Genomic DNA, 111,184 nt, shown 5'->3' on the forward strand with positions numbered 1-111,184 from the left:
GGGTTGAAGAGGAAGGACAGATATATATCGATGTGGCATCCAGGGGGTTTACATTTTAAAAAACATGATGTTCAACACAGACGTAGGTGAACATTCAACTGAAGCACGAGCAACTTATCAATGACTTTCAATCAGGAAAGTAGTCCGTCATAATCTGACCTCAGGTCATCACCATGGAGCAGCCAATCACTGGCCTGGAATTTGATCACGCGTATGTTTGATACCACAATCCGGCGCAGTTAGTGACTCAGCATAACACCACTGCCACAGGCTAATTTGCATATCACGTGATCGGACGTTTCTCTTGTTTGTAAACAAACGCGCTTTTTCAGAAATCAGAATAGAACGGACTAATGCAAGTATTTGGTGGCGCTTTACATACTGTTTTGCATAATTATATTGAAATGCTGCTATAACTGCGACAGTGAGTTGCATGACAATATTTATTTATGCATCAAAGTGACTGTATCGCTAGCTCTCCTTAGGGCTTCGATGACAGCACATGGAGCCGTACAACCAATGTAAACATAGGTGACTACGCAAATGGAAATAGTTTTTCACGATTTAGGGTACTTTCTCAATGAAAGTTAACCATTCTATGACATATGTTTATCTAGATGTGTAGACTTGTCAAAATGAAACAGATGAATAGCATATACAATATCTTGAATGGACTGTGTAAGATGTGATGAATCATCACGTGACGCTGGCCTGTGTCAGGGGTACTATGCTGGTCAAATGGAACTCTTGGTAGGAGAGTGGTTTGATACCAGTTATCTCAAATGGGTTTCTCGCCCACAGGTGTGTAAGAAATCACTATCAGTCCACGTTATGATCCTTTAAAACAATGTCATTTACAGATATGGCACATGAAGGTTGCGTTCGTAACCACGAAACTGAAAACACCATCAGGTTTACCTCTCACTTTGATGAAGCAGACTGTCCAAGTTATAATGTAGGATACTTTGGGAGTGGTGAAGGCGTGGGTGGGGTGGGGTGGGGTGTGTGGGGGAGAGGGAGGGGGTGGGGGGGATGTCGTTCATTACTTCAAGACGCACCATTATATTTCTCTGACAGGAGCCAAAAATACAAAAATACACACCGAACATACACATGTATATTTCACAAGTGTTCTTCTGGAATCATTTATTCTTTTCCAAATATTCCTAGAAACTCAGAACACAAAGTCAGTGGGGACACCCCGTTTGTCAGAAAACCCTGTCATTGGGGACACCCCGTTTGTCAGAAAACCTCGTCATTTTGGACATGCCGTCTCTTCGAAAACCCTGTCATTGGGGACACCTCATCTGTCCGAAAACCTCATCAGCGGAGGCACCGCATCTGTCCGAACAACCTGTCAGTGGGGACACCTCGTTTATCCGAAAATCCTGTCAGTGTTCAAACCTTGTCTTCCCGACGTGTACCGTTGTGGTTGTCTATTTACATGTCCACAAAGGACCAGTCCCCTACATTCACGATTTCACAGGCAACGGAACCATCGCATTTTATCTTTTCTGACGTCATTCAAGGACTGCTTGTAACAGCATCGTGGAAGGTCACTCTGACCCAGGAAAGCATCGTCATCTGTGCCTTATAGATTTGTGTGATGATACCCATGACCCTATTCAATATCATCAGTAAGATAACCTATAATGACTATAAGTCACTCGCCAAGCCACTCACCCACCCAGCCACCCATTTTGTTTTTTTCAGAATTGTCATGAGTGAATGTCATCAAGAATACAAGCATCGGGTTTATGGGATCGATATATAAATTGACATAAGATCAAGGTACAAGTTTCCCTCCCTGGTGCATATATCGATTTGTACAATCGAAAACAATCACGACAATTGATTTTCCAAGCACAAGGGCAGGGTATTCTTGTCTGTTTACATTTTGTCAGCCTGCAAAATTATTGAGTGAGTGAATGAGTTGGGTTCAACGCCGCTTTTAACAGTATTTCAGTCATATTGCGGCGCGTGAGCTTAATGTGAGAGGAAGGCCGAAGTGATGCAGGTCTCAGACGTTTACCACTTCGGTGAAACCCACAAGCACGGGTATGGTGCTGACAAACCTAGAAACATAATCGGGGCGAACCGGGTTTCGAACCCACAATGATAGGTTTCTGGTGTGCCCAAGGAACGCAACGATTGACGCCGTTAAAAGTACATTTTTTTTCATGCTTTCGCAAATGAGATTAAAATCGATTTAACACTATATTTGCGACGCCTGTTAGCTACTACATAGCATACATGGGATTGGATGTTTTCATTCCTCATTTAGAGTGCCTTACTGTTGTTATCAAACGTAGCCGTGAATACATCCAATACATCCGTGTTGCTTCAAAGAACATTTGGCACCAACTACTTCGTGGTCAAAGGGAGATAATTCATGTGTCTTTTCTTTCACAGATAGAATTTCAATTACGAAGCGCGCTTATGGAAGAGAAGATATGCGACTTGACAAACAACAATGGAAGAATCATTGTACAAAGTGAAAAGTGAAACTTGACTTCATCAAGGGCTCATCAACCCCGTGAAGATCCCTGGTTAGAATTGGTCTTCAGCATGCCTGCCGTGAGAGCCGACCTACGGAATCTGGTGGTCAGGCTCGCTGACTCCAGACTCGAGTATTTACAGACCATCGTCACATAGCTGGGATGTTTCTGAGTGCGGCGAAAAACAACAAACAAACTCAGATGGAGCATTAAAATGCGTACATCACTGACAAGTTTATTCAATATACATGAAATATGACTTTCACATTAATGATAGTGGTTATCCTATCAGTCTACAAATTGCTGAAGTGTGTACGCATTAGTAAATATAAGAAAAGATCAGATAAGATATATTATATGATAGTGTCACATACTGTACATAATATAAATATAACATGTTATTTAAACAATACAACTGTGCAATTTCCAGTCAGGTAAAGCCAACGTGGTCGGAGGGTCCTGGCCGACCCGCCCACCGAGTTTCAAGACGATACTCCCTTTTTTGAAATTTTGGCACGCATGCCTATGGTCACCAGTCCTACTTTTGACACTACGATCGCCCCTAAGGCCTGGAGAAAATAGTTAGAAATCCTAAAATTGAGTGTCAACGTGGTCGGGGGGTCCTGGCCGACCCGCCCACCGAGTTTCAAGATGATACTCCTTTTTTGAAATTTTGGCACCCATGCCTATGGTCACCAGTCCTACTTTTGACACTACGATCGCCCCTAAGGCCTGGAGAAAATAGTTAGAAATCCTAAAATTGAGTGTCAACGTGGTCGGGGGGTCCTGGCCGACCCGCCCACCGAGTTTCAAGATGATACTCCTTTTTTGAAATTTTGGCACCCATGCCTATGGTCACCAGTCCTACTTTTGACACTACGATCGCCCCTAAGGCCTGGAGAAAATAGTTAGAAATCCTAAAATTGAGTGTCAACGTGGTCGGGGGGTCCTGGCCGACCCGCCCACCGAGTTTCAAGATGATACTCCTTTTTTGAAATTTTGGCACCCATGCCTATGGTCACCAGTCCTACTTTTGACACTACGATCGCCCCTAAGGCCTGGAGAAAATAGTTAGAAATCCTAAAATTGAGTGTCAACGTGGTCGGGGGGTCCTGGCCGACCCGCCCACCGAGTTTCAAGATGATACTCCTTTTTTGAAATTTTGGCACCCATGCCCGTGGTCACCAGTCCTACTTTTGACACTACGATCGCCCCTAAGGCCTGGAGAAAATAGTTAGAAATCCTAAAATTGAGTGTCAACGTGGTCGGGGGGTCCTGGCCGACCCGCCCACCGAGTTTCAAGATGATACTCCTTTTTTGAAATTTTGGCACCCATGCCCATGGTCACCAGTCCTACTTTTGACACTACGATCGCCCCTAAGGCCTGGAGAAAATAGTTAGAAATCCTAAAATTGAGTGTCAACGTGGTCGGGGGGTCCTGGCCGACCCGCCCACCGAGTTTCAAGATGATACTCCTTTTTTGAAATTTTGGCACCCATGCCCATGGTCACCAGTCCTACTTTTGACACTACGATCGCCCCTAAGGCCTGGAGAAAATAGTTAGAAATCCTAAAATTGAGTGTCAACGTGGTCGGGGGGTCCTGGCCGACCCGCCCACCGAGTTTCAAGATGATACTCCTTTTTTGAAATTTTGGCACCCATGCCCATGGTCACCAGTCCTACTTTTGACACTACGATCGCCCCTAAGGCCTGGAGAAAATAGTTAGAAATCCTAAAATTGAGTGTCAACGTGGTCGGGGGGTCCTGGCCGACCCGCCCACCGAGTTTCAAGATGATACTCCTTTTTTGAAATTTTGGCACCCATGCCTATGGTCACCAGTCCTACTTTTGACACTACGATCGCCCCTAAGGCCTGGAGAAAATAGTTAGAAATCCTAAAATTGAGTGTCAACGTGGTCGGGGGGTCCTGGCCGACCCGCCCACCGAGTTTCAAGATGATACTCCTTTTTTTTGAAATTTTGGCACCAATGCCCATGGTCACCAGTCCTACTTTTGACACTACGATCGCCCCTAAGGCCTGGAGAAAATAGTTAGAAATCCTAAAATTGAGTGTCAACGTGGTCGGGGGGTCCTGGCCGACCCGCCCACCGAGTTTCAAGATGATACTCCTTTTTTGAAATTTTGGCACCCATGCCCATGGTCACCAGTCCTACTTTTGACACTACGATCGCCCCTAAGGCCTGGAGAAAATAGTTAGAAATCCTAAAATTGAGTGTCAACGTGGTCGGGGGGTCCTGGCCGACCCGCCCACCGAGTTTCAAGATGATACTCCTTTTTTGAAATTTTGGCACCCATGCCCATGGTCACCAGTCCTACTTTTGACACTACGATCGCCCCTAAGGCCTGGAGAAAATAGTTAGAAATCCTAAAATTGAGTGTCAACGTGGTCGGGGGGTCCTGGCCGACCCGCCCACCGAGTTTCAAGATGATACTCCTTTTTTGAAATTTTGGCACCCATGCCTATGGTCACCAGTCCTACTTTTGACACTACGATCGCCCCTAAGGCCTGGAGAAAATAGTTAGAAATCCTAAAATTGAGTGTCAACGTGGTCGGGGGGTCCTGGCCGACCCGCCCACCGAGTTTCAAGATGATACTCCTTTTTTGAAATTTTGGCACCCATGCCCATGGTCACCAGTCCTACTTTTGACACTACGATCGCCCCTAAGGCCTGGAGAAAATAGTTAGAAATCCTAAAATTGAGTGTCAACGTGGTCGGGGGTCCTGGCCGACCCGCCCACCGAGTTTCAAGATGATACTCCTTTTTTGAAATTTTGGCACCCATGCCTATGGTCACCAGTCCTACTTTTGACACTACGATCGCCCCTAAGGCCTGGAGAAAATAGTTAGAAATCCTAAAATTGAGTGTCAACGTGGTCGGGGGGTCCTGGCCGACCCGCCCACCGAGTTTCAAGATGATACTCCTTTTTTGAAATTTTGGCACCCATGCCCATGGTCACCAGTCCTACTTTTGACACTACGATCGCCCCTAAGGCCTGGAGAAAATAGTTAGAAATCCTAAAATTGAGTGTCAACGTGGTCGGGGGTCCTGGCCGACCCGCCCACCGAGTTTCAAGATGATACTCCTTTTTTGAAATTTTGGCACCCATGCCTATGGTCACCAGTCCTACTTTTGACACTACGATCGCCCCTAAGGCCTGGAGAAAATAGTTAGAAATCCTAAAATTGAGTGTCAACGTGGTCGGGGGGTCCTGGCCGACCCGCCCACCGAGTTTCAAGATGATACTCCTTTTTTGAAATTTTGGCACCCATGCCCATGGTCACCAGTCCTACTTTTGACACTACGATCGTCCCTAAGGCCTGGAGAAAATAGTTAGAAATCCTAAAATTGAGTGTCAACGTGGTCGGGGGGTCCTGGCCGACCCGCCCACCGAGTTTCAAGATGATACTCCTTTTTTGAAATTTTGGCACGCATGCCCATGGTCACCAGTCCTACTTTTGACACTACGATCGCCCCTAAGGCCTGGAGAAAATAGTTAGAAATCCTAAAATTGAGTGTCAACGTGGTCGGGGGGTCCTGGCCGACCCGCCCAACGAGTTTCAAGATGATACTCCTTTTTTGAAATTTTGGCACCCATGCCCATGGTCACCAGTCCTACTTTTGACACTACGATCGCCCCTAAGGCCTGGAGAAAATAGTTAGAAATCCTAAAATTGAGTGTCAACGTGGTCGGGGGGTCCTGGCCGACCCGCCCACCGAGTTTCAAGATGATACTCCTTTTTTGAAATTTTGGCACCCATGCCTATGGTCACCAGTCCTACTTTTGACACTACGATCGCCCCTAAGGCCTGGAGAAAATAGTTAGAAATCCTAAAATTGAGTGTCAACGTGGTCGGGGGGTCCTGGCCGACCCGCCCAACGAGTTTCAAGATGATACTCCTTTTTTGAAATTTTGGCACCCATGCCTATGGTCACCAGTCCTACTTTTGACACTACGATCGCCCCTAAGGCCTGGAGAAAATAGTTAGAAATCCTAAAATTGAGTGTCAACGTGGTCGGGGGGTCCCGGCCGACCCGCCCACCGAGTTTCAAGATGATACTCCTTTTTTGAAATTTTGGCACCCATGCCCATGGTCACCAGTCCTACTTTTGACACTACGATCGCCCCTAAGGCCTGGAGAAAATAGTTAGAAATCCTAAAATTGAGTGTCAACGTGGTCGGGGGGTCCTGGCCGACCCGCCCACCGAGTTTCAAGATGATACTCCTTTTTTGAAATTTTGGCACCCATGCCTATGGTCACCAGTCCTACTTTTGACACTACGATCGCCCCTAAGGCCTGGAGAAAATAGTTAGAAATCCTAAAATTGAGTGTCAACGTGGTCGGGGGGTCCTGGCCGACCCGCCCACCGAGTTTCAAGATGATACTCCTTTTTTGAAATTTTGGCACCCATGCCTATGGTCACCAGTCCTACTTTTGACACTACGATCGCCCCTAAGGCCTGGAGAAAATAGTTAGAAATCCTAAAATTGAGTGTCAACGTGGTCGGGGGGTCCTGGCCGACCCGCCCACCGAGTTTCAAGATGATACTCCTTTTTTGAAATTTTGGCACCCATGCCTATGGTCACCAGTCCTACTTTTGACACTACGATCGCCCCTAAGGCCTGGAGAAAATAGTTAGAAATCCTAAAATTGAGTGTCAACGTGGTCGGGGGGTCCTGGCCGACCCGCCCACCGAGTTTCAAGATGATACTCCTTTTTTGAAATTTTGGCACCCATGCCCATGGTCACCAGTCCTACTTTTGACACTACGATCGCCCCTAAGGCCTGGAGAAAATAGTTAGAAATCCTAAAATTGAGTGTCAACGTGGTCGGGGGGTCCTGGCCGACCCGCCCACCGAGTTTCAAGATGATACTCCTTTTTTGAAATTTTGGCACCCATGCCCATGGTCACCAGTCCTACTTTTGACACTACGATCGCCCCTAAGGCCTGGAGAAAATAGTTAGAAATCCTAAAATTGAGTGTCAACGTGGTCGGGGGGTCCTGGCCGACCCGCCCACCGAGTTTCAAGATGATACTCTTTTTTTGAAATTTTGGCACCCATGCCTATGGTCACCAGTCCTACTTTTGACACTACGATCGCCCCTAAGGCCTGGAGAAAATAGTTAGAAATCCTAAAATTGAGTGTCAACGTGGTCGGGGGGTCCTGGCCGACCCGCCCACCGAGTGTCAAGATGATACTCCTTTTTTGAAATTTTGGCACCCATGCCTATGGTCACCAGTCCTACTTTTGACACTACGATCGCCCCTAAGGCCTGGAGAAAATAGTTAGAAATCCTAAAATTGAGTGTCAACGTGGTCGGGGGGTCCTGGCCGACCCGCCCACCGAGTTTCAAGATGATACTCCTTTTTTGAAATTTTGGCACCCATGCCTATGGTCACCAGTCCTACTTTTGACACTACGATCGCCCCTAAGGCCTGGAGAAAATAGTTAGAAATCCTAAAATTGAGTGTCAACGTGGTCGGGGGGTCCTGGCCGACCCGCCCACCGAGTTTCAAGATGATACTCCTTTTTTGAAATTTTGGCACCCATGCCCATGGTCACCAGTCCTACTTTTGACACTACGATCGCCCCTAAGGCCTGGAGAAAATAGTTAGAAATCCTAAAATTGAGTGTCAACGTGGTCGGGGGGTCCTGGCCGACCCGCCCACCGAGTTTCAAGATGATACTCCTTTTTTGAAATTTTGGCACCCATGCCCATGGTCACCAGTCCTACTTTTGACACTACGATCGCCCCTAAGGCCTGGAGAAAATAGTTAGAAATCCTAAAATTGAGTGTCAACGTGGTCGGGGGGTCCTGGCCGACCCGCCCACCGAGTTTCAAGATGATACTCTTTTTTTGAAATTTTGGCACCCATGCCCATGGTCACCAGTCCTACTTTTGACACTACGATCGCCCCTAAGGCCTGGAGAAAATAGTTAGAAATCCTAAAATTGAGTGTCAACGTGGTCGGGGGGTCCTGGCCGACCCGCCCACCGAGTTTCAAGATGATACTCCTTTTTTGAAATTTTGGCACCCATGCCCATGGTCACCAGTCCTACTTTTGACACTACGATCGCCCCTAAGGCCTGGAGAAAATAGTTAGAAATCCTAAAATTGAGTGTCAACGTGGTCGGGGGGTCCTGGCCGACCCGCCCAACGAGTTTCAAGATGATACTCCTTTTTTGAAATTTTGGCACCCATGCCCATGGTCACCAGTCCTACTTTTGACACTACGATCGCCCCTAAGGCCTGGAGAAAATAGTTAGAAATCCTAAAATTGAGTGTCAACGTGGTCGGGGGGTCCTGGCCGACCCGCCCACCGAGTTTCAAGATGATACTCCTTTTTTGAAATTTTGGCACCCATGCCCATGGTCACCAGTCCTACTTTTGACACTACGATCGCCCCTAAGGCCTGGAGAAAATAGTTAGAAATCCTAAAATTGAGTGTCAACGTGGTCGGGGGGTCCTGGCCGACCCGCCCACCGAGTGTCAAGATGATACTCCTTTTTTGAAATTTTGGCACCCATGCCCATGGTCACCAGTCCTACTTTTGACACTACGATCGCCCCTAAGGCCTGGAGAAAATAGTTAGAAATCCTAAAATTGAGTGTCAACGTGGTCGGGGGGTCCTGGCCGACCCGCCCACCGAGTTTCAAGATGATACTCCTTTTTTGAAATTTTGGCACCCATGCCCATGGTCACCAGTCCTACTTTTGACACTACGATCGCCCCTAAGGCCTGGAGAAAATAGTTAGAAATCCTAAAATTGAGTGTCAACGTGGTCGGGGGGTCCTGGCCGACCCGCCCACCGAGTTTCAAGATGATACTCTTTTTTTGAAATTTTGGCACCCATGCCCATGGTCACCAGTCCTACTTTTGACACTACGATCGCCCCTAAGGCCTGGAGAAAATAGTTAGAAATCCTAAAATTGAGTGTCAACGTGGTCGGGGGGTCCTGGCCGACCCGCCCACCGAGTTTCAAGATGATACTCCTTTTTTGAAATTTTGGCACCCATGCCCATGGTCACCAGTCCTACTTTTGACACTACGATCGCCCCTAAGGCCTGGAGAAAATAGTTAGAAATCCTAAAATTGAGTGTCAACGTGGTCGGGGGGTCCTGGCCGACCCGCCCACCGAGTTTCAAGATGATACTCCTTTTTTGAAATTTTGGCACCCATGCCCATGGTCACCAGTCCTACTTTTGACACTACGATCGCCCCTAAGGCCTGGAGAAAATAGTTAGAAATCCTAAAATTGAGTGTCAACGTGGTCGGGGGGTCCTGGCCGACCCGCCCACCGAGTTTCAAGATGATACTCCTTTTTTGAAATTTTGGCACCCATGCCCATGGTCACCAGTCCTACTTTTGACACTACGATCGCCCCTAAGGCCTGGAGAAAATAGTTAGAAATCCTAAAATTGAGTGTCAACGTGGTCGGGGGGTCCTGGCCGACCCGCCCAACGAGTTTCAAGATGATACTCCTTTTTTGAAATTTTGGCACCCATGCCCATGGTCACCAGTCCTACTTTTGACACTACGATCGCCCCTAAGGCCTGGAGAAAATAGTTAGAAATCCTAAAATTGAGTGTCAACGTGGTCGGGGGGTCCTGGCCGACCCGCCCACCGAGTTTCAAGATGATACTCCTTTTTTGAAATTTTGGCACCCATGCCCATGGTCACCAGTCCTACTTTTGACACTACGATCGCCCCTAAGGCCTGGAGAAAATAGTTAGAAATCCTAAAATTGAGTGTCAACGTGGTCGGGGGGTCCTGGCCGACCCGCCCACCGAGTTTCAAGATGATACTCCTTTTTTGAAATTTTGGCACCCATGCCCATGGTCACCAGTCCTACTTTTGACACTACGATCGCCCCTAAGGCCTGGAGAAAATAGTTAGAAATCCTAAAATTGAGTGTCAACGTGGTCGGGGGGTCCTGGCCGACCCGCCCACCGAGTTTCAAGATGATACTCTTTTTTTGAAATTTTGGCACCCATGCCCATGGTCACCAGTCCTACTTTTGACACTACGATCGCCCCTAAGGCCTGGAGAAAATAGTTAGAAATCCTAAAATTGAGTGTCAACGTGGTCGGGGGGTCCTGGCCGACCCGCCCACCGAGTGTCAAGATGATACTCCTTTTTTGAAATTTTGGCACCCATGCCTATGGTCACCAGTCCTACTTTTGACACTACGATCGCCCCTAAGGCCTGGAGAAAATAGTTAGAAATCCTAAAATTGAGTGTCAACGTGGTCGGGGGGTCCTGGCCGACCCGCCCACCGAGTTTCAAGATGATACTCCTTTTTTGAAATTTTGGCACCCATGCCCATGGTCACCAGTCCTACTTTTGACACTACGATCGCCCCTAAGGCCTGGAGAAAATAGTTAGAAATCCTAAAATTGAGTGTCAACGTGGTCGGGGGGTCCTGGCCGACCCGCCCACTGAGTTTCAAGATGATACTCCTTTTTTGAAATTTTGGCACCCATGCCCATGGTCACCAGTCCTACTTTTGACACTACGATCGCCCCTAAGGCCTGGAGAAAATAGTTAGAAATCCTAAAATTGAGTGTCAACGTGGTCGGGGGGTCCTGGCCGACCCGCCCAACGAGTTTCAAGATGATACTCCTTTTTTGAAATTTTGGCACCCATGCCCATGGTCACCAGTCCTACTTTTGACACTACGATCGCCCCTAAGGCCTGGAGAAAATAGTTAGAAATCCTAAAATTGAGTGTCAACGTGGTCGGGGGGTCCTGGCCGACCCGCCCACCGAGTTTCAAGATGATACTCCTTTTTTGAAATTTTGGCACCCATGCCTATGGTCACCAGTCCTACTTTTGACACTACGATCGCCCCTAAGGCCTGGAGAAAATAGTTAGAAATTCTAAAATTGAGTGTCAACGTGGTCGGGGGGTCCTGGCCGACCCGCCCACCGAGTTTCAAGATGATACTCCTTTTTTGAAATTTTGGCACCCATGCCTATGGTCACCAGTCCTACTTTTGACACTACGATCGCCCCTAAGGCCTGGAGAAAATAGTTAGAAATCCTAAAATTGAGTGTCAACGTGGTCGGGGGGTCCTGGCCGACCCGCCCACCGAGTGTCAAGATGATACTCCTTTTTTGAAATTTTGGCACCCATGCCTATGGTCACCAGTCCTACTTTTGACACTACGATCGCCCCTAAGGCCTGGAGAAAATAGTTAGAAATCCTAAAATTGAGTGTCAACGTGGTCAGGGGGTCCTGGCCGACCTGCCCACCGAGTTTCAAGATGATACTCCTTTTTTGAAATTTTGGCACCCATGCCTATGGTCACCAGTCCTACTTTTGACACTACGATCGCCCCTAAGGCCTGGAGAAAATAGTTAGAAATCCTAAAATTGAGTGTCAACGTGGTCGGGGGGTCCTGGCCGACCCGCCCACCGAGTTTCAAGATGATACTCCTTTTTTGAAATTTTGGCACCCATGCCTATGGTCACCAGTCCTACTTTTGACACTACGATCGCCCCTAAGGCCTGGAGAAAATAGTTAGAAATCCTAAAATTGAGTGTCAACGTGGTCGGGGGGTCCTGGCCGACCCGCCCACCGAGTTTCAAGATGATACTCCTTTTTTGAAATTTTGGCACCCATGCCTATGGTCACCAGTCCTACTTTTGACACTACGATCGCCCCTAAGGCCTGGAGAAAATAGTTAGAAATCCTAAAATTGAGTGTCAACGTGGTCGGGGGGTCCTGGCCGACCCGCCCACCGAGTGTCAAGATGATACTCCTTTTTTGAAATTTTGGCACCCATGCCTATGGTCACCAGTCCTACTTTTGACACTACGATCGCCCCTAAGGCCTGGAGAAAATAGTTAGAAATCCTAAAATTGAGTGTCAACGTGGTCGGGGGGTCCTGGCCGACCCGCCCACCGAGTTTAAAGATGATACTCCTTTTTTGAAATTTTGGCACCCATGCCTATGGTCACCAGTCCTACTTTTGACACTACGATCGCCCCTAAGGCCTGGAGAAAATAGTTAGAAATCCTAAAATTGAGTGTCAACGTGGTCGGGGGGTCCTGGCCGACCCGCCCACCGAGTGTCAAGATGATACTCCTTTTTTGAAATTTTGGCACCCATGCCTATGGTCACCAGTCCTACTTTTGACACTACGATCGCCCCTAAGGCCTGGAGAAAATAGTTAGAAATCCTAAAATTGAGTGTCAACGTGGTCGGGGGGTCCTGGCCGACCCGCCCACCGAGTTTCAAGATGATACTCCTTTTTTGAAATTTTGGCACCCATGCCTATGGTCACCAGTCCTACTTTTGACACTACGATCGCCCCTAAGGCCTGGAGAAAATAGTTAGAAATCCTAAAATTGAGTGTCAACGTGGTCGGGGGGTCCTGGCCGACCCGCCCACCGAGTTTAAAGATGATACTCCTTTTTTGAAATTTTGGCACCCATGCCTATGGTCACCAGTCCTACTTTTGACACTACGATCGCCCCTAAGGCCTGGAGAAAATAGTTAGAAATCCTAAAATTGAGTGTCAACGTGGTCGGGGGGTCCTGGCCGACCCGCCCACCGAGTGTCAAGATGATACTCTTTTTTTGAAATTTTGGCACCCATGCCTATGGTCACCAGTCCTACTTTTGACACTACGATCGCCCCTAAGGCCTGGAGAAAATAGTTAGAAATCCTAAAATTGAGTGTCAACGTGGTCGGGGGGTCCTGGCCGACCCGCCCACCGAGTTTCAAGATGATACTCCTTTTTTGAAATTTTGGCACCCATGCCTATGGTCACCAGTCCTACTTTTGACACTACGATCGCCCCTAAGGCCTGGAGAAAATAGTTAGAAATCCTAAAATTGAGTGTCAACGTGGTCGGGGGGTCCTGGCCGACCCGCCCACCGAGTGTCAAGATGATACTCCTTTTTTGAAATTTTGGCACCCATGCCTATGGTCACCAGTCCTACTTTTGACACTACGATCGCCCCTAAGGCCTGGAGAAAATAGTTAGAAATCCTAAAATTGAGTGTCAACGTGGTCGGGGGGTCCTGGCCGACCCGCCCACCGAGTGTCAAGATGATACTCCTTTTTTGAAATTTTGGCACCCATGCCTATGGTCACCAGTCCTACTTTTGACACTACGATCGCCCCTAAGGCCTGGAGAAAATAGTTAGAAATCCTAAAATTGAGTGTCAACGTGGTCGGGGGGTCCTGGCCGACCCGCCCACCGAGTTTCAAGATGATACTCCTTTTTTGAAATTTTGGCACCCATGCCTATGGTCACCAGTCCTACTTTTGACACTACGATCGCCCCTAAGGCCTGGAGAAAATAGTTAGAAATCCTAAAATTGAGTGTCAACGTGGTCGGGGGGTCCTGGCCGACCCGCCCACCGAGTGTCAAGATGATACTCCTTTTTTGAAATTTTGGCACCCATGCCTATGGTCACCAGTCCTACTTTTGACACTACGATCGCCCCTAAGGCCTGGAGAAAATAGTTAGAAATCCTAAAATTGAGTGTCAACGTGGTCGGGGGGTCCTGGCCGACCCGCCCACCGAGTTTCAAGATGATACTCCTTTTTTGAAATTTTGGCACCCATGCCTATGGTCACCAGTCCTACTTTTGACACTACGATCGCCCCTAAGGCCTGGAGAAAATAGTTAGAAATCCTAAAATTGAGTGTCAACGTGGTCGGGGGGTCCTGGCCGACCCGCCCACCGAGTGTCAAGATGATACTCCTTTTTTGAAATTTTGGCACCCATGCCTATGGTCACCAGTCCTACTTTTGACACTACGATCGCCCCTAAGGCCTGGAGAAAATAGTTAGAAATCCTAAAATTGAGTGTCAACGTGGTCGGGGGGTCCTGGCCTACCCGCCCACCGAGTGTCAAGATGATACTCCTTTTTTGAAATTTTGGCACCCATGCCTATGGTCACCAGTCCTACTTTTGACACTACGATCGCCCCTAAGGCCTGGAGAAAATAGTTAGAAATCCTAAAATTGAGTGTCAACGTGGTCGGGGGGTCCTGGCCGACCCGCCCACCGAGTGTCAAGATGATACTCCTTTTTTGAAATTTTGGCACCCATGCCTATGGTCACCAGTCCTACTTTTGACACTACGATCGCCCCTAAGGCCTGGAGAAAATAGTTAGAAATCCTAAAATTGAGTGTCAACGTGGTCGGGGGGTCCTGGCCGACCCGCCCACCGAGTTTCAAGATGATACTCCTTTTTTGAAATTTTGGCACCCATGCCTATGGTCACCAGTCCTACTTTTGACACTACGATCGCCCCTAAGGCCTGGAGAAAATAGTTAGAAATCCTAAAATTGAGTGTCAACGTGGTCGGGGGGTCCTGGCCGACCCGCCCACCGAGTGTCAAGATGATACTCCTTTTTTGAAATTTTGGCACCCATGCCTATGGTCACCAGTCCTACTTTTGACACTACGATCGCCCCTAAGGCCTGGAGAAAATAGTTAGAAATCCTAAAATTGAGTGTCAACGTGGTCGGGGGGTCCTGGCCGACCCGCCCACCGAGTGTCAAGATGATACTCCTTTTTTGAAATTTTGGCACCCATGCCTATGGTCACCAGTCCTACTTTTGACACTACGATCGCCCCTAAGGCCTGGAGAAAATAGTTAGAAATCCTAAAATTGAGTGTCAACGTGGTCGGGGGGTCCTGGCCGACCCGCCCACCGAGTTTCAAGATGATACTCCTTTTTTGAAATTTTGGCACCCATGCCTATGGTCACCAGTCCTACTTTTGACACTACGATCGCCCCTAAGGCCTGGAGAAAATAGTTAGAAATCCTAAAATTGAGTGTCAACGTGGTCGGGGGGTCCTGGCCGACCCGCCCACCGAGTGTCAAGATGATACTCCTTTTTTGAAATTTTGGCACCCATGCCTATGGTCACCAGTCCTACTTTTGACACTACGATCGCCCCTAAGGCCTGGAGAAAATAGTTAGAAATCCTAAAATTGAGTGTCAACGTGGTCGGGGGGTCCTGGCCGACCCGCCCACCGAGTTTCAAGATGATACTCCTTTTTTGAAATTTTGGCACCCATGCCTATGGTCACCAGTCCTACTTTTGACACTACGATCGCCCCTAAGGCCTGGAGAAAATAGTTAGAAATCCTAAAATTGAGTGTCAACGTGGTCGGGGGGTCCTGGCCGACCCGCCCACCGAGTGTCAAGATGATACTCCTTTTTTGAAATTTTGGCACCCATGCCTATGGTCACCAGTCCTACTTTTGACACTACGATCGCCCCTAAGGCCTGGAGAAAATAGTTAGAAATCCTAAAATTGAGTGTCAACGTGGTCGGGGGGTCCTGGCCTACCCGCCCACCGAGTGTCAAGATGATACTCCTTTTTTGAAATTTTGGCACCCATGCCTATGGTCACCAGTCCTACTTTTGACACTACGATCGCCCCTAAGGCCTGGAGAAAATAGTTAGAAATCCTAAAATTGAGTGTCAACGTGGTCGGGGGGTCCTGGCCGACCCGCCCACCGAGTGTCAAGATGATACTCCTTTTTTGAAATTTTGGCACCCATGCCTATGGTCACCAGTCCTACTTTTGACACTACGATCGCCCCTAAGGCCTGGAGAAAATAGTTAGAAATCCTAAAATTGAGTGTCAACGTGGTCGGGGGGTCCTGGCCGACCCGCCCACCGAGTGTCAAGATGATACTCCTTTTTTGAAATTTTGGCACCCATGCCTATGGTCACCAGTCCTACTTTTGACACTACGATCGCCCCTAAGGCCTGGAGAAAATACTTAGAAATCCTAAAATTGAGTGTCAACGTGGTCGGGGGGTCCTGACCGACCCGCCCACCGAGTTTCAAGATGATACTCCTTTTTTGAAATTTTGGCACCCATGCCTATGGTCACCAGTCCTACTTTTGACACTACGATCGCCCCTAAGGCCTGGAGAAAATAGTTAGAAATCCTAAAATTGAGTGTCAACGTGGTCGGGGGGTCCTGGCCGACCCGCCCACCGAGTGTCAAGATGATACTCCTTTTTTGAAATTTTGGCACCCATGCCTATGGTCACCAGTCCTACTTTTGACACTACGATCGCCCCTAAGGCCTGGAGAAAATAGTTAGAAATCCTAAAATTGAGTGTCAACGTGGTCGGGGGGTCCTGGCCGACCCGCCCACCGAGTGTCAAGATGATACTCCTTTTTTGAAATTTTGGCACCCATACCTATGGTCACCAGTCCTACTTTTGACACTACGATCGCCCCTAAGGCCTGGAGAAAATAGTTAGAAATCCTAAAATTGAGAGTCAACGTGGTCGGGGGGTCCTGGCCGACCCGCCCACCGAGTGTCAAGATGATACTCCTTTTTTGAAATTTTGGCACCCATGCCTATGGTCACCAGTCCTACTTTTGACACTACGATCGCCCCTAAGGCCTGGAGAAAATAGTTAGAAATCCTAAAATTGAGTGTCAACGTGGTCGGGGGGTCCTGGCCGACCCGCCCACCGAGTGTCAAGATGATACTCCTTTTTTGAAATTTTGGCACCCATACCTATGGTCACCAGTCCTACTTTTGACACTACGATCGCCCCTAAGGCCTGGAGAAAATAGTTAGAAATCCTAAAATTGAGTGTCAACGTGGTCGGGGGGTCCTGGCCGACCCGCCCACCGAGTGTCAAGATGATACTCCTTTTTTGAAATTTTGGCACCCATGCCTATGGTCACCAGTCCTACTTTTGACACTACGATCGCCCCTAAGGCCTGGAGAAAATAGTTAGAAATCCTAAAATTGAGTGTCAACGTGGTCGGGGGGTCCTGGCCGACCCGCCCACCGAGTTTCAAGATGATACTCCTTTTTTGAAATTTTGGCACCCATGCCTATGGTCACCAGTCCTACTTTTGACACTACGATCGCCCCTAAGGCCTGGAGAAAATAGTTAGAAATCCTAAAATTGAGTGTCAACGTGGTCGGGGGGTCCTGGCCGACCCGCCCACCGAGTTTCAAGATGATACTCCTTTTTTGAAATTTTGGCACCCATGCCTATGGTCACCAGTCCTACTTTTGACACTACGATCGCCCCTAAGGCCTGGAGAAAATAGTTAGAAATCCTAAAATTGAGTGTCAACGTGGTCGGGGGGTCCTGGCCGACCCGCCCACCGAGTTTCAAGATGATACTCCTTTTTTGAAATTTTGGCACCCATGCCTATGGTCACCAGTCCTACTTTTGACACTACGATCGCCCCTAAGGCCTGGAGAAAATAGTTAGAAATCCTAAAATTGAGTGTCAACGTGGTCGGGGGGTCCTGGCCGACCCGCCCACCGAGTTTCAAGATGATACTCCTTTTTTGAAATTTTGGCACCCATGCCTATGGTCACCAGTCCTACTTTTGACACTACGATCGCCCCTAAGGCCTGGAGAAAATAGTTAGAAATCCTAAAATTGAGTGTCAACGTGGTCGGGGGGTCCTGGCCGACCCGCCCACCGAGTTTCAAGATGATACTCCTTTTTTGAAATTTTGGCACCCATGCCTATGGTCACCAGTCCTACTTTTGACACTACGATCGCCCCTAAGGCCTGGAGAAAATAGTTAGAAATCCTAAAATTGAGTGTCAACGTGGTCGGGGGGTCCTGGCCGACCCGCCCACCGAGTGTCAAGATGATACTCCTTTTTTGAAATTTTGGCACCCATGCCTATGGTCACCAGTCCTACTTTTGACACTACGATCGCCCCTAAGGCCTGGAGAAAATAGTTAGAAATCCTAAAATTGAGTGTCAACGTGGTCGGGGGGTCCTGGCCGACCCGCCCACCGAGTTTCAAGATGATACTCCTTTTTTGAAATTTTGGCACCCATGCCTATGGTCACCAGTCCTACTTTTGACACTACGATCGCCCCTAAGGCCTGGAGAAAATAGTTAGAAATCCTAAAATTGAGTGTCAACGTGGTCGGGGGGTCCTGGCCGACCCGCCCACCGAGTTTCAAGATGATACTCCTTTTTTGAAATTTTGGCACCCATGCCTATGGTCACCAGTCCTACTTTTGACACTACGATCGCCCCTAAGGCCTGGAGAAAATAGTTAGAAATCCTAAAATTGAGTGTCAACGTGGTCGGGGGGTCCTGGCCGACCCGCCCACCGAGTGTCAAGATGATACTCCTTTTTTGAAATTTTGGCACCCATGCCTATGGTCACCAGTCCTACTTTTGACACTACGATCGCCCCTAAGGCCTGGAGAAAATAGTTAGAAATCCTAAAATTGAGTGTCAACGTGGTCGGGGGGTCCTGGCCGACCCGCCCACCGAGTGTCAACATGATACTCCTTTTTTGAAATTTTGGCACCCATGCCTATGGTCACCAGTCCTACTTTTGACACTACGATCGCCCCTAAGGCCTGGAGAAAATAGTTAGAAATCCTAAAATTGAGTGTCAACGTGGTCGGGGGGTCCTGGCCGACCCGCCCACCGAGTTTCAAGATGATACTCCTTTTTTGAAATTTTGGCACCCATGCCTATGGTCACCAGTCCTACTTTTGACACTACGATCGCCCCTAAGGCCTGGAGAAAATAGTTAGAAATCCTAAAATTGAGTGTCAACGTGGTCGGGGGGTCCTGGCCGACCCGCCCACCGAGTTTCAAGATGATACTCCTTTTTTGAAATTTTGGCACCCATGCCTATGGTCACCAGTCCTACTTTTGACACTACGATCGCCCCTAAGGCCTGGAGAAAATAGTTAGAAATCCTAAAATTGAGTGTCAACGTGGTCGGGGGGTCCTGGCCGACCCGCCCACCGAGTGTCAAGATGATACTCCTTTTTTGAAATTTTGGCACCCATGCCTATGGTCACCAGTCCTACTTTTGACACTACGATCGCCCCTAAGGCCTGGAGAAAATAGTTAGAAATCCTAAAATTGAGTGTCAACGTGGTCGGGGGGTCCTGGCCGACCCGCCCACCGAGTTTCAAGATGATACTCCTTTTTTGAAATTTTGGCACCCATGCCTATGGTCACCAGTCCTACTTTTGACACTACGATCGCCCCTAAGGCCTGGAGAAAATAGTTAGAAATCCTAAAATTGAGTGTCAACGTGGTCGGGGGGTCCTGGCCGACCCGCCCACCGAGTTTCAAGATGATACTCCTTTTTTGAAATTTTGGCACCCATGCCTATGGTCACCAGTCCTACTTTTGACACTACGATCGCCCCTAAGGCCTGGAGAAAATAGTTAGAAATCCTAAAATTGAGTGTCAACGTGGTCGGGGGGTCCTGGCCGACCCGCCCACCGAGTGTCAAGATGATACTCCTTTTTTGAAATTTTGGCACCCATGCCTATGGTCACCAGTCCTACTTTTGACACTACGATCGCCCCTAAGGCCTGGAGAAAATAGTTAGAAATCCTAAAATTGAGTGTCAACGTGGTCGGGGGGTCCTGGCCGACCCGCCCACCGAGTGTCAAGATGATACTCTTTTTTTGAAATTTTGGCACCCATGCCTATGGTCACCAGTCCTACTTTTGACACTACGATCGCCCCTAAGGCCTGGAGAAAATAGTTAGAAATCCTAAAATTGAGTGTCAACGTGGTCGGGGGGTCCTGGCCGACCCGCCCACCGAGTGTCAAGATGATACTCCTTTTTTGAAATTTTGGCACCCATGCCTATGGTCACCAGTCCTACTTTTGACACTACGATCGCCCCTAAGGCCTGGAGAAAATAGTTAGAAATCCTAAAATTGAGTGTCAACGTGGTCGGGGGGTCCTGGCCGACCCGCCCACCGAGTTTCAAGATGATACTCCTTTTTTGAAATTTTGGCACCCATGCCTATGGTCACCAGTCCTACTTTTGACACTACGATCGCCCCTAAGGCCTGGAGAAAATAGTTAGAAATCCTAAAATTGAGTGTCAACGTGGTCGGGGGGTCCTGGCCGACCCGCCCACCGAGTTTCAAGATGATACTCCTTTTTTGAAATTTTGGCACCCATGCCTATGGTCACCAGTCCTACTTTTGACACTACGATCGCCCCTAAGGCCTGGAGAAAATAGTTAGAAATCCTAAAATTGAGTGTCAACGTGGTCGGGGGGTCCTGGCCGACCCGCCCACCGAGTGTCAAGATGATACTCCTTTTTTGAAATTTTGGCACCCATGCCTATGGTCACCAGTCCTACTTTTGACACTACGATCGCCCCTAAGGCCTGGAGAAAATAGTTAGAAATCCTAAAATTGAGTGTCAACGTGGTCGGGGGGTCCTGGCCGACCCGCCCACCGAGTTTCAAGATGATACTCCTTTTTTGAAATTTTGGCACCCATGCCTATGGTCACCAGTCCTACTTTTGACACTACGATCGCCCCTAAGGCCTGGAGAAAATAGTTAGAAATCCTAAAATTGAGTGTCAACGTGGTCGGGGGGTCCTGGCCGACCCGCCCACCGAGTTTCAAGATGATACTCCTTTTTTGAAATTTTGGCACCCATGCCTATGGTCACCAGTCCTACTTTTGACACTACGATCGCCCCTAAGGCCTGGAGAAAATAGTTAGAAATCCTAAAATTGAGTGTCAACGTGGTCGGGGGGTCCTGGCCGACCCGCCCACCGAGTTTCAAGATGATACTCCTTTTTTGAAATTTTGGCACCCATGCCTATGGTCACCAGTCCTACTTTTGACACTACGATCGCCCCTAAGGCCTGGAGAAAATAGTTAGAAATCCTAAAATTGAGTGTCAACGTGGTCGGGGGGTCCTGGCCGACCCGCCCACCGAGTGTCAAGATGATACTCCTTTTTTGAAATTTTGGCACCCATGCCTATGGTCACCAGTCCTACTTTTGACACTACGATCGCCCCTAAGGCCTGGAGAAAATAGTTAGAAATCCTAAAATTGAGTGTCAACGTGGTCGGGGGGTCCTGGCCGACCCGCCCACCGAGTTTCAAGATGATACTCCTTTTTTGAAATTTTGGCACCCATGCCTATGGTCACCAGTCCTACTTTTGACACTACGATCGCCCCTAAGGCCTGGAGAAAATAGTTAGAAATCCTAAAATTGAGTGTCAACGTGGTCGGGGGGTCCTGGCCGACCCGCCCACCGAGTGTCAAGATGATACTCCTTTTTTGAAATTTTGGCACCCATGCCTATGGTCACCAGTCCTACTTTTGACACTACGATCGCCCCTAAGGCCTGGAGAAAATAGTTAGAAATCCTAAAATTGAGTGTCAACGTGGTCGGGGGGTCCTGGCCGACCCGCCCACCGAGTTTCAAGATGATACTCCTTTTTTGAAATTTTGGCACCCATGCCTATGGTCACCAGTCCTACTTTTGACACTACGATCGCCCCTAAGGCCTGGAGAAAATAGTTAGAAATCCTAAAATTGAGTGTCAACGTGGTCGGGGGGTCCTGGCCGACCCGCCCACCGAGTGTCAAGATGATACTCCTTTTTTGAAATTTTGGCACCCATGCCTATGGTCACCAGTCCTACTTTTGACACTACGATCGCCCCTAAGGCCTGGAGAAAATAGTTAGAAATCCTAAAATTGAGTGTCAACGTGGTCGGGGGGTCCTGGCCGACCCGCCCACCGAGTTTCAAGATGATACTCCTTTTTTGAAATTTTGGCACCCATGCCTATGGTCACCAGTCCTACTTTTGACACTACGATCGCCCCTAAGGCCTGGAGAAAATAGTTAGAAATCCTAAAATTGAGTGTCAACGTGGTCGGGGGGTCCTGGCCGACCCGCCCACCGAGTGTCAACATGATACTCCTTTTTTGAAATTTTGGCACCCATGCCTATGGTCACCAGTCCTACTTTTGACACTACGATCGCCCCTAAGGCCTGGAGAAAATAGTTAGAAATCCTAAAATTGAGTGTCAACGTGGTCGGGGGGTCCTGGCCGACCCGCCCACCGAGTTTCAAGATGATACTCCTTTTTTGAAATTTTGGCACCCATGCCTATGGTCACCAGTCCTACTTTTGACACTACGATCGCCCCTAAGGCCTGGAGAAAATAGTTAGAAATCCTAAAATTGAGTGTCAACGTGGTCGGGGGGTCCTGGCCGACCCGCCCACCGAGTGTCAAGATGATACTCCTTTTTTGAAATTTTGGCACCCATGCCTATGGTCACCAGTCCTACTTTTGACACTACGATCGCCCCTAAGGCCTGGAGAAAATAGTTAGAAATCCTAAAATTGAGTGTCAACGTGGTCGGGGGGTCCTGGCCGACCCGCCCACCGAGTTTCAAGATGATACTCCTTTTTTGAAATTTTGGCACCCATGCCTATGGTCACCAGTCCTACTTTTGACACTACGATCGCCCCTAAGGCCTGGAGAAAATACTTAGAAATCCTAAAATTGAGTGTCAACGTGGTCGGGGGGTCCTGGCCGACCCGCCCACCGAGTGTCAAGATGATACTCCTTTTTTGAAATTTTGGCACCCATGCCTATGGTCACCAGTCCTACTTTTGACACTACGATCGCCCCTAAGGCCTGGAGAAAATAGTTAGAAATCCTAAAATTGAGTGTCAACGTGGTCGGGGGGTCCTGGCCGACCCGCCCACCGAGTTTCAAGATGATACTCCTTTTTTGAAATTTTGGCACCCATGCCTATGGTCACCAGTCCTACTTTTGACACTACGATCGCCCCTAAGGCCTGGAGAAAATAGTTAGAAATCCTAAAATTGAGTGTCAACGTGGTCGGGGGGTCCTGGCCGACCCGCCCACCGAGTGTCAAGATGATACTCCTTTTTTGAAATTTTGGCACCCATGCCTATGGTCACCAGTCCTACTTTTGACACTACGATCGCCCCTAAGGCCTGGAGAAAATAGTTAGAAATCCTAAAATTGAGTGTCAACGTGGTCGGGGGGTCCTGGCCGACCCGCCCACCGAGTTTCAAGATGATACTCCTTTTTTGAAATTTTGGCACCCATGCCTATGGTCACCAGTCCTACTTTTGACACTACGATCGCCCCTAAGGCCTGGAGAAAATACTTAGAAATCCTAAAATTGAGTGTCAACGTGGTCGGGGGGTCCTGGCCGACCCGCCCACCGAGTGTCAAGATGATACTCCTTTTTTGAAATTTTGGCACCCATGCCTATGGTCACCAGTCCTACTTTTGACACTACGATCGCCCCTAAGGCCTGGAGAAAATAGTTAGAAATCCTAAAATTGAGTGTCAACGTGGTCGGGGGGTCCTGGCCGACCCGCCCACCGAGTTTCAAGATGATACTCCTTTTTTGAAATTTTGGCACCCATGCCTATGGTCACCAGTCCTACTTTTGACACTACGATCGCCCCTAAGGCCTGGAGAAAATAGTTAGAAATCCTAAAATTGAGTGTCAACGTGGTCGGGGGGTCCTGGCCGACCCGCCCACCGAGTGTCAAGATGATACTCCTTTTTTGAAATTTTGGCACCCATGCCTATGGTCACCAGTCCTACTTTTGACACTACGATCGCCCCTAAGGCCTGGAGAAAATAGTTAGAAATCCTAAAATTGAGTGTCAACGTGGTCGGGGGGTCCTGGCCGACCCGCCCACCGAGTTTCAAGATGATACTCCTTTTTTGAAATTTTGGCACCCATGCCTATGGTCACCAGTCCTACTTTTGACACTACGATCGCCCCTAAGGCCTGGAGAAAATACTTAGAAATCCTAAAATTGAGTGTCAACGTGGTCGGGGGGTCCTGGCCGACCCGCCCACCGAGTTTCAAGATGATACTCCTTTTTTGAAATTTTGGCACCCATGCCTATGGTCACCAGTCCTACTTTTGACACTACGATCGCCCCTAAGGCCTGGAGAAAATAGTTAGAAATCCTAAAATTGAGTGTCAACGTGGTCGGGGGGTCCTGGCCGACCCGCCCACCGAGTTTCAAGATGATACTCCTTTTTTGAAATTTTGGCACCCATGCCTATGGTCACCAGTCCTACTTTTGACACTACGATCGCCCCTAAGGCCTGGAGAAAATAGTTAGAAATCCTAAAATTGAGTGTCAACGTGGTCGGGGGGTCCTGGCCGACCCGCCCACCGAGTTTCAAGATGATACTCCTTTTTTGAAATTTTGGCACCCATGCCTATGGTCACCAGTCCTACTTTTGACACTACGATCGCCCCTAAGGCCTGGAGAAAATAGTTAGAAATCCTAAAATTGAGTGTCAACGTGGTCGGGGGGTCCTGGCCGACCCGCCCACCGAGTGTCAAGATGATACTCCTTTTTTGAAATTTTGGCACCCATGCCTATGGTCACCAGTCCTACTTTTGACACTACGATCGCCCCTAAGGCCTGGAGAAAATAGTTAGAAATCCTAAAATTGAGTGTCAACGTGGTCGGGGGGTCCTGGCCGACCCGCCCACCGAGTTTCAAGATGATACTCCTTTTTTGAAATTTTGGCACCCATGCCTATGGTCACCAGTCCTACTTTTGACACTACGATCGCCCCTAAGGCCTGGAGAAAATAGTTAGAAATCCTAAAATTGAGTGTCAACGTGGTCGGGGGGTCCTGGCCGACCCGCCCACCGAGTGTCAAGATGATACTCCTTTTTTGAAATTTTGGCACCCATGCCTATGGTCACCAGTCCTACTTTTGACACTACGATCGCCCCTAAGGCCTGGAGAAAATAGTTAGAAATCCTAAAATTGAGTGTCAACGTGGTCGGGGGGTCCTGGCCGACCCGCCCACCGAGTTTCAAGATGATACTCCTTTTTTGAAATTTTGGCACCCATGCCTATGGTCACCAGTCCTACTTTTGACACTACGATCGCCCCTAAGGCCTGGAGAAAATAGTTAGAAATCCTAAAATTGAGTGTCAACGTGGTCGGGGGGTCCTGGCCGACCCGCCCACCGAGTGTCAAGATGATACTCCTTTTTTGAAATTTTGGCACCCATGCCTATGGTCACCAGTCCTACTTTTGACACTACGATCGCCCCTAAGGCCTGGAGAAAATAGTTAGAAATCCTAAAATTGAGTGTCAACGTGGTCGGGGGGTCCTGGCCGACCCGCCCACCGAGTTTCAAGATGATACTCCTTTTTTGAAATTTTGGCACCCATGCCTATGGTCACCAGTCCTACTTTTGACACTACGATCGCCCCTAAGGCCTGGAGAAAATACTTAGAAATCCTAAAATTGAGTGTCAACGTGGTCGGGGGGTCCTGGCCGACCCGCCCACCGAGTTTCAAGATGATACTCCTTTTTTGAAATTTTGGCACCCATGCCTATGGTCACCAGTCCTACTTTTGACACTACGATCGCCCCTAAGGCCTGGAGAAAATAGTTAGAAATCCTAAAATTGAGTGTCAACGTGGTCGGGGGGTCCTGGCCGACCCGCCCACCGAGTTTCAAGATGATACTCCTTTTTTGAAATTTTGGCACCCATGCCTATGGTCACCAGTCCTACTTTTGACACTACGATCGCCCCTAAGGCCTGGAGAAAATAGTTAGAAATCCTAAAATTGAGTGTCAACGTGGTCGGGGGGTCCTGGCCGACCCGCCCACCGAGTTTCAAGATGATACTCCTTTTTTGAAATTTTGGCACCCATGCCTATGGTCACCAGTCCTACTTTTGACACTACGATCGCCCCTAAGGCCTGGAGAAAATAGTTAGAAATCCTAAAATTGAGTGTCAACGTGGTCGGGGGGTCCTGGCCGACCCGCCCACCGAGTGTCAAGATGATACTCCTTTTTTGAAATTTTGGCACCCATGCCTATGGTCACCAGTCCTACTTTTGACACTACGATCGCCCCTAAGGCCTGGAGAAAATAGTTAGAAATCCTAAAATTGAGTGTCAACGTGGTCGGGGGGTCCTGGCCGACCCGCCCACCGAGTTTCAAGATGATACTCCTTTTTTGAAATTTTGGCACCCATGCCTATGGTCACCAGTCCTACTTTTGACACTACGATCGCCCCTAAGGCCTGGAGAAAATAGTTAGAAATCCTAAAATTGAGTGTCAACGTGGTCGGGGGGTCCTGGCCGACCCGCCCACCGAGTGTCAAGATGATACTCCTTTTTTGAAATTTTGGCACCCATGCCTATGGTCACCAGTCCTACTTTTGACACTACGATCGCCCCTAAGGCCTGGAGAAAATAGTTAGAAATCCTAAAATTGAGTGTCAACGTGGTCGGGGGGTCCTGGCCGACCCGCCCACCGAGTTTCAAGATGATACTCCTTTTTTGAAATTTTGGCACCCATGCCTATGGTCACCAGTCCTACTTTTGACACTACGATCGCCCCTAAGGCCTGGAGAAAATAGTTAGAAATCCTAAAATTGAGTGTCAACGTGGTCGGGGGGTCCTGGCCGACCCGCCCACCGAGTTTCAAGATGATACTCCTTTTTTGAAATTTTGGCACCCATGCCTATGGTCACCAGTCCTACTTTTGACACTACGATCGCCCCTAAGGCCTGGAGAAAATAGTTAGAAATCCTAAAATTGAGTGTCAACGTGGTCGGGGGGTCCTGGCCGACCCGCCCACCGAGTTTCAAGATGATACTCCTTTTTTGAAATTTTGGCACCCATGCCTATGGTCACCAGTCCTACTTTTGACACTACGATCGCCCCTAAGGCCTGGAGAAAATAGTTAGAAATCCTAAAATTGAGTGTCAACGTGGTCGGGGGGTCCTGGCCGACCCGCCCACCGAGTTTCAAGATGATACTCCTTTTTTGAAATTTTGGCACCCATGCCTATGGTCACCAGTCCTACTTTTGACACTACGATCGCCCTGGAGAAAATAGTTAGAAATCCTAAAATTGAGTGTCAACGTGGTCGGGGGGTCCTGGCCGACCCGCCCACCGAGTTTCAAGATGATACTCCTTTTTTGAAATTTTGGCACCCATGCCTATGGTCACCAGTCCTACTTTTGACACTACGATCGCCCCTAAGGCCTGGAGAAAATAGTTAGAAATCCTAAAATTGAGTGTCAACGTGGTCGGGGGGTCCTGGCCGACCCGCCCACCGAGTGTCAAGATGATACTCCTTTTTTGAAATTTTGGCACCCATGCCTATGGTCACCAGTCCTACTTTTGACACTACGATCGCCCCTAAGGCCTGGAGAAAATAGTTAGAAATCCTAAAATTGAGTGTCAACGTGGTCGGGGGGTCCTGGCCGACCCGCCCACCGAGTTTCAAGATGATACTCCTTTTTTGAAATTTTGGCACCCATGCCTATGGTCACCAGTCCTACTTTTGACACTACGATCGCCCCTAAGGCCTGGAGAAAATAGTTAGAAATCCTAAAATTGAGTGTCAACGTGGTCGGGGGGTCCTGGCCGACCCGCCCACCGAGTGTCAAGATGATACTCCTTTTTTGAAATTTTGGCACCCATGCCTATGGTCACCAGTCCTACTTTTGACACTACGATCGCCCCTAAGGCCTGGAGAAAATAGTTAGAAATCCTAAAATTGAGTGTCAACGTGGTCGGGGGGTCCTGGCCGACCCGCCCACCGAGTTTCAAGATGATACTCCTTTTTTGAAATTTTGGCACCCATGCCTATGGTCACCAGTCCTACTTTTGACACTACGATCGCCCCTAAGGCCTGGAGAAAATAGTTAGAAATCCTAAAATTGAGTGTCAACGTGGTCGGGGGGTCCTGGCCGACCCGCCCACCGAGTGTCAAGATGATACTCCTTTTTTGAAATTTTGGCACCCATGCCTATGGTCACCAGTCCTACTTTTTGACACTACGATCGCCCCTAAGGCCTGGAGAAAATAGTTAGAAATCCTAAAATTGAGTGTCAACGTGGTCGGGGGGTCCTGGCCGACCCGCCCACCGAGTTTCAAGATGATACTCCTTTTTTGAAATTTTGGCACCCATGCCTATGGTCACCAGTCCTACTTTTGACACTACGATCGCCCCTAAGGCCTGGAGAAAATAGTTAGAAATCCTAAAATTGAGTGTCAACGTGGTCGGGGGGTCCTGGCCGACCCGCCCACCGAGTGTCAAGATGATACTCCTTTTTTGAAATTTTGGCACCCATGCCTATGGTCACCAGTCCTACTTTTGACACTACGATCGCCCCTAAGGCCTGGAGAAAATAGTTAGAAATCCTAAAATTGAGTGTCAACGTGGTCGGGGGGTCCTGGCCGACCCGCCCACCGAGTTTCAAGATGATACTCCTTTTTTGAAATTTTGGCACCCATGCCTATGGTCACCAGTCCTACTTTTGACACTACGATCGCCCCTAAGGCCTGGAGAAAATAGTTAGAAATCCTAAAATTGAGTGTCAACGTGGTCGGGGGGTCCTGGCCGACCCGCCCACCGAGTGTCAAGATGATACTCCTTTTTTGAAATTTTGGCACCCATGCCTATGGTCACCAGTCCTACTTTTGACACTACGATCGCCCCTAAGGCCTGGAGAAAATAGTTAGAAATCCTAAAATTGAGTGTCAACGTGGTCGGGGGGTCCTGGCCGACCCGCCCACCGAGTTTCAAGATGATACTCCTTTTTTGAAATTTTGGCACCCATGCCTATGGTCACCAGTCCTACTTTTGACACTACGATCGCCCCTAAGGCCTGGAGAAAATAGTTAGAAATCCTAAAATTGAGTGTCAACGTGGTCGGGGGGTCCTGGCCGACCCGCCCACCGAGTGTCAAGATGATACTCCTTTTTTGAAATTTTGGCACCCATGCCTATGGTCACCAGTCCTACTTTTGACACTACGATCGCCCCTAAGGCCTGGAGAAAATAGTTAGAAATCCTAAAATTGAGTGTCAACGTGGTCGGGGGGTCCTGGCCGACCCGCCCACCGAGTTTCAAGATGATACTCCTTTTTTGAAATTTTGGCACCCATGCCTATGGTCACCAGTCCTACTTTTGACACTACGATCGCCCCTAAGGCCTGGAGAAAATAGTTAGAAATCCTAAAATTGAGTGTCAACGTGGTCGGGGGGTCCTGGCCGACCCGCCCACCGAGTGTCAAGATGATACTCCTTTTTTGAAATTTTGGCACCCATGCCTATGGTCACCAGTCCTACTTTTGACACTACGATCGCCCCTAAGGCCTGGAGAAAATAGTTAGAAATCCTAAAATTGAGTGTCAACGTGGTCGGGGGGTCCTGGCCGACCCGCCCACCGAGTGTCAAGATGATACTCCTTTTTTGAAATTTTGGCACCCATGCCTATGGTCACCAGTCCTACTTTTGACACTACGATCGCCCCTAAGGCCTGGAGAAAATAGTTAGAAATCCTAAAATTGAGTGTCAACGTGGTCGGGGGGTCCTGGCCGACCCGCCCACCGAGTTTCAAGATGATACTCCTTTTTTGAAATTTTGGCACCCATGCCTATGGTCACCAGTCCTACTTTTGACACTACGATCGCCCCTAAGGCCTGGAGAAAATAGTTAGAAATCCTAAAATTGAGTGTCAACGTGGTCGGGGGGTCCTGGCCGACCCGCCCACCGAGTGTCAAGATGATACTCCTTTTTTGAAATTTTGGCACCCATGCCTATGGTCACCAGTCCTACTTTTGACACTACGATCGCCCCTAAGGCCTGGAGAAAATAGTTAGAAATCCTAAAATTGAGTGTCAACGTGGTCGGGGGGTCCTGGCCGACCCGCCCACCGAGTTTCAAGATGATACTCCTTTTTTGAAATTTTGGCACCCATGCCTATGGTCACCAGTCCTACTTTTGACACTACGATCGCCCCTAAGGCCTGGAGAAAATAGTTAGAAATCCTAAAATTGAGTGTCAACGTGGTCGGGGGGTCCTGGCCGACCCGCCCACCGAGTGTCAAGATGATACTCCTTTTTTGAAATTTTGGCACCCATGCCTATGGTCACCAGTCCTACTTTTGACACTACGATCGCCCCTAAGGCCTGGAGAAAATAGTTAGAAATCCTAAAATTGAGTGTCAACGTGGTCGGGGGGTCCTGGCCTCCGTGGTCTAGTGGTAGAGCATCCGCCCGGAGAGCGGAAGGTTCGGGGTTCGATCCCTGGCCGCGTCATACCAAAAGACGTTAAAAGATGGTACTTGTTCTTACCCTGTCTGGCGCTCAGCATTAAGGGACTGGTCGGCTCGGAGTCAGTATACTGTGTCTGAGTGGGGTATTCATGTTACACTGCGGCATGGTATCTCAGTGAGCTAGCACTATAAATCAGTATCAGTCCGGACTAGTACAAGCAGCCACACAAACACACACACATGTGCATGCACATCGCTATATAAGTGCAATAATCTTGGACGCGACGTTAGACATTAAACCCCACTTCATCTCATCTGACTGACTGACTGACTGACTGACTGACTGACTGACTGACTGACTGACTGACTGACTGACTGACTGACTGAATGACTGACTGACTGACTGACTGACTGACTCACTCACTCACTCACTTCATGAAGCTTATGTTACCTCTTTAGGTTCTAGTGCATGTTACTTTAAACAATGTTCTCTCCAATGACTTATGGTGATTGTAGCTGAGGATATTGTTAGTGTATCTGGCACCTTCAGTAGGGTGAGAATACAGTTATACTTACACAAATACCACATCAATTTCACCTTGTCAAGCAAACTAATAATACATCTTTCTTTTAAAACTTATGTCAACGGGTTTAGAGCTACTCAGATTAACAGGTAAGAGGCAATGGTCACCATTGGGTCACGAGCTCCTGAAGAGTATAATACTTGTTAAATGTTCGGGGATGCTGAGTAAACCTTGTAGGTTCAATAATAATTTGATGAAGACTAAAAGTTGCCTACAAATATTCTAGTCATTTAAGGATACTAAGGTAATCAATCTGTATTGATATTTCCTGCCACTATTGAATCAATATATATGTCAATTGCGTTACCTATCAACATATCAATCAAGCCCCAGTATTGACAATTTTAAGTATGTTACAACTGTTGTAGCCATAAATATGTGCATATGTATACCAGATAACATAATGACACAGGCTAGGGTGTGAGGTCTGATTATTTATTTTCTGTCGTGATAAACCGACACCCTGGAACAGTCAATACAATAATAAACATACAATTATATCCAGTACATCAAAATCGAAGCAGATTAAATAATAATCTACCACACTTATAGCTATACTTGATATATCATTTATAACATTTCACGATTATATGCTTAGATATGTAAGTTTAATGGATTTACACATTCAATATAAATATGGTACAATAAATCAATAAATATAATATTATGTTACGATGCAAGTAATATATAAGTATATACATATATATATATATATATATATATATATATATATATATACACCCGGTGAATCCCACTGGGGTGTATTTGGGTGGTCACAATCCCTCGTAAATATGACAAAACCCTCGTGAAAACCTGTTCATGATATAAAATACATCATGAAGGTATGTTTATGTACACACATGAATATTACATGTAAACTATTATCAAATTAATACAAAATACAAGTTCTGAAATCACAAATGTCCTAGATTAACACAGACACACATATAGTGAAATGAAATATATCTAGTATACATACACTCACCATACACACTAATACTAGTAAATAAGACATGTTTAAATATAATTAAGGATCTATATAGACATTTATTAAACTAAAGTGATTTGCATAATTATACTGCCATAAAATACAATTATAACTTTAACTACTAACCTTTATTCAAGTATATGCTTTCTTCCAGTCAAGTGCACAGTGAAGTATCGATGCAAAGTGCAGGGTGAAAACAAATGGGTTTGAAAGTGGGACACAGAGATTTAAAACTAGCCAATCCAGAGGACGCCTGGGCTTACACTCTGATTGACCACCAAGCAGTTGACTGACCCACAAAGAAAAACATGAAACTCAGAGTATGCGAAGTAGGTGTCAAGACAGTTTTTTTTAATATCAGAATTATTGATCATTTATCATATCTGTATCAGAATGCATGAGCTGGTGGCATGTGGTCCTGTGCACAGTGCACAGGTCACAAATCATGTCAAGTTGAGCAACACTGGTCGTGGGGAGTAGTTGGACCGACTTTGTTCAGCAGCTAGGCTGTGAATAGGTACCCGGTAGGATGAGATGTCAATGTGACTTTTTACCTTCTAGTACGTCAAGGCAGTTTGGGTTGTATACTCCCCAGGGAGCTAAGAATGATTGTTAAGTGCACACTGATCCATTGAGCGGGGTAATAAGCACATAGTGGATGGAAAACAAATGCACTTGTGTTGTATGAAATGTTGAGGCAGTATAGATGTTCAAATGTTAAAAAAAATAATGCCAAACAGGCATAATAAAGAAAGTAAAACGACAGGTTTTAACATCATCTGTATATAATGTGCATGTTAACCTCTCACACAAGACATGTCAGCACAATAGAGGTGCCCCCACAAGGCTTTTGTTCAGTGACCATGACAAAATAAAGTTCAGAATAAATAATCACAATAAATAAAGATATGCATTGAAAGTCAAGTCCCAGTTTAGATGATTGATGGCAGTAATGCCCTTCTGAGATCATAATTATGTTGACAAAATATAATATAATTGTTCATACAGAATATGCCTGTTTCGTGTGGTTGAACTGTTGAACAGTTTGTTACTCTTAGACCATCTTTCTGCTTTTATATTGATATGGTTTCTTTTTTCTAACTGATACAAATTTGTATGTTTAAAAATGGATGTAATTACTTTGGCTGCTCTGTAAAGATACGGTTGAGGAGCTGACCATCTTTACAGATGAGTAGGGGTATGGCTTTTTTTCCAATTTGGGTTTCAATTTTGTATTTTGTAAAGCCATCTGCAACCTTCACTTGCGTCCATTGGGCTTGTCTGTCATTTCTGCTTTGATGTTGCATTACCTCCAGTTAGCTGAAAGCAATAGGGTGTATCTCCGCTTTGTCCAGAGCTAGCTTTGCCAGTCTGTCTGCTGTTTCATTCCCATGAATATCTGTTGGAGACAAGGATAATTTACAGTTCAAACATCTGGTATAGGCACCACTAAACACGGATTAATAACTTTGTAGTTTAAACTTGTTTTAACAATTGCTGAAAGTCACTTTGCTGAACCATTGTGCATGACGTACCCCTCTACTCACCGGTATTCGCCCACTTCACCTAATTTACCAGTAGGAGACAAACAAGTAGTTAGGTGCTCTGTGCTAGACTGGGTTCATCAATCAGGTGATGTGGGTATGGAAGAGCCCCCTCCTGAATTCTCAAGGGGATACCTGGGGGCCCAATAGTAGAACAAAACATGGGTGATAGTGATACTAGATTTACTCACAGCATTATTTGTTAAAAGTTAGAACAATAAAAAGGAATATGATTGGTTGATACACAATGGAGTGTGCCCATTGATTTATGAATGGTTAGACAGAGGGGAATAACTTAGCCTGTTAATCCTGTTTGACTGGCACTAATCTTGTTGACATATCCTCTGGGTGCTTGTCGATGGGCTAATCCTTAATGAAAAATTGAAGTATTTGTTGAATGTTATTCTAATATGCATGATATAGGTGATTTACTTAGTTCAAGGCAATCTATGTACACCTATCTTTTGTCTTGTTGGATATCATGTCTGGGAGATGTGTTCTCGTTACCTTAGGCATGTTAGGCAAGCATCTGTCTGAAAAGCTATAACTGAAACTACTAATATTTTGTATCTGCATTGTCCTTGATAAATATGTACTACGTGCCGCTCTATAATTATATGAAATTTTGTGTCATTGTTGCACAATGATAACTTATAAGAGCCCTGGCTTTGGATCTAATTATGATATGAAAACTTAGTATAAATGTTATAACTGATTAATTAGTAAAATATTTTATAGGTGTTCGGGCAACTAGGCCCATTTACACCTTGCCCATAATAAAGGTTTGCTAAGTACCTGGATATTTTATATAGTATCAAAACTGCCACACGCTTTAATATAAGCGAGAATGACATTCTGAACATCATGGTGAACAATATTCCTAGAAAAGAAAATACCAGACAATGAGAAGTCAATATTGAGAACTGTTAGTGCCTCCGCCATTGCCTTACGCTGATTTACATACTTTTGGCAATGTTATATCATGATACTACAGATCTTAATGTGTCCATATTCATGTATAACACACGATTCGTCAATCTGTACCATCTATACATTTTGGTATATTAGTTACTTAGCAAGGTAATAAACATCATGACGAAGTGCATGTTTAATTATGTCTCCAAGCGCGCTCCAACATTGTAGAGGTGACGGGTTTCAATATAGAAGACATCACATCTTCACTTGAAGCCAACAGACAAAGTGTTACCTCTTTTAGAGGCATCTAGTTGGTACTAGTACTTCCTCACATCGGCCCTGAGTCAGCCCTCCTGAATCAGCCTTGTCTGTAGTGGTTGGCGGTTTGCCCCCATTATGTTTCTCGGTTTGTCAGCACCATACCCATGCTCGTGGGTTGCACCGAAGTGGTAAACGTCTGAGACCTGCATCACTTCGGGCTTTCCTCCGACATTAAGCTGACATGTCGCGATATAACTGGAATACTGCTAAAAGCGGCATTATTGGGGCAGTGATCTAACGCAATTCCCCGGGACTGGTTGTTGCCTTTGTTATTGTTTTTTCCCTGTGAGTACCCAGATGTATAGCAGAAATCTAGACTAGTTCGCGACCTCTACTGCGCCATTCGTAAGCACATTAGTCACTTTTATGGATACCGGTAGTAATAAGGGCGTATGGTCACATTGATCAACAAAATGAAATACAGTTTTCGAGATGATAAGGAAATGTAGGTATCTTTGTGGGTAGCATCGGTAATGGTGACGAAATTTTGATAAGTCACTTGCTTGGTAATTTTGGGATTTTCGTTTACACTATTTTGACTTGCAACATGAAGTAAATATTTCACCTGAGCATTGCTTTTTTATAGTGTGTATATTATTTTACTGTCAAAATGTGTAACATATTTATTAAACGTCTAAATATTAAGTTATTTTACAAATTGACTGAAAAACATTTCCATCTCTATTATTATTATAACAAATTTCAAACATTTTGATGTTTAATGTCATCACAAAGAGACTGAAAATGTGACGTTGAAAAGTACATTTCTATGTTGTTTGGCTTCTAATCCGACATAATAATCTGTTGTGATGTTTGTAGTCCCTTTTGATAGTCTTAATCAATCTGGACAGATTTTTTAGTCAAAATTACTGAAATATTTACACATTTTATAAATTGCCTGAGAGAATCACATTTTACAAATAGACGGTAATATATACACGCTTACAAGGGAAAAGACCTGTGAAAACAACGTCTATCGCGCATTAAAGAATTTCCCAACCAAGACGTAGAGAAACAAGAACGAATTATCGGTTCAAATGAAGGAAAACAAAATGCAAATACCATAATTACAACCTACCAAATTTATGTGTATAAATTTTAGGCAACTTCCTTGTTCGTGGAATGTATCCGTGAATATCCACACAAAGGAACAATATCCCACTCGTCAGCAGCTGTACAAAGAAACTTATTCGATGTCACATGTCTCTGTAACAATCAATTATTTTAAAAGGTATATATCGTTTCGGGATATTATAATCCGTGTTCGTTTCTCAACTGATCACTTGGATTGTTTCAGGTGTTTCACATAGGTGTCAAGTCTCAAGGGTCGGCTGAGAAAGCCCACGTGACAACTATTTTCAAAACGTCCACGGTTCCTAAAAAATCCACTGAGTGATAGATAACAATGATCAATCAATCAACGTATTATCAGTTAACCCTTTGAACAAAGTATGTTGTTTTTACATCGGCACTTCATGCCATGATATGAGTGTATTCCCTTTGGTTTAGTAAACCTAGACATGTAAACACTCACTTTTGACATATCCACTGTGCAAGATAACAGTGATTAATCAATCAACGTATTTTCTGTTAATCCTTTGATGACTAGGAACGATCCGTTGATTTAAAAAAAAAAGTAAATCAACTGATCATTCATCTCTTGTTGGGCTGTCACATGCATATTACATAACACACATTTAACCTCACTTCAAACCTGGATTTAGATTGAATAATTACCCCAGACACAATAAATGCCAAATGGGAACCTTTATCAGGTAATCTAAGTGGCGCTACCACTAATTGTACCTGTAATAAATTCATTACCTGAGCATCAAGTGAATGACGACAAATACACAAGTGTAGGGTTATACGAGAAAATGTGGATGACAACAAGGGAGTAGTAATCGTATTATCACCGCAATCCGAAATCCGAAAATGCTTTCACTGCATGGATACTTTATTTAGTATTAAACTATAACCATCTGGGGTATTTCCAAAAGACAACATCCGATGAGCTCCGCCGTTCTTTTTATCTGTTTGTTTAGGCTGGAGAAATTAATTAGCATGCGCCCTTTGTCGAAATCTTTATAGATCACAGTTAACCAATCAGTGTTTATGCAAAAATGCGTAAAACAAATATTGCCTGCAGCCTCCAAGTTTATTTAACTGTCCTTGCAGACGGTAGCCCAGTTTCTGGTCACGCTCAGTTGCGTTGCGTATCATCCGGGTACTCGCGGGGAAAAAAACAATAACAAAGGCAACAACCAGTCCGGGGAATTGCGTTAGATCAGTGCCCCTTTAAAACCACTCACTGTAGTGGTCTTGTCTTGTGTTAACATTTCACAATTATTTGTGTTTGCAAGTGACCATGTAAGTTTAATTTCATTTTTTTCAGTACCAAGGTAAAAAAATCAAAATAAGGCGCAATAAAGTAGCCGTTTTCACTTGGTGAGGTTTTGCTGAGGTGCCGTTTTAACTGTAACCATTACAGACAACATTCAAAGAGTGGCAGTATGTAATTTTAATTAATACAGAAGTGAAAGAGAATTAACCACAGTCGAGGAGACTCGCGTGCATTGTACATGTTAAGTGGTGTTAAATTGTTACTTACTCCTGTGAATAACGACGCTACATGCATAGAATCATTTTTTTCATTCAGTTGATTGTTACAGTTCATGTACATACCTTCTTTAGATAATCTACATCAAGTTTTAGACAAGAGTAGTTGGGCATGCAGTTCTGTGGCGAGATACTCGACTGTGGCTGAATGAGGCACGGAAACACTCTTCACAGCAAGGTAGAAAACTCTTCACTGCCCGTGCCGCAATAGGAGGTGCCAAGAGTACTTGCCGGCACCGGAAGTAAAGTGGTCAGCGTCTGTTTACAGGTGTGGCTGCACAGCGACAGCAATGTCTACACTCTAGGTAAGTATTCCCATTAGTCAGCTGCCATTGAAAACACTAATTACATGTTGCAATTATATTGAAATAGGTAAAGTCGAGTTAGATTACTGTCTGCGATCACCTTGCAGCTGGACAGCTCTTTCCAGAAGTACTTGAATGTCACACGTTTTCCTCCACACACATTCGTATTTATTTGAACGTATTAAAGGAATATTGCTATATAGCTGAAGCAATACCAACGCAACATTAAGTTTGAACTAACCGTCTTCAAACTGTGAATTTCAGGGCAACCATGACGTTTCGTATCGAATTAACAAATTTCAACTGGTCCCGGTTTATATAAAATACTCATTGAATTACTGCAATTGCTGTATTCATGATCAGTCATAATAGTTTTTAATTAAAGCTAATCATGGCTGAATATTATTTATATCATCCTCTGCATTTGATATGAATTTCAATACTGTCCTTACTTAATAATCTCACCTTGCCACCATCAGTGTAAATTTATGTCATAGGTATTGATACTTCCTACACTAGTCATTTGTCAGTCAGTCAGTAAGGGAATTGTTCTTGTATCCAGAACATGTGTGTGATTCCCGTCTGTATGATAGATCAGGCTTTTATTCACAGTGGATGCCATGAGAGCAATCCCCAGAGTTAAAAATTCTATGGCACAGTTAAAATTGCAATGACTTAAACAGCAATGTTTATCATTTAAAGCAAGGGGTGAATGTATTTTCACTCAGATAGACCTGACAAACACATGGAATATGATGGGCATATCCTCGTTTCATGCACAGTGGGATTATCAAAATGGACAAGGGGATTCAGAAATATTGGAATGGTCTGTTTAGACTCATGACCAGACACATGGAGGCCTTTGTTTAGACTAATGACCAGACACATGGAGGCCTTTGTTTAGACTAATGACCAGACACATAGAGGCCTTTGTTTAGACTAATGACCAGACACATAGAGGCCTTTGTTTAGGCTAATGACCAGACACATAGAGGCCTTTGTTTAGACTCATGATCAGACACATAGAGGACTTTGTTTAGGCTAATGACCAGACACATAGAGGCCTTTGTTTAGACTAATGACCAGACACATAGAGGCCTTTGTTTAGACTCATGACAAGACACATATGGGCCTTTGTTTAGACTAATGACCAGACACATAGAGGCCTTTGTTTAGACTAATGACCAGACACATAGAGACCTTTGTTTAGACTAATGACCAGACACATAGAAGCCTTTGTTTAGACTAATGACCAGACACATAGAGGCCTTTGTTTAGACTAATGACCAGACACATAGAGGCCTTTGTTTAGACTAATGACCAGACACATAGAGGCCTTTGTTTAGACCAATGGCCAGACACATAGAGGCCTTTGTTTAGACTAATGACCAGACACATAGAGGCCTGTATTTAGGCATTTCTCATTCTTCTTTCGATCCGGAAAGTAAGGATCGAAAGAAGAATGAGAAATGACTAGTGTGAGATAGGATAAGTTTTATGAATATACAATTTATTGTAAAATTTACAACTTTGTTGCAGCGGAGGAACATGGACCACTGCCAAACCACGACACACAACAGAGTACCGGGCACACCTGGAGCAGTCGCCGCTGTGGCGCTTTAGGGTTGCTGTGAGCACTCTAGGTAAGGCACTACTAGTTTGGGTGATTAGTTTTTTTAGAAGCTTTAAACGCTTGTTTTGGCACGTTTCCACTAAGAATCAAAAGAAGAATGAGAAATGCATCACAAAAACATCACCAATCACCCAAAGCGGATATAATGATAATAAATGGAAGAGCTTTGACCATTTTGCGACCTATGAAGAGTTTAAGCATCCATGTCCACATCCCACAAGTAGCAGAATTTCTGTGCCACCTTCATAGTACGAGGAATCTCAAGGGTTCAGTTTGAAGTACCTGTCTTGCAGCGATTAGTTCAGTGTGTGAGAATGTGTGAGTGAGTGGGAGAGAGAGCTATTGTGTTGCGGACATTTCAGTCTACATGTATTTGCAGTATTTACACATTTGTTTGTGACAGACCGAGATAGCTCATTCGTCAATACAGACAACAGAAATATACTGAAATTTCACATTTTCGATAATTATGCAGAAATTTCACACTTTCAATAAAAAAGACTATGTTGTACTAAAATATAAGAATTAGTAAAGTAAACTTGTAACTAGAGAGATGGCTGAATTTGCTCAGGTCAATCATATTCTTCATGGGATTCATGGCCCATGTCAAAAATACACAGTTAAGGTCAGCTGAGTTTGGTTGTGTACCAAATGATGGCTTTTGTTAGCTATCTATAAATGTGACTTTGTCGGACATTCCCCTGGGGTGTAAATTTAATGTATTCCAGCTAGCACTGACATATATAGACAAAACCCACAAACTAGTGTTTTCAACAAAGATGTTTAACTTTGCTTAATTAGCATACAAACAGGGAATCATGTGGATGGATTATAACTATCAAAAGTAGGGTCATGGTAGTATATCATAATTGCTGAATCTGATTTTGTGTAGCAGAACCTATAGACAAATAAGAAAAGTCTGCACAAGGCAAATCTGTAATTTATGTGTTGTATTAAAATGTAGTTTCTCAGACAAGAGTGAAAATGGATATAACTTCAATAATTTTCCTATCTAACATGAATACCACAATACAAAAGAGTTAAAATTATGTTTATTTCAGCAATGTATTACAAAATGTGTTTCTGTACTAAATAAAAAAGTTATTACAAACATACACAGAACATGGGAGTTCATTCATGTTTCATAAAAGAAGGTTGTCATTGATCAGTTCCATACATGGTTGGGGGACACAGGCGGCCCAGTCGTCTAAGGCGCCGCGATTCACTGTGCAGAGTTGTGTCCCTTGGGCACGCCAGAAACCTATGATAGTGGGTTCGAATCCCGGTTCGCCCCGATTATGTTTCTAGGTTTGTCAGCACTATACCCGTGCTCGTGGGTTTCACCGAAGTGGTAAACGTCTGAGACCTGCATCACTTCGAGCTTTACTCCCACATTATGCTGACACGTCGCAATATAACTTGAATACTGTTAAAAGCGGCGTTAAACCCAACTCACTCATGCACCCATACATGGTTTAGGCTGTCTAGATAATATCACCCTAAAACATATTTTCAACTGTAAAAAATGAACAAATCTTTAAAGCTCAAAGCCATTAATGGTCAGTTGTTTGCCTTCCTGGTATAATCAGATCATTGCAGAGCTTTATACATTCATGGAATATGGTTCTGACATTCATAACATGATGTGATCGTGAGAAATTCCTCGAACTTACAAACACAAATGTTTGGGCTTCTATTGCCTCCAACAAGCACCTATGTTATAACCTGATGACATAAGTATACGTTGAAAGGAATCTGACACATTATTCAAATGTGGACAGAAAGTATGAAATTCAGGCCAGAATTAAGCCAGGGATACATTAAGCAGCTTTAAAGTTCTCATACATGTGAGGCTAGGTAATGAACTTTACCAAAAAGTAGGAAGTAAAGGGGTTGATTTTGGCCAGCAATCTCTAAACACTGACCAGGTGAGCCACATCGGCTGTCAAAGCCAAGGAAGGGAGATGACCCCTCAAGTAGAAGGAAGCTCTTTGAAACCACAACATGCGAGGAAATTACACGACTATCTATTGATTCATTTAGTTAAGACTTTGAAATACTCTCAGGAACTCACAAATATGTTTTGCTTAAATGTTTTTCGGTGGCAATACATGCCAATTTCAGTTATTTGTCAGTTTGACGGAAAGAAATTAAAAATTCCATCTAAACATTGTTATCCCGACAATAATTTTTTGGATTCAGAGGGGAAAGAAAGATATAAAGCATTTTACAAAACAGGAGATAATATCTTAATGTGGAACACTATCATACTCTTTATAAGGCAAGGGACCGTGACTTGATTGATGGAACCACCCTGGGGGATTGTTGCCTCTGTTCAACCACAAGACGAAGCAACGCATTCAGGGTATGCAACCAATACATTCGACCCACGAAAACCTCCACAAAACTGCTTGTTGAACGACTGATTCTGATTTGTTGCTGTAGAACCTGTATCCACAGGTGTTTGCATCGTGTTTTCTCTCATCCCCATCAAGCTTGAATAATAATTACTTAGTTTTGTGATAATTACCACAATAGGTAGAATTGTTTCATTAATTGTGTAATAAAATCCAACACAACATTCAGTGAAAAGGTTGTTAGTAAATATTAATCCATATTTTATTAATGATTCTGTGACATAATGTGACACTTTAATTTAACCATATTTTCTTGTGTATAGTGTGCATGTTTTTTTCCAAAACACAGCTGTGTAGAAGGGGGTTGCTCATTATACACGCCATAATGAGTTTAAATTTTTTTCTCCAAAATACTGAATCCACTAGAGGGGGGTGCGCATTATACTTAGGTGCGCGCTATACTGAAGAAAATATGCTATGTCTTTGACTGGCATTGTGTTCTTGCACAATCCTGTTCTGGTGCCATGTATGTTTTCCTTGTAAAAGGAGATAACTCAGATTCAAAACTATGTATCCTTGGGAGGAAAAGTTGTGAAAGTATTTGTTATTCTGTTTGTTATTCTGTTTGTTATAACTCAAAATGGGAGTTATTTTATGTTCTTATGTTACCAAGTTCTGAGGTAACTTTCATCATGATTCTTCTTCCTCTTCCCTGGTCCTGTTCTCAGTGTACCACAAGTCACCTCCTCCACACAGCCAGAACATTAGTACTACTGTAACAGCATGAACTGGGAAATGTGGGAACTGATGTTTGCTGCAGACCCATGCTTGCCGTAAATGGCGACTACGCTTGTCGTAAGAGGCGACTAACGCAATCGGGTGGTCAGGCTCACTGTCTTGGTTGGTCAGCGTAACCCAATTGTGTGGATTGATGCTCATGATGTCAATCACTGGATTGTCTGGTCCAGACTTGATTATTGACAGACAGCCGTCATATAGCTGGAATATTGCTGAGTGCGGCAATACACAACAAACAAAAACCCAAACGTCCTACTCCCCCACTCATATAGACAGTCTACTCCATCACTCATACAGGAATTCTGCCCCCTCACTCAGACATACTATTCAGTCATACAGACATTCTACTTCCTCATACAGACATTCTACCGCCTCATGCATACAGAGATTCTACTCCCTCACTCATACATTCTACTCACTCATACAGACATTCTACCTCCTCACTCATACATACATTCTACTCACTCATACAGATATTCTACTCTCTCATACAGACATTCAACTCTCTTATACAGACATTCTACTACCTCACACATACAGATATTCTATTCACTCATACAGACATTCTGCTCACTGATACAGACATTCTACTCACTTTCTCATACAGACATTCATATCCTCACTCATACAGACAGTCTGCTAACTCACTCATACAGGCAGTCTGCTAACTCACTCATACAGACAGTCTGCTATTACACTCATACAGACATTCTACTCTCATACAGACATTCTACTACCTCACGCATACAGACATTCTATTCACTCATACAGACAGTCTGCTTATGTATGTTTAAAGTGTAAATGTTTTATGCACTTTATATTCAAAGTGTAAATGTTTTATGCACTGTATATTTAAAGTGTAAATGTTTCATACACTGTATGTATAAAGTGTAAATGTTTCATTCACTGTATATAAAATGGAAATGTTTCATGAACTGTTTGTTTAAAGTGTAAATGTTTCCTACACTGTATGTTTAGAGTAGAAATGTTTCATGTACTGTATATTTAAAGTATAAATGTTTCATGAACTGCATGTTTAAAGTGTAAATGTTTCATTCACTGTATATTTAAAGTGTAAATGCATACAACGTTTATTTGATATGTTTCTTAAGCTGTATATTTACTGTATAAATGGTTCAAACAAAGGTATTTTAACTATGTATATGTTTTAGATAATGTTTATTTATGGTGTAAATGTTTCATGCACTGTATGTTTAAAGGGTAAATGTTCAATGTGTAAATCTTTCACACAATGCAAATTTACTGTTAATGTTTCATACACTTTGTTTCAAAAATGTATAACATACAATAACTCTGTAAGTGTTTTATTCAATGTATATTTACTGTGTTAATGTTTAAAACTCTTTACTGTATAAATTTTGTAAATCTTTCACACATTGTATATTCACTGTGTTAATGTTTAATACAATATGTAGTTACTCTGTAAATCTTTTATTCAATGTATCTGTAAACAATGTAAATGTTTCATACAATGTATAGTTACTGTGTAAATGCACAGAGTTAACAGTGTCAGTTCCCCTTCCAGTTCATTTCAATCAACAACGCTACCACTGCTAAGAACAATCCAACACACATTGAAGCGAATAGTGTCCGGAAGTGGCTTATGTGAAATTGTGTTTGTCCTTGAGATTTGTGTGCGAAACAAACTTTTTTCCTTGCTGTCCATTGTTGGATTATTTGCTCCACGAGCCCACTGTCAAAGAAGTTCATTAATCTGGAACGCAAAAACAGCTGATAAGTGACATGTGTTAGAGCAGGATTCATATATGGTTTTATAAGATGTGAGGTGAGGTGAAATGGGGATTAACGTCACATCCAAGATTATTGCTTATATAGCGACGTGAATGCATGTGTGTGCATGCTTGGGTGTGAGCTTGTACTTATCCGATTTTATAGTGCTAGCCCACTGAGATACCATGCCGTAGTTTAACATGAATACCCCACTCAGACACAGTACATTGACCCCGAGCCGATCAGTCCATGTTTTAGCCCCTTAATACCGCAGAGCAGGGTAGGGTAACAACAAGCAACTCTTTTGGTATGACGCGACTTGGAATCGAACCTCGTACCTTCCGCCCTCCGGGTGGACGCTCTACCACTAGACCACGGAGTCAGTCGAATTTCTAAGAGGATACACTTAGGATATTTTACCTCTCTTGTTAAAACAGGTGTATATTGCACTGACAGTTCATATCGTCATGAGTGATATGTCAGCTGTAACTCAGGGTGAGACAAACCAAATAATGCATTTTCAATGTGTGTTATTGCTGATCATTGTCTTAAAGCATCGTGTCATTGAGAAAGGCTGAATGAAATTCTGATGACATAAAAATAATTTCATAGGAGGGAAATGTACTTCAAATAATACGGACCTATGCTGATTTGTATAGTGTTAGCCTACTGAGATACCATCCCGCTGATTAACATAGATACCACTCCCAGACACAGTATAGTGACTCTGAACAGACTAGTCCCTGTTTTATCAGCTTAATGCAGAGCTCCAGGCAAGGAAACAAGAAATACTTTCGTGTAACGTCATTTAGTATGACGCGTCCAGGGGATCGAACCTCCGACCTTCTGCTTTCCGAGCAGACACATCCCTTATTAAAAGCTTAGTGATTTTCTCTATATTATAACTAATATGGCTTGAATTATCAATAAACCACCCTCAAATTAACAGGAAAAGAAGGGGCCATCTTAATTATATAATCTCCATGTTTTGCCTAACGACGGGCCACATGTTGCCAAGTGACGTCATATATTATAAGCATGCTAAAGTAAAGAAACATGGTGGCTGGTGTAGCTCTGTGGACTTATTGAGCGGGGCCTCACGAGTCAACTGATGATGTATGGCTTGATCATGTCTCTCGCATATGTTGGGATGAAAACAATGGCAATATTCATGACAAACACTCAACAGATTGCGCCGAAGTGCAACTATCAGGCATTAATATGGTGCTCTGAGCATCCTTGCAGGTACCAGTATCAATCACTGCATGATTAGTTACAGTACATCAACTCTCCCAAAACGGACGGTCGAGTTGCACACGAAATGGCCATAATCCAGTGTTGGCGGAATCGAAGGCCAGTGTCGAATGACGTCAGTCGAGTTCTTGTGACGTGAGCCAGTGCTGTTGAGATACTTCTAAGAGATGATTAACATAAACTGGTTCGTGTCTTTATTGGGTTGTATTGCCAACTGAGGACAAATTCGAATGACCGATTTTACCCATAAGAACAATGTAGCTATTTCAAGGGCAGTATTACTTGTAGAAGCCCGAGGTCTGTCATTGACTGCCCTGAAACATAGACTTAACCCGATCGTGATATATCTCTAACTGCCTTACGTTGAGCTTCTAGCAAACCAAGTAACCGGGTCCTGTGATAGGCAATGTGGTCTTTGTCTTCTGACGAGACCTGCTTAACGCTGGCCTCGATCTTACGGTGCAATGAGCGGTAGAGGGTGTTGTTTGAAGTCTATAAGGAAAACATGAACTAGATAATAGGCACTGCCACTGGGCTGTTGTAAGAGACATATTTCTAAACGATTGGAAAGGTCATGTGGAAGTGTAAAGCTTTGGAGAATCATGTGACACTGTAACGACTTGGAGAACCATGTGACACTGTACAAACGTGGGGGATCATGTGACACCGTAAAGACTTGGAGGATCATGTGACACTGTAAAGACTTGGAGAACCATGTGACACTGTAAAGACTTGGAAGATCATGTGACAGTGTAAAGACTTGGAGGATCATGTGACAGTGTACAAACGTGGGGGATCATGTGACAGTGTAAAGACTTCGAGGGTCATGTGACAGTGTAAAGACTTGGAGGATCATGTAACAGTGGAAATGAGTGAGTGAGTATGGTTTTACGCTGCTTTTAGCAATATTCCAGCAATATCACGGCGGGGGACACTAGAAATGGGATTCACATATTGTACCCATGTCGGGAATCGAACCCGGGTCTTCGACGTGACGAGCGAAGTCAGTGGAAAGACTCGAGGGATCATGTGACAGTGTAAATACTTGGGGGAATCATGTGACAGTGTAACGACTTGGAGGATCATGTGACAGTGTAAAGACTTGGAGGATCATGTGACAGTTCAACGACTTGGAGGATCATGTGACAGCGGAAAGACTTGGAGGATCATGTGACAGTGGAAAGACTCGAGGGATCATGTGACAGTGTAACGACTTGGAGGATCATGTGACAGTTGAAAGACTCGAGGGATCAAGTGACAGTGTAAACACGTGGAGGATCATGTGACAGTGGAAAGACTTGGGGGTATCATGTGACAGTTCAACGACTTGGAGGATCACGTGACAGTGGAAGACTTGGGGGTATCATGTGACAGTGGAAAGACTTGGGGGTATCATGTGACAGTTCAACGACTTGGAGGATCACGTGACAGTGGAAAGACTTGGGGTATCATGTGATAGTGTAAAGACTGGGAGGACTCCTAGCTCTTGCATTGCATGGCCAAGATCAGCCAACGAGGTCGCTACCTAAGTTCACGCACACGCTTCCCTATCATGTCCCAGACGTGTTCAATGAGGGGAACATCTGGGCTCATTGCTGGCCATGGCATTCTTCGTATGCTGTGCTACGGGAGGTAGGCATTGACAATTAGTGCACAGTGAACACGGATATTGTGTCAAGAAGTCACAACGTCGACCCACATGCTTGCAAACGGGACTTCAAAGGGTGTCAGTATGTTGTCATTACTGTTTTATTAGCCCTTCCTTGCACAATATCGAGTTGGGTTCTGTCAGTCACCGACACACCATGACACATCCACCGCCAAATCTCTCATGAAGTAACAGGCTGACATTGGCTTGACGTTCATTTCGACGTCGCCAGACACGTGAATCGGGACTGAAAACAAGACATGACCAGCGATTTTTACCCCAGTTTCGACGTTGTGTACACCAATGACGTCTGTTGGCAATATGACGATTAGTAAGGGGCGGCACAACACGTGGCTGTTGAGTAGGAAGATGAGCTGTATGTAGGCGATTCCTAATCGTCTCACCCGTACTCCAGTAACCTGATGAAAGTTTGCTGCAATTTGATTCGACGTTTGAGCTCGATTTCGTAGAGCCTTATTTCGGATCAATGTCCTGTCCATTTGTCGTCGACCTCGACGGTGTCGATCGTCCATAATTTTGGTTTGTTGGTACCTGTTCCATAGTCTGCTAATCACAGACCGTGAAACACTGAACGTATTGGCCACTGCGGGCTGACTTCTGCCCGTTTCCAGCATGCCAACACCCCGTCGACTCTCCGAGCGTTCCAGACGCCGCATTGGTTGTTCTTACACAAACAATGAATCAATTAAATCACAACTGTATGATAAGCGGAATCAATAAGAGTGACAGATATGTAAACTATGGAATGTGTTTTGGTGTTATTTTTTTACCGACATAAACGTTCTAACATAGAATCCTTGTCGTCAACACTTATCTTTGTCCTAATACTTGGTATTAACATTTATATTTCATGATCCCATACTTTTTAACAGCATATAAATATTTAATCTGATATACACACTGTCTGATTACATACTATATTGAATAGATGTTTTCATTTGTTGTCATTGTTATACTTAATTAACACAATCCTGCGATCAATACACAACTCAAGGTCAAGGTAAGGTAGACTTAACGATATTGGCCCTGAATAGGACGAGCATTCGGCCAATGGAAATTAATGTACCTCCTCGGACCCACCCTTTCTGGATCCGCGTATGGTCCATGTATGCAATGCTAGTTGGGGTGGCGTGGAGGGGCTTGGGGGGTGATGCTGAGATATAATGACATGGGGCGTGAGGCACGAGTCTTGCCTTTGAGCAAATAACCGCCACATAATCATAATGTCGAACACACTCTTGCCTTGAACATGTTGTGGACATATCCACCGGCTGCAGCCCCGACGTCAAACATCCCCTGGTTCACCAGGTCCTGTAGTGTTGTGAAGAGGACATCGACTACGATGTTACCTGTGTAGAAGGCTGTCACTGTGACACAGAACAGGCTCCAGCTGTACAGCATGACCTGACAACTACAAGACTCCGGTCGCCTGGGGAGATCTGTAACACAATGCTTACTCTACAGGGGAGGATCTGAAACACGATGGTACTCTACTGGGAACATCTGTAACACAATGGTATTCTAAGGGGGTATAGATCTGTAACATAATGCTACTCTACAGGGGAGGATCTGTAACACGATGGTACTCTACTGGGAACATCTGTAACACAATGGTATTCTAAGGGGTGGATCTGTAACATAATGAAACTCTACAGGGGAGATCTGTAACACAATGGTGCTCTACAGGGGCAGTTCTGTAACACAATGGTCCTGTACAGGGGAGATCTGTAACACAATGGTACTCTACAGGGGAGATCTGTAACACAATGGTACTCCACAGGGGGAGATCTATAACACAATGGTACTCTACAGGGGAGATCTGTAACACAATGGTACTCTACAGAGGAGATCTGTAACACAATGGTACTCTACAGGGCAAGATCTGTAACACAATTGTACTCCACAGGGGAGATCTGTAACACAATGATACTCTAAAGGGGAGATCTGTAACACAACGATACTCTGCATGGAAAGATCTGTAACATAATGGTACTCCACAGGGGGAGATCTGTAACACAATGGTACTCTACAGGGGAAGCTCTTTAACACAATGATACTCTGCATGGAAAGATTTGTAACACAATGGTACTCCACAGGGGGAGATCTTTAACACAATGGTACTCTACAGGGGAGATCTGTAACACAATGGTACTCTACAGGGCAAGATCTGTAACACAATTGTACTCCACAGGGGAGATCTGTAACACAATGGTACTCTACAGGAAAGATCTGTAACATAATGGTACTCCACAGGGGGAGATCTGTAACACAATGGTACTCTACAGGGGAAGCTCTTTAACACAATGATACTCTGCATGGAAAGATTTGTAACACAATGGTACTCCACAGGGGGAGATCTTTAACACAATGGTACTCTACAGGGGAGATCTGTAACACAATGGTACTCTACAGGGCAAGATCTGTAACACAATTGTACTCCACAGGGGAGATCTGTAACACAATGATACTCTAAAGGGGAGATCTGTAACACAACGATACTCTGCATGGAAAGATCTGTAACATAATGGTACTCCACAGGGGGAGATCTGTAACACAATGGTACTCTACAGGGGAGATCTGTAACACAATGGTACTCTACAGAGGGAAGATCTGTAAAACAATGTTACTCTACAGGGGAGATCTGTAACACAATGATACTCTACAAAGGAAATCCGTAACACAATGGTACTCCACAGCGGGAGATCTGTAACACAATGGTAATCTATAGAGGGAGGTTTGTAACAAAATGGTACTCTACAGGGGTGGATCTGTAACATAATGGTACTCCACAGGGGGAGATCTGTAACACAATGGTACTCTACAGGGGAGATCTGTAACACAATGGTACTCTACAGAGGGAAGATCTGTAAAACAATGTTACTCTACAGGGGAGATCTGTAACACAATGATACTCTACAAAGGAAATCCGTAACACAATGGTACTCCACAGCGGGAGATCTGTAACACAATGGTAATCTATAGAGGGAGGTTTGTAACAAAATGGTACTCCACAGGGGTGGATCTGTAACACAATGGTACTCTATAGAGGGAGGTTTGTAACAAAATGGTACTCCGCAGGGGAGGATCTGTAACATAATGGTACTTTACAGGGGAGATCTGTAACACAATGGTACTCTACAGGGGAGATTGTAACACAATGGTACTCTACAGGAGAGATCTGTAACACAATGGTACTCTACAGGGGAGATCTGTAACAATGGTACTCTACAGGGGAGATCTGTAACACAGTGGCGGAGAGGGAAGGTGAGATTGAGGAGAGGGAAGTTGAGATGACGGAGAGGGAAGGTGAAATGGCGGAGAGGGAAGGTGAGATGGCGGAGAGGGAAGGTGAGATGGCGGAGAGGGAAGGTGAGATGACGGAGAGGAAGATGGGACAATGTCTACCTTGGCGTAGCGAGACTCGAGCTGTGAGAGCCCCCCTGTGAGACCCCGTGGACAAGACACCCCGCACCAGCTTCGTCCTTGCCAGCGTGAGCAGCAGAGACACACAGCAGCAGGCCGCCGTCAGCCCCAGGTACACCCGCCCCCTTTGACGGCAGCAACACCAGCCATTGTGCTGCCGTGGGGTGGGGCGAGGAAGGGACCATGTACACTGCCACATTGTACGTCAACAGGACATGCACTGAGAACTCCAGCACACTGGCCCTTTCAGGGGTCATAGAGTAGGGCACAGGGCAGAGATCTGCCTCCTGGAAGGAAGGTCCAATGTGGAAATGTCCCCCGCAATCAAACCATAAAACATTTTGGGCTTGAATGTTGTAAATAGAAGCTATTAAACAACTTTTGAGCAAGAGTCGTTTGACGCTCTTTGAAATCTTAGCAGAAAGTGCAAGCTCGATTGTATCTCAAATGACACCAAAGGTTTGAGCTTTTGGAATACAGAACAGAGCATGCACTCTTTCAAGACAATCCACAGTGACACATTCCGTACAAGCGCACTGCCATTTATTACTGGGTCTGTTACTTATTCCTGTTGCCACTTATTTGAAACATTCTATTGCCTTTTTCGATTGTAAAACTAACACGTATTATAATAACAGTGGAATCTGACGTGTGTTTTAATGATATGTGTTAATTATTCATTAATCTTGTCTGGGTTCAGATGTCTGGATTAACCTCTGCGTTTCAATTCACCTCTTACCAGTATCCATAAAGAACCAGCGTCATCTCTTTCCTATTTAGATCTGTGCATTAAGGTTCATAGTGACAACAACTTTCCTCAGGACTGTATGACAGAGGGTGACTCTCTGCGAAGATTTCAAAGAGCATCATACGACTGTTTTTTGGTAGGGTTGTGGGGACATTTCTAAATTTGACGCATCAGAAACTAAAATGATGTTGTTTTGACATGCATATATGTTTCCGTGTTTATGAACAATTGACTTGCCTTTGCATCTGTGTGTGATTTTGTGTGTGTGATTTTGTGATTGTGTGTGTGATTGTGTGATGATAATGTGTGTGCGTGTGATTGAGTGTGGGCGGGCGTGCGTGTGTGTGTGCGCGCGTATGTGCGTGCGTGTGTGCTTGTGTGTGTGTGATTGTGTGTGTGTGTGTGTGTGTGAGTGTGTGTGTGTGTGAGAGAGAGAGAGAGAGAGAGATTGTGTGTGTGTGTGTGTGAGAGAGATTGCGTGTGTGTGTGTGTGTGTGTGTGTGTGTGTGTGTGTGTGTGTGTGTGTGTGAGATTGTGTGTGTGTGAATGGTATCATCGATGGGGCAGGGTACGCTCTGCTTTACCTGAACGCGTGGTATCATCACCACGTTACTGTAAAACAGGAATTTAATGCGACAAATAATGCGAGCTCTTGATTTTAGACATAAATGTGCATTTTAAAAACGCGAGTGCCCATACCCTTTCCTACAAATTTATGCACTGGATTTATGTTCTATGTTATTTTAATTAATGTAACCTACGTAAATAAAAGCCTTACCAGAAAACGCTTCGTTTGGTTTCATAAACATATACTTATGGTAGAGTGGAAATTGTACCCTGGACTGTTGTTTAACAGGTTATATCTTCTGATTATGGAAAGAGTTTTGTCTCTTCTATCTACGTTCTCAGACAGATTACATTCCCATGATTCGTAACACAGTTAAATATACATAGTGGAAATTATTATTCAACACCACGTAATGCTGTTTGATTTGTTTGATGCACGAAACAAGTAGATATTATTGAAGCATAAAGGGCACCTTATATCTCTTAGGGAATACTTCAGTGATTACATTAGGCTACTTACTACAGAACCATTATCGTCTCATATTACAGGCGCTTCACTGAACATATTAGCATCTGGCAAACTATTCTGAAACTTTTGTGTGCTTCAGTGTTAGCTACTCGTACAGGTACAGTTAGATATTGCCCTAGTGTGACACGCACCTGCCGCTGTAACATGTCTATAATCCCGGTCCGGGTACAGTTAGATACTGCCCTAGTGTGACACGCACCTGCCGCTGTAACATGCCTATAACCCCGGTCAAGGTAGAGTTAGATACTGCCCTAGTGTGACACGCACCTGCCACTGTAACATGCCAATAATCCCGGTCCGGGTACAGTTAGATATTGCCCTAGTGTGACACGCACCTGCTGCTGTAACATGCCTATAACCCCGGTCAAGGTAGAGTTAGATACTGCCCTAGTGTGACACGCACCTGCTGCTGTAACATGTCTATAATCCCGGTCTGGGTACAGTTAGATACTGCCCTAGTGTGACACGCACCTGCTGCTGTAACATGCCAATAATCCCGGTCCGGGTACAGTTAGATACTGCCCTAGTGTGACACGCACCTGCCACTGTAACATGCCAAAAGTCCCGGTCCGGGTACAGTTAGATACTGCCCTAGTCTGACACGCACCTGCCGCTATAACATGCCAATAATCCCGGTCCAGGTAGAGTTAGATACTGCCCTAGTGTGACACGCACCTGCCGCTGTAACATGCCTATAATCCCGGTCCGGGTACAGTTAGATACTGCCCTAGTGTGACACGCACCTGCCGCTGTAACATGCCTATAACCCCGGTCCAGGTAGAGTTAGATACTGCCCTACTGTGACACGCACCTGCCGCTGTAACATGCCTATAATACCGGTCCAGGTAGAGTTGTGCTGCCGACTCCCCCACTCCTTGTCTGCAGGCTCCACACAGGTGTAGCTGGAAGAACATCAGTGTTCATAGACTAACATATAGTCTCTGAAATGAACATATCATACAGAAAATAAAAATCTAATAAAAAGGGAGCCCAGTGATTCTCTTCGACTGCACTAATCTGGACTTGCCAAACATTATAGACTTGCATGGGCTGTAGTTGATATAAATGTATCAGGGTCTGTAAGACAGACTACAGTGTTCAGTTTGATCATCATATGAAATATTGTCACAATTGAAACACCGTAAAGTAAGTATATACAGTTCAGAAACGTGATCACCACCAAAAAAAAGCATGCTATTTAACATTGTCTCAGGAACTTGCTTTGTTGTTGTTGTTGTTGTTGTGTCTTGTTTTTTTGTGTTATTAATATTTATTATTTATTATTTTCAGAGAAGGGGATGGGGGTCCTGTTGTTACCTGAAGTTGAACGCGGCAGCCAGAAGGTCAACCATGTCAATGGCAGCGCCATCATAAGATATATTGTCGCCACGTGACACCCGCCTTGATATGGGCATCCACTTGAAAAAAGATATAGAGACTTCCTCAGAATTGTAATCGGAGAGTGAGAGTCCGTTTAGGACAGTATATCAGCGTGTCAGCCGAATGTGGACTAAAAGTGATGCTTATGGTAAAGATTTCCCATGTTGGTGAAATGAAGAAGCACATGCCTGGTGCAAACAGACCAAGGATCGGTGTGAACCCAGGATGCGAACCCGTAAACCTCGGATCCGGAATGCAAGGAATGTAACGTGTACATAAATTTCCGGCAGGCTTCAATAAAAGAATGTGATTCATATTCAATCATAGGCAATTTGATGTAATTTATAGATTATATTCAACAAAGCATATTGATGAAAAACAAAAATGGTGAGACACCCTAAAGTTCCCTACATTGAAGGAGGTCAATGGTGAGACATCCTAAAGTACCCTACATTGAAGGAGGTCAATGGTGAGACACCCTAAAGTACCCTACACTGAAGGAGGTCAATGGTGAGACATCCTAAAGTACCCTACATTAAAGGGGGTCAATTGTGAGACATCCTAAAGTACCCTACATTAAAGGTCAATGGTGAGACATCCTAAAGTAACCTACATTAAAGGGGGTCCATGGTGAGACATCCTAAAGTACCCTACATTGAAGGAGGTCAATGGTGAGACACCCTAAAGTACCCTACACTGAAGGAGGTCAATGGTGAGACATCCTAAAGTACCCTACATTGAAGGAGGTCAATGGTGAGACACCCTAAAGTACCCTACACTGAAGGAGGTCAATGGTGAGACATCCTAAAGTACCCTACATTAAAGGGGGTCAATGGTGAGACATCCTAAAGTACCCTACATTAAAGGTCAATGGTGAGACATCCTAAAGTAACCTACATTAAAGGGGGTCCATGGTGAGACATCCTAAAGTACCCTACACTGAAGGAGGTCAATGGTGAGACATTCTAAAGTACCCTACACTGAAGGAGGTCAATGGTGAGACATCCTAAAGTACCCTACACTGAAGGAGGTCAATGGTGAGACATCCTAAAGTACCCCACACTGAAGGTGGTCAATGGTGAAACACCCTAAAGTACCCTACACCGAAGGAGGTCAATGGTGAGACATCCTAAAGTACCCTACATTGAAGGAGGTCAATGGTGAGACATCCTAAAGTAACCTACATTAAAGGGGGTCCATGGTGAGACATCCTAAAGTACCCTACACTGAAGGAGGTCAATGGTGAGACATTCTAAAGTACCCTACACTGAAGGAGGTCAATGGTGAGACATCCTAAAGTACCCTACACTGAAGGAGGTCAATGGTGAGACATCCTAAAGTACCCCACACTGAAGGTGGTCAATGGTGAAACACCCTAAAGTACCCTACACTGAAGGAGGTCAATGGTGAGACATCCTAAAGTACCCCACACTGAAGGTGGTCAATGGTGAAACACCCTAAAGTACCCTACACTGAAGGAGGTCAATGGTGAGACACCCTAAAGTACCCTACACTGAAGGAGGTCAATGGTGAGACATCCTAAAGTACCCTACATTGAAGGAGGTCAATGGTGAGACACCCTAAAGTACCCTACACTGAAGGAGGTCAATGGTGAGACATCCTAAAGTACCCTACATTAAAGGGGGTCAATGGTGAGACATCCTAAAGTACCCTACATTAAAGGTCAATGGTGAGACATCCTAAAGTAACCTACATTAAAGGGGGTCCATGGTGAGACATCCTAAAGTACCCTACACTGAAGGAGGTCAATGGTGAGACATTCTAAAGTACCCTACACTGAAGGAGGTCAATGGTGAGACATCCTAAAGTACCCTACACTGAAGGAGGTCAATGGTGAGACATCCTAAAGTACCCCACACTGAAGGTGGTCAATGGTGAAACACCCTAAAGTACCCTACACTGAAGGAGGTCAATGGTGAGACATCCTAAAGTACCCTACATTGAAGGAGGTCAATGGTGAAACATCCTAAAGTACCCTACATTAAAGGAGGTCAATGGTGAGACATCCTAAAGTACCCTACATTGAAGGGGGTCAATGGTGAAACATCCTAAAGTACCCTACATTAAAGGAGGTCAATGGTGAAACATCCTAAAGTACCCTACATTAAAGGAGGTCAATGGTGAGACATCCTAAAGTAACCTACATTGAAGGGGGTCCATTGTGAGACATCCTAAAGTACCCTACATTAAAGGAGGTCAATGGTGAGACATCCTAAAGTACCCTACATTAAAGGAGGTCAATGGTGAGACATCCTAAAGTACCCTACATTAAAGGAGGTCAATGGTGAGACATCCTAAAGTACCCTACATTAAAGGAGGTCAATGGTGAGACACCCTAAAGTACCCTACATTGAAGGGGGTCCATGGTGAAACATCCTAAAGTACCCCAGATTGAAGGGTGTCAATGGTGAGACACCCTAAAGTACCCTACATTAAAGGAGGTCAATGGTGAGACATCCTAAAGTACCCAATATTGATGGGTGTCAATGGTGAGACATCCTAAAGTACCCTACATTGAAGGGTGTCAATGGTGAGACATCCTAAAGTCCCCAATATTGAAGGGGGTCCATGGTAAGACATCCTAAAGTCCCCAATATTGAAGGGGGTCCATGGTGAGACATCATAAAGTACCCAACATTGAAGGGGGCCCTCAACTGTAGCATCGCCAGTGTCAGCGTCCTGCCGTTGAGGCCCCTGAGACTGTTGGGGAACACCGTCCTCAGCACCTGCTCCTTGACCAGGCTACTCGTGTCCACCTCTGACCACCCCCTGCCCCCGGGAACCCACTGCAGGGTCCACACCGCCGGACGGGGAAGCACCTGAGGTGAAGAAGAGAAGCCTGGTCGGCGAAGAGCCTGAACTTAGCGCTCGTCTTCATCTTGAATATAATTTCATAAGAATATCATAATTCGTCATCCAGTTCGATGACAATGAGTGGCATTATGGCTAAAATAATTAATGCACATGACGAATGAGATTCCCATTGTATTGCTTTCCTCTGTTCCTTATGGTGACAGGTAATTGTCAAATGTCAATTCTCAAGTTTTGATGTCTTGAGATGTGATACATTTGTACTTGTACACACACACACACACACACACACACACACACACACACACTCACACTCACACACACTCACACTCACACTCACACACACATGTTCCCGACATTGTATAGTTTTCCTTCGACTAGCACGGTAACATGTTACCGATATTCCACATAGGTGAGACAGATTCCACGGGTTGTTGGTGGTGATGACGGCCACGTTGTCCATCACGACAGTCGTTGTGTCCAGTCTGAGATCGGCGTCTCCCGTCACGATCAGCCAGCGGGAGAAGTGACGAAGTAAGGACACCACCCCGAACAGCTGGTCGGACTTCTCCGCCTGGCGAAGGGAAAATAATAAATAAACCCTATAATATTTCTTTTGTGATGAATCAGCTATCAAGCATGTACCCTGAGTTTTCTCGTCGAATTCAAGGAATGACCACATCAACGATAACTAGATGCATAGACTGTATTTCCTACATATCTACAGTTGTCGTTGATAAAGAGAGCTAATAAATTGCCATCGAGTTTCGAATTAGTGAAATCGATTTCTTTGCGATGTCCACTTTGTAAAGTTAAACATTTAGTTTATCAATGATTTAAAATGTCCGAAAACGTTTTATCAGAAACTGAAGGAAATATGAAAGCTACTGTGTGACAATGTACCAGTGTGATCACATTATGTACAGTCTGAGTTCCACCAAGAATGATGAAATTCAGATTATTCCCAAATCTTGACAGCGTCCTCTCGCCCAAGGAGCGCGTCATGAGTTGAGGGAGATGTGCAGGAAGCTCCGTGGCGCTGACCAGAACCAGCTTTGTCCTGCTTGAGACGCATCGGTCAGTTACATCATAGGCGGCGTGTTCTGGGAGAAAAAGTAAAGGAACTCATCGAGCGATACCAAAAGGCTGGAAGACCTGAAGTAACACGTGACCGACAATGGCATTCCCTTTCTGCACATGACGCTAGGGTTACAACTAGTTTGGACTTTAAAAACCCGTGACGGAAATAGCACGATATCACGTGGGATAAGCTCGTGGCTACCTTTGCGTTTCAACTGATAACATGAATGCTCTTAAGCGAAACATATAACAACCGTTTGTAATTAACATCAATATGCTATGCACACACACTAATCGAACGCATTTGCTTTTACATTGGTTTGTTTTCGATTGTTGTTGTCAGTTATCAGTCACAGAGTACATGGTAGTGGAGTGTCATGTAAAACACGTCTCGTCAGCTTAGCAAAGAACGTGTGTCACCGATCCCGATAGTCGCCTTTTACGGCAAGCAGTGAGTAAGTTAGGTTTTATGACTGAAGTGAGTGAGTGAGTTGGGTTGTATGACAGGAGTGAGCGAATGAATTGGGTTCTATGACTGGAGTGGGTGACTAAGTGGGTTGGGTTCTATGACTGGAGTGAGTGAGTGAGTATGTTGGGTTATATGACAGGAGTGAGTGAATGAGTTGGGTTATATGACTGGAGTGGGTGACTTAGTGGGTTGGGCTATATGACTGAAGTGAGTGAATTGGGTGATATGACAAGCAGACGTTAAAAACAAGCAGACGTTAAAATAAATGTGAGCAGAAGCACGAGAGGAAGTGTCACGTGACCTCATTCGGTCAGTTACAGGCTATCCAACTGATTGTTAGAAATGAAGGTAGGCCTTACCATGCACGTCATCATACACGACTACCGCCGACGGCATGCTCCACAGCAGGGCTGCGACCACAGGCTGGAAGCACGTCTCGTTCCAGCACTCCCCACCCCTGCAGCCTAGAGAACGTAAACTGTACGTGGTAGAGACGTGGAGATCACTACAGGCACTGAGACGGGTTGACGACAGAGGACTAAACTAACTACGCCAATATACCAAACACCTCATAATCCCTATATACATACTGTTTAATGCAATCCCTAGATAAACAAACCCTAGATAAACTGACAGCTCTAAGTGACTTTACCATTGGTGTCAGTCACTCTCATGAAAAAAGAGAGATACATGAAGTGAAATGTAGTGAAAATTTCAAAATCTCAACGAAATCAGCATGTAAAATGACCATTCTTCTCAGAGGGCCTGGATCAGTTATTGTGGGATGGCTGGAGGATGTGGTCGCTGTCGAGAAGGATAGTCCATGACATCCCTGAGGTGTTCTATGTTACATATGTGGGGAGCGTACAGGCGATGGCAACAAGTTGACGTTTGCTGCGAGGACGTTCTGTACGATTCGGGCTTTGTTGGGTCATGCTGATAAAGGACACCACGTGGCAGATGTTGAAGAAATCTTGAACAATCGGACGAAGAATATCGTCCAGGAAACACTGAGCTGTCAAATATCCGTTAAACATGACGAATTGTGTTCTCTCCCGCCCACAAACTCCCCCCACACCATACCATTCCCTCCACCATACGGCACGACCTCCTGAACGCAACATGCCGCCGCTCCTACTCCCGGTCGGCTGAACAGACAGAGACGTCTTTCATCAGTGAAGACGACCCTCTGCCAGTCACGTCACTGCCAACAACGTACGGTCCGGGCGCATCTTAATATCTGACGACAATGTTGCGATGTCAATAACTGTCTTCTGTAATAACTGTAACTTACTTCATCCCTGGGTCGCTTGGCAACAGCCTGTCGACTAACCATTTGCCCTAAGGCATTCGCCGCTGATAAGGTAACTGTCAGGAATCGATTCCAGAGACGCAGAATACGCAAGTACCGGTCTCCATTAGGCTAAGTTACCCTCGGTCTACCTGTTCTTGGCCTGTCTGTCTGCCCGGTCTGTCTGTAACGTTACATCACGCCCGCTCGCGTTGTGCTTTTTGTTATCAGTGTGAGCGTCTGACATGCCGTCCGTATCATTAACATACCCGAATTGCACGAGTTGTTTTGGCTTTCAAAGCGCCGCCACGGGTTTTTTTTCACTTTTTCGCATTTTTTACAAATCAAACGTGCCGCGGATGTGTATCACTTTCTGCATAGCACATTGTTGTGTTTGTACGACGTGTTTTGCATTGATTTAGTTTTTTATTGTATGCCTCGTCTATACTTTTAAAATGCATTCCTTGTCTTTACTTTTGAAATATGTCGATACTTAAAAAATGTATTCCTTGTCTGTAGTTTGGTAATTCCCTATCTATACTTGAGTTGTAATCATCTGGGTGTCGACCTACCTGAGACGCTACACATTCTTCTGCCAGGCGAGATACGTGCATGTAAGCTACACATCCGTCTGTCAGGCGAGACACGTGCAGATGAGGCACACATCCTTCTGCCAGGCGAGACACGTGCAGATGAGGCACATATCCCTTTTTTTAGGCCGATCAAATTTCTATTGTCGTATGACCCAAGAACAAACCTTGCTGCTTCGATGGTCGATACGTGTCTACAGTGTGTCGATGTTGGCGATGGTGACTTGCATTATGTCACGGTAATGTTTCATTGGTGTTGATATTGCTGTCCATAGTTGGGTGATGATGGCGGTGGCGGTATTGATAGTGATGGCGGTGTAAACTCCTTTCGCTTTTTCACATATGTATATTTTCATCAATCAATAAGAAACCTCATCTTTATTTGCCATAGCCTTAAGCGAAACATAAAACAACAACCGTTTGTAATTAATATCAGTATGCCATGCACTCACACTTCTGGAAAACATTTGCTTTTAAAGTGGTTTCGATTGTTGATGTCAGTTATCAGTCACAGGGTACGTGGTAGTGGAGTGTCATCAGCTTTTCAGCACCTGTGGCCATGTCCGTAAGGAACGCGTGTCCACATAAACCATGTGGAGAGTATATCAGTGTATCCGTACATAGGTTTGTTTGTTTGTTGTTTAACGCCGCACTCAGCAATATTACAGCTGCAATATGACGGCGGTCTGTAAATAATCGAGTCTGGACCAGACAATCCAGTGATTGACATCATGAGCATCGATCCACGCATTTGGGGTATGATGACATGTATCAACCAAGTCAGCGAGTCTGACCACACGATCCCGTTAGTGGCCTTTTACGGCAAGCATAGTCGCCTTTTATGTCAAGCATGGGTTGCTGAAGACCTATTCCACCCTGGATCTTCATACATTTTCAATGGAAAGGTTATATGACTGGCGTGAGTGATTAAGTTTATTATATGACTAGAGTGAGTAAGTTGGGTTATATGACTGGAGTGAGTGAGTGAGTTGGGATATGTGACTGGAGTGAGTGAGTTGGGTTATATGACGAGTAAGTCGGGTTATATGACTGGAGTGAATGATTGAGTTTAGCATACGACTGGCGTGAGTAAGTGGGTGAGATGGGTTATATGACTAGAGTGAGTAAGTTTGGTTATATGACTGGATTGAGTGAGTTGGGTTATATGACTGGAGTGAGTGATTGAGTTGGGTTGTATGACTGAAGTGAGTGAGTTGGGCCATAGAACTTGAGTGAGTTAATGAGTTGGGTTATATGACTGAAGTGAATGAGTTGGGTTATATGACTGAAGTGAATGAGTTGGGTTATATGACTGAAGTGAATGAGTTGGGTTATATGACTGAAGTGATTGAGTTGGGCCATAGGACTTGAGTGAGTTAATGAGTTGGGTTATATGACTGAAGTGAATGAGTTGGGCCATAGGACTTGAGTGAGTTAATGAGTTGGGTTATATGACTGAAGTGAATGAGTTGGGTTATATGACTGAAGTGAATGAGTTGGGTTATATGACTGAAGTGATTGAGTTGGGCCATAGGACTTGAGTGAGTTAATGAGTTGGGTTGTATGACTGAAGTGAGTGAGTTGGGTTATATGACTGGCGTGAGTTAGTGAGTGAGTTGCATTATATGACTGGAGTTCATGAGTGAGTTGTGCTTAATGACTGACGAAATTCAGTTGGGTTATAGGACTGAAGTGAGTGAGTGAATGAGTGAGTGAGTTGGGTTATATAACTGGAGTGAGTGTGGGAGTCTGGTTATAAGACTGGGTTGAGTGAGTTAGTTAGGACATATCATTGGCATGAGTAAGTTGATTGATATGACTGGAGTGAGCTCGAGTTAGTGACTTGGGTTATATGCCTGGTGTGAGTTAGTGAGTTGGATAATGTGACAGCCAATCAGAACACTGCACAATAAGTTGTCTGTTTTAGAACGTTGCTGGTTTTCTTAACAAATACAATGAATCTAGCCTTGTCAGTTTCATTAAGCAATTCAATTTTGTTACTCTGTCAAAAACATGGGTTGATGATTTTGATTTTACCCAATGTTTTCAGTGCTATAACTGCATGTTTATTAATGCTGCGAAAACGTCAGTAAAAGGAAGACTCTCTGGGGGTCTTATTGTTTTGATTAGGAAACACTTATTTGATAATTTTGTAAAAAGAACGAACATTTGTGATAATGTTATTTTTATAGTGTTTGACAAAAATCTTTTTAATTTGGATAAAGATGGCATCTGTGTATGTGCACCCGAGTGGTTCCACCTGGTGTGATGGAAAACCGTATTAATGCGGAATCTTCGCGTTCGGTTCGACCGTGTATTTCATAGGAGGAATAGTATTCTTATTTTCGAAATATATGTATATGGGTAAGACTAATATTTACGATGTCAGTGTTGATCTCGGGTATATTACAAGAGATTTTGGTGCATTTGTTGCCGACATTTTGGATTCACCAATTTCTCAAGAGGAGGTGGCAGCTGCTCTCAAAACTTCAAAATCTCCCGGGTATGGTCATAATATCGCTGAATTTTTTCAGCTTTCAAGTGATACTTTATTACCGTTTCTTACTGTTTCATTAAATGGAATTTTTGAGGGTTGGGTTTTCCCAGAATCGTGGTCGATAGGACTGATAGTGCCATTACATAAGAAGGGATATCTTATCTCTACATCTAATTATAGAGGTATAACAATTTTGAGTGTTTTCAGTAATATTTATTTTTCAGTTTTGAATACTAGGTTAAGATTTGGTGCATGTGACGCGCATGAAAATATTCCGGAATCGCAAGCCGGTTTCCGGCAGGGTTATTCAGCTATGGATAACGTTTTCATATTACAGTCTGTTGCTGGTCGTCTCTTGGGGAAAAGGAAAGGCAAATTATATGTTTTATTTGTGGATTTTGCTAAAAGGCGTTCGATTTTGTTAATCGTTCCAAGTAATGGTCTGTCCTACAACACAAGGGAGTTTCGACAAAAATGTTGGGTTGTATTAAATTTATTTATGAAAGTGTAACATCGTGCGTTAAATTTAATACTTTAATACATGTTGACCCATGCTGTTGAAACCGATCCTATAGCCTTTTGAAAACACTGGCTACAGCTGATCGGGATTCCCCTGCCTGCAAGCGGCCTATGACGTTGTTTCTTTGCACTTCTTTTAATCATTGGCATGTTGATTGATCTGTGTCTGTTCGATAGAAGCAGATGCCAGGCAATACAAAATCCTGCACTTTAATACCGTTAATAGTGCTGCTGCACTTGCAACGCATGCAGCTTCATGGTCATTTTCTTCATGCACTTGGTGCGTTTTTTCGAATTGTACGCGTTTCCCGACTTAAGGTTTGCATGTCCTTGTTGTGATCATTTTGATCAGGGAAATTTGTCACTGACACTTTAACACATTAAACTCCCTTGGTCCGCTAACTTTCCTTTTATGGCAAAAAATATCTGTATTGCGTTTCTCTTTTTGAAGATTATATTAACCTTGAAAGCACAAGTCTAGCAACTCGAAAGTCCTGAAGTTGTACCGGTAAGTAATGCATTTGGACCTAGTTGCTGCACCATACTGACAGCCTCGTTGAACCGTGCATTTTACACTGAGCATGCTTTGCTGTCTACGTTGTGGTTGATTGGTCTTCCATGTGGATAAGAAAGGTGGCGTATTTAACGAAAATCCTCTGTCTCAGGCAAGGACTGAGTGTTTCCCGTCTGCTTTTTTGAGACAAGACCCATAGGGGGACACTTGTAGGTCGACAGAGGCGGCAGGGCAAAAGGACCCTACCTAAGTCTTCTTCCTTTTTCAACTTGGCAACTATATATTACCTCTGGTAATTGACCAACGACTCAAGCGGGCACTATGCCACTATATTCCAGTTGAAAACCTGATTCCAAACCTTGTAATAAATAAATGGCATGGGCATGGTTAGAATGCTTGTACAGTTGCAGATGTGGCTTTAATCTAGTGAACATTAGCGGAGTTCGGGTCAGTGCCTTTAGCATGGGTTGCCTGCGGGGAGTTGAGTTGCTTGGTTGGTCTACGACCCCCTTTCGGCGAATAGACAGGATGTGATTCACTGCAATTGGAGTATTTGTGAATAAATTTGCACTCTGACCTGGTGCACCTTGATCTGTTGTAGTCATGTTGTAGATGACTACACCAGCTGTAGTTTCTGAAAGGTGCTGTATAGGGTCCAGCCTTGTCCTCTTGGACACGGGGTAAAGTCGGTGTCATGTGCTTCAACCACAGTTCACCGTGGAACTAGCCCCAATCCCGAAGTCGGTCTTGTGCCATCCGATACCAGAACTGCTGGAAGTAGTTTGACCAGTCCAAAACCCCTGGAGCGGACTGTAGCATTGCGGATTGTTTCCATGTATGCCAACATGGCCTGTATGGTAGAACAATGTTTTACAATGTAAATGCCTATGCTGAGTGCCTTAGCGTTAACCTGCTTGGCGGGTGAGAACTGCAAATTACCCGACGAACTCATTTCCATCTTAAATGCATCATAACCATCAAGTGACTGTGTGCTTGGCTACAATGAAGTTAAATCCACACTCTCGTACGAGTGGATGGACGAGAGCACTGATAGCATCCGCCTGGAAGTTCAGTTGATCCTACGCCTGAAACTGCGCGCGGTGTGACATCATGGGAGACTCCGACTTGCACTGCTGAAAGACAACAGGTCAGAATTTCTTGCTTCCACCGACGCCATTCTCCCTGGATTAAATGTACTTACCCCATGGATACTGTAAAGTATAATGAGCCATCCTCTTGCCCAGCATATCCAGGATGTTGCTGAGTTGGCTGGATCTAGTTTGCATCGACGGAGACACTACATGTTGGGGCTCTTCGATGTTGTGTAACCAGGGTATTTTGGAAAAAGGTTTAATATTAACTTACTTGTTTATGACATTCTATAAAGTTCTAGGTTAAAATTCAAAATGGACATGCGAAGGCTGATTGTACAGGGAGGAGACCTTGACCTACGAGGTCAAAGATTATTGATTCTACTTCTCTTTGTGATAGAAATAACTTTTCACGAGTAAAAGGAAATTACCAAGATGTGGTATTGTAGTATAAGTGCTAGAGAGTAGAGAGCAGATTGAAAAGATGGAATGTATAATCCGTCTTGACGTGACCAATTATTATAAGAAATACTGCTTGATTGGAATGGTCTGATTTAGGGTCGTCTTGCGCCTACCAGTCTGACATAGTATCTTGATTTCATCCTAAGTTCATTTGACTGATGAGCTATGTTCACTTGACCAATGAATTTAGGTAGTTAACAAGTTATTTTTTACAAGAAGAGCTTGATAGGATGAACTGAATTTATCACATGAGGGAATCAAAATTAGCTTAAGACTCATTTCTCATGACGTGAAACATTATTTCGTTTGGAGGATCTAAAATTGTCATCAAAAGTATTTTGTTAGTTGTCCGGAAGCGGTGCAGGGAGTTCTCGTCACGGAAGTTTGCAATATTTGCTAAAACCTGGAGATTCCCACTCTCCTACCCAGAGTTCCATGCGGCCGGCAGCCAGCTAGCATAGTACCTCTGCCACAGGCCAGCGCCATGTGACGATTCGTCACATCTTTCACAGTCCATTCAAGATATTGCATATGCTTTTCATCCGTTTCATGTTTGACAAGTCTAGACATTTTCATAAACAAACGTCAACGAATGGTTAACTTTCATTGAGAAAGTATGCAAATATGTAAAAATCTACTTGTTTGGGTGTAGTTATCCTATGTTTACATTGGTTGTACGGCTCCACGTGCTGTCATCGAAGCCCAACGGAGAGCTAGCGACACGGTCACTTTGATGCATAAATATATATTGTCATGCAACTCATTTTCGCTGTTGTAGTAGCATATCTATATAGTTATGCAAAACAATATGTAAAACGCCCCCAAATACTTGCAATAGCCCGTTCTATACTGATTTCTGAAAAAGCGCGTTTGTTTACAAACAAGAGAAAAGTCCGGTCACGTGATATGCAAATTAGCCTGTGGCAGTGGTGTTATGCTGAGTCACCACTGCGACGGAGTGTGGGAGATTCCCACAACCAAACAAGTAGTCCAGGGTATCCACAGAGCAATGGACTCGACAAAAATGCGGCACAGTCTGCCAAAAGAATTTTGGAAAAATCAAGTCAAGATGACAGTGACCCATACCTTGCCATACTCAACCAGAGAAATACACCCCGTGATCAAGTCCTGGGATCGCCTACAAAACAACTTATGTCACGCAGAACCAAAGCTGAAACTCCTGTGTTGTGCAAGCTACTGTACGTCACCAGTTATTCGAAAGCCATCAAGTGTATATAAACTCTTAGTAGACCTGAGAGGGCAACAGAAACAATATTTCGACAAGACAGCTAATTATAAACTGCTGCCTGCACATAAACCTGGTGAAAAAGTGAGAATTCTCACAAATAATGGGTTTGATAGACTAGAACCAGTAAGACAACTGGATCAATCACCCAGATCCTACATCATATCTTTGGAAGGTAATGACCTAAGAAGGAATAGAAGACAACTCTCATTTCCATATACCAGTGAAGCGGATGTCACCACCAGAGTAATATACACTCTACACTTAAGCCACTGAAACACAACTTACAAAGACTAACATGAGACAAGAAATGACAATTAAGGAGAAGTGAAGACACAAGACCTGTGGTGCTGCCAGAAAACAACTTATAACCTAACGTGACAGTTACCAGGAGTGGCAGAATCGTGAAACCAAATCACAAATACCTTGATTGACACGTTGGTTGGTTGTTGGTTGGTTTGTTGTATAACGCCGCACTCATCAAAATTCCAGCTATATGACGGCGGTCTATAAATAATCGAGTCTGGACAAGACAATCCAGTGGTTGACATCATGAGCATCGATCCACCCAATTGGGATACAACGAAGTCAGCAAGCCTGACCACCCGATCCCGTTAGTCGCGTTTAACGACAAGCATAGTCGCCTTTTAGGGCAAACATGGGTTGCTGAAGACCTATCCCACCACGGATCTTCACGGGTCTAAAGTAATTTCACAACAAGGCCTTTCAATTTAAAACTATTCAAGTGAACCACAAGTACGTCATATTGTCGACACCAGTGTATGTTGGTATTGTTGAAGTTGCATACACTGACGTTGACAAAAGCTTTAAGATTTACTCAAACATATAAAAGTCATAAGGAATACATGCAAAGATATGAAGCCATTTGGCGACTTATAGTGTAACCGTGGAGTTTGATTGTTATTGTCATTAAACAAAATATCATGTGACTAAACACAGGTCTGTGTAGTACTGTGGGTACCCGGTCCTACTCATGACCCATCCATCGGTGTGCCCGAGTTACCCATCCCAGCCCTTGTTATCATATTGGGAGTTAGAAATGTGAATATGTACTATTTAATTCAACATATTTAAAGAAGTCAATATTTCATTATGTTTTCATAGACTATGTAGACAGACATTATTTTGCAGACACACCTAGACATGTTATTGGTAGGCCATTAAGCCAACTCAGACTCTTATCTTCATGTAGGAATATATTATAGGCCTATCTAGGATTTTAGAAAGCCCTTGGCAGACACACTGGGAAAAACTGAAATTTTGTTCAAATATTGTTGGGATTGTCTTAACATTTTCTTCTTCATTACGTTCAGCGGTAGTTTAGTTTCATTCAAAGCAAAAATGGAAACATGAAGCATTAAAGGGGCACTGATCTTCGGCTTCTTCTGCTGTCTGACACTGCTCGCTCGTCGTTGTCAATACGCATTTCTGAACACTGATTCATTACCTGTGATCTATCAAGATTCCGATATTACAAAGGGCATATGTTAATTAATTTCTTCAACCTAAACAAACCGACAAAAACAATGGTGGAGGCTAATCGGTGGTTGTTATGTGGAAATACCCTTGTTTGTTATTGATTAATAAACAGAGGATATTTTAGGTGTCTCGTGAAATATCATGTTTCTCTCACAAATGGTGCTTTGTGAAATTATCAGTCTCGATTGACGAGTTAAATAAAAAATTTTCGAGGGTTTAACACACATCAAGAAGTGATATTAACTCCATAAATGACCATCTGTCATTATTTTGCCTTGTCAGTGTGGAACTGTAAAAGGGACGTCAACAGTTTGTGTCTGGCCCAGACACTTGCGATGGAGGGAAACAATTTGAGGCGAGGTACGCTACATTTCAAAAGTTCCTTCCCCGTTGAAACTACTGCAAAATACCCTCCCCTATACAATCTCATCAAAACTTACAAACTAGAACATATAACCCACACACCTCCAAACAATACATCCATCCATGCAGACAAACACTCAAAAAACAGACCCAACCTAATTAACAAGATAATAAACACCCACTCAAAACTAAATACAGCAAATAAAACAATAACACTAGTGTGGGTACACAGCCACACAGGCACACCAGGAAATGAAATCATAGATCAAACAGCAAAAGCAGCAGCAAAAGAACAGTCACCCACAGTACAATTCCATACAAGCAAAGCCGAAACAAAAACATTAATTAAACACACTATAAAACAAAAACGTTTCCAAAATATTATATAAAAATGCAAATCACAATGGATAAAAACACTGTTCAGCACCCCAATCACAAAATGCAAAAACTATACAAACTCCATTCTAGCAGATAAAATCATAAACAGAATACATAGCAACCAAACCGACTTAAACGAAACACTTCATAAACAAAACAGACACCAAAACCCAAACTGCACTCAATGTAACGCCACAGAAGACATAAATCACATATTTAAAAACTGTACCAAGTATAAACAACAACAACAACAACAACAACAAACACTTTACAACTCCCTCCCACCCGACTACAAAAACAATATCACCATACTATTTAAACCAAACAACCCCCCAGCCACCTATCTACAAATAACCACTTTCCTTAGAGCAACCAACTTAAAAAAATTTTTACACCATGCAAAACAAATTTACTGTCTAAATCTCCACTATAATAGCAACTTTTCAGATCGGGATCCAAATTCCCAGTGCGGATTGTCTTCTACGACGTCCGCGCTTCAAATTCCGCCACAACCAGACACATTAAAACAATAGCCGTTTATCCAGCCATCTGCCCAAGGTCAGGGACACCACTGCCACTGCCACTGCCACACGCGCTAAGCCCGAGTTTATTAGCTTATGTTACCAACCCTTATCCATTATTAATTTATCTTCTACTATTATTTATTTTTGATATTCTATCATTATTTTTTTTATATCAGCTTAACTGATCTCTTTTTATATTATATTTTAATTTTTATTCTTATCTATTCCACTTTTTATCCCCATTTACACTGGTTAAGGTAGGACTTTACAAGCTCAATTTGCTTCCCTTTGCCTCTATAACCCAAACCCCTCCTCTCTCCTACTTTAGCCGCCCCCCACCCCACCCACCCACCCCCCACCCCACCCACACCCACACCCACACACCCACCCCCACACACACCTCCACTTAAAGTTTTTGCTAGACGTTGATCATTATTACCACTATTTATTGTTTTATACGACCTGTCTGCCCCGGGTGCGAAATAGCCAGAGGCTGAAGCGCTAGTAAAATCATAAAATATTGTAGTTTGTACATCATCTGCTGTTAGAATCTACACCGAAACGTCGCCCAATTGTAATACAGAAGTTGTCATCCATAACAATTTTGTCTTAGTTACCATTCCAACTTCTAAATGCCACTCAAAGAAGTTATATGGACATGTGTATGGAAATGGCCGAATAACGAACCACATGAAGTTAGTTATTTGTTACAGTGAATAAAGCCCAGCCTCGTGTAACAAAACATGCTGTTGTATGTGTAGTATTACTATTTTGATTAATCACTTCATGTGATTTTACAAAAGGATATGAAAGGATATACGCAGACATGCACACATCACCTATTCACCAGTGTTGAAAAACACACACGAAACAATGTTGATCTGGTGATCTGTTCAGCAAGCCCCTTAATTAACGTAGACTCTATGAAATAAAATTACTTCATAAAAAAGTCAAGTGTCTACATGAGATACAGAGAATCTGTTCGACTCCAAGTCACTAATGATTTGACAAGTCTAGATTGTTCTGCTCCTGAAATCAAGCATTTTTCTGGGCTCCATTGGGATTCTATTGAGTAGACCACGGACTTGTATAGGTCCATGAGTAGATTTATGATTTTAACTACGGAAATTGTATTTCTCGGATGTTGATTGATTTTCGCTGTGGGTATTTAAAGATAACAAAACAATATGAAACACCTAACACCAATTGTGTAAAACAACAAGACGAAGTGCGGTGGTCTCAGTCTTAAACAAGCTTGGTTTAGGCAAGGTACGCCTGGCACCAACACCATCACTGCTACCAGTACGTGCTGACTTGGCATATAGTGCTTCTTGTATATGTGTGACCGCCTCCGTGGTCTAGTGGTAGAGCGTCCGCCCGGAGAGTTCGATCATACCAAAAGACGTTAAATTATGGAATTTGTTGTTACCATGTCTGGCGCTCGACATTAAGGGGCTAAAACAAGGACTGGTCGGCTCGGAGTCAGTATACTGTGTCTGAGTGGGGTATTCATGTTAAACTGCGGCCTGGTATCACGAGGCAGTATATAACGTTCATGAGGCATTGTATAATGTCTATAGAGCAGTATTTAATTTATGTAATCCCGAACATGTTTTCTGCGCATCAGTACAAACTTTTATGGGGCAGTAAATAACGTTCATGAGGCAGTATTTAACGTTCATGAGGCAGCATATAATGTTCATGAAGCATGTTTTAACGTTCACGATATATAACGCTCATGGGGTGGTATGTAAAGGTCACGAGACAGTTCATAACGTTTGTAAAACAGAAGCAGTACATTACGTTGATAAGGCAACATATAACAGTTGTGAGGCAGTATATAACGATTTTGAGGCAGTATATAGCGTAACGATTTTGAGGCAGTATATAGCGTTCATGGGGCAGTATATATCGGTCGTATGGCAGTGTATAACGTTTATGGGGCAATATATTATGGTAGTGAGGCAGTATATTACGTTCGTTGCGCAGTATATATCAGTCGTGAGGCAACATATAACATTTATGAGACAGAAGATAACGTTCATTTGGCAGTATATAAAGTTAATGGGGCAGTATATAACAGTCGTGAGTCATTTTATAAGGTTTATGAGATGTATATATCGTTCATGGGGCAGTATATAATAGTTGTGAGGCTATATATACTACATTTATGAGGCAGAAAATAACGTTCATGGGGCAGGATATAACATTCATGAGGCAGTATATAACGGTCATGAGGCAGTATATAACGGTCGTGAGGTAGTATATTACGTTGATGTGGCAGTATATAACGTTCGTGGGGCAGTATGTATTAAGCATGAGGCAGTATATAACGTTCATGGGGCAGTATATAACGTTCATGGGGCAGTATATAACAGTCGTGAGGCAGTATTTCACGTTTATGGGGAAGTATATAATGGTCTTGAGGCAGTATATAACGTTCCAGGGGCAGAGTATAATGCCCATGGAACTGTATTCACAATGCCCTTAATATTGTCTTTGCAGCAGTATACAACGTTCATAAGGCAGTATTTAACGTTTTCGAGGCAGTAAATAACGCCCATGAGGTGGTATTTAACGGTCACGAGGCAGTATATGACGTTTGTGAGGCAAAAACAGTACATAACGTTGATAAGGCAGGATATAACGGTCATGAGGCAGTTTCCAACGTTCGTGAGGAAGTATATAGCCTCACTGAGGCGGTATTTGACGTCCATGGGGCATGTATAAAAGTAGTAAAGCAGGATATAACGTTTATGAGGCAGTATATAACGTTCATGGGGCAGTATATTACAGTTGTGAGGCAATTTATAACGTTCATGAGGCAGTATATAATGTTCGTGCGGCAGTATATAACGTTTATGAGGCAGTATATAACGTTCATTGGGCAGTACATAACGTTTATGAGGCAATATATAAAGTTCATTGGGCTGTATATAACAGTTGTGAGGCAGTATATAACAGTTGTGAGGCAGTATATAACGTTCATGGGGTAGTATATAACAGTTTTGAGGCAGTATATAACGTTCATGGGGCAGTATATAAAAGTTGTGAGGCAGTATGTAACGTTCACGGGGCAGTATATAAGGTTTATGAGGTAGTATAGAACATTCGTTTGGCAGCATAAACGTTTATTGACGGCCTTCACGAGGCAGTAGACAACGGTCACAAGTCACTATATAACGTTCACGAGGCAGTATATAACGACCACGAGAGAGTATATAACGTTTGTGAAGTACAATGTGTAAATATTATTTGTAGGGCAGTATATAACGTTCATGAGGCTGTTTATACTCTTCATGAGGTAGTATATAACGTTAATGAGGCAGTGCATAACGTTCACATGGCAATAGCTGCAACATGACGCTATGTATTAGAATACCAAACGACGTTTCATATAACGGTAACTTAAGGTGAGGTGAGGTGAAATGGGGTTTAACGTCGTGTGTGTGTGTGGCTGCTTGTACTAGTCCGGACTGATGCCGATTTATAGTGCTAGCTCACTGAGATACCATGCCACAGTTTAACATGAATACCCCACTCAGACACAGTATACTGACTCCGAGCCGACCAGTCCTTGTTTTAGCCCCTTAATGCCGAGCGCCAGACAGGGTAACAACAAGTACCATCTTTTAACGTCTTTTGGTAAGACGCGGTCGGGGATTGAACCCCGGACCTTCCGCTCTCCGGTCGGACGCTCTACCACTAGACCACGGAGGCGGTCGGTAACTTAAGGTAGTCCATGGATAGAACAGCATTATGTAGCACTATGTATATATGACAGCGTCAATTCTGCATCAGAATCTTCAGAAACGCACACTACAGGCAACATCTGGAGATATGTACATTGATTATCCAGTGTCGTTTGACACTTAAATGCTGCCTCATGAACGTTAAATACTGCCCTACAAACGTTTTTACTGCTGCATAGACAACATGTTCGGCATTATATAAATTAAATACGGCTCTATAGACATTATATACTGCCCCATGAACGTTATATACTGCCCCATGAACGTTATATATTGCCCCATGAACGTTATATACTGCCCAATGAACGGTATATACTAACTCACGACCGTTATATACCCCCCAATGAACAACATATAAACTGCTTCGTGAACGTTATATACTGCCCAATGAACGTTATATACTACCCCATGAACGCCATATACTGCCTCTAAAACGTTATACACTACTTCACGACTGTTACGTGTATATCCAGCCCCCTGAACGTAATATACTGCCTCATGAACGTAATATATTGCATCACGACAGTTATATACTGCCTCATGAACGTTATATACTGCCTCACGACCATTATATACTGCCCCATGAACGTTATACGCTGCCCATAAACGTTATATACTGCCCCATGCACGTTATATACTGCTTCGTAAACGTTATACACGGCCTCATGAACGTTATATACTGCCTCATGAACGTAATATACTGCCTCATGAACGTTTTATACTCTCTCATGAACGTTTTGTACTCTCTCATGGTCGTTATAAACTACGTTACGAACACTATATACATATCCTGCCTCATGAACGTTATACGCTGCCCCATGAACGTTATCTACTGCCTCATGAACGTTATATACTGCCTCATGAACGTTATATACTGCCACATGAACGTTATAGACTGCCTCATGAACACTTTATACTGCCTCATGAACGTTATATACTGCCTCATGAACGTTATATACTGCCTCATGAACGTTATCTACTGTCTCATGACCGTTATATACTGCCTCATGGCCGTTATATACCGCCTCATGAACGTTATATACTGCCTCATGAACAATACATACTTCCTCATAACCGTTATATACTGCCTCATGAACGTTATATACTGTCTCATGACCGTTATATACTGCCACGTGAACGTTATATACTGCCTCATGAACGTTGCATATTGTTATATATGAACTATTGGATTCCGTATTGAAGTTGTGCTCTACCAGGTTTGCAATACTCTGTGTGTGTGTGTGGCTGTTTGTGCGTGCGTGGGTATGTTGTACGTCTATCATGGTGACACGAGAACCTCAGAGGGGCCCCCACTGTCATCACGGATCCCTGGGCACTGCAAAGGTTATGGTGTAGGTATTGATGTCTGTGGTTCCTAAGGGCATTGTTGGGACAACAGCCAGGTGAAGCTTGGCGATAATTGTTTCTTCAATATATGGATTTAACGATCAATATTCATAGTTAGGTGAGTAGCTGTTACCTTCATATCAAGCAATCACGTAGAGTATCCTGACGTCGTAAAATGCATGGTTGAAATATTGCGCTTGAAATCCTTCAATACTGTACTGGTAGGTCCTGTTTGGCAGTGACAATGTCTATTTAAGATCGGTTATTATCCATGTCAACGTATCTCTTTCACTAGATATAGTACATGTTCGTCAGCAAGGTGATCAATCCCTATGGCATGCGGATATATGAATACGATCTTGAATGACGTGCAGATCAGTGTATTCAACACGGGGAACGTATGATGCTGTCCCACACAGCCATTATTCACTGTCCAATACAAGAATACCCCGTTTCAGTCACTTGATAGTGGATCTCCGAATACATACCCCATCTGGCGTTGGTGGTTGGAGTGAACGACACATTCGGGATGTTTCGCCAGCTTAAAGCGTCTCTCATGAGAAGGGTAAATACTATGTAGTGAATGTTTAGCATATTGTGGTACAGTATACTACGGTTATAACGAACTCAAATGGAACACTAATTTAAGTTCGTTATAACCGTCGTTCGTTATCAGCATACATACGTACAACATCTATACAGCAAATTGGGGGACCAAAAATTAAGTTCGTAATATCCGTCAGTTCGTTATAAGAGTGTTCGTTATAAACGTAGTTTACGTTATATACATGAACGTTATATATTGTAATATGTGAACTATTAGATTTCTCATTGAAGTTGTGCTCTACCAGATTTACGAAACGCTATGTTGGTGTGGCTGTGTGTATGTGTGTGTGCACGCGTGTGTGTGTGTGTGTGCGTGCGTGCGTGTGTGTGTGTGGCTCTGTGTGTGTGCGTGTGGGTACATGTGTGTGCGTGTCTGTGTGTGTGTGTGTATTTTAGTTAGTGTGAATGTGTGCGTGTCTGTCTGTATTTAAGTTAATGTGAATGTGTGTGTGGCTGTGTGTGTGTGGCTGTGTGTTTTAGTTTGTGTGAATGTGTGTGAGTGTGTGTGGCTGTGTGTGTGTGTGTGTGTTTTAGTTTGTGTGAATGTGTGTGTGACTGTGTGTGTGTCTGCTTGTACTAATCCGGACGAATGCCGGATGGACACATCACTTAATTCAATTCAATTCAATTCTTTATTGTATGAAAAGCCACAGGCCCAAATACAACGGAAGTACATAACATATTTTATAAGATACAAAGTCAAGGTAACAATTCACTTCGTAACAAAAACGCATGATGTATGTACAAAGCCAGTGTATGTTGTGTTAGAAGATCCTTGCAAGACAGTAATGAAGACAATCTTATAGCGGTAACACGTGCTAAAGACCACTGCGGTAAGTACTTGTTTCTTAGATTTTCGTATATAGGGCAAATAAACATAAAATGGTATTCATCTTCGACAACAATGTCACATGGGCATAACCTTAGGGATTTCTCAATAGATGGAAATCTTCCTGTGTTAATTTTTAGATCATTCAGGCCAAGTCTAAAACGAATAATGATGTTACGAAAATTCCTGTACCGTAAGTTTGTTAAATAAGATTCTGGTTCGAGCAATGGCTTGAAATGGCGATAAGTATCATATCTTGAAATTCCGTAAATATCTGAATGTCATTTCTGATGAAATCAATGGCACGCATGTGAATGTACACACTCAGACACAGCATACAGACGGACCATACAGACTGCGAGCCGAGCGGCCCTTGCGTCTGGCAAACAAGGGGGTACAAACTTTCATCGTTAGACGTGACAAGGCCGAGGATCGTACGGCGGATACCACTCTATCCACTAGACTATATCTACCTTACCACAGAGATACCGTGTATGTACATAATGTCGGCAAAGAAAGCGTAACCTTATCTCCACCACAAGTATTTAAACACTATACAGCGACCCAGCCATAACGCTGTGAAAATGATCAGGCAGTCAAAACCCCGGCAACACCCCGCGGACTTCAATCCGTGTTTAACGGGTAGAACGGATATGCTTTGAAAACAGCAGATCACAGTGTTATATTCAAAACGCTCCCCCGTTGTAAAGGCGAGTTTCGAAAAGTAGGCGTGGGTACGTTGTGTGTCTATCATGGTGACACGAGAACCTCAGAAAAGCCCCCACTGTCATCACGGTTCCCTGGGCACTGCAAAGGTTATGGTGTAGGCATTGATGTCTGTGGTTCCTGAGGGCGTTGTTGGGACAACAGCCAGGTGAAGCTTGGCGATAATTGTTTCTTCAATATATGGATTTAACGATCAATATTCATAGTTAGGTGAGTGGCTGTTACCTTCATATCAAGCAATCGCGTGGAGTATCCTGACGTCGTAAAATGCATGATTGAAATATTGCGCTTGAAATCCTTCAATACTGTCCTGGTAGATACTGTTTGGCGGTGTCAATGTCTATTTAAGATCGGGTATTATACATGTCAACGTGTCTCTTTCATTGGGTATAGTACATGTTCGTCACCAAGGTGATCAATGCGTATGGCATGCGGATATATGAATACGCGGGGAACGTGGAACGGGGAATGTGTGATTCAGTTTCACACAGCCATTATTCACTGTCCAATACAAGGAAACCCCCTTCACTTAATAGTGGATCTCCGAATACATACATACCCTGGCGTTGGTGGTTGGAGTAAACGGCACATACGGGATGTTTCGCCAACTTCAAGAGACACTCATGAGAAAGGTAAATACTATGTAGTTAATGTTTAGCATATTGTGGTACAGTATACTACGGTTATAACGAACTCAAATGGAACACTAATTTAAGGTCGTTACAACCGTAGTTCGTTATCAGTATTTTACGTAATCCTATGTGAACGATAACGTCGATTATTCGAGAAACATGAATGTCTCCTTGCAAAGCCAGCTGTTGCAGGTCCATAGTTAAAAACAAAGATCCTTAACTGGACGTACAGTAAAATACGTTTATAACGAACACGCACATAACTAACTTACGGATATTACGAACTTATGTTTTGGTCCCCGCCATTTGCTGTCTAGATGTTGTATGTATGCTTATAACAAACTACAGTTATAACGAACTTAAATTAGTGGTCCATTTGAGTTCGTTATAATCGTAGTTTACTTACGTGTTTACTCGTACAAACGTGAGCACTATGACATCGGCACCCTTCCGGACTAGTACTAACTTTCCTTTGTTGATGTTTTACAATAGACTTGCGTGTTGTTCCGTGCACTGATGCGACACAGGCGTGTTCCTATTGTTCTGACTCAGTCTGGCAGAACCTGTACAGCAGCACTATTATAGATACTGATCTTTACTTTGCTTGTGAATTCGTAGCATAAATGCTTTGGATGACTGAATGTGTATCCTCCCAAAACGTAGACCCCTTAAAACGCAGAACCTGTACAGAAGCACTATTATAGATATTGAGCTTTACTTTGCTTGTGAATTCGTAGCATAAATGCTTTGGATGAATTAATGTGTATCCTCCCAAAACGTAGACCTCTTAAAACGCAGAACTCCCATAATTGCAGACCAGGGTGTCGTTGTGCAGAGGAATCTTAGCGCTAAGGTAATCATATGACCATACTTTAACGTAGACTTAGAATCGTAGCGCTAAGGTTGTTTTGTACAACGGCACACTGAAATTGATTTTCATCCCAGTAAAATACGTGTATAACGAACACGCTTATGACGAACTGACAGATATTGCGAACTTAATTTTTGGTCTCCGACATTTGCTGTATAGATGTTGTATGTATGGTTATAACGAACGACGGTTATAACAAACTTAAATTAGTGGTCGATTTGAGTTCGTTATAACCGTAGTTTACTGTACATAATGCATGCTGTCACACCTAATTAAGGGATGGATCAATCCATAATTGTTGTAATTATTTCCCTACGTCGATACCTCAAGAAGGTTACGTGTTTTGTATTTAGGATACAGGACCTAATTTATTGTGATCATATATCACTGTACAGGGCAGATAACACGCAGCATAAGAAAACTGATAACGCTTACTGATAAATCCATTAATATTTCCCCATAAATTAAACCAGTCCTACATTTTTTATATTTGCCTTTTTTTACGGTGGCCCAGTCGTCTACGGCGCTGCGTTTCGCTGTGCAGAGTTGCGTCCCTTGGACACGCCAGAAACCTATAATTGTTGGTTCGAAACCCTGTTCGCCCCTCATTATGTTTCTAGGTTTGTCAGCACCATACCTCGTGGTTTTCACCGAAGTGGTAAACGTCTGAGACCTGCATCACTTTGGGCTTTACTCCTAGATTAAGCTGACACGCCGGTTATAACTGGAATACTGTTAAAAGCGGCGTTAAACTCAACTCACTCACTCACTCAGACTTGCTCATGATTGACTTATCTATGCAGGATGGTGTAAGACGCTTGTTTATTCTCTGTTGTTGATTCAGCGCGAATGTTATGGGGCCGTGACGTTATAGTACAGTGTGCTAACGGCTAACAATAGCCTCAATACATGTTTGGTTGCTATGTCCTCGTCGTGAGTCCTTCAGTGTGAAAGTATGAATCTCCATTGATATCTGTACAAAGCTAATTCAATGAAGAAGAAGAAACAGTCATCACCACCTGGTCTATTGTCATGGTAATTCTGGGGGCCCAACAGCCGCCAAGACCGGGAAGTTAGGGTGAGCGGAAACTGGGGCCAGGTTCACACAGTGCCGATTATTGCTCCCGTTTGAGATCAGACAGCGCTAAGACAAGAAAAGTGAAAAAATCGAATTACTATCCTCAATGATCTGGAATGTCCTATCATTGTCTGAACGCAGTCGTATACGTTCGTAACAGAGTCCTACGGATCGGGAAAGGTCCAGGGAGGCCGGCCAAGCACTCCCGACCGTAAGAGACAACCAACACGTTAAGTTCCGGGTAGAGAATAGGGCTCCAGTAACCCAAGCTTGTCGTAAGAGGCGACTAACGGGATCGAGCGGTCAGGCTCGCTGACTTGGTTGATGCATGTCATCGTATCCCTATTGCGTAGATCGATGCTCATAATGTCACTCACTGGATTGTCTGGTCCAGACTCGATTATTTACAGACCGCCGTCATATAGCTTGAATATTGCTTAGAGCGGCCTTAAACAAGAAACAAGAGAGTCAATCATGCTGCTAGGTATATAACCTGTTGTCATGGGATTTTAACATTTTTTGAGGGGGTTACCTTCCTGCAAACACAACAGTGGTACCCTAATCACAACTCCTATCACAGTTCATTAGCATATCATAATGACTTTTGGCTCTAACAACACGCCATCAATCACATCGTTGAGAAGTAGCTGTATATAGCTGGATTTTGTGTGATAATTGGCATTGCCGTTTCTCTTGGTATTTATATCCAACATTTAATTCAAATGTTACATTAACTACATACTTGACAGAAATGAACAAAAACTGCGTCACGACAACGAAAGCGGTTTCAGACCAGGGGTATGTGGTGCACAGTGAAAGGTGGTTGCTCTTGTAGAGGAATAATGTGTTCATGTATTGATGGATGTACGTGTTTCCTGCACCAAGTACACATTCACTGAGATTGGATGAGAATAAAATGTTGCCAAAGTTTTGGAAATATTTAAATTGGTTTATATAGCAGGTTGTGAGTGACAATTGTTCACAGTCAATGTAAGAGTGTTGTTTGGTGCATATTGAAGTACTTTACATGCTACTGATGGACCTTGTTTACCTGCGAATGTACATGTGACAGTACACGTGCATGCTTATATTTGATAAATAATGGATACATGACTCGTCAGTTTCATTCCTTTAGATATAACCGATTTGATAAGAAACCGATTAAATATAATTATTAATCCAAATTAGATATTTCCTCTTTGACCTATCTAACTATTCATAACATGCACCATATAAACATGTACAGTGTGTTAACTGAACATTTGAAAGGGAAAACTTCATTCCTTGGCCCATGGATGGTTGGTTGGTTTGTTGTTTTACGCCGCACTCAGCAATATTCAAGCTATATGACGGCAGTCTGTAAATAATCGAGTCTGGACCAGACAATCCAGTGACTGATGTCATGAGCATCGATCCACGCAATTGGGATCGGTATAAGGATAATCTATTTTCGTGGTGTTTTGTTCACGAGGAACCAAACTATTCCAACACAAGTATCGATAAAGAAACTGTATACGTTTAGTTGTAAAAAAACCCCATAAGAAATGATGAAATCGTGCTTCATAAAAAAGAGGTAATAAAGAAATGGATGGCCCTATCTAAATTATAACTTAGTCCTTAGATTCCAACATTCTCCTAAATGTGTAAGTGTAATTTGACTAATGTTGCACCATTATTAATGGAGAACTAGCCTTATCATCAAATGTAATGAAATACCCAAAGAAATAACACCGTTCTATTTGACCTCATGGCTGGTTTTATGTCTTTCATAACGTCGGAGAAAGATGACTCTGGTATTTTGATTAATATATATATATATATATATATATATATATATATATATATATATATACATATATATATATCCCCTAATTTTCGTTCAAGATATGGAAAATGTCGATGTGTAAAACGGAATTTCACGCTTTTTCGACACAACATAAAGTTAACATGACTGCTTTCACCAATTAAATAATGTCTTGAATATGTAAACAATTAGCTAGTTTATCGTGTGTCTTAATTTGACAAGACACGCATCAATTTACGTAATGAAATACCCAAAAGAATATTTCAAAACAACCAAATTATATTCAATATTGGACAGATATTGTTATTATTTCTCTTCATCTCGTCTCAGAATTACACACTAAAAGATGCGAAGAAAGCTATATTGGTATAGAATTGTCAGGATAATCGTATACGGTTATACCAACAGCTAGGGTACTTGGCATGGGTTTTATTTTTAAACATTTTACAATTCCTGGAGAAATAAAGTGAACAGTTTAATATCCTGTGATCACAATATTAAAAAAAGAATGAACCCCTTGATTATATAATGCAAAACGAGAGGAATAATGCGTAAATTGTGTGTGGCTAACACGCACCTGGCGAATCGTTAGATATCACGGCTCTGTGTATCAAACGACAAAAAAAAAAAAATTCCAAGACCAAGACAACTCTTTCAGAAATGTGTGCATATCTTTTTACGAAAAATATTATCCATTTTGTTAAAGTAATAGAGATCGACCTACAAAATAAAATGAAACAGCTATTCAAAGACATTGGTTATATGGACTTATGATATTGCCTTTTACACATCCCAAGAAATACGTACATGCTGCAGTTACCTTTACGCTTCATCTTGTAACACTTGACCAAAGGAAAGAAATATCGTATTCGATACTAAAACCCTATCAATTTTTGTGTAAACAATGTTCAAACAAACAGGAGATTATCAAAGGTTCGTTCATACATGTTGTGGCTTATATCTGCGTATGATATCATTTTGAATATTGACAAATAGCCATAGGGAAATTAATTGTGTGAAAAAATGTATAAAACATATGCAAAATCTACATGATAACTGAAACTGTAAACAGCATGATACAATGATCGTGTGCACTCTCATTCAAGGACCTTCACCGCAAAGAAATTACCAAATATGTACAACAATGTTGACGTATGACATCACTACCTGTGACCGACTTTTACAAAATGGCGTGTTCACTGTCAACAGTACGCGGGATTTACGAGGGGACTTTCGTTGATTCAGGGATCGCATATACATAAATGTGACATGTAAGTAATCAGAAACATTCTGACAATCTATGTACTGTTATTCGTTGTTATAATTTTCATTGAAAAGAACCAAAATAGGCAGAAATTCCGATAAATACCGTTGTCGTTGTGCGTGATTTTGCGTCAGTCATGGCGTCACACAGGACGGTAACTTTGACAATTTCTGTTGAAAATATCAAATGATTGCAATGTATCTATTTTAAATTCCCTAATTTCTCCTACTATTCTCTTCCTGTGCATATTCTGAAAATGTTGAGCCAATGTCTTGAAAGAATAGACGAATGGATAGCTCAAAATAGGAGAAAATGCTACACTGTGTAAAATCTGTATTTTGCTTTGTGTACATTTCAAACAAGTGCAGCTTTTCGAGCACAGCGTTCGTTTTCACACCTAACATATTTTGCTTGATTTCATCCAGTCACTTTGTATTGGTGACAAAGACCATTGGTCATTTGATTCTAAAATGTATGAGGAATTCAAGGATGTGTGTATGGCAGCTAAGTTTAAAATATACGCGATGTTACAGGCGCCTCATAACCGGTGTACTTCAAACGTGATTTTGTAAACACTATCAAATATGGCGGAAAGTTCACTTCGGCGTTCGTGTTTGCGTGTTTTCCAAAACATTCGAAACGATTATCGGGTTATCGGAGACGTTTTGGAATGATCATTGGTGATTTCATAAAATACAGATACCCGTGATCACTAATATACTATTTTTGAAATTCATTTCTCCGAGTAAATATCCTAAATTTAGATTTCAAAACATGCTGTAAATAACGCCGTGAGTGGTGATTTACTACTGTGTAAAAAATGGCGACATTTACGATGTACCTAATTTTCAGAGGTCATTTTCAGTAATTTTGCTTGGCCTAAAATGCCAGTGGATGAGATCACAGAACAGGGAATTTCCCACCTTATTCAAAACTGTGAAGTGTATTTGTATGGGTGATGTATTTTGAATTTTATTCGACTTCAAAGTGAGGGTTGTAGAGGAAGGACGTATATGTCCCTCTGGCATCCAGGGGGTAACGTCGCGTCCAAGATTATTGGACTTGTAAGCGACGTGCATGCACGTGTGTGTGTGGCTGCTTGTACTAGTCCGGACTGATGCCGATTTATAGTGCTAGCCCACTGTGATACCATGCCGCAGTTTGACATGAATACCCCACTCAGACACAGTATACACGGAGGCGGTCGTCTACATTTGAAGTATCAGTGATAAAATAATGATACTCTTACCATATGTTCCGTGCTATTTCAGATAAACAATTGACTTGCCTTTGCATGTGTATGTGACAGGTGCCACTGATAGGGCAGGATACGCTCACTGTTTCGCGAGCATTTGGTGTCATCACTATTTGATTCATAAACACATGCTCAAAACACAGTCGGATAGGCCTAACCTACAATTGTCTCTGCTTTCAGCAGAGATTTCTTGACGCTTTTAGTTAGAAAATAAACGTAGGGCCTTGTTCTGACTTTACAATTTGTTGAAACTTCAAGCTGTTATGAAACAGTACTACAAAACATCCACATGAAAAAGAAATAGGGGAGGCGAGAAATTTCCATTTGGTGGATAACTCGAGAGCTAAATTTTACAATTAAGTTTCTTTGGAATATTCAACTTAAATTTCCATTGTAAGCAATATAATCGAAATTTGTCTGCGCTTTTCTGAACAAGATAGTACCTAGCTTCCAACATCATTAGGAGAGAGGGGGCACGGGTGGCCCAGTCGTCTAAGGCGCCGCGATTCGCTGTGCAGAGTTGCGTCCCTTGGGCATGCCAGAAACCTATGATTGTGGGTTCGAATCCCGGTTCGCCCCGATTATGTTTCTAGGTTTGTCAGCACCATACCCGTGCTCGTGGGTTCCACCGAAGTGGTAAACATCTGAGACCTGATCACTTTGGGCTTTCCTTCCACATTAAGCTGACACGCCGTGATATAACTGTAATAGTGTTAAAAGCGGCGTTAAACCCAACTCACTCACTCATTAGGAGAGAAAGGAACGGAGGTTAGCGGATATTGCCCCAATGGTGGCCTGTGATCAGGGAGATAGCAGGGCCAAATCTGGTCGACGTGACTTTAATTTATATATTTCGGATAGAGAAATCAATTGCACACAAAAACAATACAAGAAGACAGTTTGACAGAAAATGGAAAAATTTGGCAAATGAATTGTCTGGTTAATATGTCTCTATTTTTTTAACATGAACAATTTCCACTAATGTGATGAAAGGATTTAGCAAACATGGCAGATGTAGCCTGCCCGTTTCACCATTTGTCAACATTGTTGGACACCTGTAGCCAACTTAAATTTGCTGTCTGCTGTATAGGTAACTACTACTCAATCTATAACTCTTGAATATCATATACTTAATAGAATTAAATATATATATATATATCATATACTTAATAGAATTAAATATATATATATATATATATATATTAAAAATTCTGGTCGATGTGAAGGATGTTCAATGAGTTCAAAGCCACATGCTTGTAGTGCAGCCATGGATATTCGAAGTTTAGCCTTGATATTCTAATGAATGTTGGTTGCGGTAATTCGCTCGTCACGCCGAAGACCCGGGTTCGATTCCCGACATTGGTATCGTGTCTTCTTTCATCCACAATCATACCATGCTATTTTATCAACATTTGTCTTTGTGGAGGCAGTTGGAGGTCTTCCCGATCGTGGAGGATCATCTTCGCACTTTCCCTTTCACCTCTTGATCTACCTGCCCTTCCTAAGCAGTGGCAAATAAAGGAGTATTTCCCTTTTAAGCTGACACCAAGGTCCGTATGGATGTCTTTTGGAGTTAGCCTTTCAGTGGGAGACACTAAGTCTTGATGACAGCGACTGGCCAAGTTTGCATTTTTCATCAGTAGAGAATACCTCGTCACTTTCATGCCTGCGTAACTATGCTTCCTGGGTGTGTCTTTGGATCAAATGCAGCCAGTAAGCCTGAAAAGGCACTGTTACTTAAAACATTAGTGAGTTGGGTTTTAACTGTATTCCAGTTTTATCGCGGCGTATCAGCTTAATGTGGGAGGAAAGCCCAAAGTGATGCATGCCTCAGACGTTTACCACTTCGGTGAAACCTACGAGCACGGGTATGGTGCTGATAAACCTAGAAACATAAACGGTGCGAATCGGGATTCGAACCTACAATCATGGGTTTCCGGTGTACCCAGGGGACGCAACTCTGCACAGCGAATCGCGGCGCCTTCACAAGGGATTATTCCAATATTTACAAAATATACAATTTTGTATATATGATATATCCAAAAAAATACAATTTTGTACATATGGATAGACATTAATTCTCACAATATGTGGATGCTATTGAAAATATTACTAATAATACCGGACAGTATTATTGTCTGTGACAATAATATTTTAATTATTCATTATGACAACTCTATTTGGAGTGTTATGTTGACAGCACTTTACATAATATAGAAATAGAACATTTGAGCAGTTAGATTAAGAATATATAATAACTGCGCCACCTGTTTACAAATAAGAAGATCTATACATACAAGTAGTTCAGAGTAGTTTTAAACAATGACAATAAAATAAATATATCATGAATACCGGCAAATATGAATGTATACAATTTAATATATATGTTTCTGTTATGTCATGGTATGGTGACTCTAAATCTAAAATACTGCTTGATATTGTTTTGACAAACAGTTGTATGCACTGTCCAATGTGAATGTGATACTCCTACTTAAGTATATAAAAGGATGTTCGTTTAGTCAAATGACATGTGTTCATTTTAAACAAGGATCAGTGTAACAGGACTACTAGGTTTGTCATCTGATATTAGCATAATTAGAACAAAGATTGTAATTAGTTATATGCGGACTCCAGTTAGCTAAGGCAGCCAGCATCAGTGGAGAGTGTGAGCAGCTCGAGAAGAGGCGAGCAACTCAATGTGATTTATGAATTTGTGGAATTTTAATAAATAAACGAACGCCTGTCATAAAAATGCAGTCGAACATAGAACACACAGAATCGCAGATGTTTCTATCGTACATTTGAGGGTGAACGTGATGGGAAGCCGTGCAGGATGCCTTACAGCGATTTGACTTCAGAACACAGTGAGCTCGAGCTCAGGTAAGTTTGTTTATGATGATATTTTCCTTCATTCGTGCAATAGATATGGCAATCATGAGCGCTGACTCTATATGTGTTCGCAATAGGACATTTGGAAGAAATAAAACTGATTTACAAGATTAGTACACAACAAAGCCACTACGTGAATATCAAATAAATTGATTCACAATGTTACAACATCTAATCCTATTTCTGTTTAATGCAACAGGTTTAAAGCAGTTAAAATTGTACAATTATTATTATAAAACACAGCTTGTTTATATATGTGTGTCGTTACCTCTCTCATGTTAAATACATAAATGTATAAAAATGTTTTAATATAATTTAAAATTACTATTAATTTTACATTATAAGTAACATTATGGAGCCTAGCATGTCGAGCCAAGAAACTATTGAACATATTATTCACCTTGGAATGTCTGTTTACTGTTTGCGTCGGTGTCCAGACAATTCCCCAAATGGACAATTCCAAATACCAAATGGATGAAAGCAAGTAAAGTTTAATCCACAGAAAATAGAAACTATTCATTTTCACGTCAGTCTAACAATGTCAGTCTAAATGCAATACCTAACCTTAAAATGAAAAGATTTTTTTTATCAATGACTTTTGGTATAATGTTTCAGTCAGATTGTTTATAGCATTCTGATATTGACGACATAGTTAAAAAGCTAAGCCCTGTGATTAATTGCCTCAGAAGTCTTAAAATACCTTTCTGGTGTCCCCTGTCGGGAACCATACTCAGATCACTCAGTTAAATACTTCCTTTCACATAAATCTTTAGAAGTTATGTACAAGCTTATTGCCCATATTTTTGGCTCCCATATTTGCAAAAATTGTACCAAAAAACAAGAATCAATCCTCGAAAGTTTACACTGCATTACAGACTATTTGTGGGGAGACAAGGGGGACAAGCCACGGGGAACTTTATTGAGAAACTGACATTGCCAAAAGAAAACGCTATTTTACAAGATGGAAAAAATCTTTTCTGTTAGTGAATACAATTAAAGAAATCGAACCAAATTAAGGCTACCAGTTGTAGAACAGAATGCTATGCCAAATCATTCTGATACCATTAATAATTGGAATAGTCATCTGATATAGAGGATTATTAAACTTGGACAATGTTACTAATATTCAGTTAACCATGATACCAGATTTTGTCACATAATACTTTATCGCCTCGGACTCGGCTGTTGTGATTTAAACTTCCATCGGCTTGAAAGACGCATCTCAGGTAACGCACCATGCATGCCCTTGGGCTAAGGTATACTGCATTATTTTTTCACATGCCCTTTCTACAATATTTTAAGAAACGAATCGTCTTTCTATTCTAAAGGTTAGAGTTTTAATTCAGTGCTTTTGGGGAAACAATCTGTCAATTTAGAAATTTTGAATTCAGTCCATATGTACATCCTACGTTCTGGTGGATTTGCACTAAAGTAATAACTTAAGAATTAATTCATATTTAAGATACGTATTAAGAATTAAATAGTTAAATAGCTTTTCTTCATAAATGGACACCCCTCCATCAAGCGCACTAATTTGATGACCACTCGTTTTTGTTCTATTTTGATATATATATGTATTATGTTTTATAATATGTATGTATATGTAACCCAACACATATAAATATTACTTGAGAAATGTAATTTTGTTTCTGGAGCAGTTTGTAAAAATCCCGATTCATTGTCTGAATGAAAATATGTTAAAAGCATGAACAATTTCCCATTCACAGTAGGGCATCTACCCAAATCCCACTTTTGTTTGGTTGTAAGAATTGATAAGAGAAAGTTTGGTGGAGGACTTTTGGGACATGAGAAATGAATACAGACTGCTGTGTTGTCTGAGTGTAGATCTTAACAATCACCAGGTGTGACCATGTAGACAGGATATCATTCGGGGTTCTGATTTTGACAATTACTCCATGAGCATACGGAGTATTAGTGCTTGGGGATATATGTAACAGTTTGTTATCAGAGGAGATTGAGAGTGAACTTTTATTACCAGGTGAATATGATATCTATAGGATTTATAATCCCTTCTTTCTCTTTGTTAAAGTATTGTGGGTATATGTGTGGGTAATCCTCTCACGCTGATGGCAGAAAGTCATTCAACCAATTTGTGTATTCTACGTCAAAGAAGACCAGAACCCGTGTATAATTACAACATCCTCTGAATACCAATAACAACGAAATGTAGAAATTAACAAACATGACCAACATTATTATGTGGCTGGATAATGTGGTGGCAATACATTCTCTAATTTACACCTGTCACGAAGGGACGGGCCGTTTGGGTTTGTGCTCTGGGAATGTGTTACGCAATATGTATATTCACGAAATAACATTCAACAAACTATGTACCTAGTCCTGTCATGACTCATGTTGGTGTCTCTTGGCATTAATGAACATGTAAGTAGATACAACACGGGTGGATTGATGCATCCGTACTTGGTATGAATAAATGAATTATAATTTGTTTCAAACTGTGTGCGAAATACGCATAATGTCGGAAAGCGCAAGTCAAATCCCCAATTTCCGACTTCGTTCTTAAATAAATCACAAGTCGCCATTTATACCTGTATCACTGTGTAGATTGTTTTACATTTTAATGATGTAAATCACGTCACTTTTAATGTAAAAAAACGTCACTCAACCAGTTCATGTACTCAACCATTGCCCTCATTATTTTCATAAAAGATCTAAGATTAGAAAACAGTTATCAACATATATTGTACATATTATCTTTAGAAATACATAATCTTTACATGGAAACTGCCATCTTGATGTACTATTCTGTATTGTATGACTTTATGGTTTAATTCATGAAATAAACATAATTTGTTTTACACCCAACCATGCCCGCGATAAATTATACAGCGCCAAGTGTTCAGAGCGCCAACGAAGTTTTTCAAAGTAGAAATTAAGCAAAACGAATATTTATCAAATTTCTTATTGCTAGAACATATGCATGAACAACAAGTACTATAATCGGAAATATATTACATGTTATATATATGCACCCGGATGCTCACAATCACAAGACAATGCTAATATCCAACATTTGTGTTCCAGCGAGTGAATACCAAATAGACAAGGACCAAACCAGCTCTACAGACACCGACTCTCTCAAAGGCAGGAAGGTGCATTATACAGTAAGATGAAAATTGGACTGTATCGAATCCGACACTGCTCGTGACTTGATAAACATGTCGGATAACTATAACATACATAAAGGTATCTCGTCTGATCTGATAAAGTTATTTCAAAAGACATGATTTTATTCTACCAAAATACAATATGTCACTTCTTTGATAGGCATTTAGAAGTTGGAGTACTAAGTAAGGATAAGAATTTATGGATGAACAACTTCTTTATTACAATTAAGAATAACCTTGATACAGAACATCACGAAAGAAATCTCTCCATCAACAGTATGCACCCTTTGTTATCCCTACTTTGGAACAGTTAGCCGCAAAATCCAGAGACTCTTGAAGAAACAGGCCAACTTTGATGTAGTTTTCAAGAGAAGTCATACCATTGAGAACACAATTAAAGCCACAGGGAAACCACCATCCAGCCACAAGCTAGAACCATCAGGAGCAGTGTACCATATTCCGTGCAACTGTTGACAAGCTTACATAGGAGAAACATCTAGGCCCCTCAAAACCCGAATTAAAGAACATCAAAGCTCAGTCTCCAAAGATGACTCTAAATCAGCTCTATCAGACCACATCCGTGACAACCCAAGCTACAGCATTCAGTGGGAGAGAGACAAATCCCTCACCACCAGCCTCAAAGACTTCAAAATCAGGAAACTACAAGAAGCCGAAAAAAATAGCTTAGACGACTGGGCCACCCGTGTCCCCACTTAAAACGTGAATATTGTTAAGGATGTATTGTGCACCTTCATCGTTAGGCTCATGACTTTTCAGCCACCCCTCGCACATGTCAGTCGTTGCACATGGAATAGTTCTTTTTATAATGAAACAATTGTTCTTCCACTACTATTGATAGTCAAATATATGATTTCCTGGCATGTATTCACGTTCCAAGGTTCTAAAATGGTTTTATCAATAAACTAATTGTTTAGTACAGCTGTAATATTTGCGATTGCGGTTTTGTGCCCCGGGGACCCAATACAGATACTTCGCAGATGGTGAGAAACTCATTATTTCCACCGCAAAGGGATTTCATGTGCATTGTATATCATCGTCAATATGCAGCTGCTAGTGAACAAGTATTAGACTGCTTACCGTAACAGCTGTGTAACGTGTTAGAGCCAAAACAGCTTTATGGAGATGAGCGTCTGGTCTAAAATTCAATCCAGTCAATGAAACGTCAGAATATATTTAGGAAATCAAGTACATTATTATTTGGTAATCGTTTTTTAAGTAGATGATCGTACAGATCTCCTGTCAGAATAGCCAGCTGATTTGTGGGCAGAGACAACTGATGATTTATTTGGTCGTTGGAATCGTTCGTTCGTTTGTACGTACATGCGTTCATTCGTTCGTTCGTTCGTTCTTTCGTACTGATTGATTTGCTAGCTCGTGTTTCCGTCCGTCCGTCTTTTACGTCATTAAGGAATCGACCGTTGATTGCCTGTTCGTGCCATGCTACGACTTTATATGATAATTGCCCGGTTAAACCATACCTTGCTGGTGGGGTTCACCAAAATTGGAAACGTACACAATTTGGGTCTCTTCGCGCTTTCCTCCAACATAATTATAAAGTGTCAATAAAGTGAGAATAATCAGATAATAATTTGTTATCACCTTTCATCAATATTTTCAAGGAGCATGTTCAGTGCTCAGCCCACCCTGGGCTGAACGAAGGGAAATAAATACCTATGCTTACATGAAAGGATTCAGTAGAACTGTTTTGATTGTGTTTGATACATTCTGTCATCCAGCAACCTCCCGAAAGCACCGCAGACACAGCCCCGTTAGATGTCATCAACCCCCAGCAAAACCTCTATAGATACTATCACCCCCCAGCAAAACCTCTATAGATACTATCAACCCCCAGCAAAACCCCTATAGATAATATCAACCCCAGCAAACCCCCTATAGATACTATCACCCTCCAGCAAAACCCCTATAGATACTATCAACCTCAGCAAAACCCCTATAGATACTATCAACCCCCAGCAAAACCTTTATAGATACTATCAACCCGCAGCAAAACCCCTATAGATACTATCAACCCTAGCAAAACCCCTGTAGATATTATCAACCCCCAGCAAAACCCCTATAGATACTATCAACCCCGAGCAAAACCCCTATAGATACTGTCAACCCCCAGCAAAACCTCTATAGATACTATCAACCCGCAGCAAAACCCCTATAGATACTATCAACCCTAGCAAAACCCCTGTAGATATTATCAACCCCCAGCAAAACCCCTATAGATACTATCAACCCCGAGCAAAACCCCTATAGATACTATCAACCCCAAGCAAAACCCCTATAGTTACTATCAACCCCAAGCAAAACCCCTATATAGATTCCATCAACCTCGAAGCCACGAATTTGCTTAATCATCATGGAAACTTTGAAAAAATAAACAATTAAATTAAGTTCGCAGTTTACAACGGGTAAATGGAGAGGTGCACTGTTAAATGTTCTGTGCTAATTGATTATTGGCTCTGCGATCTCGTCGCAATGGCAACGTTGTCTACATATGCGTACTCATTATTACCAAATGGTTACAGACACATAATTTGCTTTGCAGAGTTGCGTCCCTTACATATATCAGGTGTTCTGGTCCACTCGAACACAAGTGTTTCACCAACGTGTCGAACATTTACTACCTGTGTAACTAAGGGTTTTCCTAAAGTAATAAACTGACATGCCATAGTATTGAACGAGTCGGGTGATTCATACATAGTATAATCTTATTGTTTTTTCAGTACTGATTCCAATAGAAATGCGTGCCGTATAAATATATCTAGCATTTGAGCGAGCTTCTATCCTCCGGATTCTACAGACAGGGAGAAAAACAACGAAGTTTGAATAAATGATAAGTAAAACCCGACAAATTTAAAAATATGAAATAAATCCTTTTTCAGGCGGTAAATATTTGTTTATTTTGCCAAGTGTACATATGCATTCGTTGAACCTGTTCTTTCTTTTCTTATCGGGGGGCACGCGTGGTCCAGTCGTCTAAGGCGCCGCGATTCGCTGTGCAGAGTTGCGTCCCTTGGGCACGCCAGAAAGCTATGATTGTGGGTTCGAATCCCGGTTCGCCCCGATTATGTTTCTAGGTTTGTCAGCACCATACCCGTGCTCTTGGGTTACAACGAAGTGGTAAATATCTGAGGCCTTCATCACTTCGGGCTTTCCTCCCACATTAAGCTGACACGCCGCGATATAACTGGAATACTGTTAAAAGCGGCGTTAAACCCAACTCACTCACTCACTCTTTTTTTATCGCTTAGTTATCTCCAAATATCAGACGTTTACAATTCTCGGCAGCCATACCTGTGTTAAGCACCTGCTCAGTAAATGATCCACGACCTTTACCATTGAATATGCTGGAGGCCGAATACAAAATAAAACCATGTTGCTTTAACATTGTTTCTGATCGCAAACGAAAAAGTGGTTGGGTCATTTGGCGAATATACAGTTTCGCCCCTTCAAGTGAGTGAGAATGGTTTTACGCCGGTCTTAGCAATAGTCCAGCAATAACGCGACGCGGGACACCAGAAATGGGCTTCACACATTTTACCCATATCGTGAATCGAACCCTGGTCTTCGGCGTGACGAGCGAACGCTGTAACGTCTAGGCTACCCGACCGCCCCTTGAAATGCATTGGTTGATGATGTCAAGATTTAAATATCTACTTAAATCACATTCAAATCCCGAAAGACTACATACAAATAACCACCAAAACAAATAACTTGTGCATTTTATAGCCCCAGTAACCGTAAATAATGGACCTAACTGAAACGTTCCCAACGCATGTTCATTGTTTGTTACAGCAATATCTGCATCATTCCTTATGTGCATCAAGCTAAACCGAGTGTTCATAATTTGGAGAACACCTTGACATCTGAATCACATACATAACCACTATGAAAATGTTTACGCCAAGGTCAATATTTTCTGAAGACGAGGCCCAACTGATAAAAATGGGGCGTTCCTAGGTAGCTATCAGGCGATAAGCCAAAGGTCTATTCATGAATACATTGCATTGAATTGTATCTATTTGGGACGCCGAAGGGACAAGGACAAGAAAAGCAGGTGTGTACTGGTGTGTTTTCATGTGAAGGTATATAGTGTATGGTGTATACAATTAGGTGAAATACACGTTTACTCTCCCGTGTCTGACGGATTCACTTTGGGTAGAATATATCGAGAGAGGGCAGTCACGTGGGTAGAAAATATCACCAGGGCTGTTGACATTGACAATGCTGCGATGTTAGGCGCGTTGGTTGACTTTTGTTATTGACCTGGGTTTAAATCGTCCTGTTTGTTATCTAAGTCGCGCTAGGGGGGTGTTGCAACACATTCAAAAAACTTGAAGTAGTCCCGGGTGTAAATACAGGTCACCGGTATCCCAGTGTGTCGTCAGTCAGGGGTCACGGTCAGGGGTCAGACTCGGCCACCTCGCCGATTACACATCATCGTATACCAATCGCAGTGATCATGTTGTCAAAAGCGGATGTCCTGGTTCAGAGTGAGTGAGTTGGGTTTAACGCCGCTTTTAACAGTATTCCAGTTATATCGCGGCGTGTCAGCTTAATGTGGGGGGAAAGCGTGAAGTGATGCAGGTCTCAGACGTTTACCACTTCGGTGAAACCCACGAACCCGGGTATGGTGCTGACAAACCTAGAAACATAATCGGGGCGAACCGGGATTCGAACCTACAATCATAGGTTTCTGGCATGCCCAAGGGACACAACTCTGCACAGCGAATCGCGGCGCCTTAGGCGACTGGGCAACCTGTGCACCCTCTGTTACAGAGTGCGGCGTTGCACACCAAACCAAGCAAGTGGCATATTGTACTCTAAAATAGGTATCTCCTCGTTGGTTGGAGTACCATTTAGTGATCGCTGTAGTTGGCATGCATATTTAACACCAGTACATACATGTGATGTATTGTGTCACGACCACACAGAGCAACAAAGCATCAGAAAATAACTGACCCTGCATGTAAGTGTAATCTCCTTTGATTTGCTCAATCGTTTCTCCCGGTTGCCTGTGAGACCGCAAACAGATGCAGTCATAACCATTCATTTTAAAACAGCTTAGATCAGTGTCAAACTCCAACAGTATGATAGTGCAAACACATTAAACCGTAGGCTCATTTTAAATCAGCTTAGATTTGAAACTGTTAGCAGTGTTATTTATGTGATTTATGGAAAGTGTTTTGTTACTTATGTATATTATGTATATGTATGAGTCCAGGGTTAGCTTGCGAAGTTCTATGCATGTGCGCCTGTTATAGCATGATGTCCTGCACTCCAGAAGTTAAACGTGTGTCGTCACAGTACGTGACATACAGTGTGACAGTTCAGTGTGACATGGTGACATGCCATTTAGTGTCACAGTGTATGTATAGTACGGAGAGCTATCGCTGTGAGGAGCTTGCACGGACAATGGAAAAGGGATGTAACTCCGCTATATGCTTTACTATAAGATTTTTGTTCATGTGCACTCAAAGGGTTCCTACAGCAATTGATTTCTATTCCAAGTTTCATATCGGTTCCTTTTCGAGGACATGGAATGATTCTCATCCAAAATGTATTGAACAAATATTTAAAATCCGGTAATGATATAGAATTATGTCCTATTAATAACATGAAAATGTCCATATTCCAGTTGTTTCTTGCAAAATGACTCATCCCATGAATCTCAGTAAAATACGTTTATATCGAACACGCTTTATAACGAACTGACGGATATTACGAACTTAATTTTGATCCCAGCCATTTGCTGTATAGATGTTGTGTCTATGCTTATAACGAACTACGGTTATTACGAACTTAAATAAGTGGTCCATTTGAGTTCGTTATAACCGTAGTTTACTGTATATAAAAACGCGCACCCGGTGCAACCTTTAGACATCAGTGTTCCCTCAATCAAACGATAAAATACAAATGTAAAACAAATAATGTTGTCCACACATGTGTGCTATATGAATGAAATATCATGTGACGAATTACCTTTAGGTAGTAAACATTTACATTTAATGTTAATTAAAGAAATATAAACTGGATTTTGTATTAAATTATTTATGTAAATTTGCCACAATGAATATTTCACGATTCTCCACAGGAAATATGTTTATATGCCGCAGTGTTACATTCACACAAGAGAAGGAACATGTGTTCCACGACTCTATGTTCTAATAAACAGCCAGCAGATTATAAAAAAGTTTCACAATTTATCTATGGCATTTTAAATACCATGAAACGGTAATCGAAACCTGTTTTGAACTTGGGAAAATTACTTGGTGAAAACATGTTCAAGAGATTATATTTAAAATTATAATTTAAGACTGTCAAAACCGTATATGGAATGTACTCGTTCACCCGCACATCAAAGAAAATACCAAATATGTCTACAACAACGTAGGGTTATACTACGACATCACGCCACCTCCCCTCACACTAGCGTGTTCACCGCTAGCAAAACTGCCGAATGCTTGTTTTGGACATTCCGTGATGCAGGGATAACATATACATAAGTAGGTCATGTAAGTAACCAGAACCAATCTTAAATCAACATGTGTCATTTATTTCTATGTTTTTTTCATTCTATCCTTGAGACTCCAGGGGAATGCAGACAGACGAATGTTGTTGTCAGTGTGCGTGATTTGGTTCCTGAACGATTCCTGTTGAATTTTCAAAATCATTGTCGTAGGTTTCAGAGCACAGGGTTTGGTTCCCCCCTTATTATTTCGTTTAATTTCTTTTGGACCTTCCGCATTAGTGACTTAGACAATTTGTCAATCAATTGTTCATGGTATGATGAATTCAGTGATTTATTTGTCGTAGCTGAGTGTGAAACAACGTGACGTGATATGCGAAAAGAACCGAGGTTTCGAAAACACATTCATAGAGGTTTGTTTCAGATTTTTTACGACGTTTCGGAAACGATAGTTTTGTAACTGAACTTCCCATAAAGCCATGTTTGTTTGTTTGTTTGTTTGTGTGCTTGTTGTTTACGCCGCGCTCGGCAATAGTCCAGCTATATGACGGTGGTCTGTAAATAATCGAGTCTGGACCAGACAATCCAGTGAGTGACACCATGAGCATCGATCCATGCAATTGGGTTACGATGACATGTATTAACCAAGTCAGCGCGACAAGCATGGGTTGCTGAAGATCAATTCTCTACCCCGATCTTCATGTGCTGTATAAATAATTACACAAAGAATGGGGAATTAGATGTTGTAGATAAGACCGATGCAAATGTCAAAAATCATCATTTGTTACAGGGTTATTCTACGTACCTACTTGTCATAGGTCCTTTACTGAGTCATGACCGCGAGGATGCAGAAAGGCTGACGTCACCGACGTCAATCTGAACCGCCATGTTTGTTTACAAATTGACGTAGATCTATATATAGATCATGACACAACTTACCGCCAATATCCTGCCCGGAGTGCTACTTGTCGCATGAAATGTTCCACTTCATACAACTCCCTTCTTACAATTACGTCGCATATATGTACGTCAACACCAGACTCGACTACAACCAGTTGTACGGCGTGACCTCTCCTTGCAGTGTGACACTTCAGTGTGACATAGTGACATGTCTTACAGTGTGACAGTTCAGTGTGACATAGTGACATGCCTTACAGTGTGACAGTTCAGTGTGACATAGTGACATGTCTTACAGTGTGACAGTTCCGCGTGACATAGTGACATGTCTTACAGTGTGACAGTTCAGTGTGACATAGTGACATGTCTAACAGTGTGACATAGTGACATGCCTTACAGTCTGACAGTTCAGTGTGACATAGTGACATGCCTTACAGTGTGACAGTTCAGCGTGACATAGTGACATGCCTTACAGTGTGACAGTTCAGTGTGACATAGTGACATGCCTTACAGTGTGACAGTTCAGTGTGACATAGTGACATGCCTTACAGTGTGACAGTTCCGCGTGACATAGTGACATGCCTTACAGTGTGACAGTTCCGCGTGACATAGTGACATGCTTTACAGTGTGACAGTTCAGTGTGACATAGTGACATGCCTTACAGTGTGACAGTTCAGTGTGACATAGTGACATGCCTTACAGTGTGACAGTTCAGTGTGACATAGTGACATGCCTTACAGTGTGACAGTTCAGCGTGACATAGTGACATGCCTTATGGTGTGACAGTTCAGTGTGACATAGTGACATGCCTTACAGTGTGACAGTTCAGTGTGACATAGTGACATGACTTACAGTGTGACAGTTCAGTTTGACATAGTGACAGTTCAGTGTGACATAGTGACATGACTTACAGTGTGACAGTTCAGTGTGCGATATTGACATGCCTTACAGTGTGACAGTTCAGCGTGACATAGTGACATGACTTACAGTGTGACAGTTCAGTGTGACATAGTGACATGACTTACAGTGTGACAGTTCATTGTGACATAGTGACATGCCTTGCAGTGTGACAGTTCAGTTTCGCATAGTGATAGTTCAGTGTGACATGGTGACATGCTTTACAGTGTGACAGTTCAGTGTTACACAGTGACATGCCTTACAGTGTGACAGTTCAGTGTGACATAGTGACATGCTTTACAGTGTGACAGTTCAGTGTGACATAGTGACATGCCTTACAGTGTGACAGTTCAGTGTGACATAGTGACATGCCTTACAGTGTGACAGTTCAGTGTGACATATTGACATGCCTTACAGTGTGACAGTTCAGCGTGACATAGTGACATGCCTTATGGTGTGACAGTTCAGTGTGACATAGTGACATGCCTTACAGTGTGACAGTTCAGTGTGACATAGTGACATGACTTACAGTGTGACAGTTCAGTTTGACATAGTGACAGTTCAGTGTGACATAGTGACATGACTTACAGTGTGACAGTTCAGTGTGCGATATTGACATGCCTTACAGTGTGACAGTTCAGCGTGACATAGTGACATGACTTACAGTGTGACAGTTCAGTGTGACATAGTGACATGACTTACAGTGTGACAGTTCATTGTGACATAGTGACATGCCTTGCAGTGTGACAGTTCAGTTTCGCATAGTGATAGTTCAGTGTGACATGGTGACATGCTTTACAGTGTGACAGTTCAGTGTTACACAGTGACATGCCTTACAGTGTGACAGTTCAGTGTGACATAGTGACATGCCTGACAGTGTGACAGTTCAGTGTGACATAGTGACATGCCTTACAGTGTGACAGTTCAGTGTGACATAGTGACATGCCTTACAGTGTGACAGTTCAGTGTGACATATTGACATGCTTTACAGTGTGACAGTTTAGTGTGACATAATGACATGCCTTACAGTGTGACAGTTCAGCGTGACATAGTGACATGCCTTACAGTGTGACAGTTCAGTGTGACATAGTGACATGCCTAACAGTGTGACAGTTCAGCGTGACATAGTGACATGCCTTACAGTGTGACAGTTCAGTGTGACATAGTGACATGCCTTACAGTGTGACAGTTCTGCGTGACATAGTGACATGCTTTACAGTGTGACAGTTCAGTGTGACATAGTGACATGCCTTACAGTGTGACAGTTCAGTGTGACATAGTGACATGCTTTACAGTGTGACAGTTCAGTGTGACATAGTGACATGCCTTACAGTGTGACAGTTCAGTGTGACATAGTGACATGCCTTACAGTGTGACAGTTCAGTGTGACATAGTGACATGCCTTACAGTGTGACAGTTCAGTGTGACATAGTGACATGCCTTACAGTGTGAAATAGTGGGGATACAACAGTAGGTCATCTTCTGCGTTGCCCGACCGTTGTGCATATCTGAATAATAAGTGTACTTTGAACAGGTGTCATAATAATCATACAGCTGAAATATGTAGAATAGGTTCTGGTGCGGACTTGTATTGACACGTGTATGTCTGTGCCCTGTACAGGTTCTGGCGCGGACTTGTATTGACACGTGTATGTCTGTGCCCTGTACAGGTTCTGGTGCGGACTTGTATTGACACGTGTATGTCTGTGCCCTGTACAAGTTCTGGTGCGGACTTGTATTGACACGTGTATGTCTGTGCCCTGTACCGGTTCTGGTGCGGACTTGTATTGACACGTGTATGTCTCTGTCCTGTACAGATTCTGGTGCGGACTTGTATTGACACGTGTATGTCTGTGCCTTGTGCAGGTTATGGTGCGGACTTGTATTGACACGTGCATGTCTGTGCCCTGTACAGGTTCTGGTGCGGACTTGTATTGACACGTGTATGTCTGTGCCCTGTACAGATTCTGGTGCGGACTTGTATTGACACGTGTATGTCTGTGCCCTGTACAGGTTCTGGTGCGGACTTGTATTGACACATGTATGTCTGTGCCCTGTACAGGTTCTGGTGCGGACTTGTATTGACACGTGTATGTCTATGCCCTGTACGGGTTCTGGTGCGGACTTGTATTGACACGTGTATGTCTGTGCCCTGTACAAGTTCTGGTGCGGACTTGTATTGACACGTGCATGTCTGTGCCCTGTACAGGTTCTGGTGCGGACTTGTATTGACACGTGTATGTCTGTGCCCTGTACAGGTTCTGGCGCGGACTTGTATTGACACGTGTATGTCTGTGCCCTGTACAGGTTCTGGTGCGGACTTGTATTGACACGTGTATGTCTGTGCCCTGTACAAGTTCTGGTGCGGACTTGTATTGACACGTGTATGTCTGTGCCCTGTACCGGTTCTGGTGCGGACTTGTATTGACACGTGTATGTCTCTGTCCTGTACAGATTCTGGTGCGGACTTGTATTGACACGGGTATGTCTGTGCCTTGTGCAGGTTATGGTGCGGACTTGTATTGACACGTGCATGTCTGTGCCCTGTACAGGTTCTGGTGCGGACTTGTATTGACACGTGTATGTCTGTGCCCTGTACAGATTCTGGTGCGGACTTGTATTGACACGTGTATGTCTGTGCCCTGTACAGGTTCTGGTGCGGACTTGTATTGACACATGTATGTCTGTGCCCTGTACAGGTTCTGGTGCGGACTTGTATTGACACGTGTATGTCTATGCCCTGTACGGGTTCTGGTGCGGACTTGTATTGACACGTGTATGTCTGTGCCCTGTACAAGTTCTGGTGCGGACTTGTATTGACACGTGCATGTCTGTGCCCTGTACAGGTTCTGGTGCGGACTTGTATTGACACGTGTATGTCTGTGCCCTGTACAAGTTCTGGTGCGGACTTGTATTGACACGTGCATGTCTGTGCCCTGTACAAGTTCTGGTGCGGACTTGTATTGACACCTGTATGTCTGTGCCCTGTACAGGTTCTGGTGCGGACTTGTATTGACACGTGTATGTCTGTGCCCTGTACAAGTTCTGGCGCGGACTTGTATTGACACCTGTATGTCTGTGCCCTGTACAGGTTCTGGCGCGGACTTGTATTGACACCTGTATGTTTGTGCCCTGTACAGGTTCTTGTGCGCACCTGTATTGACACGTGTATGTCTGTGCCCTGTACAGGTTCTGGCGCGAACTTGTGCCCTTGACTTGTCCTTGCGTGCAAAGAAAGCTTTTATAGGTGTAATGTCTATTTCTCATAAAGTGGGATCGATGTCACCTTATATCTTCTTTAAGCTTTTTGATACCAAGATACAACCAATTTTATTGTATGGACCTGAAGTATGGGGATTTCAACGTTATGTCTGTTTAGAGAAGGTTCACTTATTAGCATGTTAAAAGTTTCTTTGTGTCGGATCTTCTACACCAAATTGCATGGTTTATGGTGAATGTGGTAGATACCCATTATATATTAACTCTCAGATCAGATGTTTAAAATACTGGTTTAAAATTCTTTATATGCATGAACAACGTCTCCCCAAATTAGCTTATAACACGATTCTACATTTAGATAACATGGGAAAGAATACTTGGACATCGCATATAAGAAATCTTTTATTTTCGCATGGTTTTAGTTTTATATGGCTATGTCAGTCAGTTGGAAATGTAAATAAGTTTCTTAATGAATTTCGGGATCGGTCTATAAATATGTTCTGCCAAGAATGGCACTCCACTTTAGAGAATAGTTCACGTTATAATTATAATAAAAAAAAACTTTCAAGACTTTACTTCAACTAGAAATATATTTATCAGTACCCACTACGGAAAACGTAAGAAAACAGTTAATTAAATATCGACATATTTGTAAATGAAAGAAGAAAACTGTCCATTGAAAAAATGAAAAGAATTTGTCCATTGTGTAATCTAGAGATAGAAAATGAATATCATTTTGTGTTTGTCTGTCCATTTTACAATGATCTCCGAAAGAAATATATAAAAGATTATTTAATAGCAATGTCACCGATAAACGCCTTTGTAGTTATGCTGACGACAAAGAACGAATCAAATATATTAAATCTTTCTCTTTATATTAAGCATGCATTAGCCAAAAGAAATGAATTGATCAAACAACGTGTATATCCCAATGTGTAACATATATGCTTGTATCTACATGCGTAACTCTTTCTTGTATATGGGCCGGTGGCCTTTTGTACAATAAACTTCTTTGACTTGACTTGACTTGACACGTGTATGTCTGTGCCTTGTGCAGGTTCTGTGGCAACTTGTATTGACACGTGTATGTCTGTGCCATGTGCAGGTTCTGGTGGCAACTTGTATTGACACGTGTATGTCTGTGCCTTGTGCAGGTTCTACAGCTGACCCACTGGGTAATGAAGAAAGGGGTACGATGTTTCCTGTTCTTCGTGGTAACTGCTTCCGTTATCACCGTCGTCAGTTTCAGTTACCCCTCAATACAGGTACGTAGAAACAAACATAGAAGTACAAAGAGCCATATAGACTCGTGCCCTCAACACCTTGCCTTGTAATTCCATGGATACATGATACTTTTGTATGGATAGCAACTTCTTATATTCTCTCGACGTTTCAGAGGTACTTCTTTCTCCTTCGTCAGGTAAATAGTAAATGATTCACCCTATGAAGGAGCAAGAAGTATAGCTCTGAAACGTAGTCCAGAAAAAGAAGAAGATGCTGTTGATAAAAAAGTATCATGTATCCATGTTCTCAAAGATTCAAAATGCCTATCAACGACTTATAATTCCAATTATGAATTTTACAATGTCGAACAGTTTTCTTGAGTTTTCTATGCGTTGTTACAAGTAATGAACAAATAATTCCGAGTTTAATGGCAGCGCAGTGGCTGCAGGCTTTTTATGGGTGAGAGAGAGAGAGAGAGAGAGACACAGACAGAGACACAGAGAGACACACCCACACACACATTACCCTCGGTCAGTACAGTGTTAGTACACCTAATGCTTCCCATGTACACAGTCCTACATCTGATGCTCACAATCGATTATTTTGTGGAGGAAAGCTTCATAAATGTGGTGAAATTTGGTATTTGATGGGGATGTATGAAAGGCAATGTTGTTGAAAGAGCTTCACATCTAAAAAATAAACTCATCTCCAACTACAGTTGAACTGTACAGTTTCCATGATCTGCCGTCCCTTGATATATTCTCACATCTGCCAGTTCAATCAGTGTGCTATACCTAATCGAAATATGCGTAAATTATTTCATGTCCTTGATGTAGACTGTATTGTTGATTATTGTTGTATGTCTTTATTAAAGTGTGGTCACATACGATTTTCACCCACACGAGTAAAGAGGCACTTTTGGTAAATTTATTTCCAAATAGTATTTTAGCAATGTTAATAATGAATCTGTGTTTATATTTGTATTTCAGTCAGTCCTCCCATATGCCAACATCAGACGTCATTTTGCCGGAGGCAGCTTGAACGACACATGGCATGTCGAGACACCATACAGCTCTGTCTCCGCTGCCACCCGCACAGCTGCCCAGACTGCTGCATCCAAGGAGACAGCTACAACCAATGATGCAGCTACAACCAATGATGCAGCTACAACCAAGCAGACCTCTGCAACGGCAGCATCAAAGCCTCTGCCTCCCCCTCAGGTAAATATTCACAATGGCGTGATTGCAGGCATATATTTTCACAATGGACGTCATCAAACAGTGAATCCCTCCCTCCTTCATACAACACCGCATGCAGGGTGAACTTAATGACCAACGACACACTGCCTTCTTCATACAACACCGCATGAAGGGTGAACTTAATGTTCAACGACACACTACCTCCTTCATACAACACCGCATGCAGGGTGAACTTAATGTTCAACGACACACTACCTCCTTCATACAACACCGCATGCAGGGTGAACTTAATGACCAACGACACACTACCTCCTTCGTACAACACCGCATGCAGGGTGAACTTAATGACCAACGACACACTACCTCCTTCGTACAACACCGCATGCAGGGTGAACTTAATGACCAACGACACACTACCTCCTTCGTACAACACTGCATGCAGGGTGAACTTAATGACCAACGACACACTACCTCCTTCGTACAACACTGCAAAATGGTGCAGTTAATGACTAACGACACACTGCCTCCTTGGTACAACACTATAATAAGGGTGCAGTTAATGACTAACGACACACTGCCTCCTTGGTATAACACTATAATAAGGGTGCAGTTAATGACTAACGACACACTGCCTCCTTCATACAACACTGCAGCATGGTTGCACCCACTCACGCAATCCGTTATATAACAGAAGCTGATTGAAATCATTATGGATGCGACACTGTATAAACATTCAGGCCATTCCTTTATATTACACAACCAGACATATTTTTCAGGTTATTCGTAAATACTTTTTGTAAAACTTCAGTTTAGCATTGACTGTTTCAGAGACCGCCATGCAACCCGGGATCGATTCCACATAAGAAATTCCTGACACACAACAACTCGCAGCCTCTTGACGTCACAGTTGTCACTGCCTATTTTAACCTGGGGCGATTCCGGAAAGGCAGTGGATCGTTCTTCGACACTCAGTTGTACATGTCGTGGGCAGGAGTGTTCAAACATCTACGGAACCCTTTCGTCTTTTACACAGACTCGGAGGACATTGCTAAGCAGTTTCAACAGATGCGAGTCGGGAAGGAAGGAATAACCAAGATTGTCTTGGTCGACAGAAAGACTCTGTGGGCGTTCGGATGGGTAGATAGGATCAAGGAAATCTATTCCAACCCAGGATATCCAAAGTTCCACCCAAACACCGTAGTGCCTGAATACTCCTGTGCTCAACACGCGAAATATGAGTCTGTGGAGGCAGCAGTCAAAAGTAATTATTTCAATACCACTTATTACACTTGGATCGATATCGGCTATTTCCGATACATCTTGAAACGGGGTAAAGAGTTTGTTATCTTGAAACCCCAAGGTTTTAACGAGTCTCGTGTGGCCATGAACAAAGTGTTCGACGTGAATATGGACACGCCCCCTGAGACTGTTTTCAAAGGAAACCATGTCTGGCTTGGTGGTGGGATGATCTTCGGGTCAAAGTTCACACTTCCAATCTTTATAGCAGACTATCGACTAGCCGTACAACACTATCTCGACATGGGTTTAAGCAGTACAGACCAACAGGTCATTTTTTCTATGAACACTAACAAGGAAAAGCTTATTGTTAAACAAAGAGTGACTATTCAGCAATATGTAGCCGACGTACCCGGAGACTGCTGGTTCTATCTTGGATATGCTTGTTACAGAGAATTGGTAGAGTGACGTGCAATAAGCCATGTTTATTTTTATTTCTTGTGTATGTATGTATGTATGTGTGTGTGTGTGTGTGTGTGTGTGTGTGTGTGTGTGTGTGTGTGTGTGTGTGTGTGTGTGTGTGTCTGTGTGTGTGTCTGTGTGTATGTGTGTTTCTGTAAATAAATATATATATATATATGTGTGTGTGTGTATGTGCGTATGTGTGTATGTATGTATGTGTAGGTTTCTATATAGAATATAGATATATATTCACTTTCTGTTATGTTTTGTTCGTCCGTCCGTTATACACATCACATGGACGGGTCGTATGTTTCTCGTGTCTGTGCAGTGGGGCTTGCCGATCACATGATGTCCGCAACAGCAAACAGGGGGATAGCTTTGATCTTTTATTCTGACATCATTAACGGTATTTACACCTGTAACGGTAATACTGGCGTAAGTCATGATAGTCTATATGGTGGCATGTGCTTTACAAGAAATAAGACAATCTACACAACCGGAGCTCGTACTGGCTCGTAGGACCTCGCCATCAGTGGTCTTTAGTGGAGTCAAAGTGAGTGAGTAAGTTGGGTGTAACGCCGCTTTTAACAGTATTCTGGTTATATCACGCCGTGTCAGCTTAATCTGGGAGAAAAGCCCGAAGTGATGCAGGTCTCTGACGTTTACCACTTCGGTGAAACACACGAGCACGGGTATGGTGCTGACAAATCTAGAAACATAATCGGGTCAAACCGGGATTCGAACCCACAATCATAGGTGTCTGGCGTGCCCAAAGGGACGCAACTCTGCACAGCGAATCGGGGCGCCTTAGACGACTGGGCTACCCGTACACTCTGTGTGTGGAGTTAAACGAACATCGCAGTCAACGGTCATTAGTTCGGAATAACAACCTTTATAACATCGCCATTTTGTCACGTGAGATACTGTCAAGGTTTACGCGTATACAAACTGGAGTGAGTCAAAATGCTCGGGAAGCTTTTTGTTGTGAATTCACGCACGCACGCACGCACACACGCACACTCGTGAGTAAATATTCTGATGTAGACAAAGTGGTGAGCGATGTAGGATGGGTATGGTGTAGACAGGGTGTGATTGGACAGGGTATGATGTAGACAGGGTGTGGTGTAGTCAGGGTGTGATGTAGTCAGGGTGTGATGTAGACAGGGTGTGATGTAGACAGGGTGTGATGTAGACAGGGTGTGATGTAGACAGTGTGTGGTGTAGACAGGGTGTGGTGTAGACAGGGTATGGTGTAGACAGGGTGTGGTGTAGACAGGGTGTGATGTAGACGGTGTGGTGTAGACAGGATGTGGTGTAGACAGGGTGTGATGTAGACAGGGTGTGATGTAGACAGGATGTGTTGTAGACAGGATGTGATGTAGACAGGATGTGATGTAGACAGGGTGTGATGTAGACAGGGTGTGATGTAGACAGGGAGTGATGTAGACAGGGTGTGGTGTAGACAGGATATGATGTAGACAGAGTGTGGTGTAGACAGGGTGCGATGTAGACAGGGTGCGATGTGGACAGGCTGTGATGTAGACAGAATATGATGTCGACAGGGTGTGCTGTAGGGAGGGTGTGGTGAAACCAGGGTGTAATATAAACAGCTTCTGCGAACATTTTGCATTTGAAAATTGGCCATCCCAATATGGACAGTAGAATAGATTATATCTTCAAAACAAGACACGTTTTGAGAGCATATCATACGTAAATACAGGCAAGCATAGCCACATGCCTAAGAACATTAAGACAGTTATATTTACCTTTATACTGTCCTAGGGGCGGTCGGGTAGCCTAGTGGTTAAAGCGTTCGCTCGTCACGCCGAAGACCCGGGTTCAATTCCCGACATGGGTACAATGTGTGAAACCCATTTCTGGTGTCCACCGCCGTGATATTGCTGGAATATTGCTAAAAGCGGCGTAAAACCATACTCACTCACTTATACTGTCTCGTTCGGAAGGATAGAAACTGGACTTTTGCAGTCAGTTAAATCCCTTGCCTCGGGAAGATGGTAGGGCAGGACATGCTTACACCTGCTGTCATCACAGATTTTCAGTGATCATTCATACATTTTCATCACTGTTTCAACTTTTACGCCCAGTGGAGCCTGTTTCGGCAAATAATCGAGACTGGTTATTCACTGGCATGGCTTTTTAAATATACATGTGTGTAACGGTTAGAAGTTGTTGAAGCATTAATTATCTGGGTTCGAATCCCGACAGGGCTCCACTATTGTGATAGTGATGTAGTTTAATCAAGAACGACGTAGTGTTTAGTTTGATAAATTAGTGTCAGGCTCCACGATATTGTTTAAACACAACAATATATTTACAAAACATTTCCAGAAACTTAACTTGGGACTCACCAAGGGTTATAAGTATATTGCGCGATGTTAAATCCCCGACCGCGTCATGCCAAAAGACATTAAAAGATGGTACTTGTTGTTACCCTGTCTGGCGCTCGACATTAAGGGGCTAAAACAAGGACTGGTCGGCTCGGAGTCAGTATACTGTGTCTGAGTGGGGTATTCATGTTAAACTGCGGCATGGTATCCCAGTGGGCTAGCACTATAAATCGGCATCAGTCCGGACTAGTACAAGCAGCTACACACACACACACGTGCATGCACGTCGCTATATAAGTGCAATAATCTTCGACGTTAAACCTAATTTCACCTCACCTCATAATGACTGACCTTTCATCTCATGAAGCAAACTAAAGAGTTGATCAATAACTCTGAAAACCCGGGTTCGATTCCCGACATGGCTCAATGAGAGAAGCCCATTTCTGATGTCCCCAGCTCTGATATTGCTGGAATATTGCTTAAGGCGGAGTAAAACCATACTCACTCACTTTATTTGGTGTAAATATGTACTTTGAAAGACTATTTCATATGTTTTAAAAAGTGTTTTTTTCAACAGATCTTTGAGTATCAAGTGAATATTGCATTGTAGCACATGTCACAAGATGGAGTTAGACACGTGACCATCATATGTTAATATTCATACGTTTGCAGTGAGGAGTGGATCAGAAGCCGTTCTCTATGTATTGAACTCTGACCAACACAGTATAAACGCATGCACACTCGCGCGCATACAGGAATATATTTACACACACATTCTCACTTTACAGATAAATCGTGTGTGGCAACACAATTGTTTCCTAGATTTTAGTGAAACTATCTATAACAACTGCATCATCTGGAGTGAGTGAGTGAGTGAGAGCGCGTGCGTGCGTGGGTGGGTGAGTGAGTGAGAGTGAGTGAGTGAGTGAGTAAATATAGCAATGTGACTGCGGAAAGGTAGAAGTAGGCCTCACACATTTTACCCATGTTTGTTTGTTTATTTGTTTGTTGTTTAATGCCGCTCTCAGCAATATTCCAGCTTTATGACGGCGGTTCGTAAATAATCGAGTCGCGACCAGACAATCCAGTGATCATTGATATCATAAGCATCGATCTACGCAATTGGGATACGACATGCATCAACATCAGCGAGCCTGACCGCCCGATCCCGTTTGCCTCATCTAACGACAAACACAGTTGTTATGGTAAGAGGGTTGCTGAAGACCTTTTCTACCCCGGATCTTCACGGGTCCATGAACACAGTCGCCTTATACAGGGGTTGGGGGTGGGGGGTGAGAGAGAGAGAGAGAGAGGGGTGGGGTGGGGGGGGGGGGGGGGGGGTAACTACATGTCTACCCCACCGCACCAACTATCAATTATCAAAATACAGATATCACATATCAATAAATGAAGCCTCATTTGTAACCTATATGCCTGCGTTTGTCAAAAAGACATCATTATGTCATTATTTTGGTCATTTTGCTGGAACACTACTGCATGCATCGTTAAGCAGTATACAACAAAAGAAACAAACAAAAACTCGATTTCGTGTTTTATTTATTTCAGCCGAAAAGAGGCTGAATGGTAGAAGGCTGGATTGACACCCGTGTAGGTGCTGGGTTAGAACTATTGGTTTTTTTAATTTCTTCCCCACACAACCTTACGATGCATGAATCATTCCTGTCTGGAAACTGTAGACGCAGTGTGACATGTCTATTCTCAGCTAATGGTGTGTGTCTTGATCCTACGTGGTATGTTGGTGTAGTGTAACATATTAGTGTCAACTGTATTCAGGTATGTCAACCTGAAATTAAACACCACATCCAGGCCCAAATCCTTCACTCGCCGTAACTGTTAAATGGAGTACATATTGTGTTGTGCATGGGTTGGCCGGGGGACGTTAACATTTGCAGACAGTAACACCGCCACGAAGAGGGGTCACAGCAGAAATTGAATCTCGGTATTGTTAGAGGCAGAAGGTTTCAAAGACTCGGTTTTAAAGAGAGTCTGAATGCTGGAACTGAGGAGTGAGACTTGTGTATGTGCTGGGTTAGTACTATGGTAAACGTCAGAGGATGGCCGCAGAGAACATCGTCAGCACTTGTAGCAGCCTGCTGAGATCCGTGGAACAATTAACAAAACTCGTGGAGACCCTCTATTAACAGGAACCAAACTGTTAAGACTCTGTTAACGGGAACCAAACTGTGGAGACTCTGTTAACGGGAACCAAACTGTGGAGACTCTGTTAACAGGAACCAAACTGTGGAGACTCTGTTAACGGGAACCAAACTGTGGAGACTCTGTTAACTGGAACCAAACTGTGGAGACTCTGTTAACGGGAACCAAACTGTGGAGACTCTGTTAACTGGAACCAAACTGTGGAGACTCTGTTAACAGGAATCAAACTGTGTAGACTCTGTTAACTGGAACCAAACTGTGGAGACTCTGTTAACTGGAACCAAACTGTGGAGACTCTGTTAACAGGAACCAAACTGTGGAGAATCTGTTAACTGGAACCAAACTGTGGAGACTCTGTTAACGGGAACCAAACTGTGAAGACTCTGTGAAGACTTTCTTTTCAGAAACAACAAACTGTTCAGAAGCTGCTGACAGGATGCAAAGTGTGGATACACTCTGTCCACATTACGCCGTTAATAAATCGTTGTTATTCACAGGAAACAAACAGTTCACTGGAACAAAGTTGACACTTAACATTCCTATATGATCGCCCCAATATGAGGATGAATGTTTCAAACTGTGCGAAAGAAGAGAATGATGCCATACTGCCTAACCAGGAAACAGCTTATCTCTTGTGGAAGATCATTTCGCCAATTCTCCTTCTACTTGGCACTATAGGCAACCTCCTTTCCATTGTTGTGTTGACCCGTAAGGCCATGCGGAAGTCCAATATGTCCAAATACCTAACCTGTCTGGCAGTGGCTGATCTAGCGGTTCTGTATGTCGGACTTCTACCAGAATGGATAATTTATACGTTCGATGTACATATAAGTGACGTTCACCCAGTTGTTTGTAAGATACACCTGTGGTTGCTGTACTCAAGCCTGCACACATCTGCTTGGACTCTAGTCTCTGTGACCATTGAACGCACGGTATTTGTTTGGAGACCTCTGGGATACAGGATCTTGTGCACCAAGCGGGTAGCCACCATCAGTGTTGGTATTGTTATAAGCATGTGCCTGATACTAAATAGTCACTTTCTGATCTTCTTGGAACATACTGAAACAGATCCAGGAGTTTATGTGTGTGATTCCGTAGCGACAGCTGAGTATGATGACTTTCTCAGCAAAGTGTTTCCCTGGATAGATCTGTGCGTGTGGTGTATTGTACCTGTCGTTGTCCATCTTGTGTGCAATATTCTCATTATTTACCGTCTACGGACACATGCTCGTACCATGGCTAGACATGATTCCACGCCTGGGGCAGATGGCTCAAGGCAAAGTCTCGTATCGTCCATGACAACGATGCTGTTGAGTTTGAACCTGGTGTACCTCCTCTGCACCTTGCCCGTGTCCATATTCTTCGTTGGCGAGCGATATTGGAAGATCAGTTCCCCAGGGGCTGAGGCAGAAGCACAGCGAGAGCTTATAAAGGCGTGTGCGAGCATTCTGATGTACCTCAATAACTCCACCAACTTCATCACGTGTTTAGTCAAAGGTAAACGATTCCGGGAGGAGGCCCGTATTATCTTCAGCTGTCAAAGACGACGACGTCTCCCACGTCAAAGAGGCTCGACTTGGATCTCTTCTATATCAAGGTCATTGCGGCAGAGGTCACTCATAGATTCATCAAGCAGTTCATGTGAGTCACATCATTCATTATTCATCTTTACATTATGTCACCATTACAAACATTCTCAATATCATTTTG

At 43.1% G+C, this 111,184-nt stretch overlaps 2 protein-coding genes, 1 long non-coding RNA gene and 1 pseudogene across 8 annotated transcripts in view; 3 read left to right on the top strand and 1 right to left on the bottom strand.

Moving 5' to 3' along the window:
* The first annotated feature begins 32,097 nt into the window (after positions 1-32,097).
* Positions 32,098-43,194, top strand: LOC139443222 (uncharacterized). Its single transcript, XR_011651722.1, has 4 exons — positions 32,098-32,268; positions 37,414-37,643; positions 39,183-39,286; positions 41,558-43,194. It is a non-coding gene; the product is annotated as an uncharacterized lncRNA (long non-coding RNA).
* Positions 43,195-63,872: 20,678 nt separating this feature from the next.
* Positions 63,873-65,535, bottom strand: LOC139442227 (uncharacterized; annotated as a pseudogene).
* Positions 65,536-74,682: 9,147 nt separating this feature from the next.
* LOC139442549 (uncharacterized) lies at positions 74,683-106,706 on the top strand. Of its 6 annotated transcripts, XM_071223376.1 has the most exons (5): positions 74,707-74,773; positions 75,583-75,647; positions 101,982-102,092; positions 103,041-103,271; positions 104,079-106,690. In XM_071223376.1, the coding sequence occupies exons 3-5, from the start codon at positions 102,006-102,008 to the stop codon at positions 104,952-104,954; spliced, it is 1,194 nt and encodes a 397-aa protein (XP_071079477.1). In that variant the 5' UTR covers positions 74,707-74,773; positions 75,583-75,647; positions 101,982-102,005; the 3' UTR covers positions 104,955-106,690. The 6 variants fall into 6 exon arrangements, with proteins under 6 accessions (XP_071079474.1, XP_071079477.1, XP_071079473.1 ...); XM_071223373.1 differs by lacking the exon at positions 75,583-75,647 and having other exon boundaries at positions 74,683-74,773; positions 104,079-106,706; XM_071223372.1 differs by lacking the exons at positions 74,707-74,773; positions 75,583-75,647 and adding an exon at positions 76,286-77,001.
* Positions 106,707-109,962: 3,256 nt separating this feature from the next.
* LOC139444109 (probable G-protein coupled receptor 139) overlaps positions 109,963-111,184 on the top strand; it is a 3,940-nt gene continuing 2,718 nt past the window's right edge. Inside the window, exon 1 of the mRNA XM_071225015.1 lies at positions 109,963-111,115. Within this exon, the coding sequence (XP_071081116.1) occupies positions 110,032-111,115 (1,084 nt within the window). The 5' untranslated portion in view covers positions 109,963-110,031. The remainder of the gene's footprint in view (positions 111,116-111,184) is intronic.

This window comes from Haliotis cracherodii, unplaced genomic scaffold (assembly GCF_022045235.1).
Source record: "Haliotis cracherodii isolate W230 unplaced genomic scaffold, xgHalCrac1.p SCAF_5, whole genome shotgun sequence".
Classification (NCBI taxonomy): domain Eukaryota; kingdom Metazoa; phylum Mollusca; class Gastropoda; order Lepetellida; family Haliotidae; genus Haliotis; species Haliotis cracherodii.

Bases quoted from the DNA above. Each gene is read 5' to 3' on its own strand.
- LOC139442549 (XM_071223373.1), top strand. From the start codon at position 74,738: ATGTTTCGCCAGCTTAAAGCGTCTCTCATGAGAAGG. The intron at 74,774-101,981 runs GTAAATACTATG...TGCCTTGTGCAG, and splicing joins AAGCGTCTCTCATGAGAAGG to GTTCTACAGCTGACCCACTG. The intron at 102,093-103,040 runs GTACGTAGAAAC...TTTGTATTTCAG, and splicing joins TCAGTTACCCCTCAATACAG to TCAGTCCTCCCATATGCCAA.